This window comes from Coregonus clupeaformis, chromosome 26 (genome assembly GCF_020615455.1).
Source record: "Coregonus clupeaformis isolate EN_2021a chromosome 26, ASM2061545v1, whole genome shotgun sequence".
Taxonomy (NCBI): Eukaryota; Metazoa; Chordata; class Actinopteri; order Salmoniformes; family Salmonidae; genus Coregonus; species Coregonus clupeaformis.
The window spans coordinates 20,375,841-20,516,788 of NC_059217.1; the positions used below are offsets into that span (position 1 = coordinate 20,375,841).

Sequence of the window (140,948 nt, forward strand, 5' to 3'; positions counted from 1 at the left end):
CATATGCTGGTGCGGTTGGCCCTGGGTTCCTCCTAATGCAAGACAATGCTAGACCTCATGTGGCTGGAGTGTCAGCAGTTCCTGCAAGAGGAAGGCATTGATGCTATGGACTGGCCCGCCCGTTTCCCAGACCTGAATCCAATTGAGCACATCTGGGACATCATGTCTCGCTCCATCCACCAACGCCACGTTGCACCACAGACTGTCCAGGAGTTGGCGGATGCTTTAGTCCAGGTCTGGGAGGAGATCCCTCAGGAGACCATCCGCCACCTCATCAGGAGCATGCCCAGGCGTTGTAGGGAGGTCATACAGGCACGTGGAGGCCACACACACTACTGAGACTCATTTTGACTTGTTTTAAGGACATTACATCAAAGTTGGATCAGCCTGTAGTGTGGTTTTCCACTTTAATTTTGAGGGTGACTCCAAATCCAGACCTCCATGGGTTGATACATTTTATTTCCATTGATAATTTTTGTGTGATTTTGTTGTCAGCACATTCAACTATGTAAAGAAAAAAGTATTTAATAAGATTATTTCATTCATTCAGATCTAGGATGTGTTATTTTAGTGTTCCCTTTATTTTTTTGAGCAGTGTATATTCGGCCACTTGTGAATTGAAGGAAACTTATGAAACATAATTTCATACGTTTTTTTTCTTCACATTTTTGGGGAAGCATGGTGTCCCTTGGCATCCATGAATACATGCCACTGTAGTAGTAGTCCTAATAACAATCACAGAATGGCATTATGGTGTTTGTAACAGATTTCCATTAATTAAATGGATGCTGGAATTATTTTGGAGTGGATGAACGTGCGCAGCTGCAGGTAGCCAACTTTTTGAAGTGATTTGTTTGACAACAACCAGGTGTCCATCCAACCTTTTTATGTGAGTAATGTACATGCCAGAAATGTCACGACAGGCCTGTAAACTATCCAATGTCGACAAACCAAAATACGTTAGGTGGGATCTTTTTCTCGGTAAAATTAATTATGCGAGAAATTGCGGTGGAAAGTAAATATTTAAATAATTACCATCATATTGACGTAAACTTGGAGTCACGCGATGATATGGTGTGGTCATCCCAATGTGACTCGGGAAAGCATGCAGTTTATTAGGCTACAGAATCATAACGCATTTAATAACTTCATAGGGTGGTGAAAGGGCACGGTGATGAGTTTGATGCTCCTTTCCAATAAATATCGAGTGTCTTATTCTGGTGACATGATGATAGATGCTTGGCTGCCATTTGAGAAATAAAAATAATATCGCTCTTACCCATAATCTCATGTAGGCTATACCCCCACTATATCTGCGAGCTGTTGGCTAGAGTGCGCGTGCGAAGATCAGAGTCGACACATTCGCTTTATAAAGCAAAATAAATGTCTGCCAAAACCATCAGAGTTCAAAATAAGATGGAAACCCACTTAACTTCTTTTTTATTCGGTACATGGGAATTTAACTGCAAAAGTAATTTTTATGTGTCTGCGTCATCACGCACATCCTTTTATCTGCCACAAGTCAATTTGATGGAAACATCTCTGGTGGGAAAATGCGCGTATTGTTTTTATGCAGATTTTTGAATATTCGCATGGAAATTGGTCGCCAATTGGATGGACACCTAGCTAATCAGATGACCACATCATTACTATTTGTTTTCATGCAACATTAAAATGTAATACATTTTTACTGTTAAATTACATGTCTTTACAATTAGACCCATAAAAGTATTTGCAATCGCGTGCACCCACTAGAGGCTCACACGACTGTGACGGTATAATTCACACACTGTAGATACTGCCCGGCCAGACCTAGTAGAGGTGAGTCTTACTATCATTCTACTCATTCTGAGTGATTGTATAGACTTCTCCTGTGTGTGTGACTAATCGCTGTTTGCATCTAGAGCATGCGTTTCCATTAGTATTTTTTGGCAGTTTTTAGAGTAGTCCACCACTGCTGTTTCTAGCCAGCACAGCGTGGTATCAGCGTTCAGTCTTTCACACTGTCATCTTTGTCCTCTGCAGGGTGAGCTTTTCAACTTTGAGAAGGGGCGACAGGTGAGTGTCATTTACAAGCTGTTCTTAACCCACTAATTAGGAAAAGTCATTAATGTTAGGGTCAGCTCGATTGACATGACTGTGACACTGATCTTTCCCCATGAGGAATACTGTACTTAACATTGATTTAAAATAAATCTACCCTGAAATAATATAGACATTATTGAATTCCTCTACAATCAGATTTGGAAACTTAGCCTTTGGCATGTTTTATCAATGTTTTTATATTAGATTTATCTGACCCATATAAAAGGTCCTTTTTAAATGGTCCTTTTTTAAGTCTGACCATTTTCCCTCTGTCACCAGACTGTTCCAGGGAGTTGACTCCTCAGCAGCCAGTTCCCCATTGAGTGAAACACCTGGCCCGCCCTGCATGTCACCTACAACACCCAGGCCTCCTGCAGCATCCTACTAAGCCTGTTTTTATGCCATGAACACCTCAGCCAACTTTGACTTCCTGCTGCATGTGCGAGGCACGGCGGGGCAGCCAGTCCAGCTGAGGAGTCGCTGTGCCTCCCCGCGCCCAGCAGTGCTCCAGCCTGTCCCTATGCCTCAGCAAGCCCACCCTGTGCCCCCCCCCCGCCCGACATGGGCACGAGGCCTGGAGCAACCCCAGACTGAAGGGGCTGGGAGACTGAGAAGGACCAAACATGGGGGAATGAGTTGAAGTCTATGACATGATAGACTCTGAATTACCTATTCCCTTGTCCCCAATCGGACCTATTCCCCCCCTCCCCGACTCTTTTCTTTCCTGTGGAGGCTGTATGTATGTTTCCCATTCAGAGAGAGATGGGAGCCTGGAAGGAGAGCGAGACTATGTCCTGTCCAGTTGCCTTTATTAACAGGGATGAACGATGGACTCCTGTGTTAATCTGGGTGATTGATTGACAGGAGCGGAGTGATGCAGTTTCCCAGTGTGCACCACGCGGGACTGCACCTCTCGTATTGTGAGCTGAGTGATGAATGCCAGTATAGAGGCATTCTGATAGGTTACTACTTGGTTTTAACAAGTTATTTCCTTTTGTTATTGTTTAGCTGTCCCCTCTCACCTTTAGGGTGTAGTGACACATAGGATGGGTCTCTATGTGAGGACCGGATTGCGCTGCCTGCCACGACGATTAGCAGTCCTAATAGAGATGCACTTGTTAGTGGTTAGGTGACGTCAGGAGGTGGGAAGTAGGTGGAATGAGTGACCTACTCTTGTCTAATCTTAACCTCTTTTCACCTCAGAACAAAATGGAGTATCATTTAGTCTCTGATTTGTTTTTTACAGGGCAGGAAAACGTGTCACACACACTGAATGTACAAATCATTAGGAACACCTGCTCTTTCCATGACACTGACCAGCTGAATCCAGCTGAAAGCTATGCTCCCTTATTGATGTCACCTGTTAAATCCACTTCAATCTGTGTAGATGAAGGGGAGGAGACAGGTTAAAGAAGGATTTTTAAGCCTTGCAACAATTGAGACATGAATTGTGTATGTGTGCCATTCCGAACGGGGTATGGTAGTAGGTGCCAGGCGCACCGGTTTGAGTGTGTCAAAAACATCCCTGTGGAACGCTTTCGACACCTTGTAGAGTCCATGCCTCAACGAATTGAGGCTGTTCTGAGGGCAAAGGGGGGTGCAACTCAATATTAGGAAGGTCTTCCTAATTTTTCGTATACAGTGTATATCAATAAAACTTGGAGAGGGTGACTGAAGACCATGTTTTTAAATTAAATGTTAATTCCGATTATGTTCAGCCCGTTGACGCGGCTGAATGCAGTCCGGGCCCTAGGTAAGAACATTTTTAGAGCCCCCTTCTTGGCGGCAGATAATTTTTCTATTTTAAAGTTAATTTCTTGCAATTCTAGCTACACATTGTTCCATGGGGCAAGAGAAAATGTTGCAGTTTTTAAAGTTTATCAACAGCGTTTATGCTTTCAGCACTTGTTTTCACAGATTTATAGCAGCACTGGTGCTTATTTGTTTTTGCAATTTAAGTTAATAGTAATTTTGTGAAGTGAAACAACTTTGTGCCGAAAAAGGAACTGTTTCATTTCAACCAAGCGAGTTTGGTGTAATACAGCCTCATTATCTACACAAGTGTCCCCCACCGTAGTGCAAGGAATAATATGTTCCGTTTCAAACTTTGAGTGGTGAAAAGCTGCGTAGCAAGCAACAAAGGAGCGACCTATTTTGTGATGAAATACTACATTCACGTACTGCATTGTGATCCGTTTGCTTAAAGTGTGCCGAGCCTCTTACAGGATGTTCAGATGGATATTTTCGTTTGACTGTCGTTCAGAATAGGCATGTCTGTTCATACATTACTTTTTTATCTACAACATTCTGAACAGCCAGCCCCCTGTGCACCGAGCCTCACCCAAACACTCACCCCCAATAGTTTGAGTTACAGATGATTTGAATTACATTTGCACACTAGCCCACACTGACACTAATTCAGTTCCTCCTGTACCTAGGCCTCAACACACCGACACACAACCCCCCCCTTAACGGAATCCCACAGATACCGGCTCCCACACACTCCTAACCAGCATTAACACCTCCACCCCACCTGTCTAACCCACACACTGAAATCGGTCCATACTGTGCCATATACACTCCTACATTTTAATACCTATTCTCTCCATCACACTGTGGTTTTTACTATAACACTCTTTCTCTAATACTGACATTCTGGCCATTTCACTGAGCGCAGTGTACTGGTCTGTTATTGGTCATAACGTGTACTGTGGTCGATTCTCCCTGTCATGATTCTCATGCAGCACTTGTGATTTTTCTCTCATGAACTCAGTTTGTGTACTTATTCACTGCCAAAGAATTCTCTACCTAAATAAATGATCATTACTATGATTGGTGTTGTTTGATTGACCCTTTTAACAATTTATAAGATTTACATGGTTGAACGATACTTCGAATTATTATTCTGGTACAAACAAGTAGCCTAACTAATGGGTTATTACCAGAGGTGTGGACTCGAGTCATGTGACTTGGACTCGAGTCATGAATTTGATGACTTCAGACTCGACTCGACAAAATGTACAAAGACTTGCAACTCGACTTGGACTTTAACATCAATGACTCGTGACTTCACTTGGACTTGCGCCTTATGACTCAAGAAGACTTGCTACTTCCCATGAAAACTGGGGAACATTTTTTTCACACGGCCGCGCCGCTCTCCGTTTATCTGCATCTGTGAAAAAAATGTGCACCATCCACCTGTATGCATACAGAGAGCGCGCGCTGCCTGCACGTTATCCAATCACTGTAGTCCCACGTTGTTTTGATTCGACAGCATCTAAGCAGGCACATTGCAAGACAACCAATGAAGCACATCAAGCAACAACGCGCCAGTTGTCAAAATGATACCGAAGATAGTTTGGTTTGGCTATAAAAATTACGAGGTAGTCGACAAAAAACGAGTTGCAATCTGCAAAACATGCGGATCGAAGATTACAGACGGAGCTGCCACAACGTCCAACTTTGTTCGACACCTGAAGTTGCACAAAGAAAGGTAAGTTTTGAACGAATGCTACGCACCTTATCGGATGTACCATAACTTACTAGCTAGCTGCTGCATATTTACTGTATCAACGAGACAAACGCACGTCTCCCTTGCTGGTTCATGCTTACAAAAATATGGATTTTTGAACTGCTATTATATGGACATTCTAAAACGCTTTCGTGAAAAACGCTTAACGTTCTTTAATGTACTAAGACAGTGTTATTAAAAGACCAAACTCTGTAAATATCATATTAATAAAGTATACTATGTACAAAACATCAGATGAGCCCAGAATATGAATGCAAACACGTTTAATAACACGTTGCGTTTTCCTCCCATAGAAAACTATTATAAGAAAAGGCTTAACGTGTCTTAATATACTGAGACAGTGATATTAAAAGACCAAACTATAAATATCATATTAATAAAGTATACTAAATGTACAAAACATCAGATGAGGCCAGAATATGAACGCAAACACGTTTAACAACACGTTAAGTGTTTTCCTCCCATAGAAAACCATTATAAGAAAAGGCTTAACATGTCTTATGTAGGCTACTATGTATTCTGGGCTCATCTGATGTTTTGTACATAGTATACTTTATTGATATGATATTTACTTAGTTTGGTCTTTTAATAACACTGTCTTAGTACATAAGACACGTTAAGCCTTTTCTTATAATGGTTTTCTATGGGAGGAAAACGCAACGTGTTATTAAACGTGTTTGCGTTCATATTCTGGGCTCATCTGATGTTTTGTACATAGTATGCTTTATTAATATGATATTTGCAGAGTTTGGTCTTATAATATTACTGTCTTAGTATATTAAGCATTAAGCAACGTTAAGCGTTTTTCATGTTAAGCGTTTTAGAATTCAGTTTCAGAGTTGCTGGTGTGCTGCCTCATTGAGGTCGTTTATGTAATTTTGGTTAATCACAACTAAGCAGAACTGTCGCTGAAGACAAAATATCACAATTAAACAATGAATGCACCCCCTTTCACAACTCGGATGTAGTTGGTGCATCCCTAAACCCATCCAAGTACAACAGGAAACATAGTAAGACGTATACATTGTAAAGAGGAAAATGATAACACAGTCACAGTAGATCCACCATTAGCCTTCCCTTTTCATATCATGCCCAAACAGCAGACAGCGCATGGACAGAGTGCTACCGTAGTCTACAGTAGGTCTGTGAGGCAGCGCACCACTGGGATATATACAGTATATAATAAAATAATAACGATTATAGTAGTAATGTTCAGAGATGCAATAGATTATTATAGTGCAGTTCTTAACTAATGGGAATATTGTTTAGCTTATTTTTGGTTTAATTTGGTTTACTTTAGTTATTTAATTTATTCAATTATTTTGTTTTTCTATACTTTTCATGCCAACTTGCCATGGCCCCCCTAGAACCCCCTCGCGGCACCCAAGGGTCCCCGTCCCCACTTTGAAAACCACTGCTATAAAGCATATGACTTCAGTTTCTTGAGGGAAAGGGCTTTCTTATGAATTTTGAAGCAGTGAAAATATTCTTAATATTGCATACACTGAAACTGAAATGTATTATCGTAAACCGTAGTGTACAATAGGCAATGAATATTAACACAACAACATTGATATGAGTAAAGAGTAGTTTCAAATACAACATGTGTGGCTGTAAAGGATTTTCTGACATCTGTTTCATATTCTTCTCTGTTACAGGTATGAAGAATACCAGATGAACAAAATCATCGTAGATGAACCACAACAGCCTTCAATCTCACAATTCCTTGACACTCGTGTAGGGCGTTACAGCCTGACCCACCCACAGCAGAAGGCCATCTCCAATGCGATACTGTCTGACTTGATTATTGATTGCAATTTCCCTCTGTCTATTGTGGAAAATAAGAGCTTTCGTCACTTTCTGGCTGTGCTGGACAGCAAGTATACCCCAGTATGTCGCCGAACGCTGACCACAAAAACAGAGAGCCTTGCTGAGGAGAGACGGTCAAAGTTAAAAACTCAATTGAGCAACACTGACCATGTTTCAGTCACTGTGGACATTTGGTCTGATCGAAAGATGAGGGGATTCCTTGGTGTCACTGTGCACTGGATGGAGCGAGATGCAGAGAGGGTACAGCTAAAGACTAATCTCTTGGCCTGCAACCGCTTCAAAGGCTCTCACACAGCAGAGCGAATCTGTGACCAATTTGAGGCAATATGTGATGAATACAACATCAAAGCTAAATTGGACTATATAATTAGTGACAATGCTGCTAACATGCGCAAGGCATTTACAGTCTGCTTCCCCAGCGAACAGGAGGAAGATGAAGATGCTGGAGATAATCTTGATGATCCTGAGCTATGGCATGACTTAACCCAAGAAGACCAGCAAACCGTCGATGCTGCTATGGCAAAGAAACAGCGCCTGCAGTGTTTTGCACACACATTGCAGCTGGTTGTGGGAGACGGTTTGAAAGAAACAAAAGCGGCATGTCCTTCTCTCTCCAAGTTATCAAAACTTAGCTCCCTGCTCCACACAAGCACAACGTTTAAAGACATCTTCGATGGTGAATTTGGGGAGCACAGAGGCATCCCTGCTGCAGTGAGCACGAGGTGGAATTCCACACTGCGGCAGGTAAAAGCAGTCCTTCATTGTGATCAGCAAAAGCTCTGCGCAGTTCTTGAGAAGGCCGGGCATAAAGAACTGTCATTCACACCACGAGAGTGGAATCTGCTGAAGGAGTTGGTGGACATCTTAAAACCGTTCGGAGAAGCAACTGATTTGACACAGGGGGAGAAAGTCATTACAATCAGTGCAGTTGTTCCATCCATCTTGTCCCTCAATCACCATCTTGAGAAGCTGAAGCCTCAAGTTCGTTTCCTGAGTGGCCTGGTCAGAGGTCTGCAGGCATCCCTGAAAAAAAGATTTCTTGGGATCTTCATTAATGTAAAAATGGCCCAGTCTCAAGAAGGGATCACTGCCCCCTTTTCAGACACAGTCTACCTGAAAGCAGCTGCCTTGGATCCAGCCTTTTGTCTGCTGTGGATTGAGCCCCATGTGCTGGTCAACCGTGACATCAAGGCAGAGGTGGCACAACGAGTTAAAGGTAAATATTATTGACTTGCAATGCAACTTAAATGCAACGTACAATAATTTGATCTTAATCTGATATAGGATCTAATGTGATATTAATCTGACTTTAACAATAATAAAAAATTTCAGTCTTGAACAGTATCATCAACATCAGAAATAAGGGCTCTTTTGTTTCTGCTGTTGTGACACGTTTTTATTTTTATTTTTAGAATTGATCCTGCAAGATGCTGCAGAGACAGAGCAGCCTGTGCCGGTGCCTGCTGAAGAAGAACTAGAGGACATGGAAGGAGAAGGGCTGTTTGCTGCATACCATAAGAGGCAGAAAAGGGATGTTGGGACCCCACCAGCAGTACAGCTAAGTCACTACATTGACATGGCAGAAGGACAGAATGCCCTTTTGTTCTGGGCACTGAACAGTAAGACTCTTCCTTCACTCTTTCAAGTAGCCATCCGAGTCTTGGCAGTGCCTGCTTCTAGTGCTCCAGTTATACTCCCACCCATTCTCCCCAACCAACCACCCTCCTATCATTTCTTTCTTAAGTAACCAACTGTTTTTATCTGTGATTGTAATGCAAAATCGTGTACTGCACAACACAAATAAGCAATTCGTGTCTATTTCACAATCATCTGTGATACTGGGTTGCTTGATACACATGGGAAACTGAGCGTGAAAAACCCAGCAGCATTGCAGTTCTTGACGCACTCAAACCAGTGCTGCTACCATACCCCATTCAAAGGCACTTCAATCTTTTGTCTTGCCCATTCACCCCCTGAATGGCACACATACACTATTCATGTCTCAATTGTCTCAAGGCTTAAAAATCCTTCTTTAACATGTCTCCTCCCCTTCATCTACACTGATTGAAGTGGATTTAACAAGTGACATCAATTAGGGATCATAGCTTTCACTTTGCCAGTCTGTCATAGAAACAGGTGTTCCTGTTTTGTACACTGTGTAAAAATTGCCCTTTGAATATAATATTCTACAGTACTGTAAATTACAGTACATTACACTTTTCACATTTAGCAATACACTTTCAATATTTTAAATAAAAATATTTCTATCCCATGTGTGATCATTGAAGACATATTTCACGATCATTGATTTCTAAAATAAATGTATTGTTCAGATATAATTACAACATACAGTGAGGGGGGGAAAAGTATTTGATCCCCTGCTGATTTTGTACGTTTGCCCATTGACAAAGACATGATCAGTCTATAATTTTAATGGTAGGTTTATTTGAACAACTCGAACCTTCAGCTCCCTCCACAGATTTTCTATGGGATTAAGGTCTGGAGACTGGCTAGGCCACTCCAGGACCTTAATGTGCTTCTTCTTGAGCCACTCCTTTGTTGCCTTGGCTGTGTGTTTTGGGTCATTGTCATGCTGGAATACCCATCCACAACCAATTTTCAATGCCCTGGCTGAGGGAAGGAGGTTCTCACCAATATTTGACGGTACATGGCCCCGTCCATCGTCCCCTTATCAGAAAAACACCCCTGAAGCATAATGTTTCCACCTCCATGTTTGACGGTGGGGATGGTGTTCTTGGGGTCATAGGCAGCATTCCTCCTCCTCCAAACACGTTGAGTTGATGCCAAAGAGCTCGATTTTGGTCTCATCTGACCACAACACTTTCACCCAGTTCTCCTCTGAATCATTCAGATGTTCATTGGCAAACTTCAGACGGGCCTGTATATGTGCTTTCTTGAGCAGGGGGACCTTGCGGGCGCTGCAGGATTTCAGTCCTTCACGGCGTAGTGTGTTAACAATTGTTTTCTTGGTGACTATGGTCCCAGCTGCCTTGAGATCATTGACAAGATCCTCCCGTGTAGTTCTGGGCTGATTCCTCACCGTTCTCATGACCATTGCAAGTCCACGAGGTGAGATCTTGCATGGAGCCCCAGGCCGAGGGAGATTGACAGTTATTTTGTGCTTCTTCCATTTGCAAATAATCGCACCAACTGTTGTCACCTTTTCACCAAGCTGCTTGGCAATGGTCTTGTAGCCCATTCCAGTCTTGTGTAGGTCTACAATCTTGTCCCTGACATCCTTGGAGAGCTCTTTGGTCTTGGCTCCTAATCTCAGCTCGTTACCTGTATAAAAGACACCTGGGAGCCAGAAATCTTTCTGATTGAGAGGGGGTCAAATACTTATTTCCCTCATTAAAATGCAAATAAATTTATAACATTTTTGACATGCGTTTCTCTGGATTTTTTTGTTATTCTGTCTCTCACTGTTCAAATAAACCTACCATTAAAATTATAGACTGATCATTTCTTTGTCAGTGGGCAAATGTACAAAATCAGCAGGGGATCAAATACTTTTTTGAAATGAAAGAAACATGACGTTTAGCAGGCACTAGTTTACATCAAGTCTGTCTTGAGCATTTGGCCATAGGTTCTCATCGACATCATTGGCTTCTGTAACATGCTCATTGTTCATGCACCTGGGGAAAAACCCTTTTGGCACGGCGAATCCAAAACTGTCATAGGTCTCGATTGATGTCATTACATGCCTTATCCATGACCTGGAGGAGGGTGGTACACTCATGGGGAATGGCGATCATACACCTTCCACTTGTATTGTACTGTACTTATGTATTGTAGTGGTCCTGTGTGGGTTCGATTCCCACTGGGGTCACTTACAATGTGTGGACTCACTTGTTGCTTTGGATAAAAACAGCTGCTACGTTATTTGCATATGTTATGGTATTACAGTACTGTGTTGGCCAATGCAATATTAGAAAGCAGTGTGAAACACCCCACCAGACCCCAGCAACTTCATTTTGGATCCATGTTTACTGTATAGGGGATGCATTACATACAATACATCTCTGATCTTCTCAATATCCAATTTCTTTTAACTTACTGAAGTAAAATCATAATATTACATTACAGTATATATATAATACTTTATATGTTCATACCTTACAAACATACATTTTCATTATTCTCAAAATATGTTGCAGAGAAAACATTATATAGGTTTACCAAATGGTTAAGTGATTATCAATTAAGAGCAGTCGGATTAAGTCATAGTTAAATGTATTTAAACAAATGAGAAGACAATCATATCAAAAGTAATGTGAGCATTGCATTGTGAAAGGCAATTACTTTATATGAACATGTATTCCAATGTGAAACGTATTTCTAGATGAAACACTTAAGTTTGGTGAAAAACTGACTATGATTGTGTGTTGTACTTAGTCAATTGAATAATGTGCTTAAGGTTTTGAAACAACTGCCTTTTTTTGATGATCTGTTTTGAGTTTTGTACAAAGCGTTGTGAAAATGTACAACATACTTGTGAAAATTGCACCAAAGCGATAAAAAAAAAACGAATCAGAAAACACCTATTGACAAAGTGCCATTGTTGGAAAATGGCATGTCTTATTGCTCTCAGAGCTCAGTTTAACAGACAAACAGTTTAACATATCTATAGTACAGTACCAGCAGTTAGTTTCCCTAATATAAGGACTATTCCATAAACAATTGCTATCTACAGTAATCTTACTATTCTCTCCACTATACCAAAAGCTATAAACGTACAAAACTTAAACATTACCTATTATCTTAGCATTAACGAAACCTAACCAGTGGGTATTGCTCATCAATAATACAAAATACAAGATGAGTTATCTGAGAAGTAGGCTACAGTAGCCTGGTCCCATCTGTATGTGTGCTTTAGGCAACTCTGCTGTGCTGCGTGTGGTCCTTGTCAAGCCAAACATGAATGTATGGCATCATGACAATAGTCAAAGGAGTTGTCTTAAGACAGACCTGGGACCAGGGTATGGCTACAGAACCTCTTCCTCTCATTTTCCCGCACCTCTGCTTCCAGTGGAGATCCATTGGTCTGACCAGAGGTCTATTCATTAGTCAGATTCAATTGCAAAACGTTTGGTCTGTTGCAAAACGTGTTGCAAGGAAACCGTTTACTCTAGGAACCAAACGGAAGCAAACTGAATGAAACAGGGAGGGGGCCTACCTGAATTTGTCCAATAGAAACTTGTTTTCATTGCAAAACATTTTCAGTTTGGAGTAAACTTTTGCAACAGACCAAACGTTTTTCTACAAAATCTGACTAATGAATACACCCCAGGCCCTACCTCCCCCCTTACGGTAGCCCTTGATCATGACTCAGTTCCATTACATTACACAAGAGTCATTGGACGAAGGCAGTTACAGTTAAAACAGTAAGTATGTATTTTGCATTTGTGAAATTATTTTGATGTGATATGAAAATTAAGGGACTTATGTTTCTAGAACCGTACCGCAATTGAGAATCGATTCACGTTTAGATTGAGTATTTGGCTGTTTTGGCTTCCAGAGCCAATTCGCCTTAAAACAGAGCATGTAATGTCCTTGGACTATAAGGAGTGACGTTAGGCTCCTTTAGTCCATTATTGGGTTACCCTTATGGCTGATCATGGACGGTTCGAAGCCAGGGTGGCGGCGGGCATGCTTGAGCAGGTGGTCGCTTCGCATGAAGCGCATGGCACACAGTGGGCACTGGAACTGTTTCTCGCCTGTGTGAGTCCGCAGGTGGCGAATTTGTTCATCAGAACGGGAGAACTTCTTGTCACAGTCGGGCCAGGTGCAGTTGTAGGGCTTCTCACCTGGGATGGAATGAAGAAACAGTCACTACTCTGTATGCGACGCACACACATGCTAATCATAGCCTTGATTGCTCGGTCGTCCATTACATTAACCTGTAGGCTAATAGACGACCAATGGAGGCTAACTGCTAAGCCACACACATAAACCTACCTGTGTGTTTCCTTATGTGCAACTTCAGATCGCGATACTTTCCCATATGCCCTGACACAGCCATCAAACGTAACCTACAAAACGTGTCGCTTCGTATAGCCTCTTATTGCGCGGTCGTCCATTACATTGGACTGTAACAGACTAATAATAGACCACCAAGCATGGAGGCACGCGCGTGCGTCCACGTGCACCAATGCCGCATGTTGATTTGTCCATCCACACAGACGTGATCAGGACACGCAGGTTGAAATATCAAAACTAACTCTGAACCAACTATATTAATTTGGAGACAGGTCGAAACACATGAAACATTCATGGACAGTTAGCTAGCTAGCTTGTACAAGTTCCTTTCTTTTGCTGGATATCTGTAGAATTTTGCCAAATTTTGAGTCACACAAAATCATGTGTTCTCTACTCCGACAATTAATCCACAGATAAAAGGGGAAACCTAGTCCATATTTAGTAATCTCTCCTCCTTTAATCTCCTTCTTCTGTGGATTTTATATGGCGGTTGGCAACCAACTGGACTGGAGTGAGGACCGCAGTTCATCTTTAAATCACCCACATGGGTATACAGTGGCTTCGGAAAGTATTCAGACCTTTTCCCTTTATCCACATTGTTATGTTACAGCCTTATTATAAAATTAATACAATGATTTTCCCCCCTCATCAATCAACACCCAATACCCCAAAATGACAAAGTAAAAACAGGTTTTTAGAAATGTTTGCAAATTTAGAACAAATTTAACATACATTATTTACATAAGTATTCAGACCCTTTGCTATGAGACTCGAAATTGAGCTCAGGTGCATCCTGTTTCCATTGATCATCCTTGATGTTTCTACAACTTGATTGGAGTCCACGTGGTAAATTCAATTGATTGGAAATTATTTGGAAAGGCACACACCTGTCTAAATAAAGGTCCCACAGTTGACAGTGCATGTCAGCGCAAAAACCAACCCATGAGGTCGAAGGAATTGTCCGTAGAGCTCCAAGACAGGATTGTGTCGAGGCACAGATGTGGGGAAGGGTACCAAAACATTTCTGCAGCATTGAAGGTCCCCAAGAAAACAGGAAGGAAGGAAGAAGTTTGGAACCACCAAGACACTTCCTAGAGCTGGCCGCCCAGCCAAACTGAGCAATCGGGGGATAAGGGCCTTGGTCAGGGAGGTGACCAAAGACCACTCTGACAGAGCTCCAGAGTTCCTCTGTGGAGATGGGAGAACCTTCCAGAAGGACAACCATCTATGCAGCACTCCACCAATCAGGCCTTTATGGTAGAGTGGCAAAACAGAAGCCACTCCTCAGTAAATGGCACATGACAGCCCACTTGGAGTTTGCCAAAGGGCACCTAAAGGTCTCTCAGACCATGAGAAACAAGATTCTCTGGTCTGATGAAACCAATAATTAACTATTTGGCCTGAATGCCAAGTGTCACGTCTGGAGGAAACCTGGCACCATCCCTACGGTGAAGCATGGTGGTGGCAGCATCGTGCTGTGGGGATGTTTTTCAACGGCAGGGACTGGGAGACTAGTCAGGATCGAGGGAAAGATGAACGGAGCAAAGTACAGAGATCCTTGATGAAAACCTGCTCCAGAGCATTCAGGACGTCAGACTGGGGTGAAGGTTCACCTTCCAACAGGACAACGACCCTAAGCACACAGCCAAGACAACGCAGGAGTGGTTTCGGGACAAGTCTCTGAATGTCCTTGAGTGGCCCAGCCAGAGCCCGGACTTGAACCCGATCGAACATCTCTGGAGACCTGAAAATAGCTGTGCAGCGACGCTCCCCATCCAACCTGACAGAGTTTGAGAGGATCTGCAGAGAAGAATGGAAGAAACTCCACAGATACAGGTGTGCCAAGCTTATAGTGTCATATCCAAGAAGATTCGAGGCTGTAATCACTGCAAAAGGTGATTCAACAAAGTACTGAGTAAAGGGTCTGAATATTTATTAAAATGTGATAATCGTTTTTTATTTTTTATACATTTGCAAACATTTCTAAAAACCTGTTTTTGCTTTGTCATTATGGGGTATTGTGTGCAGATTGGTGAGGGGGGAAAAAACAATGTAATCAATTTTAGAATATGGCTGTAACGTAACAAAATGTGGAAAAAGTCAAGGGGTCTTAATACTTTAGGAATGCACTGTATGTTCCTAAAAAACAATGAGGGGATGGGAGAGACGGGACTTGCAGCACATCAAGCGTTTAAAATAGAACCAAGTTCATTTTAGCGCTTGGCTACACAGACGATCGTTGACTCGCGCGAGCAGTTTGGATGAAATGATTGAATAACATGTATGTGAACATTTATTTTGCAAAGCTCGCGCACGCAACGCGGCCGGTGTGGTCAGCATGTACATTTACTGCTAAACTACGCACATACCTGTGTGTGTCCTTATATGCGACTTCAGGTGAGACAATTTCCCGTAGGCCCTGACACAGCCATCAAAAGTACAAACATGTCGCTTCTTTTTAACAATTGGAGAGTGCGATAATCCGTGTCGCTCACCAGCTGGCATGAGCGATATGCGCGCGAGTATGGATCCAGGCGTCGGTGTGGAATTTGGGGTTGGGTTGATGGAGTCGGACATCGTGTTATAGCCGCTTTCCCCGCATGAGATGTTGATGTCTGTATCAGTTCCTCCAAATGAAGTATTACTATACTCCTGCAAGGCCAACATAGGCTGAAACCTTCCATGCTCATCAATAATCCCGGCAACCGCCATGATGTTGACTATTCTTCTTTTTCCTCGTCGTCGTCTTCTTCTTCTTCTTCTTCTTCTTCCTCTTCTTCTTCTTCTTCGGTATTATGGGGGTCCGCAAACATACGTTAGAAGTGCATGCCGCAACCTACTGGATGGGGTGAAAACTGAGAAACTTTAGCATAAATAATATAGTAAGGGGGGAAAAACATACTCCTAATTTTCCACAAGTAAACCAAAAACAAAATGTACTCTTTCAGTCGGATTCCAATGTCTACTCAGATCTTTACACAGCCTCAGGAGCATGAGAGAGTGGGACATGATTCAATATTCCCTGTAACGTTTCGGCCGTGAAGTCCTGGAGATCCAAAAATCTTTACACTGCCTTCACAATTAATGTCTAGTTTCTTAGATTTTGTATTAGTTTGTCCAGTGCAATTCATCACTTGTGTAATAAATGCAACAAAGTCAACCTTCCTCACTGACTCACACCTTGCACCAAATTTGGATCTAGCAGGGGCTGACTGGGAACAAAAATCGACCCTGGCATTTCTAACACACTGGCCCATTATTTTCCTTGAGGCCCCCATTATTAGCCAGATAATGATAATTTTTAGCAAAAAACCCAAGTTAGACAGGCCCGCTGGGCTAAAAATGGACCAGCCCATCTGGCCTTTCGGGCTGCTTTTTATTAAATGAAAGTCATCATATATTACAACAAAACACTGAATGAATGCATAATAATTGCTCAATGTGCATTTCTCCTTTGCCAAGATCATCCATCCACCTGACAAGTGTGGCATATCAAGAAACTGATTAAACAGCATGATCATTACACAGGTGCACCTTGTGCTGGGGACAATAAAAGGCAGTTCTAAAATGTGCAGCTTTGTCACACAACACAATACCACAGATATCTCAAGTTTTGAGGATGTGTGCAATTGGCATTCTGACTGCAGGAATGTCCACCAGAGCTGTTGCCAGAGAATTGACTGTAAATTTTTTGACCATAAGCCACCTCCAACGTCGTTTTAGAGAATTTGGCAGTACTTCGAACCGGCCTCACAACCGCAGACTACGTGTAACCATGCCAGCCCAGGACCTCCACATCCGGCATCTTCACCTGCGGGATTGTCTGAGGAGGGCTGGGGGGGATGCTGAGGAGTATTTCTGTCTGTAATAAAGCCCTTTTGTGGGGAGAAACTCATTCTGATTGGCTGGGCCTGGCTCCCCAGTGGGTGGGCCTGGCTGCCAAGTGGGTGGGCCTATGCCCTCCCAGGCCCACCCAGGGCTGCACCCCTGCCCAGTCATGTGAAATCCATAGATTAGGGCCTAATTAATTTCTTTCGATTGACTGATTTCCTTCTATGAACTGTAACTCAGTAAAATCTTTAACATTGTTGTATGTTGCGTTTATATTTTTGTTCAGTATATATGGCATTTATTCAGTGATTTTGTCCTGTAGCTCAGTTGGTAGAGCATGACGCTTGCAACGCCAGGGTTGTGGGTTCGATTCCCACAGGGGGCCAGTATGGAAAATGTATGCACTCACTAACTGTAAGTCGCTCTGGATAAGAGCGTCTGCTAAATGACTAAAATGTAATGTAAAAATGTCTAATATATGTGTTTATTCATTCACAACTAGGATGGGTAGCACTTTACTTTAAGGGTCCGTAATAAACCATTTATAAGGCAATTTATAAATGTGTGTTCACCATTTATTAATCATTACTCCCACGTTAATAAACAATTTAGTAATCATTAGTAAAGTATTTTTGCAGTCCCTAATCTAAAGTGAGTGCTATTTATACTTTATAAATACTTTATAAATGTTTTGAGTGACCAGTGACATTTCTCACACAGTACCTGGTAAAGAATAAGCACACAACACAGGATGTTTAAGGAAATATATATACATGTGTGAATAACTAGCTTACTAACATTTACAAATGTGGGAGTAATGATTAATAAATTATGAGCAAACGGTTTGTAAATGCCTTATAAATGCTTGTTTATTATGGATCCTTAAAATAAAGTGTTATACTAGGGGATAGCTGGGCCCAGCACAGGCAGTGTGGCCCCCTGGTCTTCTGGTCCCAGTGATGCTAGGCTTAGCACCACAGACAGCTCAGCTGCTGCTGCAGTCAAGTGCAGTGGAGGTAGGGAGAACAGAGTGAGAGACAGACAGAGACAGAGTGCACAGCAGAGAAGATGCAGAGTCAGACTGCACAACAGAGAGGCAACAGAGGCACAGTTATAGTGGTGAGTTGTATCTCCAGTGGTGTTTTTACATGAGCTGGTTAAAAAAGGTGGAGGACTATGTTTCACCGGTCACTGGTACAGTGTACAGCCTATGTTATGTGTCACGCGCGTGGTGAGGTGGACCGGTGTGGCTAAAATGCCAGGGCACATTTTTTGTCCCAGTCCGCCCCTGATTGCTGTTGCTCTTAGATGGCAACAGAGCAAATGGGCACCTGCCAATTGAATCTCAACAAGGAAGGTGGTTGTATTTGATTGTTTATGGAAAAAGTATAGATTTCTGCAAACAAAGCAAGGCACTCAACTAGAGGACAAACGTAGGTACAAGGTAAGCGTTGCATCATTTTATTTTTATTGATCTTGTGAGAATCGATGTCTGAGCTGAATTCTACAAAGGCTGGTCTCTGCTAAAGAGGAAGAAGCTAAGCGAGAGGAATAACTGGGCCAAAAATCTGTCTTTCCAGCAGGTGGCATTGTTCGTTTCTTTCACTCACCAAGCGAGGGGTTTTTGTATGGAGGTCAATGAGAGTGTCGAATTTGGTCAACAAAAAATGGTATGGTTTATTTGATGGAATAGAAGTTTCGTAATACTTACTTAGGTTGTTAAGAGTGTACTGATATAAGTAGGACAGGTGACATCCCGGCAACTTTGAGGAGAAAAAAAACTTTATATCAGAGTTTTCTCAAGATGGCTATGCATATTCATGACATGAGGCTAGTTGCATGGCATTTCACTCCATTGAATACAGGTGGTTGATGTCAATACCCCTCATAGAATATTCAAAAAAGTATCAAAATAAGGAGATGTATCCACCAATCCAAAGAGAGAGGAATAGGCAGGAGTTTGACAGCCTGCCGTTCCGCTCTGTCGACAACGAATCCAATTGTTAGGGCGTCGTTATATCCACATCTCTGACTCTGCTCCAGTTAATCAGAAACTTCCTTCACCGTGGAGTTTAGTCAGCGACGTAAATACCAGACTGATTCACGCTGCGCTATCAAGTTGGCGGGATTAGGCGGCTTTGTAAAACTAGATGCCAGGAGAAAGTAAAAACGAGTTTGTTCCGATAGTATAGATATCTAGCTAGCTAGTAGATTTACATCATCATTCGCTATGATCAGCTGATAGCAAAACTATTCCCGATTTTAATAATCTTTAGTTAGTAGGCCTAGAAGTCACTGGCACTAGCTTTTTACATTGTGTGATGAGTGATTGTGTTGTTGTAGAAAATAAATACCCCCCCCAGAGTGAACCAAAGTATTTTAATAAACAGAATGCAACATTGTACTCTATGGTCATTGAATGCACAGAGGACTCCTACTAAGTGACCCAAGCTGTTGTTGATTTAGGGCTAGATTTGATCAGATCCGATCAGCTGACACCCACATAAAGGTTTTGTATTGTCAGAGGTGGAACTGCATTAGAGCTGTCAAATCCACAAGGGGACCCTGGCATTAGGGGAGAGTGGGGTAAGTTCAACTTTGTCTAAGTTGACACATTTTGTACCACTTCCTTTTTAAAACCATGTCTATCTTTATTACCCAAACACAATTCAACACAATCACAATCACTTTTTTGTCTTTTAATCATCTTAAGCATATTTTAGCACAGGCTTAACACCTAACAAACACTTTTAACGTAGGCCAGACCCTGTTGTTACCTCATATCCCAGCGATAATGCCTTGCATTACACCTGGGAAGAAAACACTTCAATTTGCTCAACTTAACCCATGGCCATTGGCTCAATTTACCCCAAGGCAAACATTTTGACTATATTAGCCCACACAGCTACAAGGATGCACTTTCATGCTAGGTTTAGGACCTCATATTGAAGCTTATAGAGACCGACTGATGAATAGAACAATATTAAAATAATCTACTTTGGTTTAGATACAAGCATCATGAAACCTCTAACACTATACATTCATTTGACTTGGTGGAAATCCATTTTTGGGACTTAACTTGCTTTCCACTTTTTCCATGTGGTTTCTTCCTTCACAGACTACAGGAAATGGTGACCTCTTCCTAAATATTTGGTCAAATGATACATGTTGTGTATGGTTTCCCAGAAACAAGGGGGGCTCAGCTTACCCTTTGGCTCAACTTACCCCACTCTCCCCTATACCTAAAGTGAATATTGCCATTGGCTGTGAGAAAAAACCCATGCAGCCTTGTTTACAAAATTTCACACGGGAATGTGAGATGTAATCTACACCTTGATTAGGCTGATAGAAATCCTCGTTATTTAGTTTAATTATTTTTTATTTGAGCATCATTATTTCTATATAGCCAACACTTTCTCGTTCTGAACTTCTAATGCGAGTGGGACAGGTGTTGCTTCGTGACAATGATCAGAAGAGCAGCTTCTCACTGATTTGACAGCTCCAACGCAGTTACACTTCCGACACCGCCAAAACATCAGCTATGTGGGTGTCGGCTATCGCCAGTTAATGGTTGATCTGATTGAATCTAGGCCTTAGTCAGACTTTCAGTACCGTCAGTATCCCCTGGCTGGTTGTCCTTCTCATTCAGGCAATGACTCTAGTCAATGACAATTTGCAGTATTATTAATGACCGGTGGTTAAATTGAGCCCAAGCTACCCGGAGCCAGGCTCCTGCACCTTGGCATAAAAAGTAGGATAAAGGTACAATAAACCAGGGTTAAGGTTATGGCCAGAGTTAGGGTTGAGCCAGGGTATGGACATTAAACTAGGGTTAGGATTAGAGTTATGGCTAGGGCTTAGCCAGGGTGTGGACATAGGACAAGGGGAAAGTGTGGAGAGACATGGCAGATGACAGTGAGCATGGCTCAACCCTAATCCTAACCCTCCCCTCAAATAGGGCTCCTCCACCTCTGAGTTCCCAATTCAACCCCTGTTCATGACCAGAAGGTGGTGACATGACCTCTCTTTCTGCTTCTGCTGAATGAGATGCAGAGACACTGTCAACACAGACAGAATAACATGTTCATAGGTATTTTTGCAGTTAATTAAATCATTAAAGCAAACAAACACCGCACTGTGCCCTCATAATAGCTAGCTACTGTTTGTGAATGGTCAGAGGGAGCAGTAATGCTGTCCTGTACTGTAGGCTACTGTGGCCTCGTCCTCCTCCTGTCCAGCAGCACAGGTCTTCAGGGCTCAGAAGCGTATCTCCATATCCGCCCTGTCTGTCTCTTTATGAAATTCATGTGTCTTGTATAATCCTCTGTTCTTGACAGTTTCTCCTCTTCTATCTCTCTCTCTGTTTCCCCTGCAGGCCTGAGCCTTCTTGACTGATACCTCTTCAGACAGGAACAGCAAAACCTAGAGAGGAATTTCCTATATTTTCCTATAACCAGAGCATGGTGCACACCCTGGGATGATGTACTGTACTGCATAGTGAGCTGAATGCCTCAGTATCTTGTCTACCTGTTCATACATACAGTACATGCATTGGCTCTCAGTATCTTGTCTACCTGTTCATACATACAGTACATGCATTGGCTCTCAGTATCTTGTCTACCTGTTCATACATACAGTACATGCATTGGTAGTATTTGTCTACCTGTTCATACATACAGTACATGCATTGGCTCTCAGTATCTTGTCTACCTGTTCATACATACAGTACATGCATTGGCTCTCAGTATCTTGTCTACCTGTTCATACATACAGTACATGCATTGGCTCTCATTATCTTGTCTACCTGTTCATACATACAGTACATGCATTGGCTCTGGCAAGGATTTTTTGTGACCAGGTGACATTAAATGTGACATACTGTACATTAACTGTGTTATAGACTGAAATGTTACCGTTGACCGGAGATGTGTCTGTGCTACACAGAGAAAGGTTGACATCCCAAGTTCGTGGGAATAGTGCAGTAGTTTACATTAGTGATACATTTAAAATAACAGCAATACACAGGCTAGTCTACATAGTCTATTCAAACACTGTGTATTTTGCCCACTCACAAACAAACTGCAGAGTGAATAAAAACATAGATTTGGTCAAGACGTTTTATTAGTTCAGAACTTTAGCCCACCACCACTCCAGTTAGATGAAAGGCCAAGTACAGCAAAGTGTAAAGCCAGACAAGTGTAGTCAGATTCGTGTGTAACAGGGCCAGCCTGCTAACTGCTAATACAAGGTCACAGTATCTACAGGTTTACAGGCTGACTGTCTCAGGGGAACACTGTCCTCCATCATGGCCATCATGCTTCTTGGAAGGAATCTGATGGCAAATGATTATGACTGTGTGTGTGTGGGGGTGGTGCCTTGCATCACATACACATTCTGCACACATATACATACACATGGTGTGTTTGTGAGCGACATCATTGGAATTGACAGTACTCCTGGGTACATTATGTCAGTCTCCAGCCTGCATGCACACAAATAACACGTTTTCAGACAGCTGTAAGATTACTTTATTCCTGCCCATAAACCACATCTGTTATTTTTACATTACAATAATCATCCTTTTTAATAATAAAAAAATATGTATTTGTGAATTGTATCTACACTGCCAACAGCAATATCTGTCTTCCACATGTTGCAGAGTCTTGGTTCATCCCAGTCTCTCTCACATAGTCCCAGCATGGTGTGGCTTTTCAGCATCTCAGCCTGCTGTTATGCTATTAGCCAACAGATAGCCAATGAGAGAGCGCTGAGCGGAGCAGTTTAGTGTGTATCCAGTTGGTTGGGTCTGTGAGTGTGTGTGTGCAGTGCACCTGCCTGTGCAGTATGTGTCCGTCCAGGTGTGTGTGTATATCTATGTGTATGTCCGTGTGTAAACAAGTTTATGAGTCTATCTCTTCTTCCTCAGAGTTCGTCTCGTGTGGAGCGGGCAGCGGGTGGAGGTGAGTCTCCCGTCACACTATTCTGGGCCACGGTGTGGATGCGGCCTTGCTGTTCTGTCTTCCTGGCGTGCTGGTACTGGCGGTCCCAGTCGGTGGCAGTGGCCTCGTCGTCCCAGATGGTGGAGGTCTCTGTGTCGCTGACATAGCCTGGCTCGCCCGTGTAGTGGGTGGGGTAGAGGAGGAGGGGCTCCACAGAGAAGGCCTTCAGGTCCCGAGGCTCAAAGTGAGACATGAAGTCAGAACTGATGGAGAGAGAGGGAAGAGGGTTACATGACACGTCATCAAAGAGAATCACACACTAAGGGAGAGAGAGGAGGACATAGTAAACTGTTTAGTGCGCCATGCAAAATGATAGGGGTGGACAGAAAGGAGAGGGTCATATATGGTAATTCAGCACTGCTGAATCAGCACCACTTGGTCAAAGTTAAGCATGGACTCTGTAGTGAGAGAGATTGGATCACAGAGAGGTCAGAAACACATAATCAGAGAGCACTGTGTACATGTCATCAAAGTGAGCCAGTGGGAGGGCAGAGACTTCCAGCATCTGTCAGAAAGGAGCGCTGATCATGACACTTTAACATGTCATCAAAGGGAGCCAGAGAGTGGTAAAGAGGTGCAGAGGGGAGAGAGGAGCGACACGTCACCTTCAATCAGTCAGGCCCTGTCAGCCAGAGGTCAGCTGGTAGAGGTCAGCCCCCCTGCAGCCGTTTAGACAGTGCCAGCACAGAGAGAGTAAACTGATGCCTTTATTACTGGCCAGGGAGTTGAACCCTGAGAGGCTGGACTTAGTCTGAGTGTTTGATCCTCAGAGTTGGCAGAGCAGAGGAGAGACCCCAGGGCATCCCTAACTCTCTCTCTCTCTCTGACACGCTCTGGTCTATATTTACATAGTGATTTCTACTCACACAGACATGCACGCACGCATACAAACGAATACACAGAAGCATGCACACGCACGGATATACATACACACACTCGCACATACACACTCACTCCTGCGTATTTATATAGTAACACACACACACAAATCTACACCCCACCCCCATACTCAGCTCTGGCTCAATGGGAATCCTGTCCCTCTCACCAGCAGCAGGAAAAAACATTCCGGTCCCACATTCCTCAAAGAAAGAAAAAGAGAGAGAGGCAGAGAGAGACAAGGAGAGAGAGAGGTAGGGGAGAGACATGAGAAAGGGAGGGAGAAAAGTGGCAGGGTAGCAAGGAGAGGCAGAGGGCAGGGTGCAGAGACAGAGAGTACCCATTGATCCCTAGGAACAATCCCTGGCCTGTGTATCAGGGACCCACTCTATACAGGAGAGAGAGATGGGGAGACAGAGGTGAAGAGAAAAAGAGAGCGAGAGAAAAGGAGAGTGCAAGAGAGAGATGGAGTGGGGGAAATGGGTTGGAGAGAATGTGTGAGGGAGAAAGAAGAGGACGAAAGGGGGTAGGGTGGTGTAACTCTAAAGCACCAATAAGGAACACCACTCACCATACCACAGAGTTACTGTTAAGAGTTAGAATAATAGAATACACAATTGTTTTTAGATTGGTAAATTAGTCTAGTGGCCAGCTATCTAAACATGTAATAAGTGTGGTGGAATTACCAACCGGGGTGGGGCCCATTGATCATATTAAAAACTGCAAACATTTGCCTCCACCCTATGGCAAAATGTGTAGAATTGCAGGAAATAAGCTGTAAACCTGAACATTTTTCTCTTGTCCCCCTGTCTGTCCCCCTGTTTGTGTTAGCCTCGGTGCAGTCAGCCAGTCCCTTACTTGGGGTGTTTGTTGAACATGACGGGGAGGAACTCATCAACAGGTAACATCTTGCTGAAGGCTTGAGCAGCCAGCAGTTTCTTGGCGCCCTGCGCTGACAGAGCATAGCCCAGCGTCCAATAAGAGTAGTCCGCCTCCACCAAGTTATTAACCCCTTCCACTGAACGCTCCGGCTGACGCACCTGCATACGCTTACGCCCCACATAGCTGTATGAGGAGAGAGAGAGAGAAGAGCGATTCAATTCATTATACATTCATTGGACACTGTGTTAACAAACCTCCAAACGAGCTTCAACGCCATACAACACTCCTTCCGTAGCCTCCAACTGCTCTTAAACACTAGTAAAACTAAATGCATGCTCTTCAACCAAACGCTGCTTGCACCCGCCCACCCGACTAGAATCACTACTCTCGGCGGGTCTGACCTAGAGTATGTGGACAACTACAAATACCTAGGTGTCTGGTTAGACTGTAAACTCTCCTTCCAGATTCACATTAAGCATCTCCAATCAAAAGTTAGATCTAGAATCGGCTTCCTATTTCGCAACAAAGCCTCCTTCACTCATGCTGCCAAACATGCCCTCGTAAAACGGACTATCCTACCGATCCTTGACTTCGGCGATGTCATTTACAAAATAGCCTCCAACACTCTACTCAGCAAATTGGATGTAGTCTTTCACAGTGCCATCCGTTTTGTCACCAAAGCCCCATATACTACCCACCATTGTGACCTGTACGCTCTTGTTGGCTGGCCCTCACTACATATTCGTTGCCAAACCCACTGGCTCCAGGTAATCTATAAATCACTGCTAGGCAAATCCCTGTTTTATTTTAGCTCACTGGTCACCATAGCAACACCCACCCGTAGTCTGCGCTCCAGCAGGTATATCTCACTGGTCATCCCCAAAGCCAACACCTCCTTTGGCCGCCATTCCTTCCGGTTCTCTGCTGCCAATGACTGGAACGAACTGCAAAAATCTCTGAAGCTGGAGACTCTTATCTCCCTCACTAACTTTAAGCGTCAATTGTCAGAGCACCTTACCGATCACTGCACCTGCACATCCAAATTAGCCCATCCAACTACCTCATCCCCATATTGTTATTTATTTTGCTAATTTGCACCCCAGTATCTCTATTTGCACATCATCTTTTGCACATCTATCATTCCAGTGTTAATAATTATTTTGCACTATGGCCTATTTATTGCCTTACCTCCATAATTTACTACATTCGCACACACTGTATATATATTTTCTGTTGTATTTTTGACTTGTAACTCTGTGTTGTTGTTTTTATTGCACTGCTTAGCTTTATGTTGGCCAGGTCGCAGTTGTAAATGAGAACTTGTTCTCAACTGGCTTACCTGGTTAAATAAAGGTGAAATAAATAAATAACAACAATTAAAAAAATACATAAGCTCACAATTAATAATTACACATCATAACAATGCTACTTGTTACATCGTTCTTACATGAGATCCCAGTCCAGCTGGGCCTTCTCTACTTCCTCCATGATGGTCATCATTCGCCTCTTAAATCTGGGCTCAAACCTCACATCATCCTCCAGCACCAGCACCTTGGAAAGACCACGCTCCGCCATCTGACAACAGCACAGAGAATAAGCCGGAGTCACAAATATGCAAGAGGACACAACCACTATTGACATCGACAGGCTGCAATGGATAGGGTCAAACGCTTCAAGTTCCTCTTCACAGAGGACCTGACATGGGTCAATCACACCGACACTGTGGTGAAGAAGGCGCAACAGCGCCTCATGGGCCCTCAATTCTCAAGTTCTACAGCTGCACCATCAAGAGCATCTTCACCGGCTGCATCACCGCCTGGTATGGCAACTGTACTGCCCTCAACCGCAAGGCTCTACAGAGGATGGTGCGGACGGCCCAATACATCACTGGGGGCAAGCTCCCAGCCCTCCAGGACATCTACACCAGGCGGTGTTTGAGGAAGGCTCGGAAGATCGTCAAGGACTCCAGTCACCCGAGCCATGGACTGTTCACTCTGTTACCATCTGGCAAGCAGTATTGGAGCATCGGGTCTCGGCCTAACAGGCTCCAAGACAGCTTATACCACCAGGCCATCAGACTGCTGAACAGCTAAACCTAGCTGTCTCCCTGCACAGGCCTGCACCTTAGAGACTATCTGCACCTTAGAGACTATCTGCACCTTAGTGACTATCTGCACCGTAGAGACTATTTGCACCTTAGAGACTATTTGCTCTGACTCTCCACACATCCAACCCTTACAAACAAACACACACAACCACCCATAAACAAGCACACAGACTCCCACACACACATACTGTACAGTCAACGTTGCTGTTCTATTATATATCATCTTTTCAACTGCGCGACAAACACACTACCCATTTTCTATTTGTAAATACAGTCATACTTGACATAGCACATTCATTATCTACAGTATACTGTATATCCTATTGTGTACATATCAGGCTATTCTATTTTTTATTTGACTATTATTGATATAGATTATTGTACTACAATGTAGAGGGAGCTGGCCCACAAGCATTTCTCTGCACATTATATACCTGCTGTGTATGTGAGGAGTAATATTTGATTTGATTTAGTGAGGTTGGTTGAGCACACCTGTACCCAGGTGGAGTGGTGGCTGAGGAAGCAGCCTATCTCTCCTCTGGTTAGAACACGGCCAGAGTATGGGTCCTTATAACCTGGAATCATCTCTATACCCAACGTCTGCAGCTGAGAAGTGTTCAGAGCCCTGAGAGAAAGAGAGGGATTGTGATCGATGAACAGAGAACTAATGTAAACCATAGTGTCCCATGCAGCTGTGCAGTCCTGTGTGTATGTGTATGTGTGAGACCTACTTGCCATCCACTGCGTCAGTGAGGGTGGCCTGCAGACCCAGAGAGGCCATGGTGCTCAACATCCTCTGTCTCCTGTCCAGACGACGTTTAAGATTGATCAGGAAGATCTGAGACGGAGGGAAGGAGGGGGCAGATAGTGAGGAAGCAATCAGGAGGAATAGAGAGCGAGGGAGCCAGCGTAGGAAGGAGGGGAGAGACATGGGGGTAGTGGAGGAAGGAAGAGCAGGAAAGGGAGGGGGAGAAATGAATGTCACATCAAAGAAAGACAGATGAACTCTCAATATAAACCAATTCCTCTAAACAGTCAGGGCCAGTGTCTTACTGTACCTCATCAAAGCCCATCTTGTCCTGCGGCATATGGGGATTGTACAGGTACTCTGAGGGCGCTATGTTGTGGTCAACTGTTAATACAGACAGAGGAGTCAGAGTTAGAGTTAATACAGCAGCATGGAATCAGAGAGAGTATTTCCTCTAGGGTCACACTGGTTTATTTAGCATTTCCATCAGCAGAGAGAAAACTGTGGGAGGGTGAGAGGCGGAAGGGAGGAAGGAAAAAGAGAGAGAAACAAAGAGTTAGTAAGGCACTGCAGCAGGCCTGAGACTGTTCTAGAGGTAGAAGGAAAGAGTGAAGGTCTATAGATACTCAAAGACGATCAACTGTAACTCTGGTGATAAGCATCAGGTCAAGGTTAAGGATAGGTTTTGGCTTAGGCCTTAGGGTAAGGGTTAGTGATAAGTTCAGGGTAAAGGATGTGTTTTGGCTTAGGCCTTAGGGTAAGGATTAGGGATAAGTTCAGGGTTAAGGATAGATTTAGGCCTTAGGGCAAGGGTTAGGGATAAGTTCAGGGTTAAGGATAGGTTTTGGCTTAGGCCTTAGCGTAAGGGTTAGGGATAAGTTCAGGGTTAAGGATAGGTTTTGGCCTATGCCTTAGGGTAAGGGTTAGGGATAAATTCAGGGTTAAGGATAGGTTTTGGCTTAGGCCTTAGGGTAAGGGATAAGTTCAGGGTTAAGGCTTGAGTCAGGGGTTAGTGGACCATCTTTAGGGGGACTCTTTAAATTCTGTGTTACAAGACAGTTTGTGATGTGTTGGCAGTGAGGTCAGAGAAGAGGCGATAATAAAATGGGAGATAACAGAGATGAAGGATCCTTTTGAAGGAGATATAGAAATCTGACAAAGTAAAAGGGGTGTTTATTTTGATTTAGAAAGTAGTGTGTGTGTGTGTGTGTGTGCGTGTTTGTGTGTGCTTACTCATGGCCTCAGCGATGGTGTGTGTGAAGCTCTCCTTCTCCTCGTCAACATTCTGCGAGGCCTTCAGTGGAACCGGCAGGAAGCCATAGTGTTCTCTGTTACACACGTACATCTGCACATCTGTCAACACACAGTCACACAGAGTTAATCAAAAACCCACTGACATCTGGACATCTGGAAAAAACACTGCTATACACAAAAACACTGTAACCTGATTGTACAGTGCCTTCGGAAAGTATTCAGACCCCTTGACTTTTTCCACATTTTGTTACGTTACATCCTTATTCTAAAATTGATTTAAATCGCTTTTTTCACTCATCAATCTACACACAATACCCCATAATGACAAAGCAAAAACAGGTTTTTAGAAATGTTTGCTAATTTATTAAAAATACAAAAATGAAATATATACATTTACATAAGTATTTAGACCCTTTACTCAGTACTTTGTTGAAGCACCTTTGGCAGCGATTACAGCTTTGAGTCTTCTTGGGTATGACGCTACAAGCTTGGCACACCTGTATCTGTGGAGTTTCTTCCATTCTTCTCTGCAGATCCTCTCAAGCTCTGTCAGGTTGGATGGAGAGCGTTGCTGCACAGCTATTGTCAGGTCTTTCCAGAGATGTTCGATTGGGTTCAAGTCTGGGCTCTGGCTGGGCCACTCAAGGACATTCAGAGACTTGTCCCGAAGCCACTACTGCATTGTATTGGCTGTGTGCTTAGGGTTGTTGTCCTGTTGGAAGGTGAACCTTCGCCCCAGTCTGAGGTCCTGAGCGCTCTGGAGCAGGTTTTCATCAAGGATCTCTCTGTACTTTGCTCCATTAATCTTTTCCTCAATCCTAACTAGTCTCCCAGTCCCTGCCCCTGAAAAACATCCCCACAGCATGATGCTGCCACAACCATGCTTCACCGTAGGGATGGTGCCAGGTTTCCTCCAGATGTGACGCTTGGCATTCAGGACAAAGAGTTCAATCTTGGTTTCATCAGACCAGAGAATCTTGTTTCTCATGGTCTGAGAGTCTTTAGGTGCCTTTTGGTAAACTCCAAGCGGGCTGTCATGTGCCTTTTACTGAGGAGTGGCTTCCGTCTGGCCACTCTACCATAAAGGCCTGATTGGTGGAGTGCTGCAGAGATGGTTGTCCTTCTGGAAGGTTCTCCCATCTCCACAGAGGAACTCTAGAGCTCTGTCAGTGACCATCGGGTTCTTGGTCACCTCCCTGACCAAGGCCCTTCTCCACCGATTGCTCAGTTTGGCGGGCGGCCAACTCTAGGAAGAGTCTTAGTGGTTCCAAACTTCTTCCATTTAAGAATGATGGAGACAACTGTGTTCTTGTGGACCTTCAATGCAGCAGAAATTTTTTGGGATCCTTCCCCAGATCTGTGCCTCGACACAATCCTGTCTCGGAGCTCTACGGACAATTCCTTCGACCTCATGGCTTGGATTTTGCTCTGACATGCACTGTCAACTGTGGGACCTTATATCGACAGGTGTGTGCCTTTACAAATCATGTCCAATCAATTTAATTTACCACAGGTGGACTCCAATCAAGTTGTAGAAACATCTCAAGGATGATCAATGGAAACAGGATACACCTGAGCTCAATTTCGAGTCTCATAGCAAAGGGTCTGAATACTTATGTAAATAAGGTATTTCTGTATTGTATTTATTTTATTTTATAAATTTGCAAAAATGTCTAAAAACCTGTTTTCCCTTTGTCATTATGGGGTATTGTGTGTAGATTGCTGAGGAAAATGTTTTATTTAATCCATTTTAGAATAAGGCTGTAACGTAACAAAATGTGGAAAAAGTCAAGAGGTCTGAATACTTTCCGAAGGCACTGTATCTGCGATCAAGTGCATGCTGGTAGACAAACTGCAGCCACACACAGCTAAGCATAAAGAATGTCACATACTGTATATCCACAGGAAGACTCATTAAGCACAATGATATAAAGAGGAATATACTAAAACCCATTACTACTGGAAACTTTTAAAGAGCATGGCCCTGTGTGTGGCAATGTGTGTGAGAGTTGTGTGTGTTTGTTAGTGTTGTTAGTGTGTATTATTGTGTGTAAGTGTTTGTGCATTCGTGTTATGTATTTAATAGTTATGTGTTTACTATTTTTGTTTGTACCATACCGATCATTAGCCACATCAAATAATCCCACACAATCAGTCAAGTCAGAAAGACACACATCTGGTGCCAAATACCCAGCCTGCCTTGTCTCCCTCCATTAAACACACGGTGGGTTCTATTGTAAAACAGGTCTTCAACACAAGACACAGAAGTACCCTCAGAACTATTAAAACACAGAGAACTACCCTTGCTCTCCCCTAGCCCCTTTCGTATTTGCAGATCTGAAGCAATTGGACAGGAGAATATAATAATATGGCAAGAGCTTCCTACAATACCCCCTGGGCCTGAATGGAAAGCTGGGTGGAGCCTTAAGGACTTTGATTACACTGTGTTGGTGGTCGGAACTAGGGGTTGTTTCTGAACGAGGCTGTATGACTGTTTACACAGTTGGTACATGGGTGGGGGAGCTATAGTGTCTTGTACTCAGGGCTATGTTTTTACAACACATCCAACAACATGTACTAGGGTGTTGTGTCTGGACAGGATCATGGTGACCACACATGGCGGGGGGTGGGAGGGAGTTAAACTCTGACCTGCCTGTCGGGCGGAGAAGGAGAACACCATGATGTCATCGAAGGCCCAGCTGTAGTCAGGGTGAGGGGGATAGAAGGCCAGCTCCCGACTGGCGTCACGCCTCAGGTCCAACAGGAAGGTAGAGTGCATCATGGGTACGGCGAAGCAACCCAGACGCTTCCACTCCCTGATTGGTTGGTAGTCTGGAGTACGCTTATAGTAACCCTGGGAGTCAGAGATAAAGGGATGGAGAGAGGGGGTTGAAAGGAGAGAGGGTGGGAGAGGGGGATGGGAAATGGAGATAGAGAATTGGTCTTAAAGATGCAATCCGGGATCTTGAGCACAACAAACTCGTAAAATATTGTACGAATTAGATTCGTAACATACGAATTGCAAAAAAAATACAATAATTGCAGGACGTAACATATCATATGATATGGATGACGTAGTACACAATTTGATGACATAGTGCACAGAAATCAGGGACCCATTTTGGCTCGTGAGCAGCACTTTCAAAACAACTGGCTGAAATTATACAAAAGTTCTGGAGCATCACTTTAAGAGGTGTGGAAGGTTTGTGAAGAACAGAAACCAAATGGTCATAACATTCACTTGCTTGCTGACTGAGAGAGAGGGCGCATAGAGAGGAGTGAGGTCTATCTGGGGCTACATGGCTATTGCAGGTTGTTTACCTGGGGAGTGATGCCACACCAGAAGTTGGAGTAGAGAGAGCGGGACTCTAGCATGGGAGCAACCAGAGTCAGGTTCTCAGCCATGAGCAGGTTCAGGATCCTGGGGTTGGTCAGCAGGTTATCACTGTCTGCAAACTAGATACACGGAGAATGACAGAACAGGATAATCTCACAGAACGTAATCTAACATACATGTAATATTGCAGGTATACAATCTAAGACAACCGGAGACAGAGAGAAAGCAGGTATCATCATTCACATACAATTATACCACTAACTAAAGTCACAAGTAATCTCACAGGTATAATATTATCTCTGTCTCACCAGTATATAATCTGCCCAGCGTTCCCGTGCTGCCTTCAGAGCAGCCTGCCTCAGCTTCATCACATGGTTGAAGCGGGACGGAGGCCAGTGCTTGGGCCCCCACTCATCTGTATAGGACCTGAAGACAGGACAAAAAGCTTTACGGTCAGTACCTCATATTCACCATCCCTTAATGAGCAGTGAACTTCAAAGATGTAGAAAATGAAGGAATGTGAACCTGAACAGAAGGGGTGGGGTGAGATTCCCTGAGACTGGTCAGACACTGGGGGGGCGTGGTCAGAGGCTGGGGGAGACTGAGCAGAGAGTAAAGTAGACTTACTTGGGCTCCTCCATGGGTCTCCACTCCACATAGTGGTACTGGTCCTGGGCCTGCTTCAGCCACTCCCTCAGCATGGCTGTGCTGTTGTCCACACTGTGGTCTGTCGCTGCCCTGGGACACAACATAACATGGGACACTATATCAACACAACACACATAACAATGCAGAAACAAGACATTTAAGCACTAACTTTCTACATAACATATCAAGATAATGTGTCGACATGACACAGCAACATAGCTGCAGCTGATCCTGTGTGTGTAGGATCAAAACATGGACACACACAGTGTCCTGTGTGAGTCAGGTCCGGGGGACATTGTGGAAAGCTCCATGGTAGAAAGGCTGTAAATACAAACCGCAGAGAGTAAAAGGAGCGATGGACAAACAGGCCATAGCGTACAGTACTGCAGCTGGAACACCTCTATCCTATCCTCACACACTGCTGCCACTGTCTGCACACCGTGTGACCTGTCCTCACACATACACACACCTACCCTAACTCTCACACACTCCTCCAGTCACACACTCACCCTTTCTTTCTCACCCCACGCTATCACCCTATCACTTCTAGTTGTAGCCCGACAGTAATAGCCTATGGCCTTGAGATGATAACTACAGTACACTCTTTCTCTGCATCTAATATGTGCTTAATGGAGGAAAAAGGCAATAGAGAGAGAGAGAGAGGCCAGTGTATCTGTAGAGAGGACGCTGTGTCACTGATGGCAAGCACACACACACACAAACTGGAGTTTTCCACTGCTTGCTGTAATATTCTTGGCTGTAACCTCTCCGGATAAACTCTCACCCTATGTTAGAGTGCAGACAGACCAGAGATAGCAGTGTATAAACACCCATTTTACAAAACCGCTGCTAACACTGTTCACCATGAGATAACACTGTAGACACAATTTTGTCACAGACAGTTGACTTGTTATTAACACCCAGACAGACAGAGCCAGTCCAGCTGGAGAGAGAATGTAGGCCTTACTGCCTGAAGGACCACAGGGGTAATCCTTGTGTTAATAACAACCCTGTGTGTGTCAGTGGCGTGTGTGTGTGTGTGTGTGTGAGTTCGTTCATGTTTGAGCCTGTGTGAGGAGGTATACATATACACTACCGGTCAAAAGTTTTAGAACACCTACTCATTCAAGGGTTTTTCTTTCTTTTTACTATTTTCTACATTGTAGAATAATAGTGAAGACATCAACACAATGAAATAACACATATGGAATCATGTAGTAACCAAAAAAGGGTTAAACAAATCAAAATATATTTTATATTTGAGATTCTTCAAATAGCCACCCTTTGCCTTGATGACAGCTTTGCACACTCTTGGCATTCTCTCAACCAGCTTCATGAAGTAGTCACCTGGAATGAATTTCAATTAACAGGTGTGCCTTGTTAAAAGTTAATTTGTGGAATTTCTTTCCTTCTTAATGCGTTTGAGCCAATCAGTTGTGTTGTGACAAGGTAGTGGGGGTATACAGAAGATAACCCTATTTGGTAAAAGTCCAAGTCCATATTATGCCAAGAACAGCTCAAATAAGGAAAGAGAAACAACAGTCCATCATAACTTTAAGACGGTGGAAATGTGTCCTTTGGTCTGGAGTCCAAATTTGAGATTTTTGGTTCCAACCGCCGTGTCTTTGTGAGACGCGTGTGGGTGAACGGATGATCTCCGCATGTGTATTTCCCATCGTAAAGCATGGAGGAGGAGGTGTTATCGTGTGGGGGTGCTTTGCTGGTGACACTGTCTGTGATTTATTTAGAATTCAAGGCACACTTAACCAGCATGGCTACCACAGCATTCTGCAGCGATACGCCATCCCATCTGGTTTGGGCTTAGTGGGACTATCATTTGTTTTTCAACAGGACAATCACCCAACACACCTCCAGGCTGTGTAAGGGCTATTTTACCAAGAAGGAGAGTGATGGAGTGCTGCATCAGATGACCTGGCCTCCACAATCCCCCAACCTCAACCAAATTGAGATGGTTTGGGATGAGTCGGACCACAGGGTGAAAGGAAAAGCAGCCAACAAGTGCTCAGCATATGTGGGAACTCCATCAATACTTTTGGAAAAGCATTCCAGGTGAAGCTGGTTGAGAGAATGCCAAGAGTGTGCAAAGCTGTCATCAAGGCAAAGGGTGGCTATTTGAAGAATCTCAAATATAACATATATTTGGATTTGTTTAACACTTTTTTGGTTACTTCATGATTCCATATGTGTTATTTCATAGTTTTGATGTCTTCACTATTATTCTACAATTTAGAAAATAGTAAAAATAAAGAAAAACCCTTGAATTAGAGTAGGTGTTCTAAAACCTTTGACCGGTAGTGTATGTTTTATGGTAATGTCAGGCATTTCAAAACAGTGAGTGTGTGTGTTTGCACGACTCGGTATGTGGACGTAAACTGTAAAGCAGGGGTGTCAAACTCATTCCACGGAGGGCCCAGCGACTGCAGGTTTTTCCTTTCAATTAAGACCTAGACAACCAGGTGAGGGGAGTTATTTACTAATCAGTGACCTTAATCCATCAATCAAGTACAAGGGAGGAGTGAAAGCCCGCAGACACTCGGCCCTCCGTGGAATGAGTTTAACACGTGCTGTAAAGGATGAGTCCTGCTTCTGACAACTGGTGTTTGTCTTTGTCACTGGGTAAAAACACCTTTAGTGGAGGTAATGAGTGGATGTGCACACTCTTTGACATGTCTTTTTCAACCATGAAATTCCATATTGCTGGAGGAAATAAATGTGTTGGTACCTGTCATTTTCAAATGAAAGACATACAGTAGCTCTGGGCTAGGATTTGAATAGGGTGGATCTGTGATAAGCTCAGAAACAGAAGAACCGCCATATGTTCTGTATGAGGACGCGTGCATGTGCATGTGTGTTTGTGTGCGTGTGCATGTGTGTTTGTGTGCATGTGTGTTTGTGTGCGTGTGCATGTGTGTTTGTGTGCATGTGTGTTTGTGTGCGTGTGCATGCAGGAGCATGCGTTTACATTTCATTCCTTTGTTCCCTTGCCATCCTTACACAAGTCAGTGAGGTCACAGAGACAAATATGTTAGATGGATTGTATCTCATACTAACTAAAACCTATTTAGTAAATTCCTCACCATGCTCATTAGAACACAGACAAACAAACAGATGAGAGTTAGGTTAGGTTTCCACATTCCCCACTAAAATGCTAACGTTTTCACATCTGGCCATAATTCCAGAAGGAGCCTATTCAACCATCTAGCAGTTGAAGGTTTCTGACTGTACTTCATTCTTCACTAGCACAGCCCCTTTCAGCCATAACACACAGCTCTGTATTATAAGTACAGTATGATATTTTCTATTACGGAAGCAGCATCTCATTTTTCCTTGTGTAAGATAACAGTTGGTATGTGTGTGAGCGCGTGTTTGGATTATATGGGCCTGTACAGGCAGAGGACAGGCAGGCACACAGGCCGGGTTTTCTATCTTTCACCTTTGTGTCTCTTCTTTCATTTATTTAGGTGAATCTTCATCATTCCATCTCCTCTCTCCATCTCTTATTCCACACATGCATGTCCTGTTTCCAGCAGGATCTATCCTTTCCAGGCTTCTCAATTTCCTCTCCCCAGGGCTGAATCAGCCAAGGAGGGTGTAGAGCAGTAGCTTGAGTCCCTGGTCATCCCCACATTCCCCTAACCACACTCACATGCACTGCAGCCAAGCCTGGAATTCAATGGCAATAATGTGCGGATGGAAAAATGTGCTTGTATCTTTTTAAAAAGAAATCTGTACACTCATAAGTGCACATAGCGGCATAACGTGTGTGTGTTTTAGCACTTCTGTGCATGTGTGTGTGTTCTGTATGTTTGAGAGAGAGTGTTAAAGTGTCAGCTCCTGCTGAGTTTTGAAGGCGTTTAACAATCCGGTGCTCTGGGGGTTTGGACTGGACACTCATCCTGTCTTCCTCCCTCCCTCTTTTCACTCATCCGTCACTTTGTTCATCCACTCTGCCCTCTGAGGTTTACAGTAACTCCCTGGCTTATTATTTTCAGTCCTGGAGCGCCGCATCTCTACCTTCTCTCTTTATGAGCCTCATCTGGACACCACATGCTATTAGGTTTCACCTACACACCCTTACCATCTCTTTCTCTCTCTATCCCTCTCTCCTCTATCTATCAGTCCCACCTGGAATGGTTATGCCATTCATCAGTGAGGAGGGGGTGTGATGAGCTGACATTGAGAGAGATCAATGGGAGGGGTCAGGGGACGCAAGGGTTACACCTGGCCCAAAAACACTGAACAAACACTCAAGTGAAAGTTACGAGGCCTAAATTCCTTCCACCGTATCTGCATTGGATATGCCCTTTTACTGTAGCTAGTGTTAACAGATATAAATCACTGTACCTATGTGTGTGTGTGTGCATTAACTCTGCAGTAACTCCCCTCCCCCCAGGCTTCCAAATATAATCAGTCAGAAGAATCTCTGTGTCCTTGCCCTCTGTCCTACCCCACATACGTCCTGCACAAAAAATATAAATTTGAGTCATTTAGCAGACGCTCTCATACAGAGCAACTTACAGGAGGAACTAGGGTTAAGTGCCTTGCTCAAAAGCACATTGACAGATTTTTCACCTAGTTCTCTCAGGGATTCGAACCAACAATGCTCTTAACCACTATGCTACCTGCAAATCACGTTCACCCATACATTTACACGGTCGATTTTGACATACATTGAATACCCTGGTCCCTAACATGTCATTTTCCACACTTAGTCACTCACATGAAATACACAGACAGCAAAAAAAGTATTTCCTACTCAGTGACGTCTAGATAAACGCAAAGTGATGGTAAAACACACAATCACAATAATTTTATTAGTAAGGGTAAATGAGAAAGACAGAGAGAGAGGCAAATATATGCTGGAATAGATGGGCATGCAGGAAGAAAAATGCACAATTTTATCCAACTCCACCTCTGGAACTATTGGTCAAGAGACAATCACTTCCATGCTAACAGGCCCCTCTATGTGAGGACTCTGATATGTTTCGGTTCTCCTCTGGGGATTCACTGACACATGGCCAGGGCTGTTCTGAGTACAGCCACAACTCCTGGCAGTGGACATGGAGCTGTTCTCTCTGCTGGCAGACACAGGTCTGGGGATAGTTCCATCTCCTCTCAGGTTTTCTGAGGAAACCACTGGCTGAGTATTAACACTCCTTAGGTGAAAATGGTGTGTGTGGAATGAATCAGAAGTGTATGTTCTGTTGTGTGAGTTAGGAGGTGGTACTGGCTCTGTTGTATGAGTGATGGAGTTCCTGTGTCACTCAGTTACTGCCTTCACTAAGCACAAGTCTGGCCCAAGGCTAGTAGAAATACAGATACACACACCACCACATGCAGACCCCAACAGACTGACACTGGGCCAGAGCACTAAGGATAATCAAACACACACTCACATACCAGCCATGTACCAGCCATGTGCCAGCGATATGATCTAATCCACAAAGAGAAAGAGAGAGAGATCCCACAACATCTTCTCCTGTCTTCCTCACCTGTCCTTTCTGTAAAACAAACACTCCCCAAAATGTCAAAGGCTCCCCTCCTGACATGATCAAAAAGACATCCATTGGGGCCCTCCTCCCCAGACCTGACAGAAGAATTAGAGTGATGAGATTCATCTCCGATCAGGCCTGGGGTGACACACATGCACTCAGGTGGATCAAGGCTCTACACTCCCAGCAATATTCTACACAGCACAATGGCATGCTAGGAGATGGAACAGAGATCACCCCCTCTGAGAAAATAGTTGGAGGTTGGAATGCTGGATCCAATATTGTTATCCGGTAGAAAGGGAGCTTTTTGGAAACAAGGGTCCTGTTGGAGTTGGCAGCACTTAAAAAACTCCAAAACGCTCCTGGTTTATCTTTTACTATAATGGCATTATACTCTTTGAAAACATTAAACTTCTGAAGAACATCCACCTGCTACCTATCTCCCCACCAGAGGATGGGACTCTGAGATATGGAATAGAGATCGAGATCCCAGCCTCGTAAAGAGAAGATCTGCAGCAGAGCCAGTAACACAACATACCATCATCCTGTAAAAACTGACAGTGAGAGCTATAAGATACAGACACATTTCTCATCATGTCCTTTAAAGTTTACAATGTTGTTGGCAACCGCTGGAATTCCTCTGTGATAACGACAATACATAAATCTAATCAAATGTATTTGTCACACACAGTTTACAGCAGGTATAAAAGGTGCAATGAAATGCTTATGTGCCAGCTCCATCAACAATGCAGTACATTCATCAATAATAACAATGAGTCAAGTCAAAAATAACAAATATTTGTCAGGGGTGCTGAAGGTGGGTGTGGTGCAGGAATCAAGCGCAGGACGCAGAAGCTAAGTCCAAAAGACTTTAGTGAATTATTCACGTAGTAAACGAGCACAATAAGCCCGGAGGCGAAATAAAGGCGCACACAGGCGTCAAACGAAAGGCGCACTAACATGTGCGAAAACCTCTCCAAACAACGGAGGGAAGTACGTAGCTCAGAACACCAAAACAGAAGAGCAATCACACACAACACCATACACACACAACAAGAACTAAATAGGACACTAATGAGGACTAACTAGACACAGGTGTACAACATCAAGACAAAACCAAACGAACATGAAACATAGATCGGTGGCAGCTAGTACTCCGGGGACGACGACCGCCGAAACCTGCTCGAACAAGGAGGAGGAGCCTCGGCCGAAACCGTGACAATATTAGAAGTAATAGAAAAGGTAGTATGCATAGTAATATACGGACTGGATTTCCAAATATAATGTGGGCAGTGGAATCAGTTGTATATATTAGAACAGCAGAGTTGACTTTGTGTGTGTGTGTGTGAGCTCTTAGTGTGTGTTTATGTGTACATTTGTGTGTAAGTGTTGGATGTGTGGGTAGTCAGTACAGATAATTTCTAAGGTAATAATGTATAGGTTATCTGGTGTAAATAGTCTCTAAGGTGCAGGTCTGTGCAGGGAGACAGCTAGGTTTAGCTTTTCAGCAGTCTGATGGCCTGGTCCTAGAAGCTGTCTCAGAGCCTTTTGGTCCAGGACCAGATGGTAACAGATTGAACAGTCCGTGGCTCGGGTTACTGGAGTCCTTGAACGAGGTCCCGTGTAGCTCAGTTGGTAGAGCATGGGGTTTGCAACGCCAGGGTTGTGGGTTCGATTCCCACAGGGGGCCAGTATGAAAATGTATGCACTCACTAACTGTAAGTCGCTCTGGATAAATGACTAAAATGTAAATAATAGCTAAGGCACACATGGTTTAGATGGTATTCTCAATCATATACAGTATCATTGAAAAATGATTGTTGTGGTTCAGACTTTTCTGTTGTGGTTCATATTTCTTGGTGTGTGCATCACATTATCATCATCAAAGATGTAATATGGAAAGTATAGAAACAATAATGGATTCTATTTATTAGGCTATTTCACACAAACAAAGTTCAGAGAACAGCCTCTGTTGTCACAGTCCTGACATTCTCTATGTCGAAACACAGCAACAAATCATCTCTCTTCAGTTCACCTTCACCACCTGGAAAAGCACTTCCCATAAACAGCCCACAGACTCAGCTCCAGGCTACTGAGTTACTCCTGAACACTGCCCCAAGGATGACCTCAACCTTCTCCTCCAGTCACAACACAGAGTCATGACCTCTGGCGACCAATCACAGGGCTGAGTCACATTCCATCAATCAATCATTAGCCTGGGTTCTGGCCTGTGTCCAATCATTGGCCTGCGGCCAGCTTAGTGTTGTCCTGAGGGAAGTGGAAGGAGGTGGGGGGAGAGAGGGGGAGGGTACAATGTTTGAGCATGGCTGGAATGTGGCTTCACTCACTAACCTGCTCAGTGCCACTGGGTAGTTCTCAACACAAGCCTACCGACCACCCTGCCTCCGCCCCATCTCCCTCTTTCCCCTAATTCCCTGCATTCTTTCGCAGCATAGTGAGAGACTCTCTCACCTCTCTCTTAGTCCTCTCTGTCAGACTCAGATACCTCCTTTTGATTTTCAGACTACTGAAGCCTTCTATGGAGAGAGTGCGTTATCTCAACCACTCTTTCTCTATCAAACACAGACTGCTCTTCATCCAGCCATCACGAGAAGAAACTTGCATGTGCCCCTAAATACACACACAAACGCACACACACTAGAACAGTGACAGCTTCCTTGTCCCAGTGGGAGAGCAGGGGGGAATTGAAAGGTGAGCAGTGTCCAAGCTCGACCCTTCAACCCCAGTACAAACACACGCAAGCAAGCACACACATGGCCTTGGGCCTCGCATCACAGTAAATCAGCCACTGGCACCAGGTCTGTGGCCAGCAGAATTTTATTACACAATCAGCTTTTATTTCACCAACCATAATTCTACCACTTCTGTGGCTTTTCACTACCTCTCTGCTGTTTGTTTATACAATGCATATGTATTTCTACATTTGAAAACACATTCTCATGGGGACCTGGTTCCACTTTAGATCCAATTAGGTAGTTTGTAAAACAGAATGACAACATTTGACATTTGTTGTGTGTTGTATGACTTTTACAATACTGTCATTCAAGGATGGGAGGAGGCTGTTGGCTCATGCACTTACAAAACAATTACATGATCAAAGCAACAGTGAGCATGGATTTTCCTCTCTTATATAAGAATCGAGTGAAATACACCACCTAGAAACAGTGAGATTTGAGGCAAGCTTGGGAGAAAAATTGTTAACTACTTTTCGAGTCTAGGTCTGGCAGATTGTCATACTTACAAAATTCTTCTTTATGGTATAGTCATTATCAACACTGAACATCTAGGCTGCTCAACCACCCAATAAATGTGTCTTTGCCAAACACTTCTCATTGGCAGTCAGTATTGAGAGCTTGCAGAGCTGTACTGAGACCTTATCGGTCCTGACTCAGAGGAAGCTTCCAGACAGACAGTAGAGTGCAGCAGCAGCGGCAGCAGACAGATCCTATACAGCAGGGAACATCAACTAGATTCCGGCACGGGCCAATTTTTTATTGAGATCGTCGGGCAGCCAGAATGTAATTATAAATCATTTGTAGACTGCAAATTGACCACAAGAAGCCCAAACAGATATAATATTTGATTAAAACATAATCATTTCAAACCTTGCTTACATTTGTATATGATCACGTGTCTCTCTAGCATGCGTTGGAATACTTGGGAACAGATTTCCTAAATTAAAATCACTTGGAGCTGATTTCCTGGTGTTTTTACAGTCTTTTATGTCCAACAATGAAAATCTTTGCTCAGAAGACTTGGGGGACCAAATAAAACCACCCACGGGCCAAATTCAGCCCGCGAGCCGCCAGTTGGAAACCCTGCTATAGAGTCTGCTGCTTCTATACATCTGGCTGTGCTGTGTGGACATGATGTTCCACAGCTGGTTCCATCCTCGGGCTACGCTGAGACTTTTCTTCCCTTCCTCAATTACTTTGCTTAGTGCTCAGTCAAACTCAAACTGTTTTGACCGTCAGGAAAGCTATGGAGGTGAGAAGAGAGATGAAGAGAGAGGTAGAAAACAGCGTGTACAGTGGTAAATATTAGAGAATCTGTGATATATAGTGTTTCAATCTGCTTTATGCTCTCATGTAAGGTCAGGTGAACTTCACTGTGCATATTTTTATAAGTCAGGTACAGTACACTATAAGTAAACTGAACTGAATCCAAACATTTACTTTCATGTGGAAAATCTAAATGCCTCTATAGGATTAAATCTGGGGCAGATGCATAAGACAAAGTTTCAGGCTCAACTGAGCAGAGCCCTGCTCCAAACAGAACCACAGACTCCATAGCGTCTGATTCTACTGTCTCTCTCCAGTGAGTAGCTGTGTGCTGGATGCCACAAGTGGGATTGACGGGTCTAGGCCCCTTTCTTTGTTAGTTAAAGGTCTCCACATAAACATGTTGGCTCAGTCATTTGGCCGTTTACTCTGGGAGAAGGGTCCTAGTGGGTCTAGACCTAGTGTGTGTGTGTGTGTGTGTTGGGAGGAGCATGGCCTCATTGAGAAGCAGACAGACATAAAGCAGCAAACAAAAGCAAGCATTTGAAAGGATGAGTGGAACACAAAGGAATCCCACATGACAGCAATTCTGGGAGAAACAGAGATACTGCATTAAACTATCAAGTCACTCAAAATGTATCCATGACGTGCAACAAAAGAGGTATGTGATGGGCAGTCTCCACATGCTTCTGTACTGACTTGTTCTGTCCCTGTAGACTAGTCATCCAGATCCCTCCATCTCTCCTGTGATTCTCTCCCCAGCACTTTACACATGACTTCCTTAGTGTGCTAGCTGAGCTCCCACCTTCTGAGCCGCTCAGTGTCTGGTGTCCACTTACTCTCTCCCATCTCCAGGCAGGCTGCCTGCTGGCCATGCCTTACTACTGCAATCATGATCCTCAAACTAACTGCCTATGGAAAATTGATGATGGAGCCTTTTTTTTCTTTAGGGGCCCCCATCCCCCCATACCTGGCAGCTGTTTTAGGTCCCCTGATTTCCGCAGTGTGTGCGTAATGAAAAAGTGCACCATCATTAACATGCTCTACCTTTTCATCTTATCCAAACATGCAATTAGGAGCCCGGGAGACACGCCAGGAGAGTGCGTTGTAAAACGCAGCAACAGGTCTCGTTGACGCTAACAGCCGCATCTCTGTCCTTTACGTGGACAGGAGGTTCTTATTATAATACCCGACAACAATAACAGCTTTAAGTTAGGCTACTTCTATGCGTGCACTTTTTTGTAGCCTAATAATGTCCAAATCCAGAATTGTAGCGGGCGCGCGGATCTATACGTGACTTGGTGCTGTATTGGAGACAATTTGGCCGAAATAAAGTTATTAGAAAGTTAGTTGCGTTTCTCACCATATAGCTATCCGCTCCTTCGGGTAGTCTAGCCTGTCGATGCAGCCCAGGTAGTGCGGCAGGCTGTGCGCCGCGTTGCGAGCCAGAATGGCGATCATGATTTTTGGCTTCAGAAGGGACGATTCGGGTCGGACCGGGTCCTGCACCAGAGTCGCCATTTCCGACATGGCACCCGGCATGAGGGCGACAAGCAGTGCGCAGAGCAGCCCGACTCCCACGGCTCCAACCGCAGGCATCATTCCCAGCATCATTCGCCGGCACAGTTATCCGGACCTGAGCTCCGCCGCGACTGAATATGAGAGTGAGCGTTAGCGATGGTGGGAGTGAGAAAATAAGGTATGAAGGGGGAGGGGATGAAGTGTATGATGGAGGGAGAGAGAGGTTACCTCTAGAGTCTACCTCCTCCCCCAAACTTTCTTATAGCGTTCCTACAGCTTTCCCAATTCAACCCATCTCTCTCCATGGGAGACTACATGGGCGGTACAGGGGTTGATTACAGTGGGGAATCTGTGACAAACGTGCACATGTCCAAGAATAACTTAATTTCAGTAAGTAACGCATAACATTTCTTACTCAAATCCAGCACTTTACTGCGCTGTAGAACTGATAGCCTAGACACAATTGCTGTGTTTGTCAGTTCAAGTCTATGCATGTGCATTGCATAAACTGTATGCTATTCTGGGGGGAATATATGTATAAATGTGTAACTAACTCTTGTTACATAGGTTGTTTGTGGTTGTAAAGTCAGATTATTTTTAACAGCATGTGGTTTGACTGCTTAGGCATGGCTACATTGTCCTCCCTTCCTCCCTCCCTCTGCGGTTTCTATAACACTCCTCCTTTCCTCTCATGTATGGTAAGTACAGACAAACAGACAGGCAGAAGGACAGACACAGACAGATGGGCAAACATACAGGCAGAAGGACTGACAGACAAACAGACACTGTTTATTTACCCAAGAGTGAAGCCACCTGTTGATGTTTCCATTCTTGATTGAAATGGTCTAAGGAGTGTACATTACCATTAACACTGTAGTTGGATGGATGTTCCTGATGAGAGATGTCTGGACAGGAGTACTAAGTAGACATGTCTGTCTGTCCATTGTGTTGAAGCAGGTTCCAAGAGATCCAATTAGCTCCCCCTAGTGCCCCAATACAGTAGCAGCGGTTGGAATCCATCAATGTTCCTTCACACAGTAATGATTATGAAGCTTTATAAAGTAATAATCCAAGAGATGAGCCTGACAATGTAAGCCACACCATGTATTAATTTATTTCCTGGCTTGACTTGTTTTTGTAGTCTGAAGACAACATTAGTCAATGTTCCTGAACTCAGATTACCAGATTTACAGTATGTTGTTTTGTGGCATGCCCTTAGTTACATTTTTACACAATTGTATCTATGCACTTGCATATAATTCAGACAGTTTTTTCTTGCAATGTCTGCATACCTCCTACTCTGAAATGTTTTACCATATGTTCTCCATTTTACCCCAAAGCATTTGCTTTACAATTGTCGCTACATACATCACATGCAGTCCTTTGTCCTTTCCAACCTTTGTGAAATGCAGAACTCCATGAACGGTTGATATTCCACTTCTGTTTGGGATAAATGCATGGTTTCATTTTGGCTGGAAGGGAAACAAATTCTAAATCACCAGTTCTACATGCTTCATGATGACTACTGCCAAGCTTATGATGTTCTCAACTGTGGTCCAACACGTTCCCTAAATGCACATAATGAGATGCAAAGGTTACTTTCGCAGGGAGAGTGTTCGATGGAAGAGACACCCCCCCTGCATCCAAGGTTGCTGCTTCCGTTGCTACCAGATATGCACGCCTGTAGTTTTTTTTACTCCCTCGACCAACGTCCCAAACCCCTAAAGGATAATAATAATAATAATAATAAATAATAATAATATGCCATTTAGCAGACGCTTTTATCCAAAGCGACTTACAGTCATGCGTGCATACATTTTTGTGTATGGGTGGTCCCGGGGATTGAACCCACTACCTTGGCGTTACAAGCGCCGTGCTCTACCAGCTGAGCTACACAGGATCGCAGGAGATTTGCCTACTCGAAGCGGGGCTGGCAAAGAGATCATTAACGATGGCGGAGGATGGATGCCATGAAGAGGTGAATGTGTTTTAAGAGTATTTTGTTGATTGGTATGACAAAACACAGCTGGATTACATGCTATTGTAATTCAAGTGCCTTCGATCACTTGCGATTGAAAATGTCCAGGATAACTGGCTTGATACAATCTATACTAGCTGCACATTTTATTATAACTGTTGTAGCACAACTAACCTGCTACTTACAGTATATGATATAAGTAGGGCGGCAGGTAGCTTAGTGGGTAAGAGCGTTGTGCCAGTAACCGAAAGGTCGCTGGTTCTAATCCCCGAGCTGACTAGGTGAAAAATCTGTCGATGTGCCCTTAAGCAAGGCACTTAACCCTAATTGCTCCTGTAAGTCGCTCTGGATAAGAGCGTCTGCTAAATGACGTAAATGTAAAATAGATCCACAATTTCAGAGCCACTCAAAATAGTAGGGTAGATCCTCGTAGTTTGTAAATGTAATGGTCCTCAAGTCAATGTAGTGGTCCCAAATTGTCAACAAATCATCAAGCCCTAAATGAGTAGCAGTAGCAGTGCTAGCTGTGCCACTAGAGATCCTGGTTCGAATCCAGGCTCTGTCATAGCCGGTCGCGACCGGGAGACCCATGGGGCGCACAATTGGCCCAGCGTCGTCCAAGGTAGGGGAGGGAATGACCGGCAGGGATGTAGCTCAGTTGGTAGAGCATGGCGTTTGCAACGCCAGGGTTGTGGGTTCGATTCCCACAGGGGGTCTAAAAAAAATAATATGAAAAAATAACTAACTGTAAGTCGCTCTGGATAAGAGCGTCTGCTAAATGACTAAAATGTAAATGTAGGTATGTATGTCCCGGACTACAACAAAAATGTGTGCTGTTGGGGGTACTGGAGAACTGGAGTTGGGAAACACTGCTGTGGAACCCTGTAGAGCAGCCAGTGAGAGGAGAGGAATTATGCGCACCCAACATTTGCTCAAAAGCTGGACTGAAAAATATGGCTACAGAAACATTTACATTTTAGTCATTTAGCAGACGCTCTTATCCAGAGCGACTTACAGTTAGTGAATACATATATATATATTTTTTATACTGGCCCCCCTGGGAAACGAACCCACAACCCTGGCGTTGCAAACGCCATGCTCTATCAACTGAGCTACATCCCTGCCGGCCATTCCCTCCCCTACCCTGGACGACGCTGGGCCAATTGTGCGCCGCCCATGAGTATCCCGGTCGCGGCCGGCTGCGACAGAGCCTGGATTCGAACCAGGATCTCTAGTGGGACAGTTAGCACTGCGATGCAGTGCCTTAGACCACTGCGCCACTCAGGAGTGGCGCAGTGGTCTTCTCTCTGTTTGCTGCTTCCAAAAGTGTGTTTTCTGAAAGATTTCTGGAGCTGGTTGCCCAACAGAAGGTGCTCTCACTGTGGCCAACACACTCACAGAGAGGGGGAGGGAGGGTACGGGGGGGATCTGAAGTCCCATCCTTTAATTCTTCCAGGGCTCTCAGCCACAGATGGTGGAAGAAAACACTGCATGGGGTCAGAGAGTGTCTTAGAGACAAGTAGTCTGTCATGTACAGCCTCCTCTCTTCTCACAGCCTTACATACCAGTGGAGGCTGCTGAGGTGAGAACGGTTTATAATAATGTCTGGAACGGAGCAAATGGAATGGCATCAAACACCTGGAAACCATGTGTTTGATACCATTCCACTGATTCCGCCCCAGTCATTACCACGAGCTCGTTCTCCACAAATAAGGTGCCACCAATCTCCTGTGAAACATAGTTGGGCCTACATGTACTATACCCAACCGGATGCTACTGTTCCCTCCGTATCATGTGAAGTAGATGCAGTATGTGACAGGCATTATTCCCAGTAGAATGCTACGGCCACATCCGGGAGTTCTCAGAATTCCCATGTAAAGAGCTTGGAGCACTTGGAGAGGCATTTGCATTCACAGAGCGCATTTCAATCCATTATAGTGTATCAGTAGCTGTGACTCCTCGGATCTGAAGGTTGTCTGCCTGAGTAATCCAGTGCATATGGAGCAGCATCTCAAGGCTGTATATAGAAATAGGGAGACAGTTGGAGAGGCAGCTACTGCAGTGGAGCTAGAGCCAGGTACTAAGAGCTGCCTGGTGGGTGTATTAGATGGGTAATAGGAGAGAGATGGAGAGAGGCAGATAACTAGAAGCTGCTGGATTGAGTTAACAGTAATAGCTGAGTGAAATCATGCTGGCAGAGAGCTAGAGTCTCACAGAGAGACCAGCCAATAAGGGCAATCATATAATATGCCATTTAGCAGACGCTTTTATCCAAAGCGACTTACAGTCATGTGTGCATACATTTTTTACGTATGGGTGGTCCCGTTACAAGCGCCATGCTCTACCAATTGAGCTACAGAGGACCACTGGGCACCTCCCCACTCCAAGCACTGCTCTATCACTCACTTCCCCTGGGATCTCACAGTGAGACACACACACACAGAACCAGTAGCCCCTCGTCCACACACTGGTCATACACAGTTCCACGTGATAAACCTCCAGGAACTGTGTGTGTTTGTGTGAGGTGTGCAACACACTGCAAAGTGGGCCTTAAACCTCTCTCAGCCAGACTGCTAGAACATGCTGTACCCTAATGAGAGCACACTCACAAGGGGAGGGAGGGGTTTATTGGGCCCTTACCTCATAGTGGAAAGAACATTGTCTTGCCCATATTCCTGTCTGAGGTTAACGGGCAACATCCATCTCTCTTTCTTTCTCTCTTGGTGGGAGAGATTGACTGGCTGTGAGAACTAGGCCCACTGGGACTTTTTCCTCTCTCTGTGCTGCTGTACAGTGGCTGCTGATTATAACCTCATGTGCCCCTGTGAGAGAGAGAGAGAGAGACTGTGCGTGTATGTTCCGCTCCAGCCCCTTGGGAGGTACAGTAGCACAATAAACCTGACTACTATGTACTGGTTTCTAAATAGAAATCCACATCCATCCCAGTGACCACACTAATGACTCAAGGCAAACAGAGATCTCAGATCTTTAACATATTAGCTATCGATAGTTGTGAGAATGCATTTCATAATGTCAAACTTCCTCCTGCATATCCTTTAACACATATCCACTATGTCCATCTGTCTCACACTGAATAGGCTGTTTGTAATTAATGACGCCTCAGGTGCAGTTCTGATATTCTACCACCAGACTGCGCAAAGCATCAGTCTTGACCAGAAGTGGTCTTTCTCTGTTTGTAGAAACTGCAACATGGCTTTGGGACCATTACCAGAGGAAAATCAACTGACTTTTCAATCCAACGGTGATGTCAGCATGACTGGACTTTCCTTACTGAAACTGTTAACAACACACCACTTCTGAGTCACACAGACAGAAACACAGAGAGACACACAGACAGAAACACAGAGAGACACACAGACAAACGCAGAGACACACACAGACTGAAACACAGAGAGACACACAGACTGAAACACAGAGAGACACACAGACTGAAACACAGAGAGACACACAGACTGAAACACAGAGAGACACACAGACTGAAACACAGAGAGACACACAGACTGAAACACAGAGAGACACACAGACTGAAACACAGAGAGACACACAGAAGATGAACAGCTCCTGTGTTTTTATTTTTAATAGAAAAACAAAAATTATTGAAAAATCAAATGAAAAAGAAAGAATCCAGTAATGATGATGACATAAGCATGATCAGGGCTGTGTCTCCCAGGCAACCATACATATTTTCCTTTCAACTCACTTCTCAGTCCATGAAAGGCTGTGTGTGTGTGTGTGTGTGTCAACAGAGGGTCACTCTACTCTGCCAATACTGCTGAGTTGAAGAGAAGCGGCGACTGAGCTACCAATGCAGAGGAAAGGGTAATGAACACTGCAGGTGCACATTAATAAGTCCAGCAGCAGAAACCAAACAACCCACGGCTGCTGGTTCCTACATTCACCCAAACCCCTCAACACCACAGCCTATTAACATACTTACATAACACTCGGCTAACGAAATGACAGCAATACAATGGCATCTCTGTGTGTTTGTGTCTAGCTGCTTTTGTCTGTACAAATGTGTGTGTGTGTGTGAATATATGAGTGCGTATTTGTGTGTCTGCATCTATGAATATGAGGTTGAGTGTGTGTGGAGTGTGTGTTTAGTCTCACAAAGCCAGGGTCTGGTATAGTAGTGTTGAGGGTATATTTAAGAGGACAGGTTGTGTAGAGACCCAGGAGCTCTGGCACATAGAGCTGTAGCCTGCGGGAGGTGATGCATTATGATAGAAGGCATATAAAAAAAAAAAAACATTCAAATTAAATTAAAAGAACTGAACTGGATGAACAGAATAAAAAAAGGTCCTTCAAAAGGCAGGAGTTCAGAGCGTCAGAATAACCCACTCTCTCCCCCTTCTTTCTCTTATTAAAATATCATGATTTTTCTCTTCTCCCTCCCTCTCGTCCTCTGTCTGGCCCACTCCAGCAGTGAGCCTCAGTTCTGTGACGAGGGCTGGTGGGGGATATGGAAGTGCCCCCCCCCCGCTATCTCCATCCACATCTCTGCTCCTCGCAGACGAAGCACAACAGCCAGGGCCATGGAGGGTGGAAACCAGGAGGGTGGACTTCACAGCCACAGCAGACACTGCACTATGACCTAACCCCCAGGCACAAGAAATCTATGGTCTCCCGAGACTGCGATGCCAACGACGAGTCACGAGGGGGTGGTATACACAGAGCTGGACCAGGGACCACAGTACAGTTCACTGGGGTGGTAGTTGGGGTAGAGGGGTGGGGTAGTATCTCTCCATAGTCCTGCAGGGGAGCAGGCACACTGGCCTGGCTGTAGTGAGTCCACATTTCTGTCTCCTCGTTCGTCTCTCCCTCCAGCAATCTACTAAGGGACCCAATGTGACGAGGGCCAAGATGGAGGCAACAGTCTTTGAGGATAGCATTCTCTCTCTCTCTCTCTCTCTCGCTCTCACACACGCAAAAAACACAAGCTCACGTCCAACACATACAGAATCACAAGGCAGTCAAACATACATACACACACACACACACAACATACAAACACTGATTCTCTCACATGCACCCATACACACTCTGGGAGGCTCTCTGTAGGGGATTGAGTCGGGGGCCTGTGTGCTATGTCCCGTCCTCCGCCTCTTCCTCCTCCGAACAGTAGTCCTGTCCCTGTGGACACACCACAGATGAGGGATGAGACCAAGAGAAGAGAGGGCTGATAGAGGGAGGACAGATCGCATCACGTAGGAGAGATGGAGTGGATAGAGAAGACAGGGATGAAGTGGATAGGAATAATGTAGTGTCTTTTAAAGGCCCAATCTGGATGTAGCTCAAGTTGAAGTATTTCCTGCTAGTCAGATCCGGCCTATAGCAGCCCCCAATCCCACAGGAGACTCTCTTTAAATGTTCAGGCCCTGCTGCCCAGCCCCCCCCCCCCTCACCCACCTTCTCAATCTTCTCATCCAGCATCCTGAAGAACTCCTGCTGGCTCTCTGATGTGTGGATGCTGTGAAGGAAAGGGAGAGAATGAGAAAGAGCGAGAGCGAGAGAAAACAAGTGAGAACGAGAGAGAGAGAGGTAGTGAGAAAGAGAATGAATGAGGAAGTTAGAGGGGGAGGAAACAGGAGGCAACAAACACACCACTAGAATTTTCCATTACACCCCCCACACAGGAGAGAGACACAAACAGTTCTAAACCCCTGCTTCTGCGAGAGCCTTTGTGGTTGTGGAGGAATTTGAATAATCATTTTATGGAGAGCTCACTCCGGAGTCTATAATCCAAAGACAAACTAAATACTGATACAGCACCCAATATGTTAATCCACACACAATGTCACCAAACAGAAAATAGAGCCCCATTACACGGCTGGAAACAAAAGACACTAACCACTCAGCTACACTACAAGGATAATAAATCACACTGCCTGATAGCATTTATGAATACATACTGTATAAAATCACTGCAATGATTGTTAAGTAATACGATGACTAGGTGATAACGTGTGTACGTATACACATACAGCGTTATAACACACACACACACACACACACACACACTATGACTCACTTTGTCCTGTTGGCATTGGCTCCAGATCCTTCTTTCTGCTGTTTGCCCCTGTAATGTACAGAGCTTTTCTCCTGAAATACACACACACACACACACACACACACATCAGCTCACAGTTCCTACCCCCCCCCCTCCGGAACCCATGTAGTAGGTTAGAGGCTGGGGAGAGAATAGCTACCTGCCCCCTGCCTGCCTGGGCCCTAAGGAAGAGTTGCCTGGCCCAGCTGTGGCCCTAAGGCTGGGAATAGAGAGGCTGCCTACCCCTGCTGCTGGGGCCATGGAGCTGGGAAGAGAGACGCTGCCTGTGACTGAGCCATGTAGAGTTAGGCCCTGTACAGGAGAGCCTGGTCTGCTCTGGCCTGGACCAAGGCATGCTGGCAGGGAGGCTCGGAGGCTGGTAGGCCAGGGGGACTGACAAAGGGAAAGACTTCCTCACTGGTCTGGATCATTAGAGGTGCTGGCTGTGCTCTGGAGGAAAAGGATGCCAAGGGCTTAGCATGTTCTAAACTATGAGCTGTCCTCTCAGCCTTTAGATCTCTCTGCTACTGCGCAGGCTAACTACAGGCATTTCATGGATATGCAGCATCACACATAAATCTGTTTGTGTGTGTGCACTTTGACTGCAGGATTAAATGTGCGTCTGTGAGAAACGGTTGCCTGTGAGTACGTTTCATTAAGCCTTCACATAAAAAAAAAGTCACTTCTGAAAATGAGGTTATTTGTTCTGCTGCATGTTTTAAGCCAGCTGTGGCATATGTTGAAACTAATGCCACTATGACGACGGCAGCACAGTCACAACAATGGTGGAATAAAGACACAATGCAATGACAATCAATAGTAGGGTATGACTTTCATTTCTCTTTTGAGTTTTGATTCCTTTCCTTTCCTTCAATTGTTACTTCATCCAAAAGGGTGTGCACTTTTCTGGTTATTTTACAGTGTTAGTAGGAAAGACTAAATAATAGATATTGGACCATGAAGGAAGGGGTCAAAACAACCTTATGAAACTCCCACATTCCATACACGCCACCACGCTGTCTCTACCTGCTCAGGAGGCACCACGGCTGTGTGTGTGTTTGCATTTGTGTAGCGTATGTATGTATGTATGTGTGTTGATGGACAGTCAGAGAAACGTTTGTTGCATGTTGATGGACAGTCAGAGAGGACTGTGTGTTGCATGTTGATGGACAGTCAGAAAGACGTGTGTTGCATGTTGATGGACAGTCAAAGAGGACTGTGTGTTGCATGTTGATGGACAGTCAAAGAGGACTGTGTGTTGCATGTTGATGGACAGTCAAAGAGGACTGTGTGTTGCATGTTGATGGACAGTCAGAGAGGACTGTGTGTTGCATGTTGATGGACAGTCAGAGAGACGTGTGTTGCATGTTGATGGACAGTCAAAGAAGACTGTGTTGCATGTTGATGGACAGTCAAAGAGGACTGTGTGTTGCATGTTGATGGACATTCAGAGAGGACTGTGTGTTGCATGTTGATGGACAGTCAGAGAGACGTGTGTTGCATGTTGATGGAGAGTCAGAGAGACGTGTGTTGCATGTTGATGGACAGTCAAAGAAGACTGTGTTGCATGTTGATGGACAGTCAAAGAGGACTGTGTGTTGCATGTTGATGGACAGTCAGAGAGGACTGTATGTTGCATGTTGATGGACAGTCAGAGAGACGTGTGTTGCATGTTGATGGACAGTCAGAGAGACGTGTGTTGCATGTTGATGGACAGTCAAAGAGGACTGTGTGTTGCATGTTGATGGACAGTCAGAGAGACGTGTGTTGCATGTTGATGGACAGTCAAAGAGGACTGTGTGTTGCATGTTGATGGACAGTCAAAGAGGACTGTGTGTTGCATGTTGATGGACAGTCAGAGAGACGTGTGTTGCATGTTGATGGACAGTCAAAGAGGACTGTGTGTTGCATGTTGATGGACAGTCAGAGAGACGTGTGTTGCATGTTGATGGACAGTCAAAGAAGACTGTGTTGCATGTTGATGGACAGTCAAAGAGGACTGTGTGTTGCATGTTGATGGACAGTCAGAGAGGACTGTGTGTTGCATGTTGATGGACAGTCAGAGAGGACTGTGTGTTGCATGTTGATGGACAGTCAGAGAGGACTGTGTGTTGCATGTTGATGGACAGTCAGAGAGGACTGTGTGTTGCATGTTGATGGACAGTCAGAGAGACGTGTGTTGCATGTTGATGGACAGTCAAAGAGGACTGTGTGTTGCATGTTGATGGACAGTCAAAGAGGACTGTGTGTTGCATGTTGATGGACAGTCAAAGAGGACTGTGTGTTGCATGTTGATGGACAGTCAGAGAGGACTGTGTGTTGCATGTTGATGGACAGTCAGAGAGGACTGTGTGTTGCATGTTGATGGACAGTCAGAGAGGACTGTGTATTGCATGTTGATGGACAGTCAGAGAGATGTGTGTTGCATGTTGATGGACAGTCAGAGAGGACTGTGTGTTGCAGGTTGATGGACAGTCAGAGAGGAATGTGTGTTGCATGTTGATGGACAGTCAGAGAGGACTGTGTGTTGCATGTTGATGGACAGTCAGAGAGACGTGTGTTGCATGTTGATGGACAGTCAACGAAGACTGTGTTGCATGTTGATGGACAGTCAAAGAGGACTGTGTGTTGCATGTTGATGGACAGTCAGAGAGGACTGTGTGTTGCATGTTGATGGACAGTCAGAGAGGACTGTGTGTTGCATGTTGATGGACAGTCAGAGAGGACTGTGTGTTGCATGTTGATGGACAGTCAGAGAGGACTGTGTGTTGCATGTTGATGGACAGTCAGAGAGGACTGTGTGTTGCATGTTGATGGACAGTCAGAGAGACGTGTGTTGCATGTTGATGGACAGTCAGAGAGACGTGTGTTGCATGTTGATGGACAGTCAGAGAGGACTGTGTGTTGCATGTTGATGGACAGTCAGAGAGGACTGTGTGTTGCATGTTGATGGACAGTCAGAGAGACGTGTGTTGCATGTTGATGGACAGTCAAAGAGACGTGTGTTGCATGTTGATGGACAGTCAGAGACATGTGTTGCATGTTGATGGACAGTCAGAGAGATGTGTGTTGCATGTTGATGGACAGTCAGAGAGGACTGTGTGTTGCAGGTTGATGGACAGTCAGAGAGGAATGTGTGTTGCATGTTGATGGACAGTCAGAGAGGACTGTGTGTTGCATGTTGATGGACAGTCAGAGAGGACTGTGTGTTGCATGTTGATGGACAGTCAGAGGACTGTGTGTTGCATGTTGATGGACAGTCAGAGAGACGTGCGTGTGCGTGGCTCCTCTCACCAGGTTCTCCTGGTTGCGTGCGTTCACCCGGTCTTCCTCTCCACGCATGTACTTCACCTCCTCCACTCCCTTCATCTTGTACTCGTCTGTATGGAGAGAGAAAAACAGAGAGAGAGTACAGTTACACAACTAAATAACTACTCCTGCATATCAGTAGCACTGAAAATACACACACTGATAGAGAGAACCCCACCCAACAGTAGACAGAACATAACAGGTAACTTTATTTTCTGAGTAGCTGCCCAGGTTCTGATAAAGCAGCATACACCCACCGAAACACACCAACACTGACACACACTGCACGCTAATAAACCCACACTGTACGGCCGGTCTTATCAGCTCTATTCAGTGTATTTTGCCTTTCTCTGAAAAGGACTCATATCAGACAGATAGTGAGAGATCGGGAGGGAGGGAAAGGCACCTGCCATGTGCAGTCAGTCTATCTGAAATGTTTCATCTGCAGCCAGTATACGGTTCTACTCCTCTTCCTCTCACTGTGTCACTCACTCTCTTCCTCTCACTCCATTCCCCTCTTCCTCTCTCTGTCACTCACTCTATTCCCCTCTTCCTCTCACCGTCTCACTCCATTTCCCTCACCATCTCACTCCATTCCCCTCTTCCTCTCACCGTCTCACTCCATTCCCCTCTTCCTCTCACCTCATTACTTTCTTTCTCACACTGTCTCACTCACTCTATCCCCTCTCCGTCCGTCTCTGTGCTTCAGTCCCTCTGAGATGCAGTTGCAGTATCCTTCCTGACACCTGTATGTGTGTGTTTGTCTCACACTCTCTGTGCGTCATCAGTGTGTGCAAGACAGCAACATCAGATTAAACACAGTTTTGTATTTGTAATAAATTAGCAAAAATGTCTAAAAACCTGTTTTTGTTTTGTCATTATGGGGTATTGTGTGTAGATTAATGAGAGGAAAAAACGATTTAATCAATTTTAGAATAAGGCTGTAACATAACAAAATGTGGAAAAGGTCAAGGGGTCTGAATACTTTCCGAAGGCACTGTAACTAGGAATAAAGTGACAGATATTAAACAGTAGCAGCGTATGGGATGAGTAAAAAATATATAGTGCAAAAAGGGTCAATGCAGATAGTTAAACAAATAGCTACCCAGACTAACTATTTAGCAGTCTTGGGGTAGAAGCTGTTCAGGGTCCTGTTGGTTCCAGATTTGGTGCATCGGTAATGCTTGCCGTGCGGTAGCAGAGAGAATAGTCTATGACTTGGGTGGCTGGAGTCTTTGACAATATTTAGGGCCTTTCTCTGACAATGCCTGGTATAGAAGTCCTGGATGGCAGAGAGCTCGGCCCCAGTGATGTACTGGGCTGTACGCCCTACCCTCTGTAGCGCCTTGCGGTCAGATGCCAAGCAGTTGCCAAACCAAGAGGTGATGCAGCCAGTCAAGATGCTCTCAATGGTGCAGCTGTAGAAACTTTTGAGGATCTGAGGGCCCATGCCAAATCTTTTCAGCCTCCTGAGGGGGAAGAGGCGTTGTCGTGCCTTCTTCACAACTGTGTTGGTGTGTTTTGAACGTGATAGATCCTTATTGATGTGGACACAGAGGAACTTGAAGCACTCGACCCGCTCCACTTCAGCCCCGTCGATGTGAATGGGGGTGTGCTCTGCCCTCCGTTTCCTGTAGTCCACGATCAGCTCCTTTGTCTTGCTAACATTGAGGGAGAGGTTGTTGTCCTGGCATCACACTGCCAGGTCTCTGACCTCCTCCCTATAGGCCGTCTCATCGTCGTCGGTGATCAGGCCTACCACAATGTTAACCTGTTTAAAGGTCTTACTCACATCGGTTACGGAGAGCGTGATCGCACAGTCGTTCGGAACAGCTGGTACTCTCATGCATGGTTCAGTGTTGCTTGCCTCGAAGCGAGCATAGAAGGCATTTAGCTCGTCTGGTAGGCTCGCGTCACCGGGCAGATCGCAGCTGGGTTTCCCTTTGTAATCTGTGATAGTTAGCAAGCCCTACCACATAGAGAGGGGGAGGAGAGATAGAGAGAGAGGAATGTTTTCTCTACAGCTGCCTGCCTGGGGAATGCAAACATGTCAGAGCAAAGCAGCCTGTCTGCGCACGCCGACACACACACACACACCTAAAGCAACACACATTGAATGAAGCCAACCAACAGTCACTGTGGCTTAGTAACAGAGGCAGGTAACAGAGGAGAAAAAACGACTAACACTGAGCAGACATCAAAAGGCACGTAACCACACTGAAGATGAGCCTATAAAAGGACAAAGAAGAATTACTATATTTCATGGAAACAAAAATGGATCTATACAATGGATCTATCTGTCATAGCCTGGTCCCAGATCTGTACATGTATGTGCTTGTATGGCATGACAATAATAATAATGACAGTCAGTTGGCTAAAGCACATACAGATCTGGGACCAGGATACATTTGGCCATATTGGAGAGGATGTGTATCAGTGTGCGTCTCCATTGGCACTGACTAACAGACGATGGGGTTAAAGAGAGATAGTCATTTCCACTGTGGTGACAGGGCTGCTTGCTTTGTCATGATGAAAAAGTGTTTCTCTGATGTGGACATCTTTCTCATTAGGAGCTGGGACCCTGTGTCGACCTTTAGGAGATCTCTGTGAGAATCCTCGCTCTCTGTCAGTTGGAAGTAGTGTGTGTGTGTGTGTGTGTCTGAGTCAATTTGAGCATGAGTGTGTGTCCATTTGAGTGCACTCCATGCACAGTCAGGCTAAGTGGAGTGGCCAGGGCAGTCTGTGTCATTCTCCCCGTTCTGCAGTCTGTCAGTCAGAGCCTCCTGCCTGGCTCCCTTCCAGCCCTGACTGTCTCCAAAGGACTCAGCAGATATGACATTTACATTGACCCTGCCCTGCCTGGGTTGGTGAAATAACAATATACTGATGTCAGACCAGAGGTCATTAATACTGCCCTGCCCTCAGCCTGCCTGGCCTGGTCAACCAACTCACTAGGTATATATGCCACCATCTTCGTAGCAGTTTAGAAATGAAAGGGGCTTAATTTAATCTCATAGCGGGAAATATTATTTGTCTCATATTACATTACAGCTCAAGTCTAAAGATAATGTTTTTTATTCACATGTAATCTAAAATCAGTTAGATACGTTCTGAAATACATAGTGTAGTGAGGCTTCATATTTCAGTTTCAGTTCTGAATGTCGATACAACAATAGCAACATAGCGACTATATTTACACTACAATACAACCAATACACCCACTCACAACAGTCTGGACAACTACAAATCAAATCGCAAAACTGCACCAAGACAACAACTGATGTGCTACAACAAACAAGGTAACACACTCCGGTGTAGCAGACACCCATGCTCCTACTCTGATTATAAACCAACTTCAAACAGGCTGCAATCAGAAAGTGTTGCTATTTTCTGTCTTCTCCCCTGGTGTTTGTGTAAGGGAGCTCAGCCTTTCTGTCTTCTCCCCTGGTGTTTGTGTAAGGGAGCTCAGCCTTTCTGTCTTCTCCCCTGGTGTTTGTGTAAGGGAGCTCAGCCTTTCTGTCTTCTCCCCTGGTGTTTGTGTAAGGGAGCTCAGCCTTTCTGTCTTCTCCCCTGGTGTTTGTGTAAGGGAGCTCAGCCTTTCCTGTTATTGTAGTAAAGGAGCATAAGCAGGAGACTGCCGCCACCGCCACACTCCTAACTGCCACACACACACACCCCCACACCAGGCGCTCGAACAATGACATTTTGACTGGCACACAATCTGTTGGATCAGATCACTGTGATTGAGATGAGTGTTGCTCATTTTACCAGACACACAAAGCCTCCTGTTCTATCAATAGAAGCCCTATGAGCTGAACTGGGAAGAAGAAGGGATGATGAGCAGAAGGACGTGGGAGAGAAAAAGAAGAGAGCGGGGGAGAGAATCAATGTGCTGTGGCCAGGCGGTCGGCTGTAATCCACAGACAGTATCCAGGTCAACAGTTCTCTCCCTCCTTCTCTGTGACCATCAACATTGAACAGGCAGTTGATATAATCATCTATCCAGTGCCCTCCATGCCCTGCCCACTGTCTACTAGTGCCTAGTGCAGCAGCGAGAGCACAGCCCCATTTAACATCTACCATCATCTAGTAGGAGGCAGGCTGCAGTCTAGCAGATGAGCTGTCACTGACCATTCACATAACACACACTGAGGAAGAGCGATGGAGGGGGGGGGGGAGTGGAAGGGAGAGAGACGTCAAAGTGGCTGGGAAGGACGTGGAAAGGAAGGAGAGATGGTCTAATACGGAGAGAGAGAGAAAGGAAGGCAAGAAACTGAGGCCTTGGCAGGGAAAGGGAGGAGGAGATGAAAAAAGGAGGAGAAAAAGAGAGAATCTTTAACCCACGTCATCCTCCTCTCTCAAGGAACATTCCCTCTCCCCCTCCAATCAAGACTCACAATGCAGCCATTCCTTAAAAGAAGAGGAGAGCAACAAGATGGGATGGAGAGAGCGAGGGAGGGAGTGATAGTGGGAGGGAGGGAGGGAGGGAGGGAAGGAGGGAGGGAGGGAGGGAGGGAAGGAGCGAGTGAGGGAGAGTGGGAGGGTCAGAAGGCGAGACAGCAGAGGGAGAACAGAACAAGGCCTCCTGTGGCTCATCAGCTGCCATTTCCTTTGTGGTTATTCCAGCGTGATGCTCCTAATTCTTAATCTGTCGCTAATCCCTCATCCTCTCTCTCTCTCTTTCTCTCTAGCCCTAGTCACAGCACCCAGCCTAGCCTGCCCAGCGAGCAGCTATAATTGATGCTGTTAACTAGATTCACTTTCTCAACCCTCTCTCTCTCCATGTCCAAGCGCTAAAACAGTAAGTACTAAGAGGACACACAACACCAAAACCACTCCGCAATCCTAGAGGCTACTGCACTAATTAGTATTCACACAGGGTAGGAGGAATAGAATGGGAAACATGATACAAACAGTCCCTAAAATCTCCTCAGCCCGTGACAGCAACTTGGCATTGATTAATAAAATATATAGCTAATTATAATGTCCTTGTAGACTAGAGATTGGGTATAGAGTTTGACTAGAGGAGAGGTATAACAGGTAACATAGCCAGCAGGCTAGTGTGTGTGGAGTGGACAGGAAGGATATCCTATAGTGTGTCATTATATTTCCATAGAATAGCCTTCAGGTGGGGAGGATGTTTTACAGGTGAAAGTAGCCAGGGTTAGAATAGAGGGAGATGATATGAGTGTGTGTATAGTGTGTACTGACCGGAGAAGAGGTCTCCGTTGCTGTAAGCCTTGCCCCGGCCCTCCTCATCGCTGGGCACGGCCGACACCTGCTTAGCCGAGGTGCAGCCCATCTCCTCACTCTCTGGCTCCTCTCCTCATCGCACTCTCACCTGGAGATAAAGAGAAAGGTAGGGGAGAGGTGGTAGAGGGAGGGAGAGAGAGATACGGTTAAAGTCCATAGCAGCTATTGAGAGATAACTACATTGGTTAACACATGCATTGTATTTTAGTGACAACTGGGACAAAGCAACAATATCGCAGCCTCTGAGCCTGTCACTGTGGAGAAGGAGTGTCAGTCACGCACACAGTGTCACAGGCACAAAGTATCAGACCGTCATACTGTCAGTCGCAGGCGATACACTGTCACAAGCACAGACTGTCAGTCACACACACTATTGTTGTCACAGGCACAAAAGAAAACCCTGTCACAGGCAGATTGACAGACCGCAATACACTATCACAGACACAGCATGGCAGCATCAGCCTCAGACACCACCCACAACTCAGAACAAGCCACTGGCAGTCCAATAATACAGAGGCCCTGAGCCCTGTCGCTGAGACAGAGAGAGAGATGGAAAGAGAGAGCGAGAGAGAAACAGAGAGAGGGGGACAGAGACAGGAGGTACATAGAGAAATAAAAGAGAAGGAGGGAGAGGGGTTCAGAGAGAAACAGGTTGAAGGAGAGGTAGAGTAAAAGGGAGCGAGAGCAATGAGGACAGAGGGTAGATGAGTAGAGAGAAATGTTCCAGAGCATCAACAGGCTGCCGACACTCCTTTTCCTCCTCTGTTTTCCTCCCCTTGTTTGAAGTTGACAGGAGGTCAGTGTTTACTTCAGACCCAGCCTCCCTCTGAGCTGGCTGGCCACTGCACAAAGCAACAGGTGTGCTTTGAAGCAAGTGGTGACAGCAGACTGGGATAGGGAGAGATTGAATATGTCCGTAAACACTCCAGCCAGCTGAACTGCGCATGCTCTGAGGACGCGGCTAGGGATGCCGTCTGGGCCGGCAGCCCTGCAAGGGTTAACACGCTAAAATGTCTTACTCACGTCAGCCACGGAGAAGGAGAGTCCACAGTCCTTGGTAGCGGGCCGCGTCGGTGGCACTGTATTATCCTGAAAGCGGGCGAAGAAGGTGTTTAGCTTGTCTGGAAGCAAGACGACGGTGTCCGTGACGTGGCTGGTTTTCCCTTTGTAGTCCGTGATTGTCTGTAGACCCTGCCACATACGTCTCGTGTCTGAGCCGTTGAATTGCGACTCCCCTTTGTCTCTGTACTGACGTTTTGCCTGTTTGATTGCCTTACGGAGGGAACAACTACACTGTTTGTATTCGGCCATATTCACAGTCACCTTGCCATGGTTAAATGCGGTGGTTCGCACTTTCAGTTTTGCGCGAATGCTGCCATCTATCCACGGTTTCTGGTTTGGGTAGGTTTTAATAGTCACAGTGGGTAGAACATCTCCTATACACTTCCTGATGAACTCAGTCACCGTATCCATGTATTCATCAATATTATTCTCAGAGGCTACCCGGAACATATCCCAGTCCGCGTGATCAAAACAATCTTGAAGCATGGATTACGATTGGTCAGACCAGCGTTGAATAGTCCTTAGCACGGGTACTTCCTGTTTTTCTGCCTATAGGAAGGGAGGAGCAAAATGGAGTCGTGATCAGATTTGCTGAAGGGAGTGCGGGGGAAGGCCTTGTAGGCATTTCAAAAAGCTGAGTAGCAGTGGTCCAATGTTTTCTCAGAGCGAGTCAATGTGTTGGTAGAACTTCGGTAGCGTTTTCCTAAAAATTTGCTTTGTGAAAATCCCCAGCTACAATAAATGCGGCCTCAGGATATGTGGTTTCCAGTTTGCATAAAGTCCAGTGTAGTTCTTTGAGGGCCGTCGTGGTATCGGCTTGAGGGGGAATATACACAGCTGTGACTATAACCGAAGAGAATTATCTTGGGAGGTAATACGGTCGACATTTGATTGTGAGGTATTCTAGGTCGGGTGAACAAAAGGACTTGAGTTTCTGTATGTTATCACAATCACACCATGAGTACTTAATCATGAAACATACACCCCCGCATTTCTACTTCCCAGAGAGTTCTTTATTCCTGTCTGCGCGATGTACTGAGAACCCAGCTGGCTGTATTGACGAAGACAGTATATCCAGAGAGAGCCATGTTTCCGTGAAACAGAGTATGTTACAATCCCTGATGTCTCTCTGGAAGGAGATCCTCGCCCTCTGAGCTCGTCTACTTTATTATCCAGAGACTGAACATTTTCGAGTAGTATACTCGGAAGCGGTGGATGGTGTGCACGCCTCCTGAGTCGGACTAGAAGTCCACTCCGAATACCTCTTCTCTGCCGGCGGTGTTTTGGATCAGCCTCTGGAATCAGTTCAATTGCCCTGGGGGGTACGAACAAAGGATCCAATTCGGGAAAGTCATATTCCTTGTCGTAATGCTGATGAATTACCGCTGCTCTGATATCCAAAAGTTATTTCCGGCTGTATGTAATAACATCAACACATTTCTGGTCTAATAATATAAGAAATAACACACAAAAAATTCAAAATACTGCAAAGTTGCTTAGGAGCTAGAAGCAGAGTTGCCCTATCTGTCGGTGCCATCTCGCCATCTTGTGTGTGTCTTTCACAGCTTTCTTGGCTAAATAACATGAATCTCCTGAGGCAAGCTTACACAGGTCTTTCTTAAAGGTCCAGAGAGTGTGAAGAGATTCTTCTGGGGGCTGGCTATGCACGCACACACATGCATGCATGGCTCTCTTTGGCAGGAGTTCAGACCGATCAGGCCAGAACAGCCCAATCCTGCCTGACTACAGAGGATGGGTCGGTGTCCGACAGAGTTATCTGTGGCCTGACGGTGAGGCCTTCCCCTGCAGCCCAGGCTGCTTAGGCACTGCCTGTTTGTGTCAGAACTGGAGCAACTCAACTATGACTCAGACCATGGAGTCTGGCTGGGCACAGGGTGTGTGTGTGGGGTAAAATGCTGAGTGAGCGAGTGAGTGAGTGAGAACCTCTCTAGCTCCCCTCCTGACTGAATCCTATGGGATAATTTTTTGAAAATTCCAGTTGAATTAATGGATGTCTAGTTAGGAATCTCTCCGTCTTCTGTGTAGAATCCTAGCCAGGTCAGTGTTAATGGTGTTTGGGCTGTGTGTTAAAGCAGAGAGCGTTGAGTTAGCACAGATGGCATGTGGACAATGCAGGCCTGTCAGCTAGGAACAGATGTGGAAGTGTGTCAATGGGACAAGCTTACGCTGCCAGTTAAGACCCTGACACCAACCGGATCCAGCACTCACACAGACAAACTCGCACACACTGCCTTCATATACACACACACACTCATCCAATGATATCAATACACAGATTCAGGTAACTGCCAAAATAATGGAAACACTTGAGTAAATGAGGGATACAAAGTATATTGAAAGCAGTTGCTTCTACACAGGTGTGGTTCCTGAGTTAATTAAACAATTAACATCACATCATGATTAGGCTGATGTATAAAGATGTTGCCCATTAATTTGGCTACCATGTCTAGAAGAAGAGATCTCAGTGACTTTGAAAGAGGTGTCTCAAAGGGGCATAGGGGGGTTTAAAGGGTGTGTCTGTCTCAGTCACCAGATCTCAACTCAATTGAACACTTATGGGAGATTCTGGAGCGGTGCCTGAGACAGCGTTTTCCACCACCATCAACAAAACACCAAATGATGGAATTTCTTGTGGAAGAATGGTGTCACATCCCTCCAATAGAGTTTCAGACTCTTTTAGAATCTATGCCAAGGTGCATGGGCAGAGACAGGCCTAACTAACAAACCCACTCCAAGTATTCTGCCGTTAGGCTTATCCCTACATTATACTAAAAGTCTACAGCTACTGTACATTAAAAAATACTATTAGACTGCTTACATCATAGATACTTATTTACTCAAGGATCAGCAAAAGGCTGCAAGCCACGTTTCAGCATTTTACCCCACACACATACACACTCACCTGCAGGTCTGAGTAGTTGAACTCAGAGAACACTGAGGGGGATAAGTGTGCTTGCGTAAACACACGCGCAAACAAGCTCCATAGTGTGTCCACCATGTTCTAAGACACACACACAGGCTCAGTAGTGTGTGAACCTTCTCAAACACACTGCTGTGCCAGAAGCTGTCTGAGCCACCACAGGGCCTGAAAAACTGGCTGTGGGCCCACCTATCCTGGAAAGGGAAGGAGAAAAGGGAGGGAGGGCTAGCAGAGCCTTCCAGGGCCTCAGAGTCGGGTTCAAAGGTCAGGTCTCTGAGGCCCATCGTCAGCCATGACAGTGACAGAGCCAGTGATTGGACAAGGGCTGAGACTGATAGACCCTGCATTGTGTATCTCTCTGACATAACAGGACACTCAAGCCAAAGCACCATAATATTTACACTAGCCAGCAGCAACCCCTGTACCTCTTCTCTCTTCCTTGTCCCAGTTTAAACACTACATCAGCCTGACAAGCCGGCAAGCCGTGCCAACACACACACAAGCGTGCGCTTGTAGCCTCTTACACTCCGACAAGGAAGACCTGTCCTGAGTGTGGTGTTACTGTTTCTTGTGCATGTCTCCATTCTCTTGTGTTCTGCGGTGAGTACCTCTTTCCACTCTCCCTCCATTGTAGTGGGTACAAGTGGCTGGGGGGAAGGGAGGAGGATGTACAAATAACAGCTCCTCTGTTTGGGAGAACTCTGTCATGTGACAATGAGATGGAGAGATGGGCAGATAGAGACAGTGAGAGAGAGACACTGAGGCATAGAGATAGTCAGAGTCAGGCAGATACAGATGTATCGTTGTTCCGTATACATTGGCATCAGGACAGGACTATGTTTTTTGTCAGGCCAATAAGCCAACTGAGTTGAAAATTTGATGTCTGCATGGCTCACTAGATTTCCTGTTCTGTCTCTCCTCTGTGGCTTAGGGCAAGACAGAGAGGGAGAGAGAAGGAAAGACAGAAAGAAGGAACGAGCGAGAGAGGGAAGTGTGAATGAGTAGAGCTCAGAGGGCCACTGTTACTTACCTCATTAATCAGAAGAGTAATTGAACCCGAATGTTGAGTTAAAGGGATACTTCGGAATTTTGGCAATGAGGCCCTTTATCTACTTCCCCAGAGTCAGATAAACTTGTGGATACCATTGCTAGCAGATAACCATAGACTTCCAGTCATTGTGCTAATGCTAGCTAGCATTGGCTTGCAAAACTACCTCTAACTTCCTTCATACTGGACTCAAGAGACATAAAAATGGTATCCACTCTGGGGAAGTAGATAAAGGGCCTCATTGCCAAAATCCAAAAGTATCCCTTTAAAGTTCAGATTAATTTAACCTAGTGTTCAGCCACAGCCCCAGGGAGCCATACGAAATATGACAGAGGTTTTCATAAGACAGAGGTTCATAAAAGGGAAAACTAGGAGAACCACAATGACAGAGAAAACCATACAGCATTGGTAGTTGCTTCAGCCTCCACTATTCCACAGATGTTCCCACAGGGCAGTGTTTAGGATTAGGGCCAGGAGTTTTATAGTAGGACCCAGGGTTTTTCCCCTCCTCATGTCACATGGTCAGGATAACACTCCTGACCGTATTTATTGAAGTATTATCACAGTGGCCTGGCCTGTGTGTCAGACTGTATCAGTGTCCTGGTACAGTAGTATCTCTGTGTGTCTTTCTTTACTCATTCACCATGTTATCACCTTCTCTAGACCTCCTCCCTGCTCCCTCTCAGACATGCCCTCCCAGCTCAACAAACAGCAGAGCTCAGGTCAACCAGGCCTGTTGTTCCCCATCTCGCCATCTGCTGCTCCATATGAATCACTCTGACAAGTGTTGGCGGACAAATACAGTACGACCATGAATATTCATTAGCAATCATTACCACTGCATCAGATATATTTCAATCTGGATCTAATTGCGTCTCTGCAGTAGGATAATTGGTGAAGCCGTTTCCTGTGTGTGACTGACCAGGTTGGGTTTGTATTGTTATGATGAGGACCTCATTTGCAGAGTAGAAAACCTGAATAATGGAACAGAGTTGGAACATGAGTACAAACGAGCAGAATCATGTCTCTAAATGGCAATGCAAAATCCTGGTCAGAATTCATTCGGTGAGAAGATCTTTTCACTGCCTTGCAATGCAAACGAGTACAGACTTTTTCCACCTCTCACTGTACAGTGCTGTGTTCTGTGTTCTCTTATCTGGTTGTACTCTGAGATCCATATCTTTGAGTGTGGTCCAGGTTATCTGGCCTTCAACAGAGCAACACCCATCTGCTGTTCTGGGAATCCAATGCAACGCCTCTAGCACCACTCTCTGCACTGCTGGTCTCCTGCTACAGCAACAGCAGCAAGCAACACATGCCAAGTCCCTCTGTCCAAAACGAAGTAACATACCCTGGTCTGTCCATATGTACCACTGGTTCACTGGACTCTGTATACAGTACACACTATGTAGACACGGACTAAGAGTGGGGGAGAGAAACACACACACACAGCAATGTGCATCATGCAGCCTGCAGTACCTGAGCTTTGGTGAGGTGTTCTGCAGTGCCTAGAGGGATCAGGTTGTGCTGGCCTTGTGGTTTATACACTGCAAAACACCTCACCTGACACCTAACGCCACTCAGCAATGCCAATGAGCAGGGACCGACCACCACACTCAGCATGTGCAATGGTACTAACATACATGCAGTCAGGACACACACACACACACACACAACCCCCAAAATAACACACAGTCCCCCCCACACCATCACACACACAGGCCTCCCAGTAACTATGGAAACCCAGCCTCCTCCTCAGAGTGATGTCACGTTGACATTGCATCATATCAATCTTAATTAGGGTTGCACTCCCTCTCTGCCAAAGACAGGCCAAAATCACGACCTGAGAGCCAGAGACAGTGAGAGGATAGAGTGAGAGAGCACAAATGGAGAGATTGAGAGGCAGAGAGATGGGCAGATGAGCGAGGACTGGACAGCTAATAATAGATCGATCTCTCTCTGGCGCGCTGCCTGGGAGACGCTGACTTCAGAGCAAGCTATGCGCGGTCTTTTTTCGCCGCTGGAACAAAAGCCATATGGGAGCTGCGAATCATACACATCGCATTCATAGATGATAGAGGGGGAGACAGACGGATAAAGACAGACATAAATGTAGAATAGAGGAGGGAAGAGGGCAGGCTGGTCATCCAATCACAACAGAGTTCAGAGGAGTATATTACCCAATGTATAAGAGTTCTGCTTGCCTGATATAGTGGCTAAGCAATTACTCAAATACACCCATATTTATGCATGTGCATTGATCCAGCTATTGCAGTGGACCAGCAGCAGGGGATTGCATCCCGCGACTGACCAGCAAATCAGTATAACAGGTGCACAGACTACTGTTATGTTATTGTTAAACAGAAGACTATATCCTTATGGAGATGTTGATGTAACGTAAACACTGAAAATTATCCTACGTTGCCCAATAAAAGCACATCAGTGGCCAGAGAATATTGAGCTGTAGCTGTCTCGAGGACGAGATATGATAGCCACTGTCATGTAGCCACAGACAGACAGAAGAGCATTTCGAGCCAAATTGGACATGAGCAATAACTCCCAATTCACCCTGTTGAGAGTCACCGTTCAGTCTCTCAGAGGAATCGTAAGATCTCGACACAAGTCATGTGTGTGAATTAAGAACGAACCAAGTGACAGCAGAGCGGGCAACCCAGGTCTGGCTTGGCGGGGCATAGAGCTGTGTCCAGCTGCGCTGCAGGGAGACACTGGGCGCATTGTTTCCCGCAGGGAAAGGGAGAGAGTAGCGGCTCTACGTGTGAACACACAGAGACACATACTAGAATAGATACTACACAAAGGTGTTTGTCTTTATACCAGCCCAGGTGTTCTCTCTGTTTTTGTTGCTTTTAGTCCAGAAACAGACGGCCTTACAGACGAGAGGGAGGAGAGAGAGAGAGAAAGCGACAGGGCAAGGGGGGCAGCGCCTCGAGGATTTAAAAAATGAAATGTTGGTAAAAGCATTGAGATCGAACGGTATGCGAAACGGTAACCAAAACACAGCTACTACTCCATTTTCACTATTTTCTCCTTGAGTACACTCCTGACGCATGTAGTGAACACATACATGTCCGAGAGCCGAACCAAAGACACAGGAAGGAAAGCGCCGGGCAATCACAGCCCGACTCAGGAAACAACAACAAAAGAGAAGGCTACGATATAAATAAATCATATGTAAATCATACTCAGCTAATAACGTGTTAAAACTAATAGCGAGTATTTTTTTTATGTAGCTAGATACTTACTTTACTGAACCGGTTCCGCTCGGTCCACTTTAGATTCGCCGAGCTTCACGCGGATAGTCGGGCGGGAGCTGGCGCTGTGGAGTGTGGCTGAGAACCGTATTACCACCACATTGAACGTAAACTTTGGCCTGCGTCATTTTACCAGGTTGCCACTATTTCGCGCAGTAATGCAGCCATCTTGCTGAGGACTTTACTGTAACGTTAAGTATTCGGGTTATTTGTTGGCAATAAGAATATAGCAGCTATTTTTTGTGAACTCAAAATAATTTTTATTAGTGGCAACAAAAAAAACATTACTTTGACAACAGAAGCAAGCAGTGGCATGTGAGAGGGACTACTTTTCTGGGAAATGACAGATTGACAGGTACATTTTAAAAAATCTTGTTTCTCAAAATTGACCAAGATCATGGATGGAGAGTTACGAGTTCAACCATGCCAGCTCAGTAGTTGTTCTCTGGAGAGAAAAGTGGAAGCTGAGAAAATGTGAGCCATTGATTCTAGCACAGTATAAAATCAATAGACCTATAGGGGCCCCATTTCAATACAGGGGCAGCCCTAAGAAATGGTATCCCCCCCTCACTGGCAGAAAGACAGAGACATTCTATTAAATGTGACAATAGGGGTACACAGCATGATCCATGCAGATTGAGCCTCTCAGAAATTATTCATAAATATTGTATAATATGACAAACATAACATAGGTATTGAAACCACTGATGTATGTCTCCCTAAGCATGTGCAGACCAGCTGACAGGTGTCTTCACAGACATTTTCAATCTCTCCTTGTCCCACCCAGTCTGTAATCCCACCATTGTCCCTGTTCCCAGGAGCTCTAAGGTAATCTGCCTAAATGACTATCGCCCTGTAGCACACATCTGTAATTATGATGTGCATTGAAAGGTTGGTCATGACACACATCAATACCATAATCCCAGACACCCTAGCCTAGACCCACTGATTTTGTGGATTGGGTCGAGAGCTTTAAGTTTCTTGGTGTCCACATCACTAAGGACTTAACATGGTCCACACACACCTGCACAGTCATGCAGAGGGCACGGCAGCGCCTCTTCCCCCTCAGGAGGCTGAAAAGATTTGTCATGGGCCCTCAGATCCTCAAACATTTCTACAGTTGCACCATCGAGAGCATCTTGACTGGCTGCATCACCGCTTGGTATGGCAATTGCACTGCCCTTGACCGCAAAGAGCTACAAAGGGTGGTGCGGACAGCCCAGTACATCACTGGGGCCGAGCCCCCTGCCATCCAGGGCCTCTATATCAGGCGGTGTAAGAGGAAGGCCAGAAAAATTGCCAAAGACTCTAGCCACAGACTGTTCACTCTGCTACTGTCCAGCAAACGGTACCGGAGCATTGACTCTTGGTCCAACAGGCCCCGAGACAGCTTCTACCCCGAAGCCATAAGACTGCTAAATGGTCAATTAATGGTACCCAAACTACCTGCACTGACCCTACGCTCAAGCACTAGACTTTATATACACGCTCACACTACACACTCCCACACAAATTCAAACACTACATACTGACACGACACAACATAAACACACTTTTACACTCATTTGCTGCTGCTACTCTGTTCTTTATTTTATTCTTACCATTTATCTGGATGCCTAGTCACTTTACCCTGCCTTCATGTACATACAGTATCTACCTCTGCACATTGATCTGGTACTCCCTGTATATAACTCCATTCTTGTGTATTTCATTTTATTCCTCATTTAGTTACTATTACATTTTTTAAACTCTGCATTGTTGGGAAAGGTTCATAAGCAAGCATTTCACTGTAAAGTCTACACCAGTTGTATAGGGCACATGTGGAATAAAATTTGATATTAATGTCTCCATTCCCTTTTAATCTCAACCAGGAGAGGTTAGTTTAGGTTATTATCAGACAATTGAAGGATAGGTTATTTTAGGTTATTACCAGACAATGGTAATAGTCCTCTGAATATCAACAAAAAGAGAGTGGACTGTATGGTTCCACTAATGTCCAGTCATGTAGCCTAATAGTCTAAAACATTTACATTTTTTACATTTACGTCATTTAGCAGACGCTCTTATCCAGAGCGACTTACAAATAGGTGCATTCACCTTATAGCCAGTGGGATAACCAATTTACAATGTTTTTTTTTTTTTTTTTTTTTGGGGGGTAAAGGTAAAACCAAGAGAAACCTCTAGTCTAATAATCCTACCGCCTGTAAACCAACACAAAATGTTTGAGACAGATGACAAAACACTTTTTAATTTCCTTATCAATTTTTTATTAAAGTTCATTATGTGGTTGGCTTTTTTGTTTGCTTGGTCTTCCAGTACGTAAACAAGTTCCAGTCAGACCAGTAAGATGCCTCAAACAAGGATCCCCTCTGCTGGCCAGCTGGTGGTACCGTCTGCCCTCTAGGGTAGGGCATGTTCATCCCATGTGGAACAGAAGGGTGATCTCTCATACCAACCAGAACCTGAGCAAAGCAGCACTGTATTTCAAACCATTGTGGAAATAACTGACAAATACATATTTACAGTCACACATAACTTTGTATCTTTCTGGAGAGCGCCAGTGCTAAGTGATTCTCAGCACTAGCCTTTTTTAGACTGCTTCTCACTGCAGTCCCTCACAGTCAGGTAGTTTAATATTGACCCCACAAATTACGGCCACAAAATAAAATAGTAAATGTTCCAACAACTTATCAGTTAATCATTACAGTTAAATAAACCAATCAGTCAGTCAGTCAGTGGATTATTATTCAACCAGCATTTGGAATCTGCTCCCATATGTCAGTGACCTAGAAATGCATTTGGAGGAAGACAATATGTGAAAATAAGACAAGACCAGAAAATAGTGAGAGTTGATCAGAGAGGTCCATGCTGCCAGACAGTAGATATCTGGGCTGCAGTCTATTCGGTTATGAGCTAATAGAGATTGGCTGAGTAGACCCCCAGAATCAGAGATCTGACAGGGGCAGATGAACGCCAGGGGAGCAACTGGCACGTTGACCTGAGAAACTAGAGACAGGTGGAGAGAGAAAGAGCAGAAGTCACTGTATTCCACCCTGTTAACCGTTCCTTATCAGAACATCTCCCCACTAAAACCTTATCCTTTATGAGGCACAGTCCGCTGACCCCAGGCCTGTACTGTGGCTGGGACAGACCAGAGGAGGAACTGTGGAAGTTGTCAAAGCTCATCCTCCATCTGCTGAAACGCTTCTAAGTCCTCCCGCCAATCAGCCATCATGGCCTCCACTGATTTTCTGCTAGAGTCCTTGTCAACTGCAGGCTCCTCCTCTGGCTCAGGGTTCCTCTTAATGGCAGGTCCCACATCCTCCTCAGGAGTCACTTCCTCATTGTGGGGAGCTGATTCGTCCAGCTCCACAGTCCTCACGTACGACTGGTCGAGAGTTGCGGCGGGGACAGGTGAAGTTTGGTCTGTTGAACAGTCTTCCTCCTCCTCCTGAATATCCCTCCCTGAGTAAGGACAGAGGGGTGAGCTCAGTCCATTTTCAGACCACTTTCCACCACAATAAATCATCCATATAGTTTCCTAGTATTACCAATACATACGCAGTCATACACCATTTCCTACTCACTATGCATGTACATTAACACAAGCACCTATCAGTCATTCCCAGACAGAAACAGGGCAGTGTTGCAGTTCACACAAGGTAGCGAACAATAAACAGAATGGCACTGATGAGTCATGTGCAGAACAGACCAACAGTACCATTCTCCTGAGGAGTTCTGACATGGCCAGCTATTTACACAAGACTAACCTGCACTGAGCTGCTCTACCACACAAATAATGGAGGAGAGAGGAAAGAGAGTGGAGGGCAATACTTACTGCTTTCCAGCAGGATGCCAGGGAGAGGTTTACTTTTGAATATAGAGGCTGCTCAGCCAAAGGGTGAAGGGGAAAGAAAGAGATAAAATGAAAGTTACACTGTTACAGTCCACCACAGAGAAGGAGAGAAGGAGGAGAAGGAAGGAAAATGGAAAGAAGGGAGCAGTTTCCTGTATCACACATCAAACTGGGTGCTTACCATCACCTACCTCCACTAAGGCTAGTACCGTAAAGTGGTCACAGGCCCACTATTTTGGGTCAACACTGAACCCTGAAATACTGTCCATTTTGAGATCTTTACAGAATCAAATATAGTCCCTAATCGGCTGAAATCCCCAAAAACGATCCATATGCTGGAAAGACCCACTGTCCTGTCTTCCTCTAGTCACTAATGTCCACCTGCCCTGTACAGTGGATCTAACCTCTGTCTCTGGCCTTGTCGCTCAGCAGAACCTCCACCTCCCTGTACTCCTTGAGAGCCTCCAGCAGGATGTTGCCTTCCTTGTAGAAGAGGAAGAGGAGGGGCAAAGTGACATCGTCTGTGTTGCGGCCGTCGCCGGCCATCTGGAAGAGGGGAGCCGTGTCACTGCTGCTACCCTCGTTGTCATCTGTGGAGGAGGGGGGGAATTAGCAAGGTTAAAGAGGATCCTATAAATGGTAATACATCAGTTTATTAAAGGTTATATAAAACATAATGAAAGTGTTATGAACATTTATAAAGGTTAGAAGGTTAGTTAGTGCAGCCTTCTTGAAGTAGATTAATTCAAATTGAGATCTTGTGTCAGTTGGTCCTCCTCACCGATGACGATGCCTCCGATGGCCCCAGCCTTCATGATGTGTCTGGCCTTCTCAGCAAACATACACTGGCCCCGCTGCAGCAGAGCAATGCGGCCCTGTACAAAGGCAGCGTTGCTCAGTTCTGCACAGCCACTGTAGGGCTCAGCCACTGTCACAAACCCACGAACCTACAGACAGATGGAGAGAAAGGGGGGGGGGGGGCATGTTCAAACGTCACTCAGAATGCCGAGAATAAAGAACGTCTGACGCCTTGGGACAAGGCTGGAAAAACCAACAAGCACAGGTGCCCATCCATTGGAAATTGGCCCACTGAAGAAACACACTCACCCCCGTGATGCTCTTGGAAAGGTCCGTGCCAAACTGCGCTGGGCCAGAGGTCAGCACCACTCTGCCGGAGAAGGGGTGGGAGACGATCTGCACGGCGCGCGGAGGGAGCTGCTCCTTCTGCTGCTGGCTGGACAGCTCCATCATCTCCTGCATGAAGCGCATCCCGTCCTCTGCTGCCACAGCACTGACCGCCTAGAGAGAGATCGAGGGAAGGGGAGAGAGCGGAAAGGAGATGGAGAAAGGACAGTCCTCTGTAGCTCAATTGGTAGAGCATGGCGCTTGTAACGCCAGGGTAGTGGGTTCGATCCCCGGGACCACCCATACGTAAAAATGTATGCACACATGACTGTAAGTCGCTTTGGATAAAAGCGTCTGCTAAATGGCATATTATATATTATAGATAGAAAGAGTAGGGGAAGAGACTGAGTAAGACTCATATGGGGGGTTGGCAGTGGTCTTATGATATCACTCTCCCGGCTTGTACTGTGCATGAATCATTTACCTGTGTAGCGTGTTGGACCAGCTGCACTCTGCCGTCCTTAAGGTGTATAAGACTGACTCCCATCCTCCTCAGCAGCTCCAGGTGGTCGGGGTTGTTGGCCATGAAGTCCTGAGCCCTCAGAGGGGGGCGACCCATTCCTGGCTCACTGGAAGAGAGGGTGGAAGGGGGAAGGGGGCATCAATGTTCACACTCACTATGGTTGTGACAAGAACAATATTCTGTCATATTTTAGTACAAAAAGCACTTTTAACATGATTCCTCATGTTAGACATACACTCCCCTATGTATATATTTAGACAGTGAAGCTAAAACGTTTTGCCTCTATACTCCAGCATTTATTCTAAGAATAGAATATGTTTCTGAAGACTTCTACATTCATGTGGGTAGTACCATGATTACGGATAATCATGAAGGAATCGTGAATAATGATGAGTGAGAAAGTTAGAGGCATAAATATCATATCCCCCAAAAATGCTAACCTCCCCTTTTATTGGTAATGGTGAGAGGTTAGAATGTTTTGGGGCATGATCTTCGTGCATCTGTAACTTTCTCACTCACCATTATTCACGATTCCTTCATTATTATCTGTAATCATGGCAGTATCCACATTAATGTAGAAGTATTCAGAAACATTATTTATTCTTATTTACAATAAAAGTGACTCCAAAATGACACAATACATTATTTACCATACATTTCTATTGGGCACAAAATAATCTGAAACACAACCAAAACAAACAGCAAATGCATCCAACAAGTTTGTAGAGCTTGATGTAGTCATTGCATGCTAGGAATATGGGACCAAATACTAAACTTGACTAAATACACTATAAGTGAATGTAATACACTATAAGTGAATTTGTCCAAATACATTCGACACCTTCAAATGGGGGGAGTAGATACACTACATGACCAAAGGTATGTGGACACCTGCTCATCAAACATCTCATTCCAAAATCATGGGCATTAATATGGAGTTGGTCCCCCCTTTGCTGCTATAACAGCCTCCACTCTTCTGGGAAGGCTTTCCACTAGATGTTGGAACATTGCTGCGGGGACTGGCTTCCATTCAGCCACAAGAGCATTAGTGAGGCCAGGCACTGATGTTGGGCGATTAGGCCTGGCTCACAGTCGGTGTTCCAATTTATCCCAAAGGTGTTCGATGGGGTCGAGGTCAGGGCTCTGTGCAGGACAGTCAAGTTCTTCCACACCGATCTCAACAAACCATTTCTGTATGGACCTTGCTTTGTGCACAGGGGCATTGTCATGCTGAAACAGGAAAGGGCCTTCCCCAAACTCTTGCCACAAAGTTGGATCCACAGAATCGTCTAGAATGTCATTGTACGCTATGTTCCCTTCACTGGAACTAAGGGGCCTAGCCTGAACCATGAAAAACAGCCCCAGACCATTATTCCTCCTCCACCAAACTTTACAGTTGGCACTATGCATTCGGGCAGGTAGCGTTCTCCTGGAATCTGCCAAACCCAGATTCATCTGTCGGACTGCCAGATAGTGAAGCGTGATTAATCACTCCAGAGAACGTGTTTCCACTGCTCCCGAGTCCAATGGCGGCGAGCTTTATACCACTCCAGCCGACGCTTGGCATTGTGCATTGTGATCTTAGGCTTGTGTGCAGCTGCTCGGCCATGGAAACCCATTTCATGAAGCTCCCCGACGAACAGTTATTGTGCTGACTTTACTTCCAGAGGCAGTTTGGAACTCGGTATTGAGTGTTGCAACCGAGGACAGACGATTTTTACGCGCTACGAGCTTCAGCACTTGGCAGTCCCATTCTGTGAGCTTGTGTGGCCTACCACTTCACGGCGGAGCTGTTGTTGCTCCTAGACGTTTCCACTTCACAATAACAGCACTTACAGTTGAGCGGGGCAGCTCTAGCAGGGCAGAAATTTGACGAACTGACTTGTTGGAAAGGTGGCATCCTATGACAGTGCCACGTTGAAAGTCACTGAGCTCTTCAGTAAGGCCATTCTACTGCCAATGTTTGTCTATGGAGATTGCATGGCTGTGTGCTTGATTTTACACGTCAGCAACGGGTGTGGCTGAAATAGCCGAATCCACCAATTTGAAGGAGTGTCCACATACTTTTGTATTTATAGTGCACATAAAGTGCATTCATTTGTAAACGATAAAACAGATATGTATGAAAAGACACTCAAATAAAATATGACATTCTGTACTGTCGCATTATTAAACATTTGATCTCAAATCCAAAATACTGGAGAATAGAGCCAAATTAAAAGTTTTAGCTTCACTGTCCAAATAAATACATAGGGGAGTGTCTCAGCTGGTAGAGCACGGCGCTTGTAACGCCAAGGTAGTGGGTTCGATCCCCGGGACCACCCATACACAAAAAATGTATGCACGCACGACTGTAAGTCGCTTTGGATAAAAGCGTCTGCTAAATGGCATATTATTATTTATTATTATTATATAAATGTCCCTTACCAGTGAATGGCAGGACGGGGACAACTCTTGTCCACAGCACTCCTGATTGGATCTCTGAGGTTCTGTGGGAAGGCGGGGTCGGGGAAAAGGAGGCGTGTGTTGGGGCAGGTCCAATCAAAGTTAGAGTCATCCAGCTCTTCCTCTGACTAAGACAGAGGGGGAGAGATCAAACATGACTAACTGTATCATCTGAATATTATTAGAAGTACTATCATTAGAATTCTAGCTGATCACAGCAGTTGATCCTACTATACCCACCCAAAGAGATTTGACACAGGCGGAAAGATGAGGCAGAGATGCAGCCTGTACTGTGGTGTTGGCAGGAGGAGAGGGGGCGCGAGGGGCAGTGGACAGGGACAGGGGCAGAAGGTGTGCCTCGGTGGTGAAGATATAGTCCTCAACATTAAACGGCAGATCTTCCTCTTCTGCAAACAGCAGGAACAGGTACTTGAACATCTCTGCCAGGAAGAAGGAGTCCATTCTGAGAGGGGAGGAAAGAGGATTAGTGATATTTGGGGCAGCAGGCCAGCAGGGCAGACACCACATAAACCATTTTGATTTAACTACCTGGCTGGCACACTGTTGCTCAGCCACTAAAATCATCCACCTCTGTTAACCACCCATCATTAAATCCCTCCCCATCCCTGAGGTATTCCCCTGGGTCTGGGCTCTCACCGGTCCTCGTGGCTCCCGGTGCGAACGTCCTTCATGGCAGCAAAGCCACAGGGGACCCGGGCAAAGCGGTTCAGGTTGTCCAGCACCGTGCGGCCTACCTCCAGGTAGTAGGGGTCTTTGGTAGCCTAGAAGGGGGTACAGTGGGACCAAGGTTAGACACTGTACTACTGAATTAGGCAATAAGGAAGGCCCCTGAGAGCAAATTGATATATAATATATAATATGCCATTTAGCAGACACTTTTATCCAAAGCGACTTACAGTCATGAATGTATGTATGTACCGGTATGTCAACTTCTAAACTGCATGTCTCCACAGTCCTTACCTTGTACAGGAAATAGGTACTCTCTGCAAACTCAGGTCTTAGTGGATGCTGAGCCCAATGTACCCTGAAATCAGTGGTGAATGCCTGGGGAACACACAGAGAGGGGTGTTAAAGGTTACAGCCTGACTGAGAACAAAGAAAGAGAGATGGAGCATAAAAGAGAGCTTACCTCTGGGAGGAAGTTGTGTTTCTTGGTGACTTGATACAGCATCTCATGGGTCTCAATGGCCGGCCGGATATCTCCCTTCAACACCTGGGGGATTCATTAACAATGTTAGGTGGAAAGTAAAAGTCTTAATTTGTCTCAGCACCATCTCTATGTACTAAAACCCCTGCTTAGGCAGCTGGTCAGTTAGTGACGCCAGTCACCTGCAGCCCAGGGAAGAAGGCCAGGAGGGAGTCCATCCAGGTGCGAGCAGGCAGCAGAGGCTTGTGGATGTGAACGTCCAGCAGGAGAGGAGGCTGGCTGATGTACTTCATTATAGACGCATAGTGCTGGAAACACAAATAATGAGAGAATTTGACAAGCTGAGGATGAGAATCTTTAACAACATACTTTGTGAGGATTGAATTCCATAATAATAAGGGCATAAAAGCATTCCATTATCCAAGCCGGAGTAGGGTTACAGTGTGTTACAGTGTGTGAGGTCACTCACAATGTTGAAGCGCTGCAGAAACAGGTCATCTCCCAGGAGAATATAGGCCTTCAGCAGGTACTCATAATACGAGTCGATCCCTGCTCCCACTCCGCTGTCTGGAACAATACAACACAACAGTGTACCGTTTCATACCTCAGAAACACACTCATGCCTTAATTCTACAAGTACAGAACATCAGCTTGCCCATTCACTTCTATCACACCCAATACATCGTCCTTCTCTGGATAAATCCAAGGAAATCCTCCTTTATAATACAGTAGATACCCGTTATGGCCTGGGACTGGTTCCCTCGCTCACCCCTGCGGACCCACTCTCCTGAGTGGATGTTGATGGTTGTTCCCACCAGGTTGCTATTCCTCTGCCTCTTCTCCCACAGGAAGTCGAGGGCTCTCCGTGCATGGACCTGTGTATAATAAAATGTATCAATATAATTCAGACACACTGGCATCTATGATAATCAACAATGAAGGTCTAGTAGTGCAGTCTACTAAAGTATTAGTCCTGATCTGAACAAGGTTTAAATAATTGTCTATTTTTACCTCAAACACAGGGTCCCCAGTGAAGCGACTCAAGGCAGCGAACTCCAGGATAATTGTGCCAGCACAAGCTGTGCAGGTGTCCGTCTCTGTGCCCGTCCGACTCTCAGGACCCCTGATGCCATGCCTCAAGTTTACCTGTTGAGTGGAATAATAAGGCTCAATATATTGGTCATAGCTGTGTCCTAAGACATTGTTCAGGTGAACTATACAGCCATAGAAAACCAGGCCGCGGAAAACTGTAGCAGCTATTAACAGAGCACTGAAGCAGAAAATGTGTGTGTGTGTATGGTCGGGACATATCCCAACAGCCGTGGCCTTATGTATAGTCTGAGGGCTCACCCTGGGGTAGGGCAGGCCACTGCTGGTGTTGAAGGCAGGCAGGAGTCTGAGACCCACGTCTTTGGCCATGTGGAGGAGCTCATCCTGGTACCACTGCATGTGATGCCCTGCATCCTTCAGCATCACCGCCATGGAGTGTCCCCCTAGCAGCCCTCTGGAAACATGAGGAAAGTCACAACGGTCACACATAAACTATATATGCAAAAGTATGTTGACAACCCTTCAAATTAGTGGATCCGGCTATTTCAGCCACACCTGTTGCTGACAGGTGCATAAAATCGTGGACACAGCCATGCAATCTCCATAGACAAACATTGGCAGTAGAATGGCCTTACTGAAGAGCTTAGTGACTTTCAACATGGCACCGTCATAGGATGCCACCTTTCCAACAAGTTAGTTCGCCAAATTTCTGCCCTGCTAGAGCTGCCCCGGTCAACTGTAAGTGCTGTTGTGAAGTGGAAACGTCTAGGAGCAACAACGGCTCAGCCGCGAAATCATCTGTCCTCGGTTGCAACACTCACTACCGAGTTCCAAACTGCCTCTGGAAGCAACGTCAGCACAATAACTGTTCATCGGGAGCTTCATGAAATGGGTTTCCATGGCCGAACAGCCGCACACAAGGCTAAGATCACCATGCGCAATGCCAAGCATCGGCTGGAGTGGTATAAAGCTCACCATCATTGGACTCTGGAGCAGTGGAAACACGTTCTCTGGAGTGATGAATCACGCTTCACCATCTGGCAGTCCGACAGACGAATCCGGGTTTGGCGGATGCCAGGAGAACGCTACCTGCCCGAATGCATAGTGCCAACTGTAAAGTTTGGTGGAGGAGGAATAAAGGTCTGGGTCTGTTTTTCATGGTTCAGTCTAGGCCCCTTAGTTCCAGTGAAGTTAAATCTTAACGCTACAGCATGCAATTACATTCTAAAGGCCCTTTCCTGTTTCAGCATGACAATGCGTCCATGCACAAAGCGAGGTCCATACAGAAATGGTTTGTTGAGATAGGTGTGGAAGAACTTGACTGGCCTGCACAGAGGCCTGACCTCAACCCCATCCAACACCTTTGGGGTGAATTGGAACGACGACTGCGAGCCAGGCCTAATCGGCCAACATCAGTGCCCGACCTCACTAATGCTCTTGTCCCCAAAGCAATGTTCCAACATCACACACACAGTTTGTTTGCTGTTGAATTTGTGCTGTTGCCAGTGTCTTCTGTCTGTGTCGTCTGTTTTGTCTTACATCGTTTGATGTTTTATCCCAGCCCCCGTCCCCACAGGAGGCCTCTTGCCAGGCTATTGTAAATAAGAATTTGTTCTTAATTGACTTGCCTGGTTAAATAAAAAATGTAAAATGTCCATCCCCTCAATAACTGGCTTTATGTTTTTTCTTACCCCAGCACACGGATGTTGGTCTCAAAGACAGACACCACGATGTCATTGTCCAGTCGCACATCTGTCAACACTCTCCTCACTGCTTCTTCAAACTCTGTCGTCTTGTTTAAGAGCTGTAAGTAAATACAGAATTAAATAAATGAAAATCATCGTCTACACATAGGTTAAACAAATCCAACTAAGGAGGTTGGTAAAACAAACTAAAGATTAAACCTACCACTAGAGTGTCCAAGGTGTCGATGAGGGTGAGAGAGAAACTTAAAACACACAAAGACAAATCAATCAGCATCAATTACAGTCCCTTATGGCTAGAAGATATCAACAGAGACAGAGTATTCCAATGCCAACAGGACTGTATCTCCTGTTCCCACATCCTACTCAGGCCTGCAGACAGACAGACAGACACTCACTTCCCCAGTGCATCATCCACGTCTCCCCGACTGGGCTCCAGCCCACGCACCCTCCCCCGACACGTCAGCGGCATCAGCTCATCTGCTGGGTACGCATGGTCCTGGAGAACACAACCAATAAGGATCAATGGTAGTGTGTGAATGTTGAACATATGTCAGACATAACTTATTAACATCTAATTGACATACAGTAGGTCTAAATAAGGTTCAACTAGCAAAAACACTACCACACCGAAATCAATATTCAAATCTGTTCCTGGCAAATAAAGCAGAAATGTAAAACACTTGCCACACACTGCATTCTGTCTGGGCTACACCACACCACATTAATTGGATTGCATTAATGGGGGTTGGGCTTAAGCCTTTTCATTTAGCACTGTAATAAAAGTGATTTACAGTTTCAGTTGGCACCACACTCCCTCTCTATGGAGCAGCACTGAATTTCAATGTGTGCTCTGTGCTGACAGACTTGCTTAGTGTGAGCACCCTGAACAGAAGCTACAGCGTTAGTCATCCTGGGGCCTGTGACGGCACTTGACCCTGTACAAAACAGTCCAACCAGAAGGCAAAATGAGGACATTTATGATGTGAGGACATGAACCTTGGGTCTGTGTGCTTGTTTGATTAATGGCTGAGGTAAATATAACTTCTAGGCCAGGCCTACTAATTTGATTTAGGAACACAAAAGCACTAGGCCAAGTGTCAGTGTTTTGATGAACAGCTAGTGTCAATATATCAGTCATCCAGCTCAAAGCCACATAAGTCCATGGTAACAGAAAAACAGAGAGGGGAAGGAAGCAAACAGGCATTAGTCTAGCTACCAAAATAGACCCACTGACCTCAAATTAGGCCTAAAGAGGCCTAGATGTTTATTGTAGCTGAAACTAATTAAAAGTATGGGAGCAGAGCAGTGCTTTTAGCATATTACAACAAACCCAGAACATGAGTACCAGTAAATCACAACAGAACATCTAAATGTTTTTGCATTATTAGATTGCTGCTAAACCACTCTCTCAGTTATGTGAAGGAGGCAGGTGGTGACGAGACTTACCATATAATTGGAATAAGCATGGTCAAACATCTCGACCACTTGGTTCCTTGAGGGGAAACAGAGAAAAAACAAGTCAGTTTAGCTCAATCTCCTTTATCAGTCTGAACTTGTCACACATCTAGCCCAGGACCAGACATATTTCTCACTCACCTCAGCTTGAGCTTCTCCTCTCGTGACATAGACTGTCCCAGCCTGCATAAGGTGCTCAGCAATAGCAGCAACGGCAACAATAGGGTTGACATTGTTGCGGGGCGAAACCACAACACCGTCCGCATAGCTACAACCTAGCTCTCTCAGTCAAGTACAACTGTAACCTATCATCACATTAATATAGGCCTGGACACCAACATTCTCTGATAACACAAACACACTCAGATCTCATGTGCACATATTCAGAACCAGGGGACACTTCAGGCCCAGTTACTGTCTGGTCCAATGGTTAATGAATGCCTCCAAATACCACATTGAGGCAGTGCTGTTTATAATGCCCACAATACTGTTACTAATCAGCTTATTGATGCCAATTTAGACACCATCTATGACTCACTCGTCCTCTCCAAAGTCATACAGTACAAATCCAGGTTATGGTAGAGGTGTGACAAGGGGTTGGACAAACAACTGTATCTAAAATCCAAACTCAGGCTAACATAACAAGCAATCTATATGTTTGACCGTTTGCAGGAATGCTGTAGCTATTATGTAAACTGATATCAGGGATCTGTCATATGATGCGTCTCATAATCCAAGACAAAGTCCCAGTGGTGTAAAGTACTTAAGTAAAAATACTTTAAAGTACTACTGAAGTAGTTTTTTGGGATATCTGTACTTTACTATTTAAATTTTTTCCAACTATTACTTCACTACATTCCTAAAGAAAATAATTTACTTTTTACTCCATAAATTTTTTCACTGACACCCTAAAGCACCCGTTACATGTTGAATGCTTAGTCAATAAACACAAATGCTTCGTTTGTAAATTATGTGTTGGGGTGTGCCCCTGGCTATCTGTAAATAAAAACAAGAAAATCGTGCCATCTGGTTTGCTTAATATAAGGAATGTGAAATGATTTTTACTTTTGATACTTAAGTATATTTAAAACCAAATACTTTAGACTTTTACTCAAGTAGTATTTCGCTGGGTGACTTTCTATGAAGGTATCTTTACTTTACTCAAGTATGACAATTGGGTACTTTTTCCACCACTGCAAAGTTCTGCCAAGCCGTTAGCATATGCTCCTTCCTTGACTGAGTGTCAAGTTCCTTAACCGTGTTCACCTGCTGGTCACACCCTCTGACACACACGAAACTTCAGTCAACACAAAACAGGATTCACACACTGCTAATCCCTGCTGTCTATCTAACGTTTCCTAACGGGCAATTACATTACTGAATACTGACAGAGTAACGGTATTCTTCAAGCCAATCAAAACAAACTCTCCTTCCTTATTAACGTTACTTGACATCCGTGTCTTTGAGTAAGCAGACACCATAAAAGCCTACTGCCAGGAATACTGGCAAGCTGAAGAGGTAAATTATCTAGCTTTCTGATTAGACTAACAAATAATTAGCTAATCATTATATATAGTTAACTCCTATATATTATCACAACAGTAGTTGGCTACAACCTTTAACGTTACCGTTGCTATCGACAAACAATAGCCCCACAGATAAGTGCTAGCTAGCTAATGGCGCTAGCTATCGGTCTTTTCCTGGAACAATTAGGATTATATCCATGAAGCAAGCTAGACTGTTGTTATTTCCTCCTCCTTTTGACTGCTCACTTCGATGTTAGCCAGTTGGGGTGCATAGCCAGCTACAGTAGCTAGCTAGCCAGCTTGGCCGGTAAACGACAGTCCGAAAACAAGCAAAGTAGGAAAGGCGCCGATCACTTTCGGCCGTTGAGAAATATTATTTTGTTCTTCTTGTTATGCAGGAAAATATTTGGTCGTTTTCTGTTGCCTTGAGGATGAACCTTTAGCGGCCAGCTAGCCGTCAAGGAAAAGCGGATGGTACTGTTTAGATGATAAACGTCAACATCCGCATCCGGTTAGGTTTTCGTTCCCTCCCTCTGCTCCGCCCAATACCTAAATATTGTAGTTTTGTTATGCAATATTATCAAATCTACACTACTTCAGTCGTTATACATTTGGGGAGAATATTCCTTACAAAATTAGATGGCAATATACACAACAGTTGACGTTTGTTAGTTCCTTGAATATTGGCAGACATCAAAATAAATCTCCCACAATTTTTGGTGTTCACTAAATTTCCCATCTAGCCTAGCGAACCAGACTGGTCTCATAGACTAGACGTAACATACAGTCGTGGTCAAAAGTTTTGAGAATGACACAAACATTAATTTTCACAAAGTCTGCTGCCTCATTTTTTATGATGGCAATTTGCATATACTCCAGAATGTTATGAAGAGTGATCAGATGAATTGCAATTAGTTGCAAAGTCCCTCTTTGCCATGAAAATGAACTTAATCCCAAAAAAACATTTCCACTGCATTTCAGCCCTGCCACAAAAGGACCAGCTGACATCATGTCAGTGATTCTCTCGTTAACACAGGTGAGAGTGTTGACGAGGACAAGGCTGGAGATCACTCTGTCATGCTGATTGAGTTAGAATAACAGACTGGAAGCTTTAAAAGGAGGGTGGTGCTTGAAATCATTGTTCTTCCTTTGTTAACCATGGTTACCTGCAAGGAAACACGTGCCGTCATCATTGCTTTGCACAAAAAGGGCTTCACAGGCAAGGATATTGCTGCTAGTAAGATTGAACCTAAATCAACCATTTATCGGATAATCAAGAACTTAAAGGAGAGAGGTTCAATTGTTGTGAAGAAGGCTTCAGGGTGCCCAAGGAAGTCCAGCAAGCGCCAGGACCGTCTCCTAAAGTTGATTGGAGGAAGACTGTGAGCTTGAGTCTGTTAAAAATGGCGGAAAAAATGGAGAAGGTTTGTTAAAGAAGAATGGTAGGAAATGTAAGCAAAGTGAGTTGAAGACAGGAGGAGAAATGGAAGTGAATGAGGGTGAAGTATCGGAGGTGGAAGGTGTGGTGAAGTACTCGGATCCCGAGGATTGCACAGAGGGTCAGGATGAAAATGAGTCTGTGACAGTAGGAGTGAAGTTTTTGGAAAAAGTGGAGCCTTGCCTTTTGGCTGATCCATTTGTGGTTTCAAGATGGGTGAAAAGAGCGTTGGGTAAAGTGGAATCGGTGAGGGTAACCAGAAGTATTCTAGTGATAATTGTTTGTGTTTCTGTTGGTCAGAGGGAGAAGGCGCTCAGATTTAGACAAATGGGGGAAAGAATGGTGAATTGTTTCGCTCTCAAGAAAAGGGCGCCATTGAAAGGAGTGATTACTGGGGTACCAGTAAATGTAAAAGTTGACCAACTGAAGGGGAAGATTCCCAGTGTGTGTGATGCTCATCGTTTGGTGCGACACAAACAGGGGGGCGAGAGTGGGGTAACAGGAGTCATTGTCTGTTCTTTTGAGTTTTGAAGTTGAGTCTTTGCCGGATAAAGTGAAGTTAGGGTATATAAGTTATCCTGTACGAGCTTATGTGCCGAATACATTACGATGTTACAGGTGTCAAACTTATGGGCATGTGGCAGCAGTGTGTAGGAGGGAGGTTCCAAGGTGTGAGAAGTGTGCAGAAGGGCATGAGACAAAGGAATGTGTAGCATTGGGGAAAGTAGTGGTATGTGCTAATTGTAGGGGTGGCCATGGGGCTGGGGATCAGAAATGTCCTGTGCGAGAGAGGCAGGTTGAGGTTTCCAGGGTAAGAGTAGCGCAGAAGTTGTCATATTCTGAGGCAGTGAAGAAAGTAGAGGAAGATGGGTCAAGGGGGAGGAGTGGTGAGAGTAGTAGAGATGTACCAATGTAGAGGGATAGGACAACAAGTGATATGTGTTTCAGTAAGATTGGATTTTTAGCATTTATAGCAATGGTTATTAATTGTACTGCAGGGATGGAACGTAAGTCTAAGAAAATTGAGGTTGTGTTGGCAGCTGCAGAGAGGTATTTGGGTGTGCGAGACTTGACAGCAGAGTTACAGGGAGTGTTAAGTGGTGGTGATCCATCATCTCAGGTTGAGGGCATGAGGTAGGAATGAATATTTAAATAGTGGGGTGGTGTTCATTATTAATAATACATTTTAATTTGTGAGTGTAGTGTTGGATGGTAGGGTATTTCTTTATTTTATTGTATTTTTCAAGCAAAATATAAGGGAGTTGTACACCAGTCTAGTAGGTGGCGGTAATGCAACAAATTGGATGCCAACCGCCGTTAAACCTCATCGAAGAAGAAGACAATCAGGTGGTTGTTCGACAAAACGAAGCTTCGGACGTAATTAATTAGGTGCTTCTGATAAAGTCGTACAAGCATCAGCACTCTACTTCGAAGTAAACTGCTTAGCGATTTCGACGCATGCTTCGGAGCTCCGGTATCAAACGTAACATCACTAGTAGCAAACAAAACCGGTAACGATATCTTTACTCTATGTATGCATTGACTGATAGCTTACTGATGATGTTTGCTTATCAAATCAAATTGTATTTGTCACATGCTTCGTGAACAACAGGTGTAGATTAACTGTGAAATGCTTGCTGGTAATATTTTTTTTGAAATAATGAGGAATAAATGCACAGTGAACAACAACGAGTAAAAATAACATGGCTATATACAGGGAGTACCAGTACCGAGTCGATGTGCAGGGGTACGAGGTAATTTAGGAAACTATGTACATGACTAGGCAACAATATAGGCAGTAGCTGCATATGTGGTAAGTGTGTGTGTGAGCAGGGACGGACTGGCCGTCTGGCCTTCGGGCAAATGCCAGATGGGCTGAATTTTTTTTAGCCCAGTGGGCCTCTTAACTGTTTATTTGTAAAAAAAAAAAAAAAAAAAAAGGCTGATGTGTTAGAAAAGGCCAGGGCCGATTTCTGGTGTGTGTGTTGGGGTGTAAGTATGTGTCTGGGTAGAGTCCAGTGTGTGTGCATAGTCAGTGCAGGAGAGTTAGTGCCAAAAAAGGGTCAATGCTGGTAGTCCGGGTAGCTATTTAGCAGTCTTATGGCTGGCGGCTAGAAGCTGTTCAGGGTCCTGTTGGTTCCAGAATTGGTGCACTGGTACCGCTTAGCATGTTGGTGTCAGTCTTAGGGGAGAGTCACATGGGTTTAAAGAATCAGACATGTTCTTATAAAGCTTAGAATAAATATTATCCATTCATAGTTAATTTTTTTTGCAAAATTCTATTATACTCTTTTGTAGTGCAGGATTCTACTCAATTCAATTAAGGAAACAAAACAATTCCCAACTATGTACATTCAGCAGCGTTGTGCCAGTAACCGAAAGGTCGCTGGTTCTAATCCCCGAGCCGACTAGGTGAAAAATCTGTCGATGTGCCCTTGAGCAAGGCACTTAACCCTAATTGCTCCTGTAAGTCGCTCTGGATAAGAGCGTCTGCTAAATGACTAAAATGTAAATATTTTTTTTCTCTCTCACTCAGCCATGACGCCAACTGTTGGCAGAAAGGCCACTGGGCTTGTAGCCGCCACTTTTACTCCTCTCACTCCTGCTTTTGTTGACTTTCTTCAACCGGTTAAATTGTACTCTTCATCCCACCTCTCGCTCTCTCCACAGTGAAATGAACCTTTCAGAGATCAGACCCTACATTGACTATCTGTTAGAGCAACAAGGTGTTAAGAGTATATTTGGCAAGAGCTTTCTTCTTAGTTATTTATCATGTGCTAGGTCATTGCAGTGCTATCACATTCCTACCAAGTTCATGCACAGCTGTGTGTTATGTCTGTCCTTTTCCCAAACCCCTCCATCAGTCAATGGCACGACAGGTGAAGGAATGTCTCTCACTGTGGAGGAGAGAAAGCTGCTTGCAGAGGAGTGGTGTCGTAAGAGCAAGTAAGTCATAAAGAATATGTGGTTATCAAATATGCCTAATATGGTTTATATGTGGCAATACTGTCCTTGTTGGTGAATGAGTCACTGAGTAAGCCTTGCTGCTGGCTTCTTGGCACACATTGCTGTGTCTTCACAGGCTGGAGCAGGTGATGGTGCACGTGGGCTGCATGAGTCTGAAGTACTCTCAGGAGCTGGTGAGTCATCTTTGCCACAACCTGCTGGTACTCCTACCAATACCTAGTCTAAACACAGCACAGGGCCTTGGAACAGCCCACAGTGTAATTAAGGTGACTTACTGTCTCTGTTGTGTCCTCCATGCAGGCACACCATGCTGCTGAAATATGAGCTGATGGGATAGCAGTGATCTCCTCCTCTTTCTTTAAACCCCCCACGCAGGTTTGTGGAGCCTAATTTTCGGTTGTGATGTATACCTGTTTGCTCTTTCCAGTGTGATGTAGTGGAGGGTATATACGAGGTATACCCACTTATTTTTCAGTGGGCATTGCGTATACTCACTTCTTAATCCCCACTGATACCTATAAAAGTAGTGTAGTGGAGGTACACGCCATATCAAGTAATCAGGCTGATGGAACAAAAATGTTGATAAAAGTATTATTTATTCATATTTTAGGTGCAGCAATGTACATATTGCTGTAGGCCTAGCGTGATCGTTCCAAAATGCAATTGTGGGAAAACACTGTTCTAAAATGCACACCGCACATGCAAGCGGTTTAATGAACAGAGATCCTTTAGAAAGAGGGGAGATCTAAAGATGCAACAACTATCATGTGTTGCTAATATGACTAGGATAATGCCTTTGGCTGCTAGACAATGAAAGACAGTTGAAAGAAAACCAATAGAACAGGAGAACGCACATGGATAAGTCTTTATAAAAAATAATTGCCTCCACGTTTCAATGGTGGGATTTTGGCTACAGGCTACTTTGAAGCAAGGTAAGACATGCCTCATAATATGAAGTAAAACGTCCAGGTGTCAAACAGTTAAGGACCAGGAAAAATATAGTGACGCTAATGATAGGCCTAACCTTCTTCTGGTAGATGGAAAGGCTTTCCCAAAAACCTTCTATATTAAATGTTAACTAGCTACAAAGTTTTCCCAGACCTCAAAAGTGGTCTCTCGACGTGGTTGAAGCATTGTTATGGACTTACAACATACAATTGTGTTGTTTTTCTGTGACTTGGAGTGCGAAAACCTGAAAAAATTGGGGAAAATCTGAAACCTGTGAATTTCTGAGTCAGTTGACAGCCTCATTTATCTGTTTCAATAGAGTACCACAGTATGAGTCATAATACCAATAAAACCGAGAGGTCAAACAGGGAAATGGTTCCAATCGTTTTTCCACCATACATTTTTCCCATAGGGGATTTTAGAAAGACTTAAAATAAGGGCTGTGTTTTGTGTAGGTGTGACGTTTTGATAACCGTGTAAATCTCTCTAGGACAAGTAGACTTTTATCAATGTATTTACCCCCCAAAAATGAAATGCTAATTAGCTGCAAATGTGTCTATCATAAAGAACTACAACTGCCATGATGATCTGGATGAGACTCCTGAATCGAGGCATAGGTAAGAATCTCTGGATTAACTATCTAATGTTAGCTAAGTGTAGTAATTAATAAATAGGCTACATTTTTTTTTAAATAGACTTCTGTGAACTGTTGTGCAAGTTTTAAATGGACACTACCTGTTAGCAAAGGTATCAGCTAGAGATGACGTGCAGGGATTTGTAGTTTTGCGTGTCTACTTTTATGCTAATTAGCATTTTCAAATCAGAGAGTAAATGGAGACGAATATATTGTTATAGTCACCTTGTCTGAGAAAGATTTACATGGTTATCAAAACGTCATGCCAGGGTAAGCCTACATACATGAAACACAGCCCTTATTTTAAGTGTTTCTAAAATCCCCTATGGGAAAAATGAATGGTGGAAAAACGATTGGAACCATTTTCCTGTTTGACCACTAGGTTTAATGGGTATTATGACACCTCCACTGTGGGGCTCAATAGTAGGCCTACTATTAGCCTACTTGCACAGTACAGCTTGGATTGGCCTGACTGTGAAAGACCAATGTGGGATTTATGATTTTAGGTCATTCAGAGCATCACTGTTTCTCACAATTTTTCACACAAGGTGCCTTCCCCTCGCTGGGCAGGCCGGTAGGAATGTTTTGGGGAAGAATTAGAGTATACCCACTTCTCCAGGCACCACTACACCACTAAGTGTGACATTCCACTCTGGTCAATGTTGCTGAGGAATTCACTGTAGGAATGTGTGTTTCCTTTCCTTACTGTGTTTCCTTCCACCGAATTCCGATGCGCTGATGTTTCTCCAGGAAGTGGCTTCAGCCTCCCCAGCCGTGCCACTCTACTATTATCACATTCCAGCTGTGACCGGGGTCAACTGTGAGTACTCTGCTTTCAGTTGATATGATACAGTCGGACACTTTTTGATGCGCCTCTGCATGTGATACTGTAATAATCAGGGTTTGGACTACAAGAATGTTGATTCTCAACCACTCTTTTCTCCTGTCAGTGCTATCGAGGGATGTGTTGGAGGGGATAGAGAAGCAGATCCCCTCGTTCCAGGGGCTGAAGTTCAGTGACCTGATGGACTTTGGCCAGTGTGTCAGCTATAGTCCATCTCACTGGTCACTCCTATACAGCATTGATGAAGTCGGCACACATTTTTCTCTTCCCTGTCTGTTTGCCTCTCTCATCATGAAGATAACTTATCCTTAGAGGAAGGTTGTGTTCAGTATGTAATTTAAAGAATGTTTAACCCTTTAACAGCAACTGCTAGGAGCTTTGGCGATGTGGGGCAGTGGGAAGGTTAGCCTTCCTCTTATATCATACTTTAACCCTGAGAACCATGCTCTCTGTGTGAAGTCAGTCCATTAGGCAGACACTTATGCTTTAGGAATGCCACTCTCTCCCCAGCACATACAACTACCTGGGCGGTGGTGTGAACAGACTCTTGTCATCCTTTGATAAAGGGTACCTCCCGAAGGCCAGGACTTTACAGGTACACCTCCCTCTCAGTCTCGGACAAAACGGTAACACAGAGCATCATTTTTGTTTTACTGACTTTTTCATATCTGTTGATTTTGATTATCTCTTTGATTGATGTCTTTGTTTCATCTGTTTGCAGTTCCAGGTGCAAGATATCCTCTGTTATGCAATAAAGCTGGGTGAGTGAGTGCAACATCTTCACCCACAAAACAGTCATATGCCATCATGTGCCATCTGAGGTTAATGAACCTAGAATGAGTCTGGGTATGTTGTGATGTATTGTGTTTGTGTGTGTGTACAGGGTTTGACTTGGCTGTAAATAAGCAGCTGATGAGTGAGGTGTCAGGATTGGCTCTTGGCCCTCCCCTGCTGCCCTGCCCCCAGCCCAAGGCCCTCTCCATAGCACAGAGACTCCAGCAGATCCTGGGAGAGTAATGACGGCAGCATGGAGATTTGGCTTTATAGGCTAACCACAGGATTTCATGTGGAAAATGTGTTTTTGGAACACTTTATATGTGTGTTGCTTTACATGTTATCACATTAACTTCACGATCATGTGATCACCCCAGGTGGTGAAGGTAGGAAACAACATCTCCACTTCACTGATCCTCAACACTGGGGCCCCACAAGGGTGTGTGCTCAGCCTCCTCCTGTACTCCCTGTTCACCCATGACATTTACATTTACATTTTAGTCATTTAGCAGACGCTCTTATCCAGAGCGACTTACACGAGCAATTAGGGTTAAGTGACTTGCTTAAGGGCACATCGACAGATTTTTCACCTAGTCGGCTCGGGGATTAGAACCAGCGACCTTTCGGTTACTGGCACAACGCTCTTACCCACTAAGCTACCTGCCGCCCATGACTGCGTAGCTATGCACGCCTCCAACTCAATCATCAAGTTTGCAGACGACACAACAGTAGTAGGCTTGATTACCAACAACGATGAGACAGCCTACAGGGAGGAGGTGAGGGCTCTCGGAGTGGTGTCAGGAAAATAACCTCTCACTCAACGTCAACAAAGGAGATGATCGTGGACTTCAGGAAACAGCAGAGGGAGTATTCCCCCCCCCCCCCATCGACGGGACAGCAGTGGAGAAGGTGGAAAGTTTTAAGTTCCTCGGCGTACATATCACTGACAAACTGAAATGGTCCACCCACACAAACAGTGTGGTGAAGAAGGCGCAACAGCATCTCTTCAACCTCAGGAGGCTGAAGAAATTTGGCCTGTCACCTAAAACCCTTTCAAACTTTTACAGATGCACAATTGAGAGCATCCTGTCGGGCTGTATCACCACCTGGTACGGCAACATCACCGCCCACAAGCGCAAGGCTCTCCAGAGGGTGGTGCAGTCTGCACAACGCATCACCAGGGGCAAGCTACCTGCCCTCCAGAACACCTACAGCACCCGATGTCACAGGAAGGCCAAAAAGATAATCAAGGACAACTACCACCTGAGCCACTGCCTGTTCACCCCACTATCATCCAGAAGGCGAGGTCAGTACAGGTGCATCAAAGCTGGGACTGAGAGACTGAAAAGCAGCTTCTATCAGACTGTTAAACAGCCATCACTAGCACAGAGGCGCTGCTGCCTACATACAGACTTGAAAATCACTGGACATTTTAATAAATGGCACACTAGTCACTTTAATAATGTTTACATATCTTGCATTACCCATCTCGTATGTATATACTGTATTCTATACTATCTATTGCATCTTAGCCTATGCCGCTCTGACAATGACATTGCGCATCCATATATTGATATATTCTTATTCCATTCCTTTACTTAGATTTGTGTGTATTATATATTTGTTGTGGAACTGTTAGATATTACTGCACTGTCGGAGCTAGAAGCACAAGCATTTCGCTACACTCGCAATAACATCTGCTAACCATGTGTATGTGACCAATACATTTAATTTGATTTGAAATGAGAACGTGTTTTGGGAACACTTCATGTATTTTTTAAATAAGGGTAAAGTTTGATTTAATTGACTATCGTTTGCACACATATTCAAATGAAAATAAACATTCCATTGCCAGCAGCCCAAAATGCCAAAAGACCCCATTACTCATGGCAGAGGTGCATCAAGTAAGGCATTAATGAGCAGAAACTTGGTTATACAGATTGGCTAGAGGAGTTACAAAGGGACTTTTAGCGCCTTATATCTTAAAAATGGGTTCTGATAATTCATACATCGTTTTTAAAGAGAGACCTGCGTTCACCAGAAACTATGAATTTTGTGACTAATTCTTAATAAGGACTGTATTAGACTGTAACTTAACCCTGAGTAAATCAGTACAACTGTAAATTGAATTGCCTCTAATCTCAAGTGTGAACTGCACTCTTTCCAGCATTGTGGCCTTGATATTATTTTTAAAGAAGCCATTGATTTAAAATGTATTACAGTATAACTCAACTTGTATGGGAGTGAAAGGGAAATAAATATACATGCAACTTGAATCCATTTTGTAAACACTCTTAAAGACATTGCAAATGTTTATGAATAAAAATATAAATTACTTGTTTTAAAATGTTATCCCATGTAGATGTTCTCCAGTTATTCTCCCAAGTTTCATTTGTTTCTCTCTTTCTCTGTTATGACTTGGGGCTCTGCAGGGTATGACTTCAGTACTCATGTATTTGTATGTCAAATGGCAGAATGATCTCATCAGAGGTTTGGTCCTTTTGACTGTGTGTGTGTGTGCACGTACCTCAGTCAGACGGAGAAGTGCTTTGTCCCTGTCAGTTCCTCTTGGCTGTGGTGTCTGTGGCCTCGGTGTTCTTAGCTGCTCCCTTCCTCCATCCCCCACTACTCGCCTGACCCCATCCTTATCCTCTGACTATACTACACATTCCAGCCATGCTCACACTCACTTTCACTATCTGATGTGAATGGAGCCAAGCAAGCCCTTTTATTCAATAACAGTATCAACTTTTGGACAGGATAAAACTTTGGGTATGGCTTTTTATTTGTGCGGAAGCTGTTGTGGATAGCTGTTGTGGAATCTAATGATGTGTGTACTGGAGAGACCGGGACAGACAGAGCCGGAGGGAATGAGCGAAGGGGAGAGCGGTGTGTGGTTTTGGCTGGGATCAGCAGAAATGGTTGGTCAGGAATCTGAAGGACAGTGGGAGGAGGAACACATGATGTTCAGAAGTCTCTCGCAGAGGAACTGAAGGCTTTGGTTTATCTTGGGCTATTGGTGTTCCTGTTGGGGTGTATCCCCTCACAGCTGTAGGGGCAGGTTGTTCTAGATCAGTGTTTCCCAAACTCGGTCCTGGCGACCCCAAGGGGTGCACGTTTTGTTTTTTTGCCCAAGATCTACACAGCTGATTTAAATAATCACCTCATCATTAAGCTTTAATTATTTGAATCGGCTGTGTAGTTCTAGGGCAAAAACCAAAACGTGCACCCCTTGGGGTCCCCAGGACCGAGTTTGGGAAACACTGTTCTAGATAAGGGGGAAGCGTGTGGAGGGCCAGTCTGACAAATGTACATTTGAGTCATTTAGCACACCAACCTCACGTGTGTCCGTGAAGCCCGCTGACAAGGAGGAAACACCCATCGCTAGAGTCTGCAGCCGTGAGTCTCAACCCTTTTCCAATACCTATATTCTGTGTTCTTTTTACATGAGGATCTGAAAAGCTGCGTTAAATCAATTGTTGTGTCCATTATTGAACTCTGCTTTGGATATTACAAAAATTGGTGTGACAGTATTATAACTGATTGTAGAGTGTGTGTTACATTTCATCCATATTGTCTCTATCTTCCATAGCTTCCCTTGTCCCAGGCTGTGCTCTGGGGTGAAGTGTCCCTGTGCCAGGCGTGTTGTGCAGTGTGGCTGCTGCCCACAGTGTGCCTGTCAGAGGGGGCAGGTGTGTGGAGGCCCCCACTGGGAGAAAGGTTACTGTGACAGAGACCTCCCTGTTTACTGGACACAGCCCTGTGCCCCTGGGTGTGGGGCTGCAACATCAGGTCTGGGGCCTGTGACTGCTACTCCCTACAGACTTACCACAGTCTGGACCAATGTCTCAAAACAATGAGAGGTGAGTTGTTTAGACTTAGGCACCCATGTATACGTGTGACGCATGCACACACACACACACACACACACAGAAACACACACTGATATTGTTGGAAAGTACTGTAGCTTTTCAATGCTTTGAAGAATAAGCACCAGCTAGCTGTATGTGCCTTTGGAGTGGTAGGCATGTGATTTGAAAGTTGACTGTTTTCCAGGGCATGAGCTCTGGAGTGAGATGAAGAAAGGTGTGGAATGGGGCTGTGAGCTGCAGGGAAACCAGTGTGTGTATGTATGGAGAGGAGCTGTTACTCACCCATACCATTACTCTCTGAAGACACCTGTGAAAATCTTCTATGTGACAAAAGATCACAACCAACTGTTGCAACACAGTAGAGTAGAACTACATTTTGCAAAGGTGTTCAAAAACTCAACATGAATGTCTGTACATGAATCTCTCTTCTCTCCATATGCCTGTCTGAGAGAGCATGCCGCAGCAATGTGAACTGTCCTGCTTATTTCTTCCCGACTGAGCCCTACATTCCTCCTGGCCAATGCTGCCCCCTGGTGCCAGGTATCTGCAACTTTGAGAAATGCAACTTGGCACCCCCGACCTGTCCTCCTGGCCAGCAAGTCCACCATGTGGAGAGCGGGGATGGTAGTCCAGGGGCTTGTTGCCACCGGTACCAGTGTGTGCAGGGTTTGGCACTGCTTAGGCAGCAAAGGGAGATGGTAGGACAGGCAAAGATAACTAAAAGAGAAGGGGTGGACAGAGAAAAGGAAAGTGCCAGGACCTGACACAGAGCTGGACTCAGCCAACAGGACTCCACCAGTTAATAGCCAGTGGTGGGAAAGGTACTCAATTGTCATCCTTTAGTAAAAGTAAAGATACCTTAAAAGAAAATGACTCAAGTCAAAGTACTACTTGAGTAAAAGTCAAACGTATTTGGTTTTAAATATACTGAAGTATCAAAAGTAAATGGAATTGCTAAAATGTACTTATGTATCAAAAGTAAAAGTATAAATCATTTCAAATTCCTTATATTAAACAAACCAAACGGCACAACTTTCTAGTTTTTTTTATTGACGGATAGCCTACTACTAAAGTAGTGCTTAAAAGTATTTTTTACTTAAGTACTTTACACCACTGTTAATAGCTGATGGACTACATGGGCAATTGTATATGCATTATAAGTCACACACTAAGACTACAGTTTTTATTTCTGGAACCATGTCAGCAATTGCTTTTTTTTTAGCAACGTAGCCTATATGTACCTAAAACCATTGAACCAAATTCCAATACATACAGTGGGGGAAAAAAGTATTTAGTCAGCCACCAATTGTGCAAGTTCTCCCACTTAAAATATTTTTTCCAGAAAATCACATTGTAGGATTTTTAATGAATTTATTTGCAAATTATGGTGGAAAATAAGTATTTGGTCAATAACAAAAGTTTCTCAATACTTTGTTATATACCCTTTGTTGGCAATGACACAGGTCAAACGTTTTCTGTAAGTCTTCACAAGGTTTTCACACACGGTTGCTGGTATTTTGGCCCATTCCTCCATGCAGATCTCCTCTAGAGCAGTGATGTTTTGGGGCTGTCGCTGGGCAACACGGACTTTCAACTCCCTCCAAAGATTTTCTATGGGGTTGAGATCTGGAGACTGGCTAGGCCACTCCAGGACCTTGAAATGCTTCTACGAAGCCACTCCTTCGTTGCCCGGGCGGTGTGTTTGGGATCATTGTCATGCTGAAAGACCCAGCCACGTTTCGTCTTCAATGCCCTTGCTGATGGAAGGAGGTTTTCACTCAAAATCTCACGATACATGGCCCCATTTATTCTTTCCTTTACACGGATCAGTCGTCTTGGTCCCTTTGCAGAAAAACAGCCCCAAAGCATGATGTTTCCACCCCCATGCTTCACAGTAGGTATGGTGTTCTTTGGATGCAACTCAGCATTCTTTGTCCTCCAAACACGACGAGTTGAGTTTTTACCAAAAAGTTATATTTTGGTTTCATCTGACCATATGACATTCTCCCAATCCTCTTATGGATCATCCAAATGCACTCTAGCAAACTTCAGACAGGCCTGGACATTAAGCAGGGGGACACGTCTGGCACTGCAGGATTTGAGTCCCTGGCGGCGTAGTGTGTTACTGATGGTAGGCTTTGTTACTTTGGTCCCAGCTCTCTGCAGGTCATTCACTAGGTGGTTCCCCTGTGTGGTTCTGGGATTTTTGCTCACCGTTCTTGTGATCATTTTGACCCCACGGGGTGAGATCTTGCGTGGAGCCCCAGATCGAGGGAGATTATCAGTGGTCTTGTATGTCTTCCATTTCCTAATAATTGCTCCCACAGTTGATTTCTTCAAACCAAGCTGCTTACCTATTGAAGATTGTCTTCCCAGCCTGGTGCAGGTCTACAATTTTGTTTCTGGTGTCCTTTGACAGCTCTTTGGTCTTGGCCATAGTGGAGTTTGGAGTGTGACTGTTTGAGGTTGTGGACAGGTGTCTTTTATACTGATAACAAGTTCAAACAGGTGCCATTAATACAGGTAACGAGTGGAGGACAGAGGAGCCTCTTAAAGAAGAAGTTACAGGTCTGTGAGAGCCAGAAATCTTGCTTGTTTGTAGGTGACCAAATACTTATTTTCCACCATAATTTGCAAATAAATTCATTAAAAATCCTACAATGTGATTTTCTGGAGAAAAAAAATCTCATTTTGTCTGTCATAGTTGACGTGTACCTATGATGAAAACTACAGGCCTCTCATCTTTTTAAGTGGGAGAACATGCACAATTGGTGGCTGACTAAATACTTTTTCCCCCACTGTAGTTGATAATGGTTTGGGAGGAATACTGTGCCAGCCAGTAGTAGATAACTCGATATCCTGTATTTCAGTGCATATTTTCATACTAAAGGAAATAATTGATCCAAGTTTTTATTTTATTTTTTATTTTCTTTCATTTTTTTTTTATGACATGTTTTGTGACTTGTATTGCATACTGGTACATTTATTTCATCCCGGAGGTTACTTTATTCGATTATAACAGAGATTTGGATATAATGACGAGACACCTACAGTGGGGAGAACAAGTATTTGATACACTGCCGATTTAGCAGGTTTTCCTACTTACAAAGCATGTAGAGGTCTGTAATATTTATCATATGTACACTCCAACTGTGAGAGACAGAATCTAAAACAAAAATCCAGAAAATCACATTGTATGATTTTTAAGTAATTAATTTGCATTTTATTGCATGACATAAGTATTTGATCACCTACCAACCAGTAAGAATTCCGGCTCTCACAGACCTGTTAGTTTTTCTTTAAGAAGCCCTCCTGTTCTCCACTCATTACCTGTATTAACTGCACCTGTTTGAACTCGTTACCTGTATAAAAGACACCTGTCCACACACTCAATCAAACAGACTCCAACCTCTCCACAATGGCCAAGACCAGAGAGCTGTGTAAAGACATCAGGGATAAAATTGTAGACATGCACAAGGCTGGGATGGGCTACAGGACAATAGGCAAGCAGCTTGGTGAGAAGGCAACAACTGTTTGCGCAATTATTAGAAAATGGAAGAAGTTCAAGATGACGGTCAATCACCCTTGGTCTGGGGCTCCATGCAAGATCTAACCTCGTGGGGCATCAATGATCATGAGGAAGGTGAGGGATCAGCCCAGAACTACACGGCAGGACCTGGTCAATGACCTGAAGAGAGCTGGGACCACAGTCTCAAAGAAAACCATTAGTAACACACTACGCCGTCATGGATTAAAATCCTGCAGCGCACGCAAGGTCCCCCTGCTCAAGCCAGCGCATGTCCAGGCCCGTCTGAAGTTTGCCAATGACCATCTGGATGATCCAGAGGAGGAATGGGGAGAAGATCATGTGGTCTGATGAGACAAAAATTGAGCTTTTGGTCTAAACTCCACTCGCCGTGTTTGGAGGAAGAAGAAGGATGAGTACAACCCCAAGAACACCATCCCAACCGTGAAGCATGGAGGTGGCATCATCATGCTGTAGGGATGTTTTTCAGGGACTGGGAGACTAGTCAGGATCGAGGGAAAGATGAGCGGAGCAAAGTACAGAGAGAGGAGTGGCTCTCTCCGTACTTTGCTCCGTTCAACGCAGGAGTTGCTTTGGGACAAGTCTCTGAATGTCCTTGAGTGGCCCAGCCAGAGCCCGGATTTGAACCCGATCGAACATCTCTGGAGAGACCTGAAAATAGCTGTGCAGCGACGCTCCCCATCTAACCTGACAGAGCTTGAGAGGATCTGCAGACAAGAATGGGGGAAATTCCCCAAATGCAGGTGTGCCAAGCTTGTAGCATCATACCCAAGAAGAATCAAGGCTGTAATCACTGCCAAAGGTGCTTCAACAAAGTACTGAGTAAAGGGTCTGAGTACTTAAGTAAATCTGATATTCCCATATTTTCTAAAAATCTGTTTTTGCTTTGTCATTATGGGATATTGGGTGTAGATTGATGAGTGGAAAAAACTACTTAATCCATTTTAGAATAAGGCTGTAACGTAACAAAATGTGGAAAAAGTCAAGGGGATGTGTAATTCCACTCAATTTTATGGGGTGAAAATGCAAGCTTATGTAAACTGTCCACATTAGGGAAATGAGTGCAATATAAAATAGTGAATGTCAAAATAATTTAACATGTCAGTTTAACATGATAGTTTATGTTGCCCACTCACAAACTATTACAACAATTACATCTATTTCTCACTCATTTAACCATTTAGAGTTTAAAAAATGCAGAGCGCTCTAGACTAGAGCCTCCATAGTGTCTGTGCAGCAGCCTGAACGTTTGACTTCCATTTTCTTTGGATTGGTGGATACATCTCGTTATTTTAATAATTTTTGAATATTCGATGAGGGGTGTTGACGTCAACCGCCTTTATTCAATGGGGAGAGATGCTATGCTACTAGCCTCATGTCATGAATATGCATAGCCATGGCGAGACAACTCCGATATAAAGTGATTTTTCTCAAAGTTGCCAGGATATCACGTGTCCAACATATCACAGTACACTCATAATAATGTAAGCACTACGAAACTTGTATTCAATCAAATAAACCTTATGTAGGAAATAATCCATTACATTTTTGTTGACCAAATTCGACACTCATTGACCACCATACAAAACTCCTCGCTTGGTGAGCGAAATAAATGAAACAACGCCACCTGCTGGAGAAGACAGATTGTTGGCGTAGTTAGCCCTCCCGCTTCGCCTCTTCCTCTCTTATTATAATGTGAGGGAGTAATACGGGAGTAACACGGAACCTTTGTGAGACACTCCTGTCTGGGATGGATAGTCAGAGATTTGAGTGACACACCCAAAGAACGAGCATTTCCGGCCAGCTCAGCGCGTCCGGAGGGTTGTCACTAGTTACCACAGCCACAAAGTTATGACTATGGCTAAACCCCGCCTATTTCTACAATTTATCTTCTTAAAATCTGATTTTAACCCTAACCACACTGCTAACCTTATGCCTAACCCTTAACTTGAATTAAGACCAAAAAGCTCATTTTTGTTTACATGTGGTAACTAGTGACAACCCGTCCGAAATGTTGTGTTGTCAATCGGTTAATACTATCCGGGATTCTTGGGACATCCATACCCTCAACCTAAACCTAATCTTAAACCCTACCCTAACCCTAACATTACCTAACCATTTTAAATGTCATCTTCAATGGGGGTAGGGACGTCCCAAGGATCCCGGATAACACAGACCTTTGTCAATCTGGCTGCTGCCTGTCATAATTTACAGTAGCTTTCACACTGTGGCTATCACTGCCAGGTTGAGAATAACACATTTCAATCCCGAAATGGTGCTGCTGACAATGATCGCTCGGTTGGCGGATGGACTGCCGCTGGCCGCATCAATGCAAGAGGACGAACAGGTTCATATTGATGGTTTTCCCTGTCAATGTCAGATAGCTATCCAAACTAGATAGCTAACACTAGCAATTCAAGCTAGCTGTCGAACTATTGGCAAATAGCTTGTCAGATAGCTTGCTAGCTAGCTACGTGTACAATATGTATCTTATCATCTATGCGGTGTCTATCTATGCAAGCCTACTTCATAATAAAACCATATTATTAGCTAGTTTGCTAGCTAGTTGTTTGATTGTGTCTATCATTGATAATTGTGTCTATCATTGAAATCCAGATGGATTTATTCCAGCTGTCAGACTAACAGGCATCTAATCAAAATGGCCAGATTTAATCAGTTTATGTGAAGTAGCTAGAGGAAGAGATATTTTTGTATATATAGTGTATGTGGACACCCCTTCAAATTAGTGAATTCGGCTATTTCAGCCCACACGTTGCTGACAGGTGTATAAAATCGAGCACACAGCCATGCGATCTCCATAGACAAACATTGATAGTAGAATGGCCTTACTGAAGAGGTCAGTGACTTTCAACATGGCACCGTTATATGATGTCACCTTTCCAACAAGTCTAATTTCTGCTCTAGAGCTGCCCCGGTCAACTGTAAGCGCTGTTATTGTGAAGTGGAAACGTCTAGGAGCAACAACGGCTAAGCCGTGAAATTGTAGGCCACACAAGATCACAGAACGGGACTGCCAAGTGTTGAACCGCGTAAAAATCGTCTGTACTCGGTTGTAACACTCACTACAGAGTTCCAAACTGCCTCTGGAAGCAATGTCAGCACAATAACTGTTTGTCGGGAGCTTCATGAAATGGTTTCCATTGCCGAGCAGCTGCACACAAGCCTAAGATCACCATCCGCAATGCCAAGCGTCGGCTGGAGTGGTGTAAAGCTCACCACCGTTGGACTCTGGAGCAGTGAAAACGTGTTCTCTGGAGTGATGAATCACGCTTCACCATCTGGCAGTCCGCCGGACGAATATGGGTTTGGTGGATGCCTTGAGAACGCTACCTGCCCCAATGCATAGTGCCAACTGTAAAGTTTGGTGGGGGAGGAATAATGGTCTGGGGCTGTTTTTCATGGTTCAGGCTAAGCCCCTTAGTTCCAGTGACGGGAAATCTTAACGCTACAGCCTACAATGACATTCTAGACGATTCTGTGCTTCCAAATTTGTGGCAACAGTTTGGGGAAGGCCCTTTCCTGTTTCAGCATGACAATGCCCCAGTGCACAAAGCGAGGTCCATACAGAAATGGTTTGTCGTGATCGGTGTGGAAGAACTTGACTGGCCTGCACAGAGCCCTGACCTCAACCCCACCGAACACCTTTGGGATGAATTGTAACGCTGACTGCGAGCCAGGCCTAATCGCCCAGAATCAGTGCCCGATCTCAATAATGCTCTTGTAGCAGAATGGAAGCAATGTTCCAACATCTAGTGGAAAGCCTTCCCAGAAGAGTGGAGGCTGTTATACCAGCAAAGGGGGGACCAACTCCATATTAATGCCCATGATTTTGGAATGAGATGTTCGACGAGCAGGTGTCCACATACTTTTGGCAATGTAGTGTAGCTACTAATGAGTCAAAGACCAATGCTCAATGCAGAACAGCCATTTGTATACTATGCTGAATGATGTTGTGATACTGTATCTGTATCCAACTTGTAAGTCGCTCTGGATTAGAGCATCTGCTAAATGACGAAAATATAAAATGTATCTCCTCTGGTTAATCAAATCGCTAAGTCCATTGAGTAAATTCTGCTCCCTTTAGTTAATTTGCAATTCGTGATGGTCTACTGTACTCCCGTGTACAATTGTTCATCAAAAACTGAATTCATCCTTGTAACTTTCTTATAGTTGTAGTGAATCAGGCAGCAATGTATTTCTAGGACGTGTAGTATTTATGAGTTGCAGTAGGCTACATATGAGTCTTGCCACCTGCTTGATGAACTTTAACACGTTTCCCTTGCTTTCCTATCTGCTCTCCCAAAGGGAAGTGAGAAGGTTGGTCTCTTCTCTGCACTGTAACCAATGCTTGGACATCATACATATTGTACCTGTGTGTTACTGTGTTTACCATACCCAGACCATCCGCTTCTTTGTCAATAACATTTATATTGATCCCAATCATTGGTTCAGTGTCCTCTTAAATCTGCTTGGTTGTTTAATCTTGCTCTGTCCTGTGTTTAGTTGGGTCGAGACCTGCAACAGTACCAGAGCCAAGCTAAACAGCTGTTTAGGAAACTCAATGACCAGAGTCCCACACGTTGCACATTAGAGGCTGGCTCCATGTCCTTCCAGTGAGTTCAAACCAGTTAGGGGAAAGACGCCACACTCGCAAATCACAATTAACACACCATTCTTAAATGTAATGACATGCACTAATATGCAGGTATCCACTGACCTTTATGTGTCTCAGACACTGACTCTCATGTTTCCCTTATGTTTCTCCCAACAGCTACGTCATAGAAAAAGGAGTAGTCTACCTAGTGCTGTCTGAAGCAAGCTTTCCCAAAAAACTTGCCTTTGCTTACCTGGAAGACCTGCAGGCAGAGTTCCATGAACAGCACGGGAAGAAAGTCCCCACTGTGTCTCGACCGTACTCCTTCATTGAGTTTGGTGAGATTAAATAAAATATATTATCATTAGAATCCCTACTAACAACCCAACGTTGTTTAAAGGTCCAATGCAGCCGTTTTTATCTCAATATAAAATTATTTCTGGGTAACAATTAACGACCTTATTCTGTTTTCAATTAAAATTGTCAAAAATAAACTAAAATGGCTTCTTAGCAAAGAGCAATTTCTCAAGCAAGGATTTTGCTTGGACTGTCTGGAGGTGGTCTGAGTTGGGAGGGGAAAAATCTAAACTAGCTGTTATTGGCAGAGAGGTTTGGAACTCTCTTTCTTATTGGTCTATTAACTAATTTACCACCTGGTGATGTCACCAGGCAGGCCAAAACTGCATCCCACCACAACAGGCGGACATTTCAGGCAGTCTTTTCAAACAGCTCGTACACTAAAATGGCATTATCATACTTTTCTGAATTGTACAGTAGTATTCCAACCTCGTAGTGTGGATATATATGTAAAACACAGGAAAATCATGTTTTTGACTGCAATGGACCTTTAATAGGAAACCCTAGCATGAAATTATAAAAAAATATGCCATAAAATCCTGCAACGTTTTCCTCTCTGTCGACAGACACCTACATTCAGAAGACCAAGAAGTCGTACATAGACAGCCGAGCCCGTAGGAACCTGGGCAGCATCAACACAGAGCTGCAGGATGTCCAGAGGATCATGGTGGCCAACATTGAGGAAGTGTTGCAACGAGGGGAGGCCTTGTCTGGTAATGTCTGTTTACTCGTCCTTCTCATAGATTTACAGTGATAATGGATAATGTAGGTCAGGGGTAGTCAACTACTATTGGAGAAGGTCTGGTACACAAATTTCCTAAGTGGCAAAGGTCCGGATGGATATTGTTATTTATCGGCATAGTAACAATCCCCACCGCGCAACCCATCAGTTTCAAAACTGTTCAAAATGTTCACACCCCTCTTGTTGTCGAAGACAACCGAAGTTTGCTAACTTGCAAGATCAAACTTATTTGTAACAGCAGAGACCATCAATCCACTCCTGGATCAAGTTCCCTGCTGCCTAAATGTGTTTTGTTTGTCAATTATTATTATTACGTTTTATTTTTTTGTGGAAAGAAATAGTGCCCCTTGGCATATACCGCAGTATGGTACAGGAACGGAATGAAGGTATGACAATCTTGATACTGCCCAACCCTACTATCTAAGGTCTGTCAGTGAATGACATAACAAGAGGAAAACTTCCCATGCACTACCAAATTTCAAAATTGCACCTTGTGCATTATACTATTATAACTCTCAACAGCAGTAAGTTGGTTCGTGGTCCGTATTGACCCTGTTCTGTGTCCGGATCCGGACCGTGGTCCGCCAGTTGAGTATGGCTGATGTAGGTCCTCGATGTATAACTGAAACACCTCTATTACACAAACCTTTATCTATGATTCTCTGATGTCTAACTTGGGCAGGGCTTATTGCATGAATTAGCATGAATGCACATCATTGCAGCAAAACACATTGTTAAAATGTAAATTATGTTGGGTAGAATTCACTAGATTAACTAATAAAAGGGATTGCCACTTCTCAGCTGCATACTGTTTGTCAAGCTCTGACAATAAAGAATAGTGCTTAAGTCACAAGAGGAAGCAGATGCCATTCTCACTTGTGTTAAATGAGGATTTGTTCTGGTTTCTGTTCCCTCTCTTTGCTCACCTGAATCCACTCACATCACATCCAGCTCTGGACTCCAAGGCCAGTAATCTGTCCAGCCTGTCAAAGAAGTACAGAAGTGATGCCAAGTACCTGAACACTCGCTCCACCTACGCTAAGCTGGCCGCCGGAGGGGTCTTCCTTATGCTCATTGTCTACGTCCGCTTCTGGTGGCTCTGAGAGAGGAGAGGAGAGGAGACAGGAGGGGTTGGAGAAGAAGAGCTGATAGAAGTTTAGCTGTGGTCTCACATTCCATCCAATATGGGATCCCTCCTTTTAACACAAGACTGTTGAAGTAGACACACACCGACACCGCATGTTATTTTTCCAACTGTCTGTCCATAGATCTATCATGTAATTACAAATGTTATGTTTTATTAACAATTACACAGTCATCCTGTAGTGGTTATGCCTTGGAGTTGAAAGAGTGTGAGTGCTTGTATTGCGTGTGACAGAGGAAATTGTATTTTCCTGTGTGCGAGTGTGTGTTACCAAAACCTGTATGATAACAACTCTTCTCTTATCGATTTAATCGTGTATACTGTATAGCAGTACAGAAAAAATCTACATAATTCTATTTACCCAGAGGACATCATAAGGGCTTTGGCATTTAATAACACTACTATTATTATGTTGGTATAGTGGTTTGGTGGAGATTTCTTAAATGTTAACCTGCTATACTGTGGTGATCAATCACATTACCTGTGGTATTGGCTGCAGAAATAATATTTCTCATTCACCTTCATCTCCACACTGAGTGAGTGGACCAGTTTTACACCAGACATATTCATTGGATGACGTCTAAAGGGTTCATTTCTTTTATTTTGTAAAAGGTTTACACAAGTGAAGGCTAGATGTGAAAAATATTTTTATCTAGATGAGAATGATAGCTGGCTTATGCTAATTGTGTCAGGGTTAATGAATTTCAACTTAACTGTTTCATCTACTATGAATAAAGTGATTTGCACAAAAGTATTTGATTTCTACTGGAGAATTCAAACTTGCTCACAAATCTGGATCAATATACATAAGTGGAGGCTGCTGAGGGGAGGACGGCTCATAATAATGGCTGGAATGGAGTTCATTTATTTTTCATTTTTTCTTTAACCTTTCTTTAACCAGGTAAGCCAGTTGAGAACAAGTTCTCATTTACAACTGCGACCTGGCCAAGATAAAGCAAAGCAGTGCGATAAAAACAACAACACAGAGTTACATATGGGGTAAACAAAACATAAAGTCAAAAATACAAACAGAAAATATATATACAGTGTGTGCGAATGTAGTAAGTTATGGAGGTAAGGCAATAAATAGGCCATAGTGCAAAATAGTTACAATTTCGTATTAACACTGGAATGATAGATGTGCGAAAGATGATGTGCAAATAGAGATACTGGGGTGCAAATTAGCAAAATAAATAACAATATGGGGATGAGGTAGTTGGGTGGGCTAATTTCAGAATGGCTGTGTACAGGTGCAGTGATCGGTAAGCTGCTCTGACAACTGACGCTAAAAGTTAGTGAGGGAGATAAGAGTCTCCAGCTTCAGAGATTTTTGCAGTTCGTTCCAGTCATTGGCAGCAGAGAACTGGAAGGAATGGCGGCCAAAGGAGGTGTTGGCTTTGGGGATGACTAGTGAGATATACCTGCTGGAGCGCAGACTATGGGTGGGTGTTGCTATGGTGACCAGTGAGCTAAGATAAGACAGGGATTTGCCTAGCAGTGATTTATAGATGACCTGGAGCCAGTGGGTTTGGCGTTGAATATGTAGTGAGGGCCAGCCAACAAGAGCGTACAGATCACAATGGTGGGTAGTATATGGGGCTTTGGTGCCAAAACGGATGGCACTGTGATAGACTACATCCAATTTGCTGAGTAGAGTGTTGGAGGCTATTTTGTAAATTACATCGCCGAAGGATCGGTAGGATAGTCAGTTTTACGAGGGCATGTTTGGCAGCATGAGTGAAGGAGGCTTTGTTGCGAAATAGGAAGCCAATTCTAGATCTAACTTTGGATTGGAGAGGCTTAATGTGAGTCTGGAAGGAGAGTTTACAGTCTAACCAGACACCTAGGTATTTGTAGTTGTCCACATACTCTAGGTCAGACCCGCCGAGAGTAGTGATTCTAGTCGGGTGGGCGGGTGCAAGCGGCGTTTGGTTGAAGAGCATGCATTTAGTTTTACTAGTGTTTAAGAGCAGTTGGAGGCTACGGAAGGAGTGTTGTATGGCGTTGAAGCTCGTTTGGAGGTTTGTTAACACAGTGTCCAATGAAGGGCCAGATGTATACAAAATGGTGTCGTCCGCATAGACGTGGATCCGAGTTTCACCAGCAGCAAGAGCAACATAATTGATATACACAGAGAATAGAGTCGGCCCGAGAATTGAACCCTGTGGCACCCCCATAGAGACGGCCAGAGGTCCAGACAACAGGCCCTCCGATTTGACACATTGAACTCTATCTGAGAAGTAGTTGGTGAACCAGGTGAGGCAGTCATTAGAGAAACCAAGGCTATTTAGTCTGCCAATAAGATAATAATGGTTGATACCATTCCATTGACTCCATTCCAGCCATTATTACGAGCCGTCCTCCACTCAGCAGCCTCCACTGATATACATACTATACAGTACTAATAGAAACTGTTGTATTCCTGCCCTGTGCTGTGCTTGTTCATGAACTTTGGACACATAGCCAGTGGTGGTCCTTACATACCACCAGGTCAAAGTCAGACCTCTAAATGCGTAAGAGGAAGATGTGTCAACAGCTCAGTTTTCAAAATAAGGGGCTTATAGTGAGGTGATGCATTCAAATTGTTATGTTTGTTTAAAAGGACCAACGACTGGTAGGCCTCCTGGTTCATACAGCAGCTCTTCAAGCTAGACCTATCCCAGCCAGCAGCTGGTGCCCTTTGCTTATGATAATCTTGCAAGTGAAAATGGCAAACTCTTGCAACTTGAAACACTGTTGCGGCAAAGACGTTTGCTGCACAAAATCAAAGGGTAGTAATGGCAGGAAAATATAGACTGCTGCTTCTGGGGTAGAAAAAAAACACTAAATGCACTACATACATTTAGAAAGTACTGCAGCCTGTTTCTGCTGACATAGTTTGAACAGGAAGTGGGCATAGCAGAAATGAGAATCAGCAGAGGGAAGCGTCAGCAAAGATGGTTTTGGATAAATGAAGATGTCCCACTCAGGCCATTTACCAATGAAAAAAATGCTCACAGTTCCGGTCTGCTTAAAGGGTGGCTCTCCCATAGGCACCAATGCATTAGCAGCTCGGACTGGTCTGCTTAGTTCATTGACTGTATATGAACCAGAATAAAGGAACGAGTGAGATGCCTCGCTTTCTTCTCCGTCTCTTGCGTCAGTAGCGTGCAGAGCTAACCACAGGGCACAGGCTAACCTTTTCACCTCTCACCATACACACATCTTCAAGGGAAGTGTGTGTGGTTGACCTTGTAGCAACAAACTAGATCTTACCATATCCAAGAGTCTTCACAGGAAGGACACATCAGATACCGATGGTTCTTAATGGACTCAAACTGATAGCACACAGCCTGCAGTCATCACTATAGTATTCATTATTCTAGTCTACAGTGGGGAAAAAAGTATTTAGTCAGCCACCAATTGTGCAAGTTCTCCCACTTAAAAAGATGAGAGAGGCCTGTAATTTTCATCATAGGTACACGTCAACTATGACAGACAAATTGAGATTTTTTTTCTCCAGAAAATCACATTGTAGGATTTTTAATGAATTTATTTGCAAATTATGGTGGAAAATAAGTATTTGGTCACCTACAAACAAGCAAGATTTCTGGCTCTCACAGACCTGTAACTTCTTCTTTAAGAGGCTCCTCTGTCCTCCACTCGTTACCTGTATTAATGGCACCTGTTTGAACTTGTTATCAGTATAAAATACACCTGTCCACAACCTCAAACAGTCACACTCCAAACTCCACTATGGCCAAGACCAAAGAGCTGTCAAAGGACACCAGAAACAAAATTGTAGACCTGCACCAGGCTGGGAAGACTGAATCTTCAATAGGTAAGCAGCTTGGTTTGAAGAAATCAACTGTGGGAGCAATTATTAGGAAATGGAAGACATACAAGACCACTGATAATCTCCCTCGATCTGGGGCTCCACGCAAGATCTCACCCCGTGGGAGTCAAAATGATCACAAGAACGGTGAGCAAAAATCCCAGAACCACACGGGGGGACCTAGTGAATGACCTGCAGAGAGCTGGGACCAAAGTAACAAAGCCTACCATCAGTAACACACTATGCTGCCAGGGACTCAAATCCTGCAGTGCCAGACGTGTCCCCTGCTTAAGCCAGTACATGTCCAGGCCCGGTCTGAAGTTTGCTAGAGTGCATTTGGATGATCCAGAAGAGGATTGGGAGAATGTCATATGGTCAGATGAAACCAAAATATAACTTTTTGGTAAAAACTCAACTCGTCGTGTTTGGAGGACAAAGAATGCTGAGATGCATCCAAAGAACACCATACCTACTGTGAAGCATGGGGGTGGAAACATCATGCTTTGGGGCTGTTTTTCTGCAAAGGGACCAGGACGACTGATCCGTGTAAAGGAAAGAATGAATGGGGCCATGTATCGTGAGATTTTGAGTGAAAACCTCCTTCCATCAGCAAGGGCATTGAAGATGAAAGGTGGCTGGGTCTTTCAGCATGACAATGATCCCAAACACACCGCCCGGGCAACAAAGGAGTGGCTTCGTAAGAAGCATTTCAAGGTCCTGGAGTGGCCTAGCCAGTCTCCAGATCTCAACCCCATAGAAAATCTTTGGAGGGAGTTGAAAGTCCGTGTTGCCCAGCGACAGCCCCAAAACATCACTGCTCTAGAGGAGATCTGCATGGAGGAATGGGCCAAAATACCAGCAACAGTGTGTGAAAACCTTGTGAAGACTTACAGAAAACGTTTGACCTCTGTCATTGCCAACAAAGTGTCACGGTTTCGGCCGAGACTGCTCCTCCTCCTGGTTCGGGCAGGCTGGCGTTCGCCGTCCCCCGAGTACTAGCTGCCACCGTTGAATGTTTCGTGGTGTGATTGCTTTGGTCTGTCTTGTACACCTGTGTCTGTTTGTGTTCTGATTACGTGTCCTATAAGTTCCCTGTTTTGTATTGGTTTGATTGTGTGTTGTTGTCTGCCTGTCGTTCGGAGCTGCGTGTTTGCGCTCTGTTTGTTTTGTTTAGTGTTTACGCATGTTTGCGTAATTCCCTCGCCTCTGTTTTTGTTCGAGGTCGTGTATTGTACTTTTGCACTTTGGACTAGTAAAGTCTGTTGGACGAAACCTCTGTGTCCTGCGCCTGACTCCTCCACCACATCCACATCGGTTCTTCTGACACAAAGGGTATATAACAAAGTATTGAGAAACTTTTGTTATTGACCAAATACTTATTTTCCACCATAATTTGCAAATAAATTCATTAAAAATCCTACAATGTGATTTTCTGGAGAAATTTTTTTTCATTTTGTCTGTCATAGTTGACGTGTACCTATGATGAAAATTACAGGCCTCTCTCATCTTTTTAAGTGGGAGAACTTGCACAATTGGTGGCTGACTAAATACTTTTTTTCCCCACTGTATGTTCCATTGCTGGAATCAGCCCATATTCTTCATATGAGCTCTTGAGAGAGTAAATTAATGCAGTGTTTGGTTTTCGCCAGGCATAAAGGGACCCACGTCGTCCAAAAAGTAACACTTTTGAATCATCTGTCCATAAAACATTCCTCCAAGAGTCTTGATGATCATCCAGGTGCTTTTTGGCAAATTTGAGTAAACTTTTTGGATGACATGGGTCCCATTATGCTTGGCGAAAACGAAACACTGCATTCCACATTAAGAACTTCATACCGTATGAAAATGTATGCACTCACTAACTGAAAGTCGCCCTGGATAAGAGCGTCTGCTAAATGACTAAAATCTAAAAAATGTAAAAATACCAATGGTCAAGCGTGGTGGTGGTGGTGTGATGGTTTGTGGATGCTTTGCTGCCTCATGACCTGGACGACTTGCCTTAATAGAAGGAACCATGAATTCTGCTCTATCAGAGAATTCTACAGAAGAATGTCAGGCCATCCGTCTGTGAGCTGAAGCTGAAGTGATGCTGGGTCCTGCAGCAAGACAATGATTCAAAACACACAATCAAGTATACATGAAATTGGCTAAAAAGCAACACATTTGAAGTTTTGGAATGGCCTAGTCAAAGTCCTATTCCCAATTGAGATGTTGTGGCAGGACTTGAAACGAGCCGTTCATGCTTGAAAACCCACAAATGTGGCTGAGTTAAAGCAGTTCTGTATGCAAGAGTGGGTCAAAATTCCCCCACAGCGATGTGAGAGACTGATCAACCACTACAGGAAGCATTTGGTTGCAGTCATTGCAGCCAAAGGTGGCAAAAACCAGTTAGTGAGTGTAATTGGGCAATTACTTTTTCACACAGGGGAATTGGGTGTTGCATAACTTTGTTAATTAAATAAATAAAATAAGTATACATTTTGTTTGTTATTTGTAAAACTCAGGTTCCCTTTATCTAATATTAGGTGTTGGTTGAAGATCTGATAACATTCAGTATCAAAAATATGCAAAAATAGAGAAAATCAGAAAGGGGGCAAATGCTTTTTCATGGCACTCTATGCCACTCACTGACAGTCACTCAATTAGCCCATGTCAGTAAAAAAAATTTAGATTGGTAAATTAGTCTAGTTAGTCTAGCCAGCTATCTAAACTTGTAGTAATCATGATCGAATTACCGACAGTGCACGGAAGGCATGTGCCCAGAAGGGCTGTGGTCAATTTGAATTCAGGAAATAAACTTAAATAAATGTGTGAAATAATAATAATAATGTGTGAAAACTGCATTTATTTTCAATGGCTTCTCAATAAACTGAGGAGTAGAAGCTATTTATTTCAAAACTTTTTCCATTTTTGAATTTTAAATTAGAATCACTTCCTGATTGACTGCCTTCAATTCTAATTGACCCCAGCCCTGGTGCCCAGGGGCCCTCACCTCACTCTCACTCAGATATCATATTGACATGGCAAAATGTGTAGAATTTCAGGAAATTAGCTTTAAAACAAAACAAAAAAATCCCCACCCCAGGGCAAAACGTCCTGTTAAGCAAATGTTTTGGTTTACCTTTTGTTAATAAAATACTTTTTCTGCTAACAGATCCCTATGTACGTATTAAATTATAGTTTTAATCCTGTTGCTGAGTTAATATGAGTTAATGTGTAGCGGCTATTCGTATAGGCTATGTGTTTGTAAATCGGTGAATGAAGCTACAGCAACCAATGTGGAGGTCATTTTTGCTTGTTTTTGCTGTTCTCCAAATAACATTTTAGAGTTTGTAAATTGTATAGAAATGCAGTAAATGAGCTTCATCATCCCCACTTCAATAACATCACAACAACTGTTAAATGTCTGCTGTACCTTGAAGTTGATCCTGAGTTTGAGCATTGGCAAACAAAGGAAGCTCCCTCCTTTCTGCTGAGCCTCCATCTCTGCGTTAGCCTCGGTCCGGGTGGTACGAGAGGCTGGTCTGCTGGGTCAGTTGCAGAAGACGGTTTTGAGGCCTCACTGCATCCCCGCAGCAGCTGCTCAGTTATGGATTTTACCAGAACTCTGTCGAAGCGTTATAAAATCCAAATTCTTCCAGCCGGTCCTTATTACACCCCTGAACACGCTGTGGGTACGCAGGTCCTGGGGATATGCCTGAGTCATGGAGCAGCCGGATGCAGAGCAGAACTCAGACAGGACTTGTCTGACGAGATGCTGAGATGTAGCTGTCATGTCTGCTGCCTGTTGGGAGGGTCCATCTAGGGCTGACGGCCTAATCTTTGATAGTAGCCTTATCACCAGTATGCTGACCAGACAGATGAAATAATATTTGATGGTAGCCTTATCACCAGTATGCTGATCAGACAGATGAAATAATCTTTGCCGGATTCTATCAAGGACTTCAGAAGGAATACAGTGGCACTGCTGACATCTGGGGTGGTTGAGACTTCCCTCAGGTGGCCAGACCTGCTGGTGATATACAACTCCTTTCCTTCCATGTCAGTATCAACTCCTGTTAGTACTCCAGAGGTCCCCATGCTGCCAGAAGGAGTGGAGGATCGAGGCGAGGCTTTACCACTCGATGGTCGGCTACTGTACAGTCGTGGTCAAAAGTTTTGAGAATGACACAAATATTAATTTTCACAAAGTCTGCTGCCTCAGTTTTTATGATTTAATTTGCATATACTCCAGAATGTTATGAAGAGTGATCAGATGAATTGCAATTAATTGCAAAGTCCCTCTTTGCCATGAAAATGAACTTCATCCCAAAAAAACATTTCCACTGCATTTCAGCCCTGCCACAAAAGGACCAGCTGCCATCATGTCAGTGATTCTCTCGTTAACACAGGTGAGAGTGTTGACGAGGACAAGGCTGGAGATCACTCTGTCATGCTGATTGAGTTAGAATAACAGACTGGAAGCTTTAAAAGGAGGGTGGTGCTTGAAATCATTGTTCTTCCTCTGTTAACCATGGTTACCTGCAAGCAAACACGTGCCGTCATCATTGCTTTGCACAAAAAGGGCTTCACAGGCAAGGATATTGCTGCTAGTAAGATTGCACCTAAATCAACCATTTATCGGATCATCAAGAATTTCAAGGAGAGAGGTTAAATTGTTGTGAAGAAGAATTCAGGGCGCCCAAGAAAGTCCAGCAAGCGCCAGGACCGTCTCCTAAAGTTGATTCAGCTGCGGGATCGGGGCACCACCAGTGCAGAGCTTGCTCAGTAATGGCAGCAGGCAGGTGTGAGTGCATCTGCACGCACAGTGAGGCGAAGACTTTTGGAGGATGGCCTGGTGTCAAGAAGGGTAGCGAGGAAGCCACTTCTCTCCAGGAAAAACATCAGGGACAGACTGATATTCTGCAAAAGGTACAGGGATTGGACTGCTGAGGACTGGGGTAAAGTAATTTTCTCTGATGAATCCCCTTTCCGATTGTTTGGGGCATCCGGAAAAAAGCTTGTCCGGAGAAGACAAGGTGAGCGCTACCATCAGTCCTGTGTCATGCCAACAGTAAAGCATCCTGAGACCATTCATGTGTGGGGTTGCTTCTCAGCCAAGGGAGTGGGCTCACTCACAATTTTGCCTAAAAACACAGCCATGAATAAAGAATGGTACCAACACATCCTCAGAGAGCAACTTCTCCCAACCATCCAAGAACAGTTTGGTGACGAACAATGCCTTTTCCAGCATGATGGAGCACCTTGCCATAAGGCAAAAGTGATAACTAAGTGGCTCGGGGAACAAAACATTGACATTTTGGGTCCATGGCCAGGAAACACCCCAGACCTTAATCCCATTGAGAATTTGTGGTCAATCCTCAAGAGGCGGGTGGACAAACAAAAACCCACAAATTCTGACAAACTCCAAGCATTGATTATGCAAGAATGGGCTGCCATCAGTCAGGATGTGTCCCAGAAGTTAATTGACAGCATGCCAGGGCGGATTGCAGAGGTTTTGAAAAAGAAGGGTCAACACTGCAAATATTGACCCTTTGCATAAACTTAATGTAATTGTCAATAAAAGCCTTTGACACTTATGGAATGCTTGTAATTATACTTCAGTATACCATAGTTACAAAAATATATAAAAACACTGAAGCAGCAAACTTTGTGAAGACCAATACTTGTGTCATTCTCAAAACTTTTGACCATGACCGTATGTGTGTAACAACACCTCGTCATGTTCCCCATAGTCTGCATCCTGGGCTGCTGAAGTGGTTTCCATGACCTGTTTCAACATCACCCTAGTGAACAGGCTGATGGTGTCGTTGTAGGCCTGTGATGAGCTAAAAGAGCTCTTCTCTAAGGCTGAAGCAGAGTAACAGGAAGCACCTAGGATGCTGTGGCTTGACATGCTACTGGAGGGAGGGTCCTTCCTGATCCAACCCCCATGATGAGGGAGGAATCAGAGAAGGCAGCAAACAGCACTTCACAGACTCCTCTTCAACGCTGAATAGGACTTCAGAGGAGGCCATACAATATCAAAGAGGAGAGCTGTCTTGCCCTGCCATCTCTGTGTGGACAGCCTCCATTAGGGTGTCCACGATTGACATCATGTTCTTTCTCATGTCATTGATGGACATTTCTGGAATGGTATATTCCCTGGTGTCAATGATACAACTCCTTACTATGGGAAACATCACATCATGCACCTTGTCAGGGATGGGAGTGCCAGGGAGGTTAATCTCTAACTCCGTCTCTGATCTATGACCCTTTGAAGATCTGGACAAGAAACTATGACCCCTTGAAAATGTAGACAATGATGAGTGGGTCCTGGGTGTCTCTTGAAAGACTTGTTCACTGTCACCCTCACTTCTCTCTTCCTCCTTCAACATCGTTGTTGATCTGAAGGAGCTCCCTGGATGTGTTCATTCTCTCTGAGATGGATATTTCACTCTGGATAGTGACCACGATTTTTGGCTTCAGCCCTGTGAGGAAATCCTTAAGCTTCTTCTGCACATTGGTGCAGATGGTCTTAGCCGTTGACCAAAGCTTTTCCTCTGATATTTTCACAGTCAATCCCCAGGAGGCCACTGTTGAGGTCTCCGAAACTCCCCCACTGTTTTCTAGTAGCAAAGAGTCTGTTGGCCACATAGTGGACTCAGTGTTCTGGAAAATAGTCGCCACCCCTTTGACAAAGGTTCCCATTATTCCAGAGGCTGCGTCCTGAGAGGATGTAAAGGCGATCTCTGATGATAAGCCAGATGACAAGCCAGTCCGAAGACCTTCCTGAAGACTAGTATGGCTATCCTGCATAATAATGATGACTGGAAGTCATAAGACTAATAGCCTATTTTGCCTGAAATTCCTTGCTAGAGAGCTTTTGAATGCTCTGACTCAGACTAGCCGATGACTGTGTGAATATTACACTCTCTCCTTAGCTCAGTTCAGAATATTGAAGACTCAAGTCCTGAAAGGTTGAGGGGGACTGGGAAACAGTGAAATCACTGAGGTGTGACAACACCATTCACAAACCAACCAGCCTCCAGGGACTCCAGAGGAACTTGCTACAGCTGAGGATTTGCTGCCCACTTTTGAGACCTCTGTGTTGAAGATGTTCACAGGCTGCTGTGAACACCTCTTGAGTGCTGTCGTCTAGATCAGAGAGCCAGATAGCTGGTTAAGGTTGGCTCTCACTGGAACTCTACTGAGCTGGGTGCTGGGTAATTGGTCCTCACCAGTGGAAATGTTGTCCTTTTGCAGAATTTCTGAAAACTCCTGAAGAGGAGCATCTTTAGCCATGCCTTGGTCTCGAGCAAAAAGTGTAAGAAAGTCCCTCATCTTTGCTCACATACGGCCATAGACATAGGAAGATGAACACTGCTGCAAGGTTTGCACAGGTAGTCTATCACTCCCAGATCAGGTAGACCTATCCCTATAGGATGCTGTTGTATGCCTAGCTACAGTAAATGAAAACATTATGGTAAACTGGCATTCAATATATGAGATGCCATAGCCTACACACACAAATGGGCTCTCCTATAATCAAACTCAAGGCTCCTGACAAATAAGATGTCAAAATTGTGCTATTCCTTACTGAGGCTCCCATTAACCTATTACCAGCTAGCACATAACGTTCTGAGAACCATATGTTTCTTAGAGTTTGGTGAGAGTGTTGTTGTCCCATGGTTATTTTGCATACAACCTTCCCACAATGTTCTGGGAATGGTGCTGGATAGTTACTTGGCTTTGGAACTTTCTCTGCACATTTAAGGTACTTGACAAAATAACGTTATTTTCTTGATATTACTTTAACATAATGTTTCCTAAAAGTTCAAACATGGTTACATTTATTTGAATTTTTGGTAATGTTCTACGAATGTTCTCCATCTGGTTTGACATTGGGAATGTCCTCCAATAGTTCAGAGAATGTTAAGAAACAACGTTTTCCTGTGGGAATTTCAATACTTCAGCATAACGTTTCCACCAGGTTTCTTCATAGATAGTTCTATTTAAAGTCATGTATTCTGAAATTGTTCCGAGAACATTAAGAAACATTCTTCTGTGGGAATTTCAGTACTATCGTTTAATTTCAGCATAACGTTTTCTACAGGTTTCCTAATGGTTATGTTTAAAGTCATGTTCTCAGAATTTTTTGAGAACGTTAAGAAACAACGTTCTTCTGTGGGAATTTCAGTACTTCAGCATTACATTTTCTGCAGGTTTCCTCATGGTTCTATTTAAAGTCATGTTCTCAGAACATTAAGAAAACTTTCCATAAAAACCACAAGAAAGCATTTGTAACGTTCAAAGAACGTTCAAAGAATGTTATTTAAAAACATATACATTCGTTCCCAGAACCAATGGGAAAGCAAAAACTTACGTTCTCAAAACTTCCAAAGAACCAAATGTGCTGGTTGGGCAGGGTTTAAAAAAACATCACTTGGTAAAAACCGACATAAAAAGCACATAAACTATATTTTTTAGCACATAAACAATCCTATAAAATCACGTAGGCCTACCTTACTGTCATCCTCCATATCTCAATTATGTTGAAGGAACATCAACTTCTGTTTTGAGTTACTTTGTTTTAATCAGGCTGCTACTTCTCTAATAGTGATCTCCTGCCTACTGAAGTTCATACATGCTGACGCCAACAAACCAGTTGGCATCAATGGATGATGTCACGTTAGGTGACTATGACCTCACAAAGACGGATTCTTTACGGCTTTTCACCAGTGTTTTTCACATGTTGTGTCCTTAGCCCAGGGCTATCCTCATTCCTAAACTACCCTGGCCTGGGCTATTTTACCCTCTTTTCACACAACAAGTAGAGTAATGATGTGATGTCGGGTCATTGAAAAAAAAGTGTAGTTTTTATAGCCTACAAAATTTCTGTGTACAATCATTTCTTGGAATATTAGAACATTTGGTCTATATAATGTCTATACCCCATGAATAAAGTTTGTGTTAGTCTTCTTTATAAACCACAAACTTTAATGCCAAATCTATATAAATTGCATACTTTTATTGTCAAGTTCAAGATTTATAAATCACATTGTTGCTGTTGATTTTGTATGCACAATTTACGATAAATGTTTTATAAATGAGAATCCAGAACTCTGTTATTGGTTAGCCCAAAAATGCCGGAACTAACCCCAGGGCAGGGCCAGTTTAGTGTTACTTGGTTGGTGATAGCTGCAGTATCATGAAAAGCTTAATTCATGGCTGTATATATTGCAGGGTGGGTGCTCATTCTGTAGCAAGGTCAGAAAACCAACTTCTCCTTTAACTCTAGTGTGGTTATACTCCAAGCCACAAGCTGGTTGTCAACATTCCAAACAACAGCCCTGTTCTGTAGCTCCTCTGTAGCTAGAGAGTGCATGATTAGTGACCTTCTGAATTTCCTGTCAAATGTATTTTTTTATATCTATCAGCATCTCGCAACTTAAGCAATTGCTTCCTCGCACCTCTGCAAATTTCAAAGCCCCCATGTTCCCCTTTCTGTTTGGAAACCATCAAGTCACAATGAACAATCTCTCATTGCCCCTGTCTACACTGCCCCTGTCTCCACATACTGTAAGTTCTCTAAAACTGTAAAAGTGGAAACAAAGTAGAAAATGAGTATGTGATGATTTATACAAAAACCTCAGACACAGATCTACTACAGTGAGGGAAAAAAATATTTGATCCCCTGCTGATTTTGTACGTTTGCCCACTGACAAAGACATGATCAGTCTATAATTTTAATGGTAGGTTTATTTGAACAGTGAGAGACAGAATAACAACAACAAAATCCTGAAAAACGCATGTCAAAAATTTTATAAATTTATTTGCATTTTAATGAGGGAAATAAGTATTTGACCCCTCTGCAAAATATGACTTAGTATTGATGGCAAAACCCTTGTTGGCAATCACAGAGGTCAGACTGTTTCTTGTAGTTGGCCACCAGGTTTGCACACATCTCAGGAGGGATTTTGTCCCACTCCTCTTTGCAGATCTTCTCCAAGTCATTAAGGTTTCGAGCCTGACGTTTGGCAACTCGAACCTTCAGCTCCCTCCACAGATTTTCTATGGGATTAAGGTCTGGAGACTGGCTAGGCCACTCCAGGACCTTAATGTGCTTCTTCTTGAGCCACTCCTTTGTTGCCTTGGCCGTGTGTTTTGGGTCATTGTCATGCTGGAATACCCATCCACGACCCATTTTCAATGCCCTGGCTGAGGGAAGGAGGTTCTCACCCAAGATTTGACGGTACATGGCCCCGTCCATCGTCCCTTTGATGCGGTGAAGTTGTCCTGTCCCCTTAGCAGAAAAACACCCCCAAAGCATAATGTTTCCACCTCCATGTTTGACGGTGGGGATGGTGTTCTTGGGGTCATAGGCAGCATTCCTCCTCCTCCAAACACGGCGAGTTGAGTTGATGCCAAAGAGCTCCATTTTGGTCTCATCTGACCACAACACTTTCACCCAGTTCTCCTCTGAATCATTCAGATGTTCATTGGCAAACTTCAGACGGCCCTGTATATGTGCTTTCTTGAGCAGGGGGACCTTGCGGGCGCTGCAGGATTTCAGTCCTTCACGGCGTAGTGTGATACCAATTGTTTTCTTGGTGACTATGGTCCCAGCTGCCTTGAGATCATTGACAAGATCCTCCCGTGTAGTTCTGGGCTGATTCCTCACCGTTCTCATGATCATTGCAACTCCACGAGTTGAGATCTTGCATGGAGCCCCAGGCCGAGGGAGATTGACAGTTATTTTGTGTTTCTTCCATTTGCGAATAATCGCACCAACTGTTGTCACCTTCTCACCATGCTGCTTGGCGATGGTCTTGTAGCCCATTCCAGCCTTGTGTAGGTCTACAATCTTGTCCCTGACATCCTTGGAGAGCTCTTTGGTCTTGGCCATGGTGGAGAGTTTGGAATCTGATTGATTGATTGCTTCTGTGGACAGGTGTCTTTTATACAAGTAACAAACTGAGATTAGGAGCACTCCCTTTAAGGGTGTGCTCCTAATCTCAGCTCGTTACCTGTATAAAAGACACCTGGGAGCCAGAAATCTTTCTGATTGAGAGGGGGTCAAATACTTATTTCCCTCATTAAAATGCAAATCAATTTATAACATTTTTGACATGTGTTTTTCTGGATTTTTTTGTTGTTATTCTGTCTCTCACTGTTCAAATAAACCTACCATTAAAATTATAGACTGATCATTTCTTTGTCAGTGGGCAAACGTACAAAATCAGCAGGGGATCAAAAACTTTACTCCCTCACTGTATGTAACATGAGCAGCATAGAACGGGGAAGGGGGGAGTAGAATTCCACCACATGGCATGATCCTTACTATGGGAGAGCTGAAATGTCAGGCTGATAAAAAGACTGAAGGACTTGTTAGAGCAATATATTGCTCCCCTTTCTGTCCTTTTCCCCTCCTCTGTATGTTACCATGGCAGCAGGAGGTGCGTAACAGTCATGTGAAAACGAAGCTGATTGGATTAAAATACTTTGTGTGATCAGGGGTCAGGAAAACTGCACACGCACTAAACGCACCATAAACTGATTATATATACACACAGACACAGGCAGACACATGCACAACATACGTACATGCCCACACAATCACGTTAAGTGCATAGCGCATAGCATACAAATTTAGACCACAGCGACATAGATACAATAGACAATGCAAGCCCCGCTTACTTGATTAAAGAAGTTTACTGCAAAAAAGACTTGCAAACTCGCAAATAGGTACCCTTAGTCCCTCATGTCTCCTGCACATGGTTTAGTTTAAAAAGCAACAGCAGCTTGAAATGTATGACATCTGAGCCATATTCTGTAGACCTTGTTTGAGTGGGAATTCAATAACAGATTATTTCAAGCTTATGAAACATGGATTCAGTCCAGACCAGGAGCCTCACTAGACAGGATGTGAGAATATAAAGGCCCACACACACAACTGTCCTGTGTAAATTACCATGAGTTTAAATGTGCATGTGACCCTGCAACTTACATGGAGTGGTATCAGTTGCTACTATAGTAGTACAAGGCCCTCTATTGTAGTTCTACAACTTCAATATAATTATATTTACTATGACGGAAAAACATAATTTCAAAAATACTTGTCACACTCTGTTATGGATAATTATATGATGCTGACAGTAAATGGGAGTTCCTCCTTTCTCCTGGTCAGTATTGAATAATATCAATAACAATCAACGTCATGTAACCAGTGTGTCTCCTCCCAGCTGTCCTGATGCTTCCCTGTCCCTTCCTGTTCCTCTTCTCTCACGCTCCCTCCCATCCAGGCACATGGAGGCAGCAGCTGTACGGCAGTGGACGGGGTCGTAAAAGCGAGGGCCGAAAGAGGAAGTAAGGGGGATCTTCTGAGTTATTACCCCCCCAACGTACACACGTGGGCCTGGGAACTGTCCTCTTCTCACAGAGGACCACGGCTGTTCTCCAGGCCTGCTTCCCCCATCACCCTCTGCTTACTTTACCACCCCATCACAGGTCCACAGCCGTCATAATGACACATGAGAGTATACAGTATGGACAGCAAGACACCGTTTGCTCCATAACAAAACCATTTGCTTACCATTGCTTTACAACAGATTTGTTCCCACCATGATCACATGCGGGTACTGTGTCTGTTGCTGTGTGGCCCTAAACACACGTCACAATGGGAGAATGTACGGCAAAGTCACGGGTCTGGCAACAGAAATAGAAAATGTGCACTATGTACCGTATGTCTCAATGGGTCAGATATTAGGTTACTGTCTGCCATTATATTGGGTACACCGAGATACAGACCATTTACAACGTAATCAGATTTCACCTGGCTGTGGAGGCCTATGGTTCTGGTGTTGAGATGGTCATGCACCATCTGAGTTTATTAATAGTGTCCTATGTGGATCCCTGGCCTCTTCTCTGAGCTGGAACGGTGAGGTGTGAATACCAGTCATGCCTGTCCTCTAACAGCTCGTGAATTTATGATACAATTAACCCCCGCCTGGAGAAACTACAGGCTCACTCACTTTACACTATCTCTAGGCTAGTGGCAAGACCCCACATTTGTTTTTAGATACCCCATACCCAAGGTATAACAAAACACAACCATGTTTTTCCATATCTGTAAGGTCTCCCATATACTGCAAAAGGGGTTAAATTGATAAATATTCAGCGCAGTATGGTCCTGCCTGACAAAAATGCATACAGTTTTTATTTTTATGATGTTGTGGCTTGTAATTGGCTCTGACAAAAGCAAGTGGGCTCTGACATCAAAATTACAATGTTCCTTAAAGTATTTTGAATTTAGCCCCTAGTCTTGCAATTAAATCAGGGGGCCATCACAGATTATCTTTATATTTAGCCTCAAATCCAATATGGAGTCCAAAATCCAATATGGCTGCCATAATAACATTTGATGGAGGTTAAATCACCTGTAAATATGAATTTTGGAAATGAGAGGCATTTTTTTATTGTGTACAACCCTTATGCCTATAAGGACTGTTGGTGTGAATCATTTTTATTCTGAATCCAATATGGCCAACATGATTACACTCAAACACTGTCGCCTGAATATAAGTAGCCCTTGTTCATTTTGTATTGTGTTGTTCTGTCTTTAAAATGGTTTCATAAGGCTCTTGGTATATCTAGGACTATGAGTGGCACTGCCATGCCTCTGTTGTGTTTGAATAGCCGAAGCCAACTAGTTTTTCAATGTGTGTTCATGTTTTAATCATTAACACACGTACAGCATATCAACAATGGGCAATTCCACAAAATATAATAACAAGCCTTTCACAACACAAGCACACATTAGCGTAACCAAGTTACAGGAAAGCAACCATAGTACAACAGTACTCTAGTAGTTTATATGTATAGCCCTCTTTTCCCCACTAAAACTAAGTGTGCAAGGTTGATTCAACGTCTTTGAGGTGACCAGGACATGACATGAGTGTGTCCTCAAAGGGTGAGGAGACAAAGTAGGCCAGTGGTGGTTGTAGTTTTGGGGCCTGATCAGCTTGCACAGCTAACTGGTCATTCTGGGCAAGCTGCAGCGACAAGGGTAGTATCCTTCCTGTATGACTGGCGGGGTATTGGGGCTGTGGGGTGATCAGTTTCCATTTGTACAGTTTGCTATAGGCAGTCAGCAGATGCAACTTGCATACCAAAGAGACCCATTGACTAACTGGAATGGTATCCCAGCATGAACGATTCTGGGTATACTCCAGTAGTGGAATGGTTGGTTGTCTGGTTGTGAAGGAAAGTCTGTGATAGGGCTGTCACAAACGGACTTGGCAAACTTGATCTTTCTAACGCCTAATTGGCCTGTGGGTGGAGTTTTTTATGTTGAATGTGGCAAAAAGTCCTGCAGGTCACATCCTACATATTTCTTTATGTTCCTTTGGAAGTCAGGTAGGATGACAATTTGGCCGATATTAACTGTGGGTGGTTGGCATTGATTGCAGACTGGAGCATGCAAAGCAGGACATGAGGAGAGTAACCGTGCCCCGTGTAGCTCAGTTGGTAGAGCATGGCGCTTGTAACGCCAGGGTTGTGGGTTTGATTCCCACGGGGGACCAGTATGAAAATGTATGCACTCACTAACTGTAAGTCGCTCTGGATAAGAGCGTCTGCTAAATGACTAAAATGTAAAATGTAACTGAACCGGTGAGGGCGACCTCAGGTTACTTGGAGTGTAGTTCATAGACTATAACTAAGAAGCTTTGGTTGTGAGGGGCATAGCACAGCTCCACACACATATACATTTGAAGATGATCCCTGGGCTTTGATGAACAGTAAAAGGGTTGCAGAGGAGGTGGTGCTGATGAAGCATGGTCCACAAAGACCACTATCTCACAGTCAATCCCCAGCCACCATAAATGATCACATACAGCAAGTTTTACCATCCTAAGGTGCCTCGTTTGCCATAAATGACATGTCCTTACAGGGATGTTGGGATTACTGTAGTTTCCCAGACCAATGCATGAGTCACCTCGGCATGAAAGCTCATTCTTCACATGCGAGTCCAGTTCAGGTGTCACATGGGCTGGCCAGCCAGGGTTGGTAGCAAAATAGGTACTTGTTAGGACAATGCACGCCAGCAATTTCCAGACAGCATTTTGGCTGATGAATGGCCTGCTGACATGTGGCAGTCCAGTTCCATGGTGTCTCTGTCTCTATTAACTGCCTAAGGGGAGGACTGATGGTGGAGTGGCCTATCATGGACAGTTCTGGGAGATTCAGGATGGCATTGACATTGGAGAGGTGCAATTCCTATGACATAGTTGATGGCATTTCTTATCAAATGAATGTCAGGTTGTGTTGGTACATTGTAGTGAACACCTGTCTTATGGCTTGTCATGTGTGGTTGCATCCTCCACATATTTGGCAACTCCAGGGCAGACAGTCAGGATATTGGATATGATTGTCTGGAAGAAGTAATGTGGCAGGTCAACCCAAACAAGATAAGAGTGCACCGGAACATCCCTGTCACGCCCTGGCTCTGGGGACTCTTAAATGTTGAGCCAGGGTGTGTAGTTTCTATGTTGTGTTTTCTATGTTTAGTTTCTAGATCGTTTAGATCTATGTTGGCCAGGGTGGTTCCCAATCAGAGGCAGCTGTAGCTCGTTGTCTCTGATTGGGGACCATACTTAGGTAGCCTGTTTGCACTAGTGGGTTGTGGGATCTTGTTCCGTATAGGTTTTTTGTGTGTAACCTTAAGACTTCACGTATCGTTTGTTTGTTGTTTTGTCGTGTTTGCACAGTTATAATAAACATGTACGCTTATCACGCTGCGCCTTGGTTCGACCAATCTTTAAACGATCGTGACAGAAGATCCCACCAAATGAGGACCAAGCAGCGTGTCCAGGAGCAGACAGCCTGGACCTGGGAGGAGATCCTGGACGGGAAGGGATCCTGGACTTGGGAGGAGATTCAGGCCAGAATGGATCGCCGTCCTTGGGAGGAGACAGTGGAGGCGTGCTATAGAGAGGAGCAGCGGCAACGCAGAAGGTGCCGGCCGAGGAGGAAGCCCGAGAGACAGCCCCAATATTTTTTTTGGGGGGGCTAAAAGGGTGGTTGGCGGAGCCTAGTGTTAGAGCAGAGCCAACTCCCCGTACTCATGCAAGGAAGCGTGTGACTGGGCAGGCTCCGTGTTATGTGGAGCTACGTACTGTGCCGCGAGTGTTCCGGCACAGTCCTGTACGTCCTGTGCTAGCACCACGCACGTGTCGTGCGAAGATGGGCATTCAGCCAGGACGGGGTGTGCCGGCTCAACGCTCGTGGTCTCCAGTACACCTCCTCGGTCCCGTATATCCTGCGCCGGTGCAACGTACTGTATCGCCAGTACGCGTGCACAGCCCCGTACGTCCTGTGCTAATGCCTCACACATATTGTGTGGAAGTAGGCATCCAGCCAGGACGGGTTGTGTCAGCTCTCCGCTCCAGACCTCCAGTCCGCCTCCACAGTCCGGTACGGCCCGTTCCTGCTCCCCGCACCAAGGCAGTGGTGCGTGTTCCCAGTCCGGCCCGGCCCGTTCCTGCTCCCCGCACCAAGGCAGTGGTGCGTGTTCCCAGTCCGGCCCGGCCTGTTCCTGCTCCCCGCACCAAGCCAGTGGTGCGTGTTCCCAGTCGGCCCGGCCCGTTCCTGCTCCCGCACCAAGCCAGTGGTGCGTGTTCCCAGTCCGGCCCGGCCAGTTCCTGCTCCCCGCACCAAGCCAGTGGTGCGTGTTCCCAGTCCGGCCCGGCCCGTTCCTGCTCCCCGCACCAAGCCAGTGGTGCGTGTTCCCAGTCCGGCCCGGCCCGTTCCTGCTCCCCGCACCAAGCCAGTGGTGCGTGTTCCCAGTCCGGCCCGGCCCGTTCCTGCTCCCCGCACCAAGCCAGTGGTGCGTGTTCCCAGTCCGGCCAGGCCCGTTCATGCTCCTCGCACCAAGCCAGTGGTGCGCGTCTCCAGCCCGGTCCGGCCCGTTCCTGTCCCTCGCACCAAGCCAGTGGTGCGCGTCTCCAGCCCGGTCCGGCCCGTTCCTGTCCCTCGCACCAAGCCAGTGGTGCGCGTCGCCAGCCTGGTCCGGCCGTGTTCCTGCTCCTCGCATCAAGCCAGTGGTGCGTGTGTCCAGTCCGGCACGGCCCGTGCCTGTTCCACCGGTGCCTGGTCCGGCATCGGTCAGCTGCTCCACTCCAGAGCTAGAGCAGTCCGCTCCACTGGTGCCTGATCCAGCTCCGGTCAGCGGCTCCACGCCGGAGTCAGAGCAGTTCGCTCCACCGTCGTCGGGTCCAGCTCCAGTCAGCGGTTCCATTCCAGACCCAGACGTCAGCCCCTCTCTAGGTTCGTGGTCTCCCACACCAGGGTCCAGACAGGGCTTGGTACTTCGTGGGAGGAAGGAGAGGGGAAGCAGCGCGCCGAGGTCCAGACCAGACCAGGGGCGCAACAGGTGCGGACTCCGACCGCGCAACCTAAACATAACAGGGTAGGGGCCGGGTGGGCATTCCGCCTCGGAGGCGGATCCGTCTCCAGGCGTGACCACCACCTATTATCCGCCTCCGAGGCGGAATGCCCACCCGGCCCCTACCCTGTTATGTTTAGGTTGCGCGGTCGGAGTCCGCACCTTTGGAGGGGGGGTACTGTCACGCCCTGGCTCTGGGGACTCTTAAATGTTGAGCCAGGGTGTGTAGTTTCTATGTTGTGTTTTCTATGTTTAGTTTCTAGATCGTTTAGATCTATGTTGGCCAGGGTGGTTCCCAATCAGAGGCAGCTGTAGCTCGTTGTCTCTGATTGGGGACCATACTTAGGTAGCCTGTTGGCACTAGTGGGTTGTGGGATCTTGTTCCGTATAGGTTTTTTGTGTGTAACCTTAAGACTTCACGTATCGTTTGTTTGTTGTTTTGTCGTGTTTGCACAGTTATAATAAACATGTACGCTTATCACGCTGCGCCTTGGTTCGACCAATCTTTAAACGATCGTGACAATCCCAATGTGCATCACAAATTGGATTCAGGCAGACTTATTGGACTAGCAATGAGTCAAAGCTCACTTCTAAATGATAAAGAGGTGACTTAAGAGCCCAATCCTGGAAGGGCAAGTTGTAGAGCTAGGGAAAGGGTGTCAGAGTCCAGGGTTGGATTCTCTTTCCTTTCATTGGAGCCTCCCATTTGTCTCATTGATCCTCAAAGAGGCTTGTGACTAAGAAAACTTGGTGTTGCCATGCCAAGCAGTCTGCTGCCTTTTTATATATCCAGACAAAGGTGTTTGAGTGTATATGGTGGGCATATTGGATTCTTAACATACAGTATTTGACGTACACAAAAATAGTATTAAGTACAGGTCATAAGTACAGTACGTCTCTCATTTAAAACGTGTACCTGTACAGGTGATTAAACCACCATTTAATGGTAATGTGGCTGCCATATTGGATTTTGGACGCCAAATTGGATTTGGAGTCAAATCTAGGGGGTCCCCTAACATAATTGCAAGAGTAGGGGCTAAACATATAACATCCACAGAGGAACCTTTGCCTGGAAAAAATGACAATATTCAGTGTCTGAGCCACACTGGCCTTAGAGCTGGTTACAATTGCCACAACATTAAAAAAACATGTGTAACTGTATGCCTTTTTGTCAGGCAGGACTATACAGCACTGAATGAGAGCAAATTTGAACAGCTACCAAAAAGTGAAGTTTACATTCATCATAAATATTCATAGTTGACATTTACGACTATTGTATTGGGGCGGCAGGTAGCTTAGTGGTTATGAGCGTTGTGCCAGTAACCGAAAGGTCGCTGGTTCTAATCCCCGAGCCGACTAGGTGAAAAATCTATCGATGTGCCCTTGAGCAAGGCACTTAACCCTAATTGCTCCTGTAAGTCGCTCTGGATAAGAGCATCTGCTAAATGACTAAAATGTATCTGTGTGTTTACAGGTCTATATTTCCAAGATGCATTAAGATATCCTAATGTTGTTTGTTTGTGTATGTAGTGCAGACAACTGACTACTTGCATTATTGGGTTACATGAGCTTAGGTGGCTCACCCCCACTCCAGCCAGCCATTATTCTGCACTTGATCTTTCTAACACCTAATTCGCCTGTGGGTGGAGTTTTTTATGTTGAATGTGGCAAAAAGTCCTGCAGGTCACATCCTACATATTTCTTTATGTTCCTTTGGAAGTCAGGCAGGATGATAATTTGGCTGATATTAACTGTGGGTGGTTGACATTGATTGCAGACTGGAGCATGCCCAGCAGGACATGAGGAGAGTAACCGAACCGGTGAGGGTGACCTCAGGTTAATTAGAGGTTACTTGGAGTGTAGGTCATAGACTATAACTAAGAAGCTTTGGTTGTGAGGGGCATAGCACAGCTCCACACACATATACATGTGAAGATGATCCCTGGCCTTTGATGAACAGTAAAAGGGTTGCAGAGGAGGTGGCGCTGATGAAGCATGGTCCACAAAGACCACTATCTCACAGTCAATCCCCAACTATTCATAGTTGACATTTACGACTATTGTATCTGTGTGTTTACAGGTCTATATTTCCAAGATGCATTAAGATATCCTAATGTTGTTTGTTTGTGTATGTAGTGCAGACAACTGACTACTTGCATTATTGGGTTACATGAGCTTAGGTGGCTCACCCCCACTCCAGCCAGGCATTATTCTGCACTGTTTGAGTTAAGGGTGTGTGTCAAAATATCTATCACTTTAACCACTTTTGCAGTAACATATTTTTATAAAACCATCCATTTCATTTATGGGAGACCTTAATGAAAACCATGGATGTACTTTGTTATACCTCGGAAAGGGGTATATCAAAAACTAAAGCCCTTTTTGAGGATTGGCTACTAGCCTACTCAGTGTGTCAAACTCTCACACACAAACACGTACAAGCACAAACACCCCCCCACACTCCCTTCCTCTCTCACGTTCTCATCCAGTCAGTGTGTTAGTGTGGTTAAAATGTGATAGACTATGGCAGATTAGTTTGACCTCAGTGTACCCTGGGGCTAGAGAGGCAGGGGGGAGGGAGCTGGCACCGTGAACTCCAACTCCAGGCCATATACCAAGTCAAATGACTCCAACACACACATGCATTTGTTATGGTGTATTACAGTTTTTCTCGATTGTTTACACACATTTTCTGAAAGCATGCCACATATTCTCAGAACTCTACACACAAATAAAAAAACACACACACAATGGGCAAAACCCCTCAATTCTCCAGCAAAATGAAACTTTACATTCAAACAATGTTATTTCTTATCAAAATTGTATTTTGTTTTCAAATGACACACACAAACCATCATATGAATAGACATTTATAAGAACCAGTTGAACACGGATGTGCTCAATGTAAAACACTATGATGAATGGAAAACACTTCTTCTCCATTCATCATAATGACTTAGGCCTTTTTTTGGTTCAGTGTTGCCATTACTACAGACAGTACATACATAAGTGTGTTGTAAAATATTTGAGAATATTGTTTTTATACTCAGAACACACAAATACACGGTAACAAATATATTTCATTTTTCCCACAAAAACAATGTACACAGTGTACATCCCATTCCCAACCAACACAAAGTTGCACATACAGTGGTCTACATACAAAACAGAATACTTTAATGTGTACAGTTACAGTAAAAACATAAAAAATAAAAAAAATCCTCTCTTCTGTTGCGGTCTGGCCACAGCACCTCATCCACATCACAAGCAATGTTTTCCCTGGCCAAGCAGCGGGGGAAATATCGCCTAGCATGACGATTCCAGCCATGAAAAGCATCAGCTGCTATATCTCCACATGCGTCTTCCATAGCTTGGAGAAGAGGTATACGCGTTTGTGGATTTCGGTCATACACTTTCCATCTCCAGGCAGAAAAAAATTCCTCAATAGGATTGAGGAATGGAGAATATGGAGGGAGATAAACAACTAAAAAGCGTGGGTAGGCAGTGAACCAGTTACGAACCAGAGCAGCCCTGTGGAAACTTACGTTGTCCCAAATGACAACGTACCTGAGCTGCTGTGGGCCATCTACCTGATCTGGTGGAATGAGTGTGTTGTGTAGGGTGTCCAGGAATGTGATCAGATGGGCGGTGTTGTAGGGGCCAAGGGTAGCATGGTGATGGATGACGCCGTGGTGGGTAATCGCTGCACACATTGTGATGTTCCCTCCCGCGCTGGCCAGGGACTTGAACAATGGCACGCTGGCCGATGATATTCCTTCCCCTCTTTCGTCTTTTTGTGAGGTTGAATCCAACCTCATCAATGAAGATGAACTGGTGCTCCACTGCAGCCACCTCTAGCTCAAGGACTCTCTGAAACACACATGACAATATCAGAAATAGACATGGAGTGGTCACTATTGTGAAGCACAATCATTATGATTACAATACTGAAATATGTATAATTTATACAGTGTTGAGAGCATGCATCAATTGTGGGATTGTATAGGACTCACTTGCACATAGTTACAGTGGGGAAAAAAAGTATTTAGTCAGCCACCAATTGTGCAAGTTCTCCCACTTAAAAAGATGAGAGAGGCCTGTAATATTCATCATAGGTACACGTCAACTATGACAGACAAAATGAGATTTATTTTCTCCAGAAAATCACATTGTAGGATTTTTAATGAATTTATTTGCAAATTATGGTGGAAAATAAGTATTTGGTCAATAACAAAAGTTTCTCAATACTTTGTTATATACCCTTTGTGTCAGAAGAACCGTTGTGGATGTGGTGGAGGAGTCAGGCGCAGGACACAGAGGTTTCGTCCAACAGACTTTACTAGTCCAAAGTGCAAAAGTACAATACACGACCTCGAACAAAAACAGAGGCGAGGGAATTACGCAAACATGCGTAAACACTAAACAAAACAAACAGAGCGCAAACACGCAGCTCCGAACGACAGGCAGACAACAACACACAATCAAACCAATACAAAACAGGGAACTTATAGGACACGTAATCAGAACACAAACAGACACAGGTGTACAAGACAGACCAAAGCAATCACACCACGAAACATTCAACGGTGGCAGCTAGTACTCCGGGGACGGCGAACGCCGAAGCCTGCCCGAACCAGGAGGAGGAGCAGTCTCGGCCGAAACCGTGACACTTTGTTGGCAATGACAGAGGTCAAACGTTTTCTGTAAGTCTTCACAAGGTTTTCACACACTGTTACTGGTATTTTGGCCCATTCCTCCATGCAGATCTCCTCTAGAGCAGTGATGTTTTGGGGCTGTCGCTGGGCAACACGGACTTTCAACTCCCTCCAAAGATTTTCTATGGGGTTGAGATCTGGAGACTGGCTAGGCCACTCCAGGACCTTGAAATGCTTCTTACGAAGCCACTCCTTCGTTGCCCGGGTGGTGTGTTTGGGATCATTGTCATGCTGAAAGACCCAGCCACCTTTCATCTTCAATGCCCTTGCTGATGGAAGGAGGTTTTCACTCAAAATCTCACGATACATGGCCCCATTCATTCTTTCCTTTACACGGATCAGTCGTCCTGGTCCCTTTGCAGAAAAACAGCCCCAAAGCATGATGTTTCCACCCCCATGCTTCACAGTAGGTATGGTGTTCTTTGGATGCAACTCAGCATTCTTTGTCCTCCAAACATTACGAGTTGAGTTTTTACCAAAAAGTTCTATTTTGGTTTCATCTGACCATATGACATTCTCCCAATCCTCTTCTGGATCATCCAAATGCACTCTAGCAAACTTCAGACGGGCCTGGACATGTACTGGCTTAAGCAGGGGGACACGTCTGGCACTGCAGGATTTGAGTCCCTGGCAGCATAGTGTGTTACTGATGGTAGGCTTTGTTACTTTGGTCCCAGCTCTCTGCAGGTCATTCACTAGGTCCCCCGTGTGGTTCTGGGATTTTTGCTCACCGTTCTTGTGATCATTTTGACCCCACGGGGTGAGATCTTGCGTGGAGCCCCAGATCGAGGGAGATTATCAGTGGTCTTGTATGTCTTCCATTTCCTAATAATTGCTCCCACAGTTGATTTCTTCAAACCAAGCTGCTTACCTATTGAAGATTCAGTCTTCCCAGCCTGGTGCAGGTCTACAATTTTGTTTCTGGTGTCCTTTGACAGCTCTTTGGTCTTGGCCATAGTGGAGTTTGGAGTGTGACTGTTTGAGGTTGTGGACAGGTGTCTTTTATACTGATAACAAGTTCAAACAGGTGCCATTAATACAGGTAACGAGTGGAGGACAGAGGAGCCTCTTAAAGAAGAAGTTACAGGTCTGTGAGAGCCAGAAATCTTGCTTATTTGTAGGTGACCAAATACTTATTTTCCACCATAATTTGCAAATAAATTCATTAAAAATCCTACAATGTGATTTTCTGGATTTTTTTCCCTCAATTTGTCTGTCATAGTTGACGTGTACCTATGATGAAAATTACAGGCCTCTCTCATCTTTTTAAGTGGGAGAACTTGCACAATTGGTGGCTGACTAAATACTTTTTTCCCCCACTGTATATCGCAATTCTTTGACTCTTTCTGAATTGTGTTCAAATGGCACCCTGTAGACCTGCTTCATCCTGAGATTATTTCTGCGCAAGACATGGTCCAGTGTTGATAAGAATACCCTATTAATATTTTGAAATATCTAATTGTTTTCTATTATTTTTCTTTGTATTTGCCGTAATGTTATGGCGTTATTTTCTAGGACCATGTTCATGATTTCAGTTTCCTGTTCAGGAGACAGAACACGTTCCCGACCACCTTGTGTTGGTAATCCTTCAGTTCTGCCAAACAAATAGTAAAATGCTGTAAATACAAAGTAGAAATTCATTTCCCAAATACTTGAAACATACTTTATTTTTACAGTCCTACAGAACAGTCCACAGGCAATACTGTACTACTGTACTCATTGAGTACTGTATTGATATGCAGTACTGCAATTTTCTAGTGAGAGTAGATTTCTTACTTATTCTCATTTCGGAATGTCCGGATGATGGATGCTACAGTGTACCTGCTCAAATTTGGCTGTACTCTTCGCCCAGCCTCCCTCATTGTTAGACCATGGTTGACCACATGATCAACCAAAGTGGCTCGAATCTCATCAGAGATTACGGTCCTTGGCCTTCCTCGTCCTCGTCCTTGTCCTCCCCGTCCTCCTCCTCTTACTCTCACTCCTCTGGCTCTGCCTCTGTTTCCAATGTTGGCATCCATTGCTCCAAAACAGAAGAGCTCACCTGTTGCCCTTTTATGCTAAAGCTCTGATTGCTAATTGTAAAACTGTGTGACGGGTGTTTGCCCATGTGATGAGTCAGTGTGCATATTTTAATGGCAGTGTGTTCATTGTGAAAACAAGAGATTTTCTGCATGAAAATTGTGCCAAATGCAAAGATTTGTGTGTAGTGTTTTGAAAAAAGTGTGTTGTAGAACTGCAATTTGAGTGTAAAGCAGGAATTGTGCTTGTAGTTTAGCGAATTGGTTCAGGGGGTTGGTGCATGACTAACATGTTGTGGTCATTGTGTCTCAAGTACCAGTATTTGTGTGTAAACAATTGAGAAAAACTGTGAAGAGGACTCCCCATATTATTCCTCTAACTAATCTGCTCTAGTCACATCAGCTTCAACCCTACCAACCTACAAGCACACCTGGACCTGTGGCAGACAGTTCCACGTTTCATGTCTTTGAGCCTCCGGGTCATAAATAATACTTAGGGAAATAAACCCTGCAGAACCCAGCACTGTCCTTTTCCCACAGTGCAGTATAAATAGCCCAGGGTAGCGTAGGGTGGGGTGACGGCAGGGCCACTCAGGGAAGATCCCATGCACAACAGCGCATTCTAGCCCACCTGGCCCTGCCAGCACCCAGGTCACCTTTCAGGACATATGCCTTCACTCCCGCATCCCCAAAGAACCTCACACCTTCAAACCACTCCCCCGCCAACCACTGCTTTCTGCACATCCCACTTAGCAGGACCCATTTGCTCTGAAGGCACCCAGGCCACCTCCTGCCTGCCTGGTCACTGGGTCCTCGGTTTGTGCTCACTGACCCGCCAACCCTGACCACTGTGGAACGCCATGACTTGGTACATTGGCGCGCCAATGACAACACAAGCACAAGCAAGAGCCTCATGCGCTGCTCACCAACTTGTTCTGGTGAGGTTGTGAAATAAGCAGATTTGCATGTATGAACATCAAGTGCAATATGATATTGTGTGCTGCTGTAGAACCTGATGGAGTTTTGTATGGGGTTTTGTAATAGGTCACTCACTGCATATCTCAATCAGAGTGTGTGGAGACACTACGGAGACCAAGGTCTCAGGCCCTATCTCTCATCTAACGGACATTTACCCTGCCCTCAATGGACATTTATCATTGTTACAGTTGTAAATATGTATATATTATTTATTTTTTAAATCACTATTGTTTCATTCACTTCTCTTTTTGACCTGCACTGTTGGAGCTTGGAGCTTAAGAATTTCACTGCAATTACATCTGCGATCCTGTGCATGTGACTAATAAACTAATCTAATCTAATCTAAATGTAAAATCTTACAGCAAGGTGAACAAAACGACGATGTGTAAATAACATGTGATAAGGTCTTCTGTCAAGTCAATCAAGTACTGTAGTTGAATTATGAGCATGTTTAATGGTCTGGGTGTTCTCTATTTCCTGACAATAAGTGCAGTTATAATGTGATTTTCCTGTGTTTTATATATATTTCCACACTATTGGGTTGGAATAATACTGTGAAAAGGTGAATATTATGATAATATCCTTTTAGTGTACACTACCAGTCAAAAGTTTTAGAACACCTACTCATTCAAGGGTTTTTCATTTTTACTATTTTCTACATTGTAGAATAATAGTGAGGACATCAAAACTATGAAATTGCAGCCCAAGTAAAAGACAAATCTCAACATCAACTGTTCAGAGGAGACTGTGTGAATCAGGCCTTCATGGTCGAATTGCTGAAAAGAAACCACTACTAAAGGACACCAATAAGAAGAGACTTGCTTGGGCCAAGAAACACAAGCAATGGTGTATGACATACACTGTATGTGATCCCCTGCTGATTTTGTACATTTGCCAACTGACAAAGAAATGTCAGTCTATACTTTTAATGGTAGGTTTATTTGAACAGTGAGAGACAGAATAACAAAAAAAATCCAGAATAACGCATGTCAAAAATGTTAGAAATTGATTTGCATTTTAATGAGGGAAATAAGTATTTGACCCCTCTGCAAAACATGACTTAGTACTTGGTGGCAAAACCCTTGTTGGCAATCACAGAGGTCAGACGTTTCTTGTAGTTGGCCACCAGGTTTGCACACATCTCAGGAGGGATTTTGTCCCACTCCTCTTTGCAGATCTTCTCCAAGTCATTAAGTTTGAGGCTGACGTTTGGCAACTCGAACCTTCAGCTCCATCCACAGATTTTCTATGGGATTAAAGTCTGGAGACTGGCTAGGCCACTCCAGGACCTTAATGTGCTTCTTCTTGAGCCACTCCTTTGTTGCCTTGGCCGTGTGTTTTGGGTCATTGTCATGCTGGAATACCCATCCACGACCCATTTTCAATGCCCTGGCTGAGGGAAGGAGGTTCTCACCCAAGATTTGTTGGTACATGGCCCCGTCCATCGTCCCTTTGATGCGGTGAAGTTGTCCTGTCCCCTTAGCAGAAAAACACCCCCATAGCATAATGTTTCCACCTCCATGTTTGACGGTGGGGATGGTGTTCTTGGGGTCATAGGCAGCATTCCTCCTCCTCCAAACACGGCGAGTTGAGTTGATGCCAAAGAGCTCCATTTTGGTCTCATCTGACCACAACACTTTCACCCAGTTCTCCTCTGAATCATTCAGATGTTCATTGGCAAACTTCAGACGGGCATTTATATGTGCTTTCTTGAGCAGGGGGACCTTGCGGGCACTGCAGGATTTCAGTCCTTCACGGCATAGTGTGTTACCAATTGTTTTCTTGGTGACTATGATCCCAGCTGCCTTGAGATCGTTGACAAGATCCTCCCGTGTAGTTCTGAGCTGATTCCTCACCGTTCTCATGATCATTGCAACTCCACGAGGTGAGATCTTGCATGGAGCCCCAGGCCGAGGGAGATTGACAGTTATTTTGTGTTTCTTCCATTTGCGAATAATCGCACCAACTGTTGTCACCTTCTCACCATGCTGCTTGGCGATGGTCTTGTAGCCCATTCCAGCCTTGTGTAGGTCTACAATCTTGTCCCTGACATCCTTGGACAGCTCTTTGGTCTTGGCCATGGTGGAGAGTTTGGAATCTGATTGATTGATTGCTTCTGTGGACAGGTGTCTTTTATACAGGTAACACGCTGAGATTAGGAGCACTCCCTTTAGGAGTGTGCTCCTAATCTCAGCTCGTTACCTGTATAAAAGACACCTGGGAGCCAGAAATCTTTTTGATTGAGAGGGGGTCAAATACTTATTTCCCTCATTAAAATGCAAATCAATTTATAACATTTTTGACATGAGTTTTTCTGGATTTTGTTGTTGTTATTCTGTCTCTCACTGTTCAAATAAACCTACCATTAAAATTATAGACTGATCATTTCTTTGTCAGTGGACAAACATACAAAATCAGCAGGGGATCAAATACTTTTTTCCCTCACTGTATATGTTATATTTGAGATTCTTCAAATAGCCACCCTTTGCCTTGATGACAGCTTTGCACACGCTTGGCATTCTCTCAACCAGCTTCATGAGGTAGTCACCTGGAATGCATTTCAATTAACAGGTGTGCCTTCTTAAAAGTTAATTTGTGGAATTTCTTTCCTTCTTAATGTGTTTGAGCCAATCAGTTGTGTTTTGACAAGGTAGGGTGGGTATACAGAAGATAGCCATATTTGGTAAAAGATCAAGTCCATATTATGGCAAGAACAGCTCAAATAAGCAAAGAGAAATGACAGTCCATCATTACTTTAAAACATGAAGGTCAGTCAATACGGAAAATGTCAAGAACTTTTAAAGTTTCTTCAAGTGCATTCGCAAAAACCATCAAGCGCTATGATGAAACTGACTCTCATGAGGACCGCCACAGGAATGGAAGACCCAGAGTTACCTCTGCTGCAGAGGATAAGTTCATTAGAGTTCCCAGGCTCAGAAATTGCAGCCCAAATAAATGCTTCACAGAGTTCAAGTAACAGACACATCTCAACATCAACTGTTCAGAGGAGACCGTGTGAATCAGGCCTTAATGGTCGAATTGCTGCAAAGAAACCACTACTAAAGGACACCAATAATAAGAAGAGACTTGCTTGGGCCAAGAAACACGAGCAATGGACATTCGACCGGTGGAAATGTGTCCTTTGGTCTGGAGTCCAAATTTGAGATTTTATGTTCCAACCGCCGTGTCTTTGTGCGACGTGGTGTGGGTGAACGGATGATCCCCGTATGTGTATTTCCCACCGTAAAGCATGGAGGAGGAGGTGTTATGTTGTGGGGTTGCTTGCTGGTGACACTGTCTGTGATTTATTTAGAATTCAAGGCACACTTAACCAGCATGGCTACCACAGCATTCTGCAGCGATACGCCATCCCATTGGGTTTAGTGGGACTATAATTTGTTTTTCAACAGGACAATGACCCAACACACCTCCAGGTTTTGTAAGAGCTATTTTACCAAGAAGGAGAGTGATGGAGTGCTGCATCAGATGACCTGGCCTCCACAATCCCCTGACCTTAACCAAATTGAGATGGTTTGGGATGAGTCTGACTGCAGTGTGAAGGAAAAGCAGCCAACAAGTGCTCAGCATATGTGGGAACCCTTCAAGACTGTTGGAAAAGCATTCCAGGTGAAGCTGGTTGAGAGAATGCCTAGAGTGTGCAGAGCTGTCATCAAGGCAAAGGGTGGCTATTTGAAGAATCTCAAATATAAAATATATTTTGATTTGTTTAACACTTTTTTGGTTTCTACATGATTCCATGTGTGTTATTTAATGGTTTTGATGTCTTCACTGTTATTCTACAATGTAGAAAATAGTAAAAATAAAGAAAAACCCTTGAATGAGTAGGTGTTCTAAAACTTTTGACCGGTAGTGTAGGTGTTCAAAAAGACCGCCAGAAATGTCAGCCTGTTTTGGTGGGATAGAGTTTTGGCCTGCCTGGTGACAACAGACCAATACGAAAAAGAGTTCCAAAACTCTCTGCCAATAACAGATAGTTTTTAGCTTCCCCCTCCCCACTCAGACCACTCCTAGACAGTCATAGCAAAATTATTGCTTGAGAAATTGCTCTTGCTAAGAAGGTATTTTTGTTTCTTTTTGACCATTTTGATTGAAAACAATCACAGTAAGGTACTTAATTGTTACCTAGAAATGATTTGATATTGAGATAAAAAACAGCTGCATTGGGCCTTTAACATTGGCTGATGTAAGCTCAAGTCACACCAATGTGATTAATTGCAATTTGTTACTTATTTTGGAATCCCGTTTCAACTACTGTATCTCTTAATCTCTAGCATAGACTACAAACACTAAAGACATGTTGATGATATAGTAAGAAAACAGTTGCATCCAATGCAGTGTCCACTCTTGAAATATCTGTTTAGTGACAGTGGGCAAAGCTTGTCTCTAATCTACTAGGATCTTGTAACTCATCTAGTCCTCTAACTGACAGGCGCTGTATGTCCACAATACATACCGTTTCTTATACTTCAACATCTTAACATGCAACGGTCCTGCCCAGTGCTCTGTCTTGCAGACATGTATAGCTGTCTGAGGTTTCATTTCCTACGGAAGTCTAAACAGGTCGGTGAGAAGGGGGACATAATCCTCCCTAAATATACCCGTTGCTTTCTGTCACCTGGCTCCCTTTTCACTTGAAGAGGCATTAAGATGGGTGATGCTTCCGGCAGGGTGTGTGTGAGGGTCTAGTCTGGGGGGGGGCATCGACACATCAGGTCCACTGGCCTGTGGTCTTTGATCTTTGTTGGTCTCTGTTCTGTCGACCAGTCCAGGATGCCACAATGAGGGGCCATGTTTGATGAATGAGGTAAATTAAACAACTCTGTATAACTATTTCTATCCATTGGTCTGTATTCACCTCTGTTTAGTGGATCAGTCCAGGAGGCCACTAGGTGCCATATTTTATAGATGAGTGTGGTGAATTACATGTAAACAACTCCACCAACCATCAGAGACTTCATGTCTACATGTCTAACTATATATTCCTCTTGCTTGCCAACTACAGTATGCCCCTACAGAAGGTTACTTCCTTCTAGAATGACAACCAGTGATTTGGTTTCCCACGGTTATCAAATCGGGGTGGGGGAGTTGTGGCGTGAGGGGGGGGACCAATCCACAGGCAATTACTCTGCAGCCCTTTATCTGCCCCCTGACACCAATGTCTACCGCTATAAATCTAATATCTGGCAGCTGGAGTCTTCCTGATGATCACTACACTGGTGTGAACCACACTGCTCCAATATTGATTGGCAAACACACATTTAATCTCCAGTACTATACATACACAGAACTATACAGAACAATTCAATATCTATTGGCCTACATCTTCCTTAATTGAACAGATACATTTATTTATCTTAATAGCTTGTATCCTTGTTTTGCCTCCCACATCAGGAAATGGGTGCTGCAGACTCAAAGACAAATTGTTCAGGTCATCCTTTGTGACACTGCACGGTTCAATCAAAGACTCTGAAGTGAGTGTGGTAGTTTCCGGCTATATGTCCTTGGTTATTAAACATACTTGAGTTTTTTGTGAGAACAGTAATTAATGAGCATGTGGCAGCCAGACACCAATGCATCAAGAAAATATTGAACAAACTAAAGCAGAGAGACATACAGCAACTCATATTCTAGTAGTACATCCATTGTTCAGAGTTGATGCTGAGATATAGTGCCATGTGTTATAGATAACCAAGCAGGGGTTTTCCAACTCTATAATGATTTATTTATTTTATCTTTGAGTTAAGTCCCTTCTGCTTTTTCATCAGTGCAATAGTAATCGGCTAGTTCTGCACATGGCTAAACTAGGGGCCCACACCCTCATACACACTTCAGAAGCCCACATCTGGAGTGACATCATATAAAAAACAGTACACTAGACAGTGACCTACTGTAATGTTTCCTTTTACATTACTTTTGACGCACATGACCGCAGACTCCATTGTGAAATTTATATCATAGTGCCTGTTCAAGTCTGTGTCATTTTCATGTAACTTATGGTCTTCAAATGTGCGATAGAGTGTATTTTCACAGGGCCCACTCATGATTTATTGGAAAACTCTTTTTATATTTTTTACATGCATGAATTGTTTCTACAGCAGTGAATTTGTGTCCTGGCTGTTA

At 44.4% G+C, this 140,948-nt stretch overlaps 6 protein-coding genes, 1 long non-coding RNA gene and 1 pseudogene across 14 annotated transcripts in view; 4 read left to right on the top strand and 4 right to left on the bottom strand.

Moving 5' to 3' along the window:
- LOC121540310 (ral guanine nucleotide dissociation stimulator-like 1) overlaps nt 1-2,631 on the top strand; it is a 13,551-nt gene extending 10,920 nt beyond the window's left edge. For both annotated transcript variants that reach the window (XM_041849087.2, XM_041849088.2), the window contains 2 exons: nt 2,026-2,058; nt 2,365-2,631. The gene's annotated coding sequence lies outside the window, so the exon portion shown is untranslated. The remainder of the gene's footprint in view (nt 1-2,025; nt 2,059-2,364) is intronic.
- Nucleotides 2,632-11,436: 8,805 nt separating this feature from the next.
- On the bottom strand, nt 11,437-16,230 carry LOC121540309 (Krueppel-like factor 9). Of its 2 annotated transcripts, none has more exons than XM_041849086.2 (2): nt 15,943-16,230; nt 11,437-13,275 (listed from the first exon to the last, which is right to left on the bottom strand). In XM_041849086.2, the coding sequence occupies exons 1-2, from the start codon at nt 16,157-16,159 to the stop codon at nt 13,052-13,054; spliced, it is 441 nt and encodes a 146-aa protein (XP_041705020.1). In that variant the 5' UTR covers nt 16,160-16,230; the 3' UTR covers nt 11,437-13,051. The 2 variants fall into 2 exon arrangements, with proteins under 2 accessions (XP_041705020.1, XP_045063605.1); XM_045207670.1 differs by having other exon boundaries at nt 15,817-16,230.
- Nucleotides 16,231-22,790: 6,560 nt separating this feature from the next.
- LOC121540306 (procollagen galactosyltransferase 2) lies at nt 22,791-44,522 on the bottom strand. 3 transcript variants are annotated; one of them, XM_041849081.2, is made up of 12 exons: nt 44,028-44,411; nt 33,109-33,219; nt 32,790-32,907; nt 32,466-32,600; nt 31,794-31,998; nt 29,124-29,243; nt 28,201-28,274; nt 27,874-27,980; nt 27,641-27,767; nt 26,483-26,610; nt 25,012-25,218; nt 22,791-23,480 (listed from the first exon to the last, which is right to left on the bottom strand). In XM_041849081.2, exons 1-12 carry the CDS (start codon nt 44,276-44,278, stop codon nt 23,201-23,203), a joined length of 1,863 nt encoding a protein of 620 aa, XP_041705015.1. In that variant the 5' UTR covers nt 44,279-44,411; the 3' UTR covers nt 22,791-23,200. The 3 variants fall into 3 exon arrangements, with proteins under 3 accessions (XP_041705015.1, XP_041705014.1, XP_041705016.1); XM_041849080.2 differs by having other exon boundaries at nt 27,635-27,767; nt 44,028-44,406; XM_041849082.2 differs by lacking the exon at nt 22,791-23,480 and adding an exon at nt 23,487-24,356 and having other exon boundaries at nt 27,635-27,767; nt 44,028-44,522.
- Nucleotides 44,523-49,737: 5,215 nt separating this feature from the next.
- Nucleotides 49,738-69,206, bottom strand: LOC121540308 (uncharacterized protein C1orf21 homolog). Its single transcript, XM_041849083.2, has 6 exons — nt 69,110-69,206; nt 60,754-60,883; nt 55,528-55,613; nt 52,216-52,286; nt 51,594-51,654; nt 49,738-51,317 (listed from the first exon to the last, which is right to left on the bottom strand). The coding sequence occupies exons 2-6, from the start codon at nt 60,842-60,844 to the stop codon at nt 51,270-51,272; spliced, it is 357 nt and encodes a 118-aa protein (XP_041705017.1). The 5' UTR covers nt 60,845-60,883; nt 69,110-69,206; the 3' UTR covers nt 49,738-51,269.
- Nucleotides 69,207-71,361: 2,155 nt separating this feature from the next.
- On the bottom strand, nt 71,362-83,267 carry LOC121540305 (ER degradation-enhancing alpha-mannosidase-like protein 3). Of its 3 annotated transcripts, none has more exons than XM_041849079.2 (21): nt 82,588-83,267; nt 82,438-82,483; nt 81,387-81,487; nt 81,194-81,233; nt 80,977-81,089; nt 79,586-79,739; nt 79,247-79,381; nt 79,005-79,110; nt 78,705-78,802; nt 78,418-78,543; nt 78,218-78,301; nt 78,049-78,132; nt 77,725-77,849; nt 77,308-77,530; nt 77,050-77,111; nt 74,584-74,728; nt 74,082-74,273; nt 73,756-73,921; nt 73,379-73,564; nt 72,957-73,004; nt 71,362-72,583 (listed from the first exon to the last, which is right to left on the bottom strand). In XM_041849079.2, exons 1-21 carry the CDS (start codon nt 82,710-82,712, stop codon nt 72,294-72,296), a joined length of 2,649 nt encoding a protein of 882 aa, XP_041705013.1. In that variant the 5' UTR covers nt 82,713-83,267; the 3' UTR covers nt 71,362-72,293. The 3 variants fall into 3 exon arrangements, with proteins under 3 accessions (XP_041705013.1, XP_041705011.1, XP_041705012.1); XM_041849077.2 differs by having other exon boundaries at nt 77,050-77,195; XM_041849078.2 differs by lacking the exon at nt 72,957-73,004 and having other exon boundaries at nt 77,050-77,195.
- A 4,639-nt stretch (nt 83,268-87,906) lies between these two features.
- On the top strand, nt 87,907-91,945 carry LOC121540304 (annotated as a pseudogene).
- A 2,845-nt stretch (nt 91,946-94,790) lies between these two features.
- Nucleotides 94,791-96,351, top strand: LOC121539905. Its single transcript, XR_005995421.2, has 3 exons — nt 94,791-94,976; nt 95,170-95,440; nt 95,634-96,351. It is a non-coding gene; the product is annotated as an uncharacterized LOC121539905 (long non-coding RNA).
- Nucleotides 96,352-100,979: 4,628 nt separating this feature from the next.
- Nucleotides 100,980-106,608, top strand: LOC121540303 (vesicle-trafficking protein SEC22b-B). 2 transcript variants are annotated; one of them, XM_041849075.2, is made up of 6 exons: nt 100,980-101,343; nt 103,323-103,334; nt 103,521-103,630; nt 103,789-103,949; nt 104,535-104,681; nt 105,662-106,608. In XM_041849075.2, the coding sequence occupies exons 1-6, from the start codon at nt 101,269-101,271 to the stop codon at nt 105,811-105,813; spliced, it is 657 nt and encodes a 218-aa protein (XP_041705009.1). In that variant the 5' UTR covers nt 100,980-101,268; the 3' UTR covers nt 105,814-106,608. The 2 variants fall into 2 exon arrangements, with proteins under 2 accessions (XP_041705009.1, XP_041705010.1); XM_041849076.2 differs by lacking the exon at nt 103,323-103,334 and having other exon boundaries at nt 100,983-101,343.
- The last annotated feature ends 34,340 nt before the right edge of the window (nt 106,609-140,948 follow it).

Coding starts and splice junctions, on each gene's coding strand:
- LOC121540309 (XM_045207670.1), bottom strand. CDS start 16,159: ATGGCGGTTGCCGGGATTATTGATGAGCATGGAAGGTTTCAGCCTATG. Junction 13,276..15,816: donor GCATATAAGGACACACACAG/GTATGTGCGTAG, acceptor ATTCCATCCCAG/GTGAGAAGCCCTACAACTGC.
- LOC121540306 (XM_041849080.2), bottom strand. CDS start 44,278: ATGATGCTGGGAATGATGCCTGCGGTTGGAGCCGTGGGAGTCGGGCTG. Junction 26,611..27,634: donor ACCACTCCACCTGGGTACAG/GTGTGCTCAACC, acceptor TGCTGTTGTCAG/ATGGCGGAGCGTGGTCTTTC. Junction 25,219..26,482: donor CAGCTGGACTGGGATCTCAT/GTAAGAACGATG, acceptor CTCCTCATACAG/CTATGTGGGGCGTAAGCGTA.
- LOC121540308 (XM_041849083.2), bottom strand. CDS start 60,844: ATGGGCTGCACCTCGGCTAAGCAGGTGTCGGCCGTGCCCAGCGATGAG. Junction 51,655..52,215: donor GCCAATGCCAACAGGACAAA/GTGAGTCATAGT, acceptor TTTCCTTCACAG/CATCCACACATCAGAGAGCC. Junction 51,318..51,593: donor TGGATGAGAAGATTGAGAAG/GTGGGTGAGGGG, acceptor GTGTGTCCACAG/GGACAGGACTACTGTTCGGA.
- LOC121540305 (XM_041849077.2), bottom strand. CDS start 82,712: ATGCGGACGGTGTTGTGGTTTCGCCCCGCAACAATGTCAACCCTATTG. Junction 78,302..78,417: donor CCTTCTTCCCTGGGCTGCAG/GTGACTGGCGTC, acceptor TGAATCCCCCAG/GTGTTGAAGGGAGATATCCG. Junction 73,005..73,378: donor CGACAAGGCCAGAGACAGAG/GTTAGATCCACT, acceptor TTGGCTGAGCAG/CCTCTATATTCAAAAGTAAA.
- LOC121540303 (XM_041849075.2), top strand. CDS start 101,269: ATGGTGCTGCTGACAATGATCGCTCGGTTGGCGGATGGACTGCCGCTG. Junction 103,950..104,534: donor GTACTCCTTCATTGAGTTTG/GTGAGATTAAAT, acceptor CTCTGTCGACAG/ACACCTACATTCAGAAGACC. Junction 104,682..105,661: donor ACGAGGGGAGGCCTTGTCTG/GTAATGTCTGTT, acceptor CATCACATCCAG/CTCTGGACTCCAAGGCCAGT.